The sequence below is a fragment of the Nomascus leucogenys genome, chromosome 24, assembly GCF_006542625.1.
Source record: "Nomascus leucogenys isolate Asia chromosome 24, Asia_NLE_v1, whole genome shotgun sequence".
Lineage (NCBI taxonomy): Eukaryota > Metazoa > Chordata > Mammalia > Primates > Hylobatidae > Nomascus > Nomascus leucogenys.
Window position 1 is genome coordinate 10,666,284 of NC_044404.1, and position 141,069 is coordinate 10,807,352.

Sequence of the window (141,069 nt, forward strand, 5' to 3'; positions counted from 1 at the left end):
GGGCTGCGCATGCCAAGGGCAGATTGAGTCCTAAGAGCAAAAGGCAGGACGGCCTTGCAGGGTTCAGGGTGGGGACCAGGACAGCCTTACTTGTGATGCCAAAGATGCCAGAAAAAGCAAATGGCTCTCAGTCATGACCTTTTGGGGGAACCCTTGGACTGGGAACAGAACAGCAAGAGCTGGCACCACGTGACCTCAGGGGCTCCAGGATCGCTGGTGCAACCTGAGTGGTCAGGAGAGGCAGGTTCTGCTACAGAAACAAGGAAGCCCAAGATGCCCAAGGCATGAAACAACACGCTTCCTCTGTTGCTCATGGCCAGGACTCAGGCTGATGGGGCAGCTGCTTCTGGAACATTACAAAATGGCTCTCACTTCTGCCCACATTTCATTGGCCAAAGCAAGTTAGGGCCACACTCAAACTAAAGTGGGTGGGGAAATACAATCCCATTAAGGGCCTGGAAGGCAGAGAGCTGGGAATTTCTGGGGAACAACATTAATGACGCCCACAGCCCCCTGGAGGCTCAGACACACACGATGGAGTTACTGAGGGTGAGTGGCAGAGTGGGCTGTAGACCCACCTGGACTCCTGGACAAGCACTCTCTGCCATGCCGCCCTCCTCTCCCCACGCTGCCTAGCCTCCTCCACTGCCTAATGACCACTAATAGTTTAATCTCCTAAGCCTCTCGGCCCCTTCTGCGCACCAGCATCTGCTCATCCTCCCAGCATCTCAGAGGAGGGATGGGGTGAATCCCCTGGTTACCACCCAGGGAACTAGGACACCCCTTCTTGCCCTTCTTCTCCCTTAGGACCAATGTCTGGGCCTCAAATAGACCACGTAGCTTGGGGAGGGGGTGGGAAGAGCAAGCACCGCCTGGCCCTGGCAGCTGCATCAGCAGCTTAAGCAGGAACCACAGCAGGGCCTGGGCAGCTGCCAGGTTCGAGCCTAACCTCCCAGGCTTGTCCTGACAAATTGCCCTCCTAACATGTTCTGCTTCTGAAGCTGCTTCCCAGGGGTCCTCCCTGGGAAGGTGCCAGAAAAAGCAAGTGGCTCTCAGACACGACCTTTTGGGGGAACCCTTAGACTGGGAACAGAACGGCGAGAGCTGGCACCATGTGACTTTAGGGGCTCCAGAGACCACCGGTGCAACCTGAGTGCTCAAAAGAGGCAGGTTCTGCTGCAGAAACAAGCAAGCCCAAGACAGAAATGAGCAAGCCTCCTGCCCTCTCTGAGTCCAGCTGCCGTAGAAGTGTCAGGGACCAATGGTCCCCAGTGGACCCAGAGGCCTCTGTGGCCACCCTGCCCTGACCGCCCCATGAGCCACATCACAAGCCAAGGAGAAGTGCACCCCTCACCACCCTGGGCAAGTGCAGGAACTCTGAGGGACCCTCCCAACTGCCTCAGCCCCCTACAGGTGAGCCTGGGGCCACCAGCTCCAGCTCTCTGGCACGGTTGTTCCCTTCCCGCAGGGCCCTGCACCGTTGCTGCCTATTTGCACATCAGTCCCGTCCAGCAGCCTCAGCCCCGCATCTCACTTCCCAGCCCAGTGCCCAGTAGGTCCTCAGCCAGCATTTCCTGATGCGTTCAATGCCCGGCAGGGGCCCAGCTGGCACAGGCTGGGCTGGTTAACTCTCGCAGTGCCTGGAGGAGTCCTGGGAGGCAGCCAGATGGCTCAGGGCTCACCTCCAAAGCCAGCTGGAGGCGCTGGGAAGAGCTGCGAGAGCTAGGAAGGAAGGTTCCAGATAGAACCCTGAGGGGCAGAGTCCGGGCTGCGCCTCCCAGGGTATGGCCTCTCTACAGTCTCAGCCCTTCTGATGGGGTGGAGGGCTAAATCGGTCGGAGAAGTCTACAGACTGAGTGGCAAGATTCTACCCTGGGATGCAGGACCAGCCCCGGACTGACTCCCAAGGGACAAGCTGGCAGGGGCAGTCCGAGCTGGGCCTGGGAGGGCGGGCAGGGTTGCCACAGGCCTCTGGGCTGGGGGCTGGGGCTGAGCCTTGCTGAGGGAGCACAGGTACAGCCACACCATAGGCCTGGCTGGAGGGGCCACCTCAGGCCAGTGAGGCCATCAGATGCTACCTGGGGAGGCTACGTGGGCACTGCAGGGGGCGCGGATGGGCCCCCGCAACTCCACCCCACCACTGACTCTGCCAGGTCTCTTCCCCACTGGAAGCTCAGCCCCTCCACCAAGCTGGCCCCTCTTTCACACAAGGACACACAAGGATGTGCACCTATGGTAAACAAAGGGCTATTTTTATAGCCTCATTGTTTCCTCTGGCAGCTTCCTAACTCCCCAGCCAAGGTACACCTCAGTCCTCCCTCCGGGCACACTGCAGACCTCCAGCTCTGCAGGCTCTGCAGGCTCCGCCCTGCCAGGTGCTGGCAGCTCCGGCCTCTACCACTCCTCAGGGGCTACTCAGAGGAGGCCAGGGCCTAGGGTGCAGCCAGGGCCCAAGGTGAGGAACTGCGGCCTCTTCCTTTTCTGCAGATGGAGGCCTGAGGCTGGGAAGCGGCACTGAGGGGGTCACGGGGCATCACCCATTGCCATGGGGGCATCTCCGCCGGGCCCACCTAGACCTATGCTGAGTCAGCAGCCTGGCCTCTTGCCCAAAGAGGTCAAGTGTTGGGGGGTGGCCGTGCTCTGCCCCAGGGCTAGAGTAGCCTGGGCGTGGAGGCAAAAGAAAGCAAGCAGACCAGACCGTCAGTTTTAGTGTTTTGAAATTCTCTCCAGACAATACACCCCCTTATTGCCTGAACCCCAGGCAGGCTGCTCCCCCGTCTGTGCCCCCCCACCCTTGGCTCACCACTGCCGGTGCCCACCCACTGAATCCAGACAACAGCCAATGAGGCAGTTGCCATGATTGTTCCCACGTTCCAGATTAGGAAACAGGCTCGGAAACGTTGAGTGATTTGCCCACGACACAGTCACTGGCAGAGTCTGGATTCGATCCCAGGTCTGCAGTTCCGGAGCTCGGAGTCCAGGCCCTGCCTCCTTGGGCAGGATGTGGGCCTCCCCCCACAGCAGCCACGCTCCCAGCCTCCCCATCTTTGGGGTGAGGGGTGCAGAGTCTTGGGGCCCTGGAGGGCTAGGAAGGCAGGAGGAGGGGCTGGCCGGGAGGGAGGGGTTCTGGGGCCCAAGATGGCTCTGTCTTCCTCCTCCTCTTCCTCCTCCTCCTATTTGCTCTGAGGCAGAGCCGGCTGCCGCTGCCGTGAGAAGGAGCCGCTGGCTGTGATGGGTTTTTTTTAACCACTTGATCATGATCGAGGATTTAATTTTATCCCCTTTCCTGACTGGCTGTGATTCTATTTGGAGTTTAAGCACGAGGCGAGCAGGAGGGTCCCCGGAAAACAAGACTCCCACTCCCAGACTCTGCCGAGGTCCCTCCGTGACAGAGTCCACCCTGAGGGGCACCCTTCTCAGCTGGCAGGTTTTGGGGAAGGTGGAGGGGCTCTGCTCCAGTGAGCACCCGTCCCCGAGGCAAAGCAGCTCAGCAGAGGGAGAGGCTCAGGGCAGGGGCTGGGGAGCTGGAGGCAGCTCTGGCCTTGGCTTCTACAAAGGGATCATCTGGGCTCCTTCATCCTCATCAAAGAAGCGTTTTCTAAGCACCTCGCGGGACCTGGGGCTGTGCACCTCCCCACACCAAAGGCTGCTGACAAGTCCTCGCTCTGTGTGACTTTTGAGTAGAGAGGATGGGGTGGAGGGACACCCACTATGGTGACTTAACAATAACCCTATGTCCTGACCCCCCACTGGTCACAGGTCACTCTGCTAAGCGTGTCATATGCATTATCTCATTAGTTGTCACCAACCTATGGCCCTGATGCTCTTATTTTTCCCATTTTTTTCAATAAGATTCATCATTCACCCCAAGTCACACAGCTGCCAAGTGACAGACTCAGTCCTGCCTCCAGTCGGCCTCCACAGTTCCCTCTCTAAACCATGATGTCTCCCCAACCCCCAGCTATGTGGACATAAAGATTTATGCTGTGGAGGCAAACAGTCCTCGAAGATTTAAAGTGGAAGAGGAACGTCTGGCAAAACCAGCTTAGCTTGGAGGTGAAGTGCTAGGTCTGCATGGGAGGCTTCAGAGAGACTCAGGGAGCTTCGGGGCAGCCTAGGAACAGACCTCGCACGTGACTGAGCATGCGCCTTCACACAGGTACCATCCAGTCAACACTAGCTGCGTTGTTAAGACTGGGACACATGGCTGGGCCCGGTGGCTCACGCCTGGCCAACATGGTGAAACCCCATCTCTACTAAAAATACAAAAATTAGCTGGGTATGGTGGTGGGTGCCTGTAATCCCAGCTACTCAGGAGGCTGAGGCAGGAGAACTGCTTGCACCCGGGAGGCGGAGGCTGCAGTGAGCCAAGATCGTGCCACTGCACTCCAGCCTGGGTGACAGAGTAAGACTCTGTCTCAAAAAACAAACAAACAAACAAAAACCGAGACATAGGAGACACCTGTGAAAGATGTTTGTGAAGATCCACCTCCTTCCACCGGAAGCAGCATGCTCAAGACCAAGGGTCAGGCAGTGGAAACTCTCAGAGGCTCTGGGTCTGAAGTCACCTCCTCTGGGGTTGCGCAGGGCGAGGCGGGGCTCCCACGGGTGTGCAAACAGGGACGGCCACCTGTTGCACACACACCTAACCCAGGGGCTCTGGAAGAGAAGTAGACGGCGCAGGGTGGGTAGGGCGTGGCTCGTCCCTGTGTCAAGAGCGCTCATGACTTCTGTGCTGGCAGGACTGTAAGGCCCCTCTGGGAACCATCTGTGATGGGGAAAGTTCCAATGTCAAGGAGAAAAGTGAAAGCAAGATACTAGTTGATATTCAAAAGGCATTTCACTGCCCTTGTCCCTTCAGAAGGACTTTCTTCAAATTAGAACTGACCCCTAACTTGCCCTGCAAGTCCCCCCAAATCTGAACATCAGTTGTTTCCCAGAAGATCAAGTGCTTTCAGTGGACAGTGCAGAGCGGGAAAACGTTTTCTCAACACAGCCTCAGGTTAGTCAGTTAGTCTGGGTGCATTTTATCCTCTGGGAAATGGAAAGGGTTGGGTGGCCATGGGCAACCCGGAAGAGGGAGGGAGAGAGAGAAAGACAGAGGGGGAGAGAGAGAGAGAGAGAGAAACGAACCTGCCCTGCCCAAGCAAAGGCGGCAGGCACGTGGGTGGTGCCAGGGGTCCCCTGGGGCCAGAGTTCCCCCTACCACCAATGGAGGGGGTCAAATTCCTTGCTAAAAGACCCTCTTCAAAGGCTGGGGCCAGCTTGGATTCTCAGTGCTGGTATTTACCTGCAGGGACGGGGAGAAGAAGCACTTCATTCATTCTCAACCGCCCGCCCCCCAAGCCTGGGAAACACCAAGAGGCACAGCCCTCAGCCTCCCCACCCCAGGCTCAGCCTGGCCCCCTGCTGTCTCTGGCCGCAGCAGTCCCAGCACCGCCTGTTGGGGTCGTTACCCTATCCCGCACCTGGGAAGGTGACCCAGGAGGTTGCCTGCTGTGTGGGCTGAGGGACCCCGAAAGACCCAAGGCTCTCCCCGGTGTTTTTCCTTTGCCTGCTGAAGTGTCCCCAAGTCATTTACATGGCCTACTTCTCATGACAGTTTAGGCAGCTGACAGGTTAGATAGCACCGGGAGGACGATCCCGCTTGGCTCCGGTTTCCAAGCTCTCTGCTGGGGGCTGGGCAGGTGGGACTAGGGCCAGCCGGTCAGTACCTTGAACTATTCAGTGGCTCAGCTTAGAAGAGCTGATTAACTACAAGGCTGACAGTGTCACTCAGAGCACTGGGCAAGGGGTGGAATCTGCACATAATCTACCTACCATGGACCTTTGGATGTGTGTCTCTATGTAACTTCTGGTTAACACAGCAATCTTTATTTGTCTTTCTCCCAATGACTACAAACTCCTTTCTGGACAAGAAGTTACAGAAAAAGGCAGATCAACTTAATATAAGGCTAAGCATAGGTTACATGAACATGGTCTGGACTAACTTGTGAGGTAGTGAGCTCCCCAACTCTAGAGAGTATTCAGGCAAAGCCTGGACAAGGTCTTTTCAGAAATGTTTCACAGAGGCTTGCACATCTGGCTACTGCATGGGTTGCTACAAGACCCAATATCTCCCCCAACACAAAGATTTAATGATGTTGGTTGTGCCATTGTACTCATATTCTGTAAACTCCATAGCCTCTAGGACCCAGTGAAATTCTTTGAAAAGGAAATGAAGCAGTGAGACTATGTAAACAGAAAAAAAAAAAAAAAAAGACCCAAAAATGAGATTATGAAGGGTGGAAATGAAAATTTCTAGAAAATGCTTCCAAAGCAAAAATTATTGAAGCAGAAATGATTTCAGCTTCCAAACTTGTACATACAGCTAAAAACCAATATATCTTCCACTTCTGGGATGGTGGAAGGGACAGATATTCTGTTTGGGTGTCTGTAACAAGCATTCTAAAAACGGTGCCATCACATCAGGATGTTGGGGTGCCTAGGATGGTGGGGTCCCCACATCCTTATGGAGTGCTTAGTGTCTTTTCACAGGTGTGGAAGACAAGGTTGCCTCTAAAGTTTACTGATCTCAGTTGAATCTGGAATGATGTTTAGAATCTCCAGGTCAAAAAGGAGGTTCAACCTTCCTAACGACCCTTGAGCTGGGCTGGGTAGATCTAGAAATTCTTCCAAACCCTGAGCTCAACTCAGGTCACAGACACTTATCAAACTTGGTGTTGTCCTTCCTGGCTGCGCCTCCCTGGGAAGGAGGGGCCCCCGCAGCAGCAGAGCCCACGTGATGTGGGGAAATCAGTCAGAGCGCCTGATTCCGAGGGAGAAACCAGCTCAGCTCACACGCCAACCTATGAAAATTCTTTATTGTTAATTTCTTTCTCCAACAGATATATTTTTAGTTGAAATATGAAGCCACAGCAACACTTTGACTTTTCCTCTTCAGAAGATGAGACAGGCCAGGGTCGTCATTGTTACAAAAGCAAGGCCTGTGATCATGACAAGGACAGGCTGGGGCAGAGACCACACGTTCAACCAGGTATCCACCGGGTGTGGGCCCTTTATAGGAGCTACAAAGAGGGGGCAGCCAGCAATGTGGCCTCGACACCAGACTCCAGGCACTCCAACCTGGAGGAGGGAGACAAAAGAACTCACCTTTCCCCAGGGGCTCAGCCAGACCTCCAGGCCCCTGAGCTGGGAGAGTGCGTGTGTGTGCACGTGTGTATATGAGTGTGCACACGGGTGTGCTCGCTCACACAGCACATGCACACATGCGCTGCCCCTCCTGAGATGCTCTCAGGTCCCTGCCAGGGTAGGGTTGTAGCTGTATTCCCCACAGCTGACTGTCAGCTAACCAGGGCTAGGGGTGAGTGCATGGTGGAGGACACAGGGTCTTAGCCTGATGCTCGAATCCTCCTTCTGGAACAGGCTGATGGTGCCAGAGCACAGCATGAACCACCCACCGACCATGGGGCTCTCCAGGGGTGGGTCATTTGGCTCCTGTGCACTTCATGACACTCAGGAGCCCCTACGGCCTGAGCCCCAAGCCCTGAGAAAGGGGAAAGATTTGGTTCTGAGAGGGTCCCCCTGGCTCTGGGCACCTAGGGGCCTCAGCATCTACCAGCGTAGGGGAGGGTGACGGCCCCCTTCCTGAGGACTGCATCTTTCTCCAACCCCTCTCCCCAGATCCCACACCTGCCAGTGATCTAGGGAGATAGGAGGACCACCTCCCTCCCAGGGAAGGGGGTGGCAAGTAGAAGGACTTAGGGTTGGTGCAGGAACACTAGACCTGCCCCTCACCCCCTACCTCCAGGACTGCCATTCTGAACTGCAATTCTGGGCCTCAGTTTGGCTTAGGGGCCAGTCTGAAGGGACTTGCTTGGTGAAGGCCCAGCCAGCTGTCCCGGTGGCATTTCATAAACAAACAATACTGTCCCTTCCAGGCTGACCTGGAGAGAGACCCTTCCAAAGGCAGTGGAGTGGAGGGCATGGGCCTCCAATGAGAGAACTCCAGAGCTGGCCGGGACCTACTGCACTGGCAGCAGACTGGTAGGAGCCTGGCTGGGGTAGGTCAGGGGTTGGTGTTTGGAGCTGGAAGTCTCCTGGGCCTTGTGAGCCAAGCTGGGGCTTTTATGTGGGTTCTGGGCTCCCAAGCAGAGACCTCCGCTAGATGATCTCCAGAGTCTTTGGGGTCTTACACTGGGAGAAGCTCCTCCTCTTTCCAAGATGACCCCCAAAATGAGGCCTCAGGAAGTGGTACACAGAGGGATGGCCAAGAGGACAGAACTGGGTAGTATGCCTCTGCTGGGCCCGGCCTGGCCGGCAGGGCCTGGACAGTGCCTCAGCAATCCCCTTCTCACCAAGGGATGCTGGCTGGTTGCCAGCTCATGCAGGCAATGCACATAAATCCCGCCTAACGGTTACCTCTAGGCCCTGGGCTGCTCATTCAAGACGACACAAAGCTCCTCAGGGGCCCAACTTTCCAGCTGTGGACCCTGCTCAGGGTTCTCGGGGTCCCCTTGCTGGTGGAGGCAGGTGTACTCATTAAAGCAAATGTACTCCCCAGGTGGACCCTCAGGCCCAGAGCCGGCAGCAGAGGGGGGTGAATCCATGGCAACAGGAGTCACAGGTGAACCAATGGGAAACCAAACACACGCATCGAAAGCCAATCAAACACAAACCCCAAATGTGAAGGCAGCAGCAAGTTCTTTGTGTAATAAATATTGCAAAGCGCACTTGGTTTCTTTCTTTTCAAGTCAAATATAACGACTAATGTCCCAGACCCTGTTTTCTGCATTCAAAATAGGGAAGCTGTTGATATCAGCAGAACACCTGCAGCCAATCAAAGAAAAAAACCGTTTCCCATTAACCAGCCAATCACAGTCCCTTTCCAGTTTAAACAGCCAATCAGACCTCTTCACATTTCTAAAAAAATGACCTACCTAAAGCACCAGAGCTCGGAGAGCTTCCAGGGAAGCCAGATACCGAGGCGCAAATTTTTTAAAAAATAAGAGTCAGAAATAAAAATAAAAGGTTTCTGTTGGTCAAGATTTAAAAAATAAAAAAGTTTCTTCCTGCAGCCAATCACAAGTCCATCCCTTTAAGCCAATTATAAACGCACCACTGGTGTCTCCCTTGATGCCAGCCCCACTGAGTAGCTGTGAGGTGGGGTGGGGCAGGGCAGGGTTGGGTAGGGAAGGGGGAGGTGGGACAAGGGGGTCTGCTGCCACTCAGCCAGCCCAGGAGCCACACAGATCTCTTGGCCCTCAACAGCATCCAGGGTGTTCCAAGGGCTTTGCAGCTACTGCCTCCGGTCTTCCGTCTCCGACCTGGAAAACGCCATCACCACGTCCTCTGCACCTGCAGATAGGGCGACAAGGATCGCTGATGGGGCTTCCAGCATTGGCTTGCGAACAGGACAAGCAAGGAGGCTGTGGCCAAGCTGCAGCCCCCGCCCACCAGGATCGCGGCACTCTCTGAGGACAAAGTACTTCGGAGAAAGTCTTCCTCCCCTCTGGTCTTCCCTGCCTCCTGGCTGGGGACAAGGCTTGCAACCCTGCTGTAGGGCTGCAAGGCAGGGCTGCCAGGGTGAGGCTCACAGGCTTGCTCAAGGCTACATAGCTGACAGGTGAGCCGTGATGAGGCCCCAGGTGACCTGGAGCAGGGCTCAGCTCTGCTCACAGCCCTTGCTCCAGAGTTACCAAAGCCAGAGGTGGGGTGGCCCTTGGGAACCTCCCTCTTTCTTCTCAAGACTCGCGTCTTGATGCCTTCAGAGGGTCTGGCTCACTGTGGTTTTAAATAGCCATTCCTCTTTGCAGCAGCTTCTCCTTCACCCAAACCCAACACCTCTTCCAAGAAGCATGGCCGGGCCCACATCCAGCCTACTGTCCGCCTGGCTCTGACTGAGACAGATAAGCCCACAATCCTTCTTTTTCTTTTTCTTCTTTCTTTTTTTTTTTGTGTGTGATATGGAGTCTCGCTCTATCACCCAGGATGGAGTACAGTGGCACAATTTCGGCTCACTGCAACCTCTGCCTCCCGGGTTCAAGCGATCCTCCTGCCTCAGCCTCCTGAGTAGCTGGGATTACAGGTGCGTGTCACCACGCCCAGCTAATTTTTTTGTATTTTTAGTAGAGATGGGGCTTCACCATGTTGGTCAGGCTGGTCTCAAACTCCTGACCTCATGATCCACCCACCTTGGCCTCCCAAAGTGCTGGGATTATAGGCATGAGCCACCATGCCCAGCCAATCCTTCTTTTTCTTAATCCTGAATTTGAGATTCTGGCCCAGGCACTTGTGAAATCACTTCCTTTGTCTTGTTTTCCAGAGGACAGGCGCTGATGAGTGGCCAGGATAGGCAGTGGCAGGAGGGCAAAGCTCGAAATGCTGACCTGCTGCCCACACCCACAACTGCCTGGGGAGTTAGGTGCTGACATGGCCGGGGAGGGGCTGTGGGCCAGGAGGTGACCTGTAGGGCCCCACCCTGACTCCCTGACCCGGTCCTGCTGCTCTTGCCCCCTTTGTAAAAGGGCAGATCTTCACTTTGCCCCGAAAAGTACCAGTCTGGCTGCCCATGGTCTTTCTGACATCCTGTCTGTGCTATTGCAGGCATTCTCTCTGGGAGGGGGTGGATCGGAATAGGAGAGACAGGAAAGGCCACCTGAGGGTGGGCCAGTGTGGGGGGTGTGAAGTGAGGCTCCTGGCATGTGAAATGGAGTCAGTAGAGTGAGCCGGCCTCCACTCAGTGAGCCGGGTCTCCCCCACAGCCGGCATGTGCTGACCTCCTTCCAACTGCTCTACCAAGAGAGGGCGGACGCACCCAGCCGTCAGGAGGGCCAGAGGTGGAGGGCCCAACTACAAGGATGCAATGCACAAGACACACCTTCCACTTGGCACTAGAGCACCAAGGTGCTGCTAAGGGAATAAGCCTTGTCACCTCCCACAGCCAGCCCGCCTTCATGGGGTTCTGGCTTTACCAGCACAACCTCCATTGCTCAGAAGGGAAATAAGCATCTAGAAAGGGGCACGAGTTGTCCGGCTCCCTAGGATGGGGCTCCCTCGCTTGGGAAGCCCTATGAATCCTTCCCGTCTTCTCGGGAACATTCTGTTTCCGCCTGAGCCCTAGGACCACGCAGTATCACTGCAGGCAGAATTTTCCTAGCAACCACAGATTCGAAGATTACATCATCCCCTGCACGGCAGCTGAGCTGGTTACCTAACAGATGCCGACTTTTCCTGAGTGCTGCTTGCCCAGCTCGCTAATCAGAAGGGGGCTGACAAGAGTCTGTGAAAGGGGAGTTGTCAGCAGAAGATGCCTTAGTGGCAGTGATGGTGGCAGCCCGCTCACTCCTCTCCCTGCCTGCCCCGTGGCCTTTTGCTCAGGGACCTTGGGCCTCTGTAGTGAGCTGCAGGCACAAAAATAGCCCTGGATGCCCCAGGAGGGAATGGTGCATCTACAGAGGGAATGGGCCATTGGCTCCTCAGAGGAGCCCAGACCTGGGGACCAGGACTCCCGACTCCACAGCCTGCCCAGTGTGTGTGCCTGTCCTGTGCTCTGAGGGTGGGAAGGAAGTAATCTTCCCCAGGTCACACAGGGACTCTGATGGCTATTTAACAAGACACTTGAAGCAAAGGATTTGCAAGAGTCCTACCCTTCCCACATTGCCAGCTGCCACCCCCTTCCCTGGTGGCATTTATAGAGCCTCCCACTGTGCTGCTGGAGCCCTGCAGAGAGGAAAAGGCCTGCGGAGCTGCGGCCTGTCTGTGCTCTCTTCTGTTCCTTAAGGATATTATCCAGGCTTTACCACAAGGATCTGCTTTCCTTTGGGATGAAAAAGAAGGCAGGCTCTCAGTTCTTCCAGAGCATTCTCTGACCTATCCTTGTCACTGGTCAGCTAGGTATTTGTCATTCAGTGAGGTCTGGCCATGAACCTGACAGGCCCCTGGCCGAGGACACTGGTTCCCCTTTTCCTCTTCTCTATGAAATTTGGGCCAGTTACTGAATAGGGAGGGTGAGCTGTTACATTATGATCATGACTCGATCCCTCAGAGCTGGAGTTTTAGAGCCAGGAAGGACCTCAGAGGTTGAGTCCTACAGTCTTTCCTTTGAAGACCAGCATATGGCAGCTCCCTCAGGTAGTCTCACTGTCCTGGATGCACTGCAAAGAAGGCAGCAGGCCAGCCCACTGCCTCCAGGCTGCCAGCTGGCTTTTCCTTTCCTGTTTTACAGATGAAGCTCTGTCTTCCTCCTTGGTACCTCTGTTGACACTGTCTGAACTTGAGCTCAGAGCTTCTATTTGTCCCTTCCCACCAGATGCAAGTGAGCATAGGAGGGGAAAGGTTGATCTGTGTCTCCTGTTCCACACTCTAACACATTAAAAGATAAGGAGAGCCAAAACCCAATGACAGTATCATGAGAAAAGAGAACTACAGCTGAGTATCTCACATGAATATAGATGCAAACACACCCAACAAAATGCTAGCAAACTGAATACAACAACATATAAAAAAGGATTCTATACCCTGACCAGGTGAGATTTATCCCAGGAATGCAAGGTTGGTTTAACATCTGAAAATCAATGACTGTAAAACACCGTATCAATAGGATAAAGGACAAAAACCATACAGGAAAAGCAGCTGATGAAATCCAACATAATAAAACCACTCAACAAGGCTGGGTGCGGTGGCTCACACCTGTAATCCCAGCACTTTATTGGGAGGCAGAGGCGGGCGGATCACCTGAGGTCAGGAGTTCGAGACCAGCCTGACCAACATGGTGAAACCCCATCTCTATTAAAAATGCAAAATTAGCCAGGCATGGTGGCACATGCCTGTGTTACTTGTGAAGGCTGAGCCAGAAGAATCGCTTGAACCTGGGAGGCGGAGGTTGCAGTGAGCTGAGATCATGCCATTGTACTCCAGCCTGGGCAACAAGAGCAAAACTCCGTCTCAAAAAAAAAACAAACCCCCACTCAACAAACTAGAAGAGAACATCCTCAATCTGATAAACAGCATCTATGAAAATCCCACAGCTCTTATCATATTTGTGGTGAAAACTCTCCCTACCAAGATTATGAACAAGAAAAGGATGTCCGCTTTCACCATTCTTATTCAATATTGTCTTGAGGTTCATTCCAGGTTAGGTAAGTTAAGAAAAAGAAATAAAAGCCATCCAGATGGCCGGGCGCGGTGGCTCACGCTTGTAATCCCAGCACTTTGGGAGGCCGAGGCAGGCGGATCACGAGGTCAGGAGATCGAGACCACGGTGAAACCCCGTCTCTACTAAAAATACAAAAAATTAGCCAGGCGTGGTGGCGGGCGCCTGTAGTCCCAGCTACTCGGAGAGGCTGAGGCAGGAGAATGGCGTGAACCCGGGAGGCGGAGCTTGCAGTGAGCCGAGATTGCGCCACTGCACTGCAGCCTGGGTGACAGAGCGAGACTCCGTCTCAAAAAAAAAAAAAAAAAGCCATCCAGATTGGAAAGGAAGAAGTAAAACTATCCCTATTTGTAGATGACATGATCGTATATGTAGAAAATCATAAGGAATCCACTAAAAAAAAAATTTTTTTTTTTTTTGGAGATAGGGTCTCACTCTGTCACCCAGGCCAGAGTGAAGTGGCATAATCTTGGCTCACTGCAACCTCCACCTCCCAGGCTCAAGCAATCCTCCCACCTCAACCTCCCGAGTAGCTGGGACTATAGGTGTGTGCCACCACATCTGGCTAATTTTTGTATTTTTTGTAGAGATGGGGTTTTGCCATGTTGTCTAGGCTGGTCTCAGGCTCCTGAGCTCAAGTGATCTGCCCACCTTGGCCTCCCAAAAGTGCTGGGATTACAGGCTTGAGCTACTGCACCTGGCCCACTAAAAAACTATTAGGACTAATAAACAAGTTAAAGGTACAGGATACAAGGTCGATATACAAAAATCAATTGTATTTTTATACACTAGCAATGAACAATCAAAGTAAAATTAAGAAAACGATTCCACTTATAATTGCATTAATCATAATAAAACACTTAGGAACAAATTTAACAAAGTGCAAATTTTTGTGCTTTGAACAGTACACAACATTACTGAATAAAATTCAATACATGATCTCTATCAAAATCCCTTTCTTGGGGAGTTTGTAAAAATTCCCTTTTTTTTTGTAGAAATCGACAAGTTGATCCTAACATTCATATGGAAAGGCAAGGGACCCAGAATATCCAACACCACCTTGAAAAAGAAGAACAAGTTGGACTCACACTTCCCGATTTCAGAACTTACTACAAAGGCAAGGTCAACGAGACTGAGTGGTACTGGTATAAGGACAGACATATAGATCAGTGGAACAAAAATGAGAGTTCAGAAATAAACCCTCCGACTTACGGCCAGTTGATTTTTGACAAGGGTGCCAAGACAATTCAGTGGGGAAGAAATGAACAAATGGGTGGTGGGACAACTGGATATTCACATGCACAGGATGAAATTGGACTCTTACCTTGCAGCATCTAAAAAAATTAACCTGAAATGGATAAATGACCTAAATGCAAGAGATAAAGTTATAAAAATCTTGGAAGAAAATATAGAAACAAATTTTCATGACCTTGGGTTAGGAAATGATTTCCTTTTTTTTTTTTTTTTTCCTTCTGGACAGGGTCTTGCTCTGTCACGCAGGCTAGAGTGCAGTGGTACAATCAGCACTCAAAGCAGCCTTGACCTTCTGGACTCAATTGATTCTCTCACCTCAGCCTCCTGAGGAGCTGGGACCACAGGCCCACACTGCTACATCCAGCTAATTAATTTTTTTTTGGCCAAGGTGGGCAGATCACTTGAAGTCAGGAGTTTGAGACCAGCCTGATCAACATGGTGAAACCCCATCTCTACTAAAAATATCAAAAAATTAGCTGGGCGTGGTGGCGCATGCCTGTAGTCCCAGCTACTCGGGAAGCTGAGGCACGAGAATTGTTTGAACCCAGGAGCTGGAGGTTGCAGTGAGCTGAGATCGCACCACTGCATTCTAGTCTGGGCGACAGAGTGAGACTCTGTCTCAAAAAAAAAAAATAAATAAATAAATAAAAGAAAAATTGTTTTGACAGATGGGGTGTCTTCCTATGTTGCCCAGGCTGGTCTTGAACTCCTGGGCTCAAGCCATTCTCTTGCCTCTGCCATGTAAAGTACTGGGATTACAGGAATGAGCCTCTACACCTGGCAGGAAATGGTTTCTTAGTTATGATATCTAAAGCACAAGCAATAGAAGAAAAAAATAAATAAAGATAACTTTATCAAGATTAAAAACTTTTCTGTTTCAAAAGAACCATCGAGAATGTGAAAAGACAACACGCAGAATGAAAGAAAATATTGACAAATCATATATCTGGTAAGGGACTGTTACGCAAAATACATAAAAAATTCTTTTTTTTTTTTTTTTTTTTTTTGAGAGGGAGTCTCACTCTGTCGCCCAGGCTGGAGTGCAGAGGCATGATCTCAATCTCACCGCAACCTCCGCCTCCCGCATTGAAGAGATTCTCCTGCCTCAGCCTTCAGAGTACCTGGGATTACAGGCGCCAGCTACCATGCCCGGCTAATTTTTGTATTTTTAGTAGAGACGGGGTTTCACTATGTTGGCCAGGCTGGTCTCAAACTCCTGACCTCGGGTGATCCCCCATCTCGGCCTCTCAAAGTGCTGGAATTACAGGCATGAGCCACCATGCCCAGTCCATAAAGAACTCTTAAAACTCAGTAATAGGCTGGGTGCAGTGGCTCATGCCTGTAATTCCAGCACTTTGAGAGGCCGAGATGGGGGATCACCTGAGGTCAGGAGTTCGAGACCAGCCTGGCCAACATGGTGAAACCCAGTCTCTACTAAAAATAAAAAATTAGCAGGGTGTGGTGACACATGCCTGTAGTCCCAGCTACTCGGGAGGTTGAGGCAGGAGAATCGCTTGAACCCAGAAGGCAGAGGTTGCGGTGAGCTGACTGAGATCACGCCACTGCACTCCAGCCTGGGTGACAGAGTGAGATGCCATCTCAAAAACAAAACAAAACAAAGCAAAACAAAAAAACTCTCAATAATAAAAAAGTGGAGAAAACCCCAATTTAAAAAAATGGGTGGCTGGGTGCGGTGGCTCACGCCTGTAATCCCAGCACTTTGGGAGGCCAAGATGGGCAGATCACAAGGTCAGGAGATCAAGACCATCCTGGATAACACGGTGAAACCTGTCTCTACTACAAATACAAAAAATTAGCCAGGTGTAGTGGCGGGCACCTGTAATCCCGGGAGGGACTGTTGTACTCAGGAGGCTGAGGCAAGAGAATGGCGTGAACCCAGGAGGCAGAGCTTGTAGTGAGCCAAGATGGCGCCACTGCACTCCAGCCTCGGTGACAGAGTGAGACCCTGTCTCAAAAAAAAAAAAAAAAAAGGCCAGGCACAGTGGCTCACGCCTGTAATCTCTGCACTTTGGGAGGCCGAGGCAGGCAGATCACCTGAGGTCAGGAGTTTGAGACCAGCCTATCTAACGTGGTGAAACTCCATCTCTACTAAAAATACAAACATTAGCCAGATGTGGTGGTGCGCTCCTGTAGTCCCAGCTACTTGGGAGGCTGAGGCAAGAGAATCTCTTGAACCCAGGAGGTGGAGGCTGCAGTGAGCTGAGATCACGCCATTGCACTCCAGCATGGGCGACAGACCAAGATTCCGTCTCAAAAACAACAACAACAACAAAAACCCAAAGCTATAATGATAAACCATTTCACATCTACTAGAATCAAAAAGACAGATGAGAACAAGTGTTGGCCAGGTTGTGGAGCAATTGGAACCCTCATCCATTCACTGCTGGTGGGAGGGTCAGGTGGTGCAGCTGCCAAGCCTGCTCCACAGTCTTTCCCATCTCAGCTGATGGCACCTCCATCCTCCTGTTGCTCAGGTCAGAAGTCCTGGGGTCTTCCCAACTCCTCTGTCATATATAAACTCCACACACAATGCATCAGCAAATCCCATTGACTCTACTTCTCTACTTATAAGGTAGATGCTAAATACATCACCACTTCTGCCACCACCACCCTGGTCCGGGGTGGGTGGACTCCTGAATCCCCGCTTGCCTTGACCTCCTCTCGCTGGCCCCTGATGGTCCATTCTCCACATAACAGCCAGGGGGAAGTTGTTAGAAACCTAAGTCAGCTCCTACCATGCCTTTGCTCAAAACCCTCCAGAAGCTTCTACTGCAAGACTGCTCATCATATTCAAGGCCAACGCCCACCTCCTCACTGTGGCCAGCAGGACCCACACACGCTGGTCTCTGACTGCCACTTCGCCTCCCTTTACAACACACCTCTCACCACTCACTGCGCCAGCTACATGGGCCCCTGGCCGTCCTTCAAGCACAAGTCCTTACACCCCAGGGCCTTTGCACCTGCCGCTTCCGTTGCCTTGATGTTGTTCTCCAAGTTTATCTCATGGTTCTTGCACTTCATAGAGGCCCTCCCTGAACACAACTTCTAAAATGGCCCTTGTCTCAATCCTTCAGGTGAATGAGGTCTTCAGCACCCTCAGTGCTACCCACAGAGCTCTATACTGAGCTGACCTTCCTTTCCCCACTGGAACGTACATCTCATGTGATCAGGGACTTTGTTTTGTTCACTGACATAGTCACAGTATCTGGGCAAGTACCTGGGACACAGGATGAATCTTTACAGATGAGGAACCTGAAACTCAGAGAGACAAAGCAACTCAGTGAATCAGAGGCAGAGAGACGACCCAGATCCAGACTCCAAAGCCCATGCCTTCACCCTAGAAGGAGAAAGGAAACCACGGACCTCTCCAGTCACCCAGAGCACTGAGGCTCATCTGGCCTCCTAGCATCTTAGTTCCATCAGAATGGAACTAAGAACCAGGGCTTAAAAACACCACCAAAGCAGCCCAGGGACACCTTGGAGATAATTCAACATGGAACCCAGAGTGCCAACCTGGGAAGAGCCCTGGCCCTGGCCCCCTGCCCCCACCTGGTCCCCACTCCTATCTCCCCTGAGCCCTGCTCCTTATCTCTGCCTACTGCCCTACCAGACACCTCACTAGTCCCTTGGCTCACCTGCCCTGGAAACCAGGGCCAGGACACTGGTGAGGGCGCAGCTTTCTAAACCAGGGCAGGGTATCCAGCAGGCCCTCCCATCCCATGCCCAATGCCAGCTTTGCCCCTTTAGTGGAGTCCAGTCAATTGACTGGGGAGAAAAAATGACAAATATGCAGGAGCTTAGAAAAGGGAAGCTGGCCCCTAGTCGGGGGCGGAAGAGAGACAATGGGAGCTCAGGATGAACTCCCACCAGCATGCTGGAACCAGCTCTGCTCCCACCAACACTCACCCTAGGCCTGGCCTGGCTCACTCAGGCTTTTGGAAAAAGCATCCTGGGGGCCTCTGACAACTCCCAAAGTCTGCTGAGAATCACTCTTGCTATTTGAGACTCTTAAGCTGAAGTCTTTCAAAGGTCCTTTCCTGAATATACTGGGCAGCTCGATGCATTTCCTGAACTGCCAGGGCAGGCTGCTATTGGCCCTGCAGGATTACAGCTGGATCAGCAATAGTGGATGAAAGAGAGGAACACGGAGATGCTAAAGCCCCAAGGCCAATCCACGGAGCAAGGGCATTTCACAGACCTGGCTGGGGAAATCCCGGCGGAGCCTAGCGCTGCACTAGCTCCTAATTTGCAAACTTCGAAACAGGCCAGTCCCAGGCCACATGGGTGAAATGTAGCAGAAAAAGGCCTGTGACCCTGATCTGTAGACCCTGTTCCCACCTCCAGGGTGCCTCCCTGGACTATCCAACATGGTGGGGTCTGCTTTCACAGCCAAGAGGAGGGCTCAGTCCTGACTTCATTTCACCAAAGCATCTGGGTGTGGGAGGGACAAGCTCACCTCCTACCCTGGGGAACCTCTCCAGATCCAGGATCCTGCAAAGCCCAACTCAGCACAGGTGCTCAGAGGTGGCCAGGGAGAAAGAAAACAGACCTGAGCACAAGTCCTTCCTCCAAAATTGATGAGGGTACAAAAAAGCCTGCCTAAACTCCCAAAGGCCGTAGGCCCTGCAGGCTCTGCAGACCAGGCAGGGCACAGCCCTGTACAAGGTCACTGGAGAAAAAGGGGAACTTCAGTCACAGATGGACACTCCTGCATCACCCAATTCAGAACCAGGATTCTAGGCTGGGTGTGGTGGCTCATGCCTGTAATCCCAGCACTTTAAGACGCTGAGGCCAGTGGATCACCTGAGGTCAGGAGTTCAAGACCAGCCTGGCCAACATGGTGGAACCCCGTCTCTACTAAAAAAAAAAAAATTAGCTGGGCGTGGTGGCATATGCCTGTAGTCCCAGCTACTTGGGAAGCTGAGGCAGGAGAGTTGCTTGAACCTGGGAGGCAGAGGTTGCAGTGAGCCAAGATCACACTACTGCATTCTGCATTCTGGCATGAGCAACAGAGCAAGACTTCATCTCTCAAAAAAAAAAAAAAAAAAAGAACCAGGATTCTTCCAGGCCCAGCTCCCCACAACCACGTGCCCTGGGGACAGGGAGCTTCTGCCACATCATCCTGCAAGACCACTGAAATCCTCACCACCCCCCTTCCTTGCTGGCCAGAACTTTCCAGGACAGTGTCAGACATTCTGGGGTCAGGTACCTGGAAGCTTCCTGAACTCCTCAGGAGCCTTACTCCTTCCTAAAGAGGGTAAAAAAGCAGGGCATGAAAACTCAGAAATGTAACCTGAAATCTTCAGGGTCTGCAAATTCTCATGGCTGATGCGGGGAACTCCCTTTGTGAGTCACCATCAGCAGAGGGAGCTAACTTTGGCTAAATGCTTCACAAATGTCCAGGGAATGCCACCTGGCAAGCCCAGGGCCCGTCCTCGACACACATGGCAGACCAGGCTGGAGAGGGAATGCGACCACATGCTCCCAAGTGTCCAGGACAACGCCCACTCTGTGTCTCATCCTCTTCTCTGACCATATGGTTTTTGGTTGTGGTACCTTTTCCTCCTCCCATGAGCTCATTAATTTTGCTATTAATACCATCTAGCATCTGCTACCTGGCTATCCAAAACTGCAGTGGCTGAACTACCAGCTCTAGGGAAAGGCTACCTGGAAAAACAGGACCCAGACGCTCCTCCAAAGGGAAGCATTTCTGAAGGGGACAAAACTCAGGTACCACCCTAGACCGGGCCTCCTCCCAGACAAACCAAGACCCGTTGGTGGCATGTGCTGTTTTCAGCAGCTCGGGGCTATGAGCTGGGTGTTCTATACATCTCAGCTCTGATGCCCCAAAGTCCCCAGGGGATGGCTTTCACCCAGAGACAGTATGACACTCAGGTTGCTATGGGGATGGCGGCCAGTGATCCACCAGGGTCTTAGCAGCCAAAGCAGCACCAGGCTCAGGGGCGCCTCCTGGGCTTCAGGCTGACAACCACCACGGGCACAGAGGCTGCTGGGCGGTGGCGCTGCAGCAGCCAGTGCTGCGTGGACGTGCACTGAGCCGTCGAACTGCTGAGCCAGCTCCCAGCAGAGACATCAGGCCTCCTGGAACAGCCAACAAGAGCTCAGGAGGCAGCTAAAGGCCCTCCCAGGCTTGGGGTCCCTTGTGGTACCCCAGTACCAAGACCCTGGAGCTGATACCCAGCCTGGGTCTGACTCTGACTAGCTGTGTATCCCAGGGGGAGGTCCCTGCACATCTAGCCTCAGTTTACTCATCTGTACAACATGATGAATCTATCCCCAATCTCACTAGCCACAGGATAACATCCACAGCATAAAGCATCATAAATGACATCCTGCAGGGTCGCACCTTGGGGCTCTGTTATCCCTGCTCTGTTCTGATCCCAGATGTGCCCCCCCAAATCCATCTTGCCCTGTTCCCACCCTCCCACCCTGCTGAGCCTGACACATACATGACCTTTGTGATATGTCTTCCCAGGCAAGGTGTTCATTCCCTGTATTCAAATTCCTTGGTTCCCCAAAATATAAGCTCTCATAGACCAGGGAGCTTTGATTGCCAAGAAGGGGCGGAGATGACCAGGTCTTCACTTAAAACCCTGACATATTCTCTCTCTTTTTTTCTTTTTCTTTTATATACACACCTTCAATAGAGGTGGGGTCTCATTATGTTGCCCAGGCTGCTTGCAAACTCCTGGACTCAAATGATCTCCTGCCTCAGCCTCCCAAAATGTTGGGATTACAGGCATGTGCCACCGTGCCTGCCCCATCCTGGCATATTCTCAAATTTTAGCGGGCATCAGAATTGAATCACCTTGGGAGCTTGCTTAAAATGCAAATTCCCAGGCTCATCTGGCAGGCATTCTGGGGCTATGGCAGGGCCTGGGAGTCTGCATTTTAACAAGTACCCTCAGTGATTGAGGTGTGCAAATGTGTAGAGTATGCTCAGAGAGCTCAATGCTACAGACTGTCCCCTGACCTCCGCCCGACCCCAAGCTGTCATGCCTTCTTGCCCAGCATTCTGGAGGAGAATCCTGTAGCATCCTTCCCACCGGTTTCTCTACACGCACATCCACATGCATTCTCCAAGGCCCTGTGCAAACAGCACCTCTTCTCTGTGGCTTCCTAGGTGGTCTCCCCTCCCTCAGCCCAAAGCTCTTTACGCATTAGTTCACACACCAGTCTGCTCTGCTGGTCCAGGAGCTCATGGGCAGTGCTGAGGGGTGGCACCATGCCTAGCACACAGCAACTGTGGGCTGATGTGAGTGGAACCATCCAGCTGTTGGATGGAGTAGCCCTCAATGCCCCTCTCTGACAGGGCCCGCCTCTTACCAGGGCTTGAGGGGGGAAGTGTAGAGTTGCACAAGGACTTCTCTGAGGCCATTCGGGCATCTGTTCTCAGTTCTAAACAACAGAACCCATGACGCGGGGTGATGGGGTCAAAGCGACCCTCCCTGGAGCCGCAGCTAGGTGCTGAGTAAGCAGCTGGCCCTGCACTTCAGCACATTCCTCGCTTTTCTCGGGATTCTTTTCCCCCTTTTTCAGTGACACAGCTTATACACCAAATCCTCCTGGCTGATTTCTGTTCAATTCAATATACAGGTGATTTTTGGTTTAATTTTGTTATTAGGTTACAGGTAATTCTCATGTAAGTGTTGATTAAAGTTAACAAAGATTAGCTTCCCATCCCATAGACTAGAATTCTCTCTGGGCCTGACTATAATTTCAGTGCAGAGTCTGTTACTGCCTGGAGCCTCTGGGAGAAGCCTCCAAGCCACACGTGGGGAGACAGGGGACCCAGAAACCCCAGCAGATCACCCGCGCGGCACCGGGCGGGTGCAAAGGAGGGGCCCAGCCGGCTGCCCCCAGGGAGGAGCTGCTCCAGCAGCCTGGCCCTGGAAGGCGCAGTCCAGGCATCCATCCAGCAGACACCTACACTGCACCAGAGGCAGGACGGGGGGACTCATGTGTGATGGTGAACACGGCACAGACCCTGGCCCCGAGGGGCTCCCAACGTAAGGTGGTAAGACTGGCATGGAGCTCCAGGGCACATGCTGACTTGGAAGGGGTCAACGAGGGCTTCGTGAAGCAAGTGAAAGAACAGAGGCTGAAAGGCTGTTATGGGGGATTCCAGGAAGAACTTTCCACACTGAGCTGTAACATGGAGATTATGCCACCACCCCTAATAGGGCAGGGCCACTGAGGGGGTCAAGGGGGTTGGTGAGCAGAGAGCTGCCTCCCTCATGCCATGCTATGAAAGGAGAGGCCGTTTCCTCACAGCCTGGTTTCTGCTGATCAACCCGTGACCACAGATATTTTAACAAGGTTCCCAGTGTAACCCTCAAGCCAACTGACCTAGTTTAGGCTCTCTGGCAGCAGACCCTGAACCAGCAGCCTCAGCTTCCAAAGGGGAAAGCCTGGCTGGCCGCAGCTGGGGGAACCTTCCCTGGAAAGTGTCTTGGAGAAAGAGTGTGATCAGGTGGAGGCAGGAACAGGCCTGGGAGCCCCCATGCCAGCACACAGCTCCCAGAGACAAGAAGGGTGGCAGCAGACCAGGGCATGGCCCCAGAAGGCCCCCAGGCAGAGAAAAAACAAGGAGCTTCCTTGACAAAATGAGGCAAGTCTAGGCGGGGTCCCTCTCAGCAACACCTTGACAAGGGCCTATTCTTTTTTTTTTTTTTTAGGCGGAGTCTCGCCCTGTCGCCCAGGCTGGAGTGCAGTGGCACGATCTCGGCTCACTGTAAGCTCCGCCTCCCGGGTTCACGCCATTCTCCTGCCTTAGCCTCCCGAGTAGCTGGGACTACAGGCGCCCCCCACCACACCGGGCTGATTTTTTGTATTTTTAGTAGAGACGGAGTTTCACCATGTTAGCCAGGATGGTCTCAATCTCCAGACCTCATGATCTGCCCGCCCCGGCCTCCCAAAGTGCTGAGATTACAGGTGTGAGCCACCACGCCTGGCTGGACAAGGGCCTATTCTGAGGCACTGTGGGAGGATGACAGTTCTGCGGGTGACTGGCCATGGGTGGCCTTTGCAAAGCGCCATCAGAGACCTGGAACTGTACTTGCTGGGCACCACCCCAGTGCAGCGCTGAGGCAAGAAGAGACCTGGAGCTCTCAGAGAACCAGCACATTGGAAGGCACCTATAGGTGGAGGGCCCAGGCTAAAAATGCAGCAGTGTTCCCCATTTGTTCTGCCCCTTTCTGAAATACCTAACTGCCCAAATCATACCTGTTCCTCAAGTAAACACTGTCCTGCTTAAAAAAGCATGTGGCCGGGCTGGGCGCAGTGGCTCATGCCTATAATCCCAGAACCTTGGGAGGCCAAGGTGGGCAGATCACGTGAGGTCAAGAGTTTGAGACAAGTCTGGCCAACATGGTGAAACCCCATCCCTACTAAATATACAAAAATTAGCTGGGCATGGTAGCATGCGCCTGTAATCCCAGCTACTTGGGAGGCTGAGACAAGAGAATTGCTTGAACCTGTGAGGCGGAGGTTGCAGTGAGCCAAGATAGCACCACTGCACTCCAGCCTGGGCGACAGTGAGACTCCGTCTCGAAAAAAAAAAAGTTTTATTGGAAATTATTTAAGAACACAGTAAAATTATCATAAGTAAAAAATGGATGTTAAAAATGGGTATTAAGGCTGGGCACGGTGGCTCATGCCTGTAATCCCAGCACTTTGGGAGGCCGAGGCGGGCGGATCATGAGGTCAGGAGATCGACAGATTGAGGCCATCCTGGCTAACAAGGTGAAACCCCGTCTCTACTAAAAATTACCAAAAATTAGCCGGGCGTGGTGGCGGGCGCCTGTAGTCCCAGCTACTCGGGAGGGTGAAGGAGGAGAATGGCGCGAACCCGGGAGGCGGAGTTTGCAGTGAGCCGAGATTGTGCCACTGCACTCCAGCCTGGGTGACAGCGAGACTCTGTCTCAAAAAAAACCAAACCAAAACAAACAAACAAAAAACGGGTATTAAAATGTTTATGGTCCCAGCCTTGTGCTACAGATGTATGCATGTTTGTGAAAGGATGACAGGAAACTTAACAAAGGGTAAGGGTGATTACAGCTACGCAGTAGGATTCAATGTTTCAAACTTTTCTGCTCTTTCTCCCTTTCCCCAGTTTTTTACAATGACTATGCACAATTCTATAAGTGGGGAAAAAAATCACTACGCATTAGAGGGAGCGACACTGGCCATGAGAGAGGCCTGGACTCAGCACTCCACAGGGCCTGCGTCGGGAAGCTCTGGCCCTCCCCATTCCTGCAGCTGCCCCTTCCCAGCAGGGCAACCTTCCTGAGAAGTGCTGACTTCCTCTGGTTCAAAGCCAAGTCCCTCTGGTTGCCAGGTCTGCTTAGACACCCTTGGAGACTAGAACCCAGTTCATGTATTTGTCCAAACATGACAAATAATAAGATGGAAGTCACAGTTCCAAGCTCAAGGAGCTCAGAGCCTGGTCAATAGATGGATTAGGAGACAGTGTGGGTGTAGCATAGCCGAGGTGCATGCACATGTGACAGGAGGGCCTGGCCCAGGCTGCAGGGGGCAGGGGAGCAAGGTCAGGGTGAAGGCTGGTTCCTGGCAGCCAAGAGGCAAATGCAGTGGCAGAAAGGCACGAACGTGGCCATTCACTATGGCCCTTTACAGTGTGACGTCAGGTCTTGCTCACCAAGCTAAAGGGGCTGGATTTTATCCTCAAGGCAGCGAGGAGCCACTGAATGATTTTAAGTTGGGTGGAGGCTGGGCATGGTGGCTCCCGCCTGTAATCCCAGCACTTTGGGAGGCCAAGGTGTGTGGATCACCTGAAGTCAGGAGTTTGAGACCAGCCCGGGCAACATGGTGAAACCCCGTCTCTAATTAGCTGGGTGTGGTGGTGGGGGCCTGTAACCCCAGCTACTTGGGAGGCTGAGGCAGGAGAATTGCTTGAACTGGGAAGGCGGGGGCTGCAGTGGGCCGAGATCACACCACTGCACTCCAGCCTGGGCGACAGAGCAAAACTCCTTCTCAAAAAAAAAAAAAAAAAAAAAAAAAAAAGTTGAGTAGAGACCCACTAATGTCACTCTAAGCCTCCAAAAGTCTCTCCAGCTGTGGGGGTAGAGGGCAGACCTGAGGGGGCAAGATGAGAAGTCGAGATGCCAGATAGGAGTGATCTGAAGCGGTGAGACAAGAGTGAATATGGGCTCAGTCCAAAAGGGGGCTGGAAATGAGAGGGAGAGAATGAAGCAGGTCCAAGGAGCCTTAGGATGGACTCAGTAACCAATTAGGTTCCTGAGGAAGAGAGGAGTCGAGGCTGAGTCCTCGGGCGCTGTGTACTTGCTGGGCATTGGTCAGGGCAGAGCACAGGTGGAAAATCTACGTCAGCTGGGCATGGGCGGCTGTGGTGTTGGCATGGGATGCTGGCCAACAGTCAGCTGTCCATGCTTTCTGTTGAGGTCACAGCAGTGCGTGTGGGACAGGGAGAAGAGAGGGGGCAACCCTGGAGGATGCCAGCGTGATTGAGGGAAGGGAGTGGGAAACAGCCAGTGAGGGGTGACATGAAGGAAAAGGGAGGGAAAGGAGGCTGTCATTGGTGGTCTCAGCCCAGCAGAGGCCAGGCAGGCTGGGAACTGGGGAGCCACTGGGGCCTCTGCTGGAACCACCTGGTGAGCCCTTAAGGGGAGGCCCCCACCCCAGGGTCTCCAGCACCTTCCTGGCTCCCCACAGATACTCAACAAATGTGACTGAGGAAAGAATCGAAGGGTAAGGGGTAAAGGGGTAACCACGGCCCCCTCCCTGGGCCTCAAGTAAGGGAGCAGTGCCCCAGGTACCAGACCCCTCCAGCCCTGGAGGGGAAGCATGTGCAGGGCTAAAGGTGTCGGCCAGACCCTCAGGACCAAGGTCGGGTGCTGTCCGTTGGAGAGTCTGCCTCAGACCCCCTGTTAGGGGAGTCCGGGGGAGCTGGAGTCTCCTCTGCCTCAGGGAACACTTAAAGCAGCCTGGAGCATTTGCTGAGAGACAGCGCCACCTAGTGGGCAGGAGGTGCACGCCAGGCCATTACCCGCAGGCTCCAGGCCTTTGGGGTTCATTGAGGCAGTCCCTGCACCCTGCTCCGGCCCCTGCATCCTGCCCCAGTCCCTGGAGACAACAATCCAGGGCTTCTGCCACCTAAGCAGTGTCTGAGCCTCTGACAGCAGGACCTTGCAGCATCAGCTGAGATTGGCTCTGAGATGGAGAAGGTGGGCAGGTGGGATTTTAACAGAGATCCATTTGCCCACATGGTGCAGGCATATGCAGGGTCCTGCCCTCACATGGATAAGACCACAATGGGACTGGGCTGACTGCAGTTCTGTTGTTATTGTTGTTGTGTTTGTTTGTGGTGTCATTAGGCTCGCAAAGAAAATAAGTATTATGAAACTCTTCCAGACATGGCTGACCCCTTCCCTCTCCACTCCCAGTCCACAGAATTCTCAGAACCTCCTGCAGCTCAGGTCTCCTGTGTGGCTCAGGCCCCGGCAGCCAAGTCAGAGGTATCTTTATGGAGGTAGGGGCAGTCCACAGGGCGCCCCAGCAGCAGGGGAGTGACTCCCACCACCTATTCCCCAACGATTCCCTGGGGTCTTCCCTGGCTCCAGCTTCAGCTCCAGGAGACCCCTCCCCAGAGAAAGAAGTAGCTGTGGACACCACCCACCCAGAAGAGCCTGGACTCCACGGCCCACACAGTTGGTCACAGCTGCTGCCTTGCTCCTACTGCTCAACAGTTTCAGGGCAAGGTCAACAGCTAAGTGGGGTCACTGACCTTCCTCAACAACTTGGCAGAGCTCATTCTTATTCTCAACTGTGGGTTCAGCTAGGCAAGATAAAGAGTTCTTCTAAAAATTTTTTTTTAACTTTCCCTCATGACAAAGAAACAAATATACAATGTTAAAATATTAGTTTTACAAAAATGTGTGACTTGGAAAGTTAAAGTTTCTTATATAGTCCTATCCCCTAATAATTATTATTATTATTATTATTTTGAGACGGAGTCTAGCTCTGTTGCCCACGCTGGAGTAAAGTGGCGTGATCTTGGCTCACTACAAGCTCCGCCTCCCGGGTGCAAGCGGTTCTCCTGCCTTAATCTCCCAAGTAGCTGGGTAGCTGGGACTACAGGCACTCGCCACCATGCCTGGCTTATTTTTGTATTTTTAGTAGAGACAGGGTGTTGCCATGTTGGCCAGGCTGGTCTCGAACTCCTGGCCTCAGGTGATCTGCCCACCTTGGCCTCCCAAAGTGCTGGGACTACAGGCATGAGCCACCATGCCCAGCACCCCCTGTCAAAACAAAATTTTTGACAGCCTGGTATATATTCCACCAGCTTCTTTGTCTTTTAAAAATTTTTTAAATTTATGAGACAGTCTCCCTCTGTTGCCCAGGCTGGGGTGCAGTGGTGTGATCGTGGCACACTGCAGCCTCAACCTCCTAGGCTCAAGCGATCCTCTCACTTCGGCCTCCCTAGTAGCTAGGACTACAGATGCGTGCCACCACAGCTAGCTAGTTTTTGTATTTTTTGTAGAGACAGGGTCTCCCTATGTTGCCCAGGCTGGTCTTGAGCTCCTGGGCTCAAGCAATCCTCTTGCCATGGCCTCTCAAAGTGCTGGGATTACAGACGTGAGCCACTGCACCCAGCCACCGGCTTTTTTTTCTATGCACATATACAACTTGTGTGTATGTGTGTTGTTGCTGGCTTTTTTTTTTTTTTTTTTTTTGAGACAGAGTCTTGCTCTGTTGCCCAGGCCGGAGTGCAGCGGTGAGATCTCGGCTCACTGCAGCCTCTGCCTCCCGAGTTCAAGCGATTCTCCTGCCTAAGCCTCCCAAGTAGCTGGGATTACATGTGCATGCTATCACGCCCAGCTAATTTTTGTTACTTTTAGTAGAGACGGGGTTTTGCCACATTGGCCGGGCTGGTCTAGAACTCCTGACTTCAGGCAACCCACCCACCTTGGCCTCCCAAAATGCTGGGATTACAGGCGTGAGCCACCGCACCCAGCCCGTTGCTGCTTTTTATACTGACATATGGTCCTACATTTTGATGTCTCTTATTTTGATTTTTTTCCCAAGAGTATTCAACTGAAGGATTTCTTACCATCCCAGCTCAAATTCAGGTTAACTCAGTGACCAAGACTAAGTGGGAAGGAAGGTGAGTTCCCAGGGACTCAGAAGCCTGAAGGTTTCAGGTTGACTAAGTCAGAAGCCAGGGTAGAGGGTGCCATGCTAGAAACGCAGATTAGCCCTGGAAGAGAAGAGACCTCACCCAAGAGATCCCAGGACGGGGTGGGAGCTGATGCCACACAGAACAGGCTGCCTCATGATCCAGGAGGCACACCTGGGCAGACACACCCAGGAAGGCTGTGCGTGGTGAGCTGCTGTCCCAGGGAACTGCCTGAGCCACTGCCTGGAAAGTTTCTGCTGAGTTGGGTGCACAAGCCAGGTCACACCCAGCATCCGCGCTTGGGAACAGGCCCCGGTGCCAGGGCAGAGCCCTAAGACATCCAGGAGAACAAGGGCTGGCTGGTGATCTAGGTCAGGCCCCGCATGCCAGCCTCAAAGCACAGCAAAAGCTGGGTCAGCACTCTGCTTTCGGGGGCCTGCTCGTGTCTGAACATGCCACGGATTGCAATATTTCATGGTCAATCATTCCAACAAAGCATAAAGAGAATAAAAGGAAAGGACTCTATGGAGATGCTGGTAAGAATACTGGGCCTCCGTGTCATGATAAGCCTTCTAGAGAAGAACCTTGCTAAGCAGCCAAGGGACATGGAGCTGTCCAGTAGCATGTGGGTTATGGGCAAGATGGCAGTAGCCATGTGGGTTATGGGCAAGATGGCAGACAGTGAAGCGCTCCTCAGCCACAGGTGTACATCCCGGGACTCCCCAGTAACCACCTGGTTGCATGACCGAGTGACTTACTGCTCCCAAATCCCAGTTTCCTTGCCTGTTAAGTGAAAGTGTTAATAATACAAATAGTAGCTACCTACAATAGAATGAAGCGACGGTGCCTACTACACAACAAACACATCCTGCCTGTTACCATGCTAACTGGTTGAGGTCACTCCAAAAAGATAGAACTCCCTCAGGCGCACGAGACATCAGGCCTTTGGGGCATTCCTCCTGGCCACAGCCAGGACCACACCAGCTACAATGTGTGGTCTGTGCTCTGGACAACAGTGATGGCATTGTCCTAGCACACAAGGGCAGTTTCTCCTGGACAGGGTGCTGGGTGGATAGGGGTCAGGCCAAAGGTTAAAGAAATGAAACAATCAGTCTCTGCAGTTATGAGGGCCCCCAGACATCTCCATTTCCTGCCTCTTCCAGGCCTCAGAAAGGGATCCTGCCATTTGTCTAGTAGAGTCTTTGGCTCCCACCTGAGGAGGGAGATGGGATCAGGTGGGACGCTCCGGAGGTTCCCTGGCTCAGCTCTGTGGGTTGGGGGAGCTATAGCCCCTCCTAGTCGGCCCTGGGTCTCATGGATCACCCATCAAAGAGGGCTGGAGCTACGCTTTCTAAGGGAATCACAAGTCGGTGCCCCTGGGACTTGTGCCACTGCCCCAGCCCCTCTGCTGCCGACTCACCCTGGTCGATGGAGTGCGGAGGCAGCTGGCTGAGCTGGCTGTTGACCACCCCTGCATAGGTGCGCAGGAACTCCTCCTCGCTGGCTGTCAGCTGCAGGGTGAGAGAGCTGTGGTGAAGGGCAGCATGCACCTGTTCCCTAAAAGGCACCTGCACCCCTAGAGGCACCGCCTAGGCCTGCTTGGTCCCTGGGTGGTGCCTCCTCCTTTGCTTCTCGGGCCTCTGTTTCTGAGATTTGACCCCTTTGCTTTCAGGGCCAGCACACCCCACTCCCACCCTCCTTAAACTTGGTCCAGGGATCCAAAGGCTTTGCCACTCAGACTGAATCTGAGATTAAGGTCTGTTCTAGTATAGGGCCAGTGGAAGACACAGGTCCTGCCCAGAAGGCTGAGGGGCAATTCCATGTCCTTCCACTCTTTTTGAGAAATATCCCTGCACACGCATGCCTGCTGCCCCCTCAGCTCCTGTCCTGACAAGTTGTCCCTGAGCTGCCCCCATGGGAGAGAAGACTTTCGGGGTTGCAAGGGGGAGAAAAGGAAGGTCAGGGCCTTGAGACCCTCACCCGCCTGGCCCCAACCCGGGATGGGGGTGGGCAGACTGCCCAGCAGTGTCCCCAGAACTTGACGTGCTGGGCTCTGTGCCTGGAGGGCCGGAAGCAGCCCTAGAGCCAAGCCACAGGCCCAGCAGCCCCTCCTCAGCCCATGGCTCCACAGGAGGCAGCTGCAGTGGCTCCACCCTCCAACAGCCCAGCAGGGCCCCTCCCTGGGAGCCCCTCCCTGGGGGCCCACTGCCTGACACCCCACAGGCACTCACGTTTGATCCCATCTTCCGCAGCATGAGCAGCACTCGGACCTTCTGCTGAATGTACATCTCCTCCGGACTCTTTCCGGGAGCTCCCTCGCGGTTCATCCCCCTGCCCGGCTCTGGGGACTCCTGCAGAGCAAGCAACAGCATCAAAAGGGAAGAGATCAGGATGTGACGTACTGGGACAATGACACCTGCTAGTGACCCTCACTCCTCCCAGGAGCCGCTTTCCACCCGCAGTCTCCCTTCTGGGAGCATGGGGCAGGTGGTGAGGTGCTGGGTTCCTCTCTCACCCATGCTGGTCCCAGCAGGCTGGACTGAGCAGCTCTGTTCTCCAGCAGGTGCTGCAGGGGCTGGCCTGCCTGCTGCCTCTGTGCATGGAGCTGCTGGGTCCAGGGAAACTGAGATGACCTGGACTGCTGGTTGTTTCTACCTGCCAATCACCCCAGAGCAAAGCTCCTGCTACAAGCCACAAGACACGTGGTGCCTGAAGCCCCAAATGTCCCAGGTTTTCAGAAGAACTTCCACAAGGGGCAAAAAAGTGATGGGATCAGAGGCAGCTGGTTAGGGCCTTTGGCTCAAGAAACCGTGAGATCAGTGCCCAGCCCCCAAACACTGAGACAGCTCCCTCAGCAAAAGCCCCTGACAAGTTTAAGAGGCCAGGGTTGTGGCTCCTGGGCTGGGATCCAAGGGGTCCCTCGATGGAAAGACACTGGCCCAGGGTTGCAGGGCTTGCTACCTCAGCCCTCACAAACCCACCCCCCATCAGAGGGTAGCTCCTGCAGGCAGCTGGGAAGGCCAGCAGTGTGTCTACATGCAGCAGGGACCTAACCTGTAGAAAGTCCCCAGGAGAGAAGTCCAGAGCCCCCTCCCTCCAGGAGGAGCTGAAGGAGAGGAAGCTGGGTATGGAGGGGCTTGGGTTACACACTGGTAACTCCTGGACGAGTCAGAAATAACGCAGCAGCTGCTGGGGTGGAGCCGTATCAGCCCTGGTGCCAAGGAACTGCGCTCGGAGAACCACGGAACCAAGCTGGCAGGCTAAGAACACTCCTCACACCATCCATCCCTCCAGGACCAGCAAACCCTGGACCAGCGGGCTTTCCCAGGCAGGGTGGCTCTCTGTGCAGAGGGCAGCCTCAGCAATGTGCCAGAGCCCAGGCAGCAGCCTCCCTGTAGGTACTTGTCAACTGCTCATTCCCCATAAGCTAATGGGGCCCTCACCCTAAAAGTGCACACAATAAGCTAACAGCAGCTGCATGCTTGATGCGGCACAGGTCTCTTTGCAGCAACTTCTGCTAAACCCCTACAGCCCAGACTCTATTACTCTGTCTGCTCCCCTTCCACCTCCTCCTGGGCTCAGAACACAGCCTAAGTGATAACTGGGAGCTAGGAAAGAGGAGTAAACTGCCTCAGGAATGGTCTCTGATGAGAGGGACCCCCAGCCACTCCCCAGAGCCAGGGTGCATCCCAGCACGGGGAAGGCCATAACTTCCTGTGCAGCTGAGCAGGGAAGCTCTGTTCTGGGGTATCACTCCTCGCACTGACCCATTCTCACTTCCTTCCACTTCCCTAGATGTGGAGCACTGCCAGTCTGGAGCTGGACTCCACACAGCCTCGTGGGGCGGACCTTGCACCCCGAACCTGGGTGTGGATGATGATGCGGTCTCCACCTCTTCCCCTGTGGCCACCTGGATCTGGGTTACTATGTGACCTCCTCATGATCCCCCTACTTCCTTTCTTGTCCTTTTCTTTACACAATAGCCAGAATTACCTTATTATTATTATTATTTGACACAGGTCTCCGTCGCCCAGGCTGGAATGTAGTGGCGCAATCATAGCTCACTGCAGCCTCAACCTGCTGGGCTTTAGCAATCCTCCCAACTTAGCCTCCTGAGTAGCTAGGACCATAGGTGCATATCACCACGCTTGGCTAATTAAAAAAATTTTTTTTGTAGAGACAAAGTCTTGCTATATTGCCCGGGCTGGTCTCAAACTCCTGGGCTCAAGTGATCATCCCACCTCATCCTCCCCAAAACAGATGACATCACTCCCTGCTTAAACCTACCTGAGAATGCATTTCACAATCCTTGCCAGGACCCTGCGAGGGCTCCGCTGTCAGCCCTGACTCCCTCTCCAGCCTGTCTCTTCTTCCTCTTCCCCTTGCTCTGCCTTCCTGGCACTCGTCTCTTCTAGAACATGCTGAGAAGCTCTTTCCCTCTGGCAGCCTTCGTACTGGGTGTCCCCGCAGCCAGGAACTGGCTTCTTTCCATCCTCTGTCTTGGCGTAAAGGCACCTTCCTAGGGAAGCCTTCCCTGACAGTTGCTCTGGTGCCCAGGAGTACAGTGGTACGCTCAGAACTCACTGCAGCCCTAAACTCCTGGGCTCAAGCGATCCCCCTGCCTCAGCCTCCTAAGTAGCTGGGACCACAGGAGCATGCTACAACACCCTGCCACTTTTAAATTTTTTTGTAGAGGTCTTGCTATGTTGCCCAGCCAGGTTGGTCTCAAACTCCTGGCCTCAAGCAATCCTCCTGCCTTGGGCCCCCAAAATATTGGAATTAACAGGCATGAGCCACCATGCCCACCTGTCCTGATTTTCTGAAAGTGCCCTGTTGGAGAACTTGCTTATTGTCTCTCCCCACTGCCTACTGCAAGGCCAGGGCCCCCTCTGCTGTGCTCACCCCTGTCCTCCAGGAGCCTAGCACTTGGCAGGCACTTAGTAAATACTGCCTGCTTGGCTAAATGGAATAGTGAGACAGCCTGTAGTGTCTGAGCTCTCACTCTGCAATATCCACACCCATCTAGGCCCAAATGTCATTGGGTTAAGAGACCAAGTACCTAACCCAGTCTCCCACAACCCAATTTAGCTTTTCCAAAGGACTCGCACTTTCAACGTAGTGGGCCTTGGGCTATTGTGTTCTCCAAAGAACATCTGAAATGCTCCGTAAAGCCTTTGAGCTAGGGAGTTAGGGCTTCCAAGAGTAAAAACCTTCCAATTCTGTCCTGTGCCTAAGGGCTAGTTTTCATTTGCTCTCTCCTGGTGAGAGACAGGGTGAAATATAAGGAGCTGGCCACTAGGTGTCGCCACACACAAAAGCACCAGCGTTGCTTCCTCCCCATCCCAGCAGGTTCTCCCAGGGCTCCAGACCACCCGGCTTAGCCAATGTGGGAAGCAGATCACTCCTGCTCTGGCTCTCCCTATTCCAATCGTACTATCACAAACCACACTCCAGCCCCGGGTCCCAGGGCAAGATCTATTTATTCATTCAGAGAGCCAGCCCTGCCCAGGTAAGGACTGGTGTCTGGTTTTTGCCACTGCATCCACCCAGGAGCCAGTGGTCTGGGTACACAGTAGGTGCTTCCCAGAGAAGCGTCAGTTCCGTATCAAAGACTGCTTCCATCACAGACTGCCTCCATGGGGCCGGCTTTACAGAATGTTGCCCTGTCCAACAAGCCTTCTATGAACAGCTTGCACTGATAGGTGCCGCCCCGTCTTCCCGGCTGGTGCAGCCTCGCCATCCTGGGGACATCTGACGCTGGGATTCCTAGGGCTTGGGCTGCCCAGCTGTGGGCCTGCGGTGTCATCTGCGCCTGCATTTTGGAGCCAGGCTACTCCTGCTTCAACTCACTTCCCTGGAAGACACAGTTCTTCTCACTACAGAGAAGACCCTTGACTTGTCTTTTCTAAAAAGTGTGGTCATGGAGAATTCTTCCAGCTCAGTTTGAGCTGATTCCGTCCTGCTGCCTAACAAGAGGGCACACTCAGGGCTGGATCTGGAGCAGAAATGCAGCCAGGAGCACATGTTCCCACCCTTCCCATTCCAGCCAAACAGAAACACCGTGACTGGCTTACATAATTCTCTCCTCATCTGCAGTAAGGGTGTCAGTGTGGAGCAAACTCATAATTGGAGAGAATAAATCATAATCAACCCAAACAATACAGACATTTCAGTCATGGTGTGCTACGAGTATATTAAAGTATGTCTCTGTTGCCTATACAAGCAAATGTGCTATTATATTTTTATCACAATTCTGACAAGCATCAGATTCATTTCAGTTAAGAAATCTTATTTCCCCTGTAGGGATCAAAAACTAGTCTCCATTAAACTATGTTTAAATTACATAAACTAAAACTGCAACTAAATTAGACACACTAATTATTCATCCAGTCCTTGAATGTGAGAACCAAAAGCAATGATGGTTTTCAATTATGGTCTCTTGGCTATTCCCATAAACATTCCAGCATCTAAAATGGGGCAACTTCCACTCCAAATCCTAAGAAAATTTCTGTTAGCTGCCCAAGGCAGAGGTGAGCCAAAAAAAGGAAAATGAAAAGAAACAGGCCGGGCACAGTGGCTCATGCCTGTAATCCCAGCACTTTGGGAGGCCGAGGCACGCGGATCACCTGAGGTTAAGAGTTTGAGACTAGCCTGGCCAACATGGTGAAACCCAGTCTCTATAAAAAATACAAAAAAATTAGCTAGGCAAGGTGGTGGGCGCCTGTAATCCCAGCTACTCGGAGATGGAGGCAGGAGAATCACTTGAACCTGGGAGGCGGCAGTTGCCTGGAGCCAAGATCACACTACTGCACTCCAACCTGAGCGACAGAGTGAGACTCCATTTCAAAAAACAAAAACAAAAACAATAAAACAGAAAAGAAACAACAGGCAACTATTAACTATCCAAATGAATGGGGAGGGAACAGGTCCATGGTTATTTATTATGTAGTAGACAACCACACATTCTGCAAAAAGTGGGTGCCATCCCAGAAAATGACATCTGATTGGGGCAAACACAATGAAAAGACATTAAGGTACATACCTTCAATTTAAACACAGAGACACACTCCTGCTACACACACACACACAGTTCAGAGCTACCTCTCTGTTGAAGGAAGTTTGGCTGGTCAGGAAAGGATAGTGAGGAAGTGCCTCCCCAGCACTGTGAAAGGTCCACACAATGGGAGAACTGGCCTTGGCTCCACAGGCCACACCACCTTCTCGGGGAGACACCCAAGGGCATCTGTAAGAGGCAGGCTCAGATGCCACACTCTTTCCCAGCCTTTGCAGGGACCTAATCTCGACCACCATGTAATCTCCAGCTTTTAAGCAGTTGATCTCACTTTAGAAGAATTAGGAGGTAGTGCAAGAGGGACCTGGAGAACAAGACTGCTGAAAGTTACATGCGGCAGTTGGAGGCTGGATGGCTGTGGCTTCCTGTATGGGTCTCTGTCTGGGAAATGCAACCCATTCTAATAAAGAGCTTTGAAAGCTGGCCTCGCTTTGACAGGCACGAGTGGCCCTGAATACAAACACAGCCACCTGCACTCCTTTTTTATTTTTAAACTGGAAGCTAATGCTCTTGAACATCCACATTTATCTATGTTAGAATATTCACTTATACCCAGTGTGGTCTTGCACCTGCTAGGAAGATGTCAAGTAAGCTCAGGCAAGGCCAGGGAGCAAAGCTGCTCCTTCAGACACACTAGCTGCCTCCAGCCCCTGCACTCGTCTTTTGTTTTGTCCATTTTAAAACACATTGTGATAGATTCTAATACCTTTAAAAATGTACAGTTTACATTTTCATGATGTTTACATTGCAAAAAAATACAATGCCATAGAACTGGTGGTTCCTAGAGCTTATATGAAATATTATCCAGAATCTGTACATGTCTTCGTCTAAAAGAAATCAGCAGCATCCTAACATTCTCCAGAAGAACCAACACATCTGGGGAAATGAGCATCATTAGGGCTCATAGTGAAAGGTAACAGATGAGCTAACTTCATAATCAGCCCTGGAGCCTGGCATCCAAGAGGACTCCTCACCCCCCACCCCACACTACTGTATGGCCACATTACAGAGTCCTTCCCCTGGGGGCCTTACCTGCTTCTGGAAATTAACTTCAGGCAAACAGGTGCTCAACTGTGAGGGGAGGGCTGTGGCTGGGCAGAAGTAGGAAGGTGCCGCCCTGCAGAAACACAGAACACAGGTTGTGGGAGGAGTCGGGAGGGCCCAGGCAGCTGCCAGGGCTGGGCCTGGAGCACACGCCCCACGCTGAGGATGCACAACCACTGGCGGGAAGTTCGTGGAGCCCGGCTCTGCCGCGGTCCAGAAATACCTGTGTGTCTGGCAAGCCAGGAAACCCGCACCCACACCTCTGGGATAAATAAGGTGCTGATGGCAGCTCGGCTGGCCTGGCATTTCCGGCCGAAGCAGGTCAGTCCGCTCAACACCACACACCCTGCTCCCCTTGGCTTAGTCACCAAGTCTAATTGAGACGCTGTGTTCAGAGACACTGTGGACCAGAATGCATCACTCCAGGACAGTTGATGGCCAAGTCCCGCACCTGCACAAGAGAATGCCCCACCTACCAAATCTAGCATGACAAGCAAGGCACAGGTAGCTCAGCACCCGCAGCCTCTGTGCTCAGTGCATGTATATGTGTCTGTGTGCTTGGTGAACACCTGCAGTTGTGTACATAAACATCAACTAACACAGACACATGCTAGAAACACACGAAAAGCACAGTCGCAGCTTGTTCACAGACCTACAGCCTAGCCACATGTCTACGTGCCCCCAGTATACCTCTGGCAGGAATCTCAGAACACTGCCTTCTTTTCTTCTGCCTCCCACACAAGAGCTCATCGTTCAGGTCACCTGCACAGGTTAATGGAGCAAGAGAGTGGACTGCCGAGGGGGCGGAGACACAGGAGAAGCAGGAGGCTGTGAGGGGCGCTGGGAGCCTTGCCCACCCGCTCCAGCTGCACCACCTGCTCTGCTGGGGTGCAAGACCCAGTGCCTCACATCTCCAACGCACATATCAATCATCCCAATAAATGGTGAGGGCACAGGTCTGTGGTTATATATTATGCAGTAGACAACCACATGTTCTGTAAAAGGTGCGTGCTTTTGCCAGGCGCGGTGGCTCACACCCGTAATCTCAGCACTTTGGGAGGCCGAGACGGGTGGATCGCAAGGTCAGGCGTTTGAGACCAGCCTGGCCAACATAGTGAAACCCTGTATCTACTAAAAATACAAAAAATTAGCTGGGCATGGTGGTGGGTGCCTGTAATCCCAGCTACTTGGGAGGCTGAGGCAGGAGAATCGGTTGAACCTGGGAGGCAGAGCTTGCAGTGAGCTGACATCGCGCCACTGCACTCCAGCCTGGGGAACAGTGTGAGACTCCATCTCAAAAAAAAAAAAAAAGTGGGTGCTTTTACACCCACTTTTACTACCCACTCTTCTACCACAGGGCTCTCCGCTGTCAGCCCTGTAGTGGGGGAAAGGTTGCCAGACGACACTTTGAGAAACTGGTTCTGAGAGAGGTGCGGGACCAATGACAGCTTGGAAACCCACTGTCCTCAATGAATTCTGAAAAGAAAGTTGCTCGATGACCCAACGGGCTGAGGAAGACATGTTTTCCGGAGAAAGCAGGATTTCAAAAGCCTCCCCTAAAGTCAGACATCACTGTAAACCTCTGACTCTCTGTTCTGTGTGTCCCTTTAACCAGCACTGGTCCTGGGATAGGAGAGCTGTCACCCACCACTGCCACCCCCTCCACCATCAGACTAACCCTACGGGAACAGGCCATTTATAGCAATTAATTGCTCTTTTATTCCTCTAGATATCAAAGCACCAAAATACCAAGGAACCCTGGGGAACTTTCCACCTAAGTCCCCACATTCTTTCAAAAAGAGATGAAAAGAGAGCCTTCCTCTACTTCTGAAGGGCTTTAATTTCTTCTACTACCATGACAGCCAATTATCATTCCTGTCTACAGGGCTCAGACCCTTCCAAGAAGCAGAGGGGAACGTTGTATTCCTGACTTCAAGGGAAGGGGTCAAAGGATAGGGACTCTCCAGGAATTCACGGACAGCTGTTCTATTTGTCATTTAATTTTTTATTTCTTGCTAACCAAACAGCAGCATATTTGCCATTTCAAAAAAATATATTTATTTATTTTTTACTTTAAGTTCCGGGATACAAGTGCAGAACGTGCAGGTTACACAGGTATGTACACATGTGCCATGGCGGTTTGTGGCACCTATCAACCCGTCACCTAGGTATTAAGATTCACATGCATTCAATATTTGTCTTAATGCTCTCCCTCTCCTTGCCCCCAGCTCCCAAACAGGCCCCGGTGTGTGTTGTTCCCCTCCCTGTGTCCATGTGTTCTTATTGTTCAACTCCTACTTATGAGTGAGAACATATGATGTTTGGTTTTCTGTTCCTGTGTTAGTTTGCTAAGAATGATGGCTTCCAGCTTCATCCATGTCCCTGCAAAGGACACGATCTCATTCTTTTTTATGGCTGCATAGTATTCCACAGTGTATATGTGCCACGTTTTCTTTATCCAGTCTATCATTGATAGGCATTTGGGTTGGTTCCAAGTCTTTGCTATTGTAAATAGTGCTGCAATAAACATAAGTGTGCATGTATCTTTACAGTGGAATGATTTATAATCCTTTGGGTATATACCCAGTAATGGGATTGCTGGGTCAGGTGGTATTTCTGGTTCTATATCCTTGAGGAATCACCACACTGTCTTCCACAGTGGTTGAACTAATTCACACTACTACCAACAGTGTGAAAGCGTTCCTATTTCTCCACAGCCTCGCCAGCATCTATTGTTTCCTGACGTTTTAATAATCACCTATATTTGTCATTTTTTTTTTTTTTTTGAGACGGAGTCTCGCTCTGTCGCCCAGGCTAGAGTGCAGTGGCGCAATCTCGGCTCACTACAAGCTCCGCCTCCCGGGTTCACACCATTCTCCTGCCTCAGCCTCTCCGAGTAGCTGGGACTACAGTAGGCGCCCGCCACCACACCCGGCTAATTTTTTGTATTTTTAGTAGAGACGGGGTTTCACCGTGGTCTCGATCTCCTGACCTCGTGATCCGCCTGCTTCGGCCTCCCAAAGTGCTGGGATTACAAGCGTGAGCCACTGCGCCCGGCCCTATATTTGTCATTTTTATAGTCAGGTCAATGTTCCCAGTTTACAGAGGAAGAAACTGAGGCTCAAAGTCCCTGGACCCCAGGGCCATCCACGTAAGACAGTAAGCACGCTCCAATAACTGGATTCAGTTTTCAGTTCTGCTCTGTCACTGATTGGTTGTGCAACGCGAGGCCAGTGACTGCTCTTCTGTGCACTTCATTTCACCACCCGTAGAAAGGAGATAGATCGTGACCTCTATCACGTCTTCCCTCAGTGGAGGTGAGACTAGGGCTGGCTTCCCAGTTCTGAGGCCTGGACAGTCACACAGGGCCTGCATTCAGGAGGGCCCCATGCTTGATTTACTGTTCTGCTCTCACCGTCTTGAAATTCTTTTTTTTTTTTTCTTTTGAGAGAGAGGGTCTTGCTCTGTTGCTCCAGCTGGAGTACAGTGGTGCAATCATGGCTCACTGCAGCCTCGAACTCCCTGGCTCAAGCAATCCACCCACCTCAGCCTCCTGCATGGCTGAACCACAGGCACGCACCACCATACCCGGCTAATTTTTATATTTTTTGTAGCGACAGGTTCTCATTATGTTGTCCAGGGTGGTCTTGAACTCCTGGGCTCAAGCAATTCTCCCACCTCCGCCTCTCATTACAGGCATGAGCCACCACACCCAGCCTTGAAATCTTTTTTTTTTTTTTTTTTTGAGAATGGAGTTTCGCTCTTATTGCCCAGGCTAGAGTGTAATGGCACGATCTCAGCTCACTGCAACCTCCGCCTCCCAGGTTCAAGCGATTCTCTTGCCTCAGCCTCCCGAGTAGCTGGGATTACAGGTGCCCGCCACCACACCCGGCTATTTTTTGTATTTTAAGTAGAGACAGATTTCACCATGTTGGCCAGGCTAGTTTCAAACTCCTGACCTCAGGTGATCCGCCCACCTCAGTCTCCCAAAGTGCTGGGATTATAGGCGTGAGCCACCACGCTGGGCCCCAGCCTTGAAATTTTTAATAATTTCTGAACAAGGGGGCTTGCACTGAGCCCTGCAAATGATACAGCTGGTCCAGAATGAGAAAAAGAAGGTCAAGATGCTTCTCAAACTGCCAAGGGTTCCACAACCTTAAGTAGACACTAAATGGACTCAAGAAGGATTTACTAAAACTTTTCTAGGTACACACAGCCCTGAACCAGACTTGGGGAGCACAAGGTACAGAACTGGGGCCTTGACACTGAGCCTGCATTCCAGGAGTTGACTGAGTGGCTGAGGAAACCACACAACACAAGGCAAAGAGAAAACCACACAAATAATACATGATAATGAGCCAAAAAGATATGTTAGGTCAAGACACAAACCCTCCTAGAGTGCCAATCACATGCCATGTACTGTGCCAAGCATCTGCCCCTGAGGAAAGAAGACCCAGGGCCTTAAGCCAGCATAGGAAGTGGCAGAGCAAAGGGGTGTAGTAAGCTCTGCAGGAAGGCAGGGGAGAGGCTAGCTGCCAATGGCTCCAGGGAGAAGTCACTGGAGCTGGGCCTTGAAGGATGAACAGGAGTTTGCTGGTAGAGAGAAAGGGGAAGGCACAAGACACAGAAGTTCAGCGAACAATTACTGAGCATCTATTCTACGGCAGGCATTGAGAATACACAGGTGAGCAAAACAGCCGTGGCTCACATGTGATGAGAGGCTTCCAATGAGCACGGGGAGACAGACACCAGTCAAGTCACCCAGATCAATGATCTCAGACACTGAGACAAAGAACATGAAGGTTAAGTTTGAGTCGCCTCGGGGATGTGCGGCTGGGAGCCTGGAGGAGGAGGAGGAGGAGGAGGAGGAGTTGGTAGGGGTGGCATACACGTAGGAAGGCCCTGAAGCAGGAAGAGATGTGGCTTAGGCCAAGTTAGAGCTGGACCACAGGGACACTCAGGGGGAGGGGAAGAGGTGTTTCAGCAGAAGGAAGTCAAGCCTCAGCTTGAAAAGACCACTGTGGCCAAGGCGTGGAGAAGAGGCTGGGGTGGAGCAGTGGGAAGCAGGAGGGGAGGGGGAGCAACCAGGCAGGAGCTTGGCTGGGTAGAGAAGGGCCAGGAGGAGTGTAAGAGTGGGGCTGTGGCTGTGGCTGTGGTGAGAGGCCTGGCACATGTCCAGGGTGAGGCCCCGAAGGACAGGCTGGACAGCTGGGACTGAGAAGCCCAAGAAGGTGCAAAAGCAGAGGAATGGCACGAGGCATGTGCCCTTGGGATCTAGTCAGCACTACGGTGAACATTTGCAGAGGGTTCTAGGGCCAGAATCGAGACACGGTGACAAGCTAGTTCTGGGAGACATCAGGGGCACTTCTGGGGGCTACTTGGCCTGGAGTGAGAATGGGGGCCTCGGGAAGAAAACACGTGCGAGCACGGGTGGGGCAGCCACAGGGCAGGGGGCGCCTTCTGTGGGCATGCAGAGCCAGAGCAGTCAGGAACAGCGGGTGCCTGGGTGGCAGCAGCGGGACAGTGCAGGAGGGTAGGTCAGGGACCGGGGGAGCCTCTCTCTGGCAGGAAGTCCAACCTGCCAAGCGAAGGGCTTCAGGCCCTGGTCAGGAGATGACTTGGGCAGAGTGGTCTCCCAGGAAGACTGGAGTCTGGGTGGATTCATGTGAAGCCCTGTGTGAGATGTGTGGAAGGGCAGGTGGGGCACCACAGGCAGGACCTCACGAGGCCCAGGTGCAGGGCAGAGAGGGAGCAAGAACAGTGAGAGCTGCTCCCGAGAGGCAGGAACTGGTGGGTTTTCTAAGAAGGAGGCACAGCAGGGCAGGGGAGAGGTCCACCTGCCGCATCCCATGTCTACTCAGGACCCATAGGCTCCTGTCCCCATCACAGCCCTAAGCGTGGGACTGCCCCCCATGCACATGCTTCAACAGGACAGGGGCTGCTTCAGTAGCTGTAATAACCCCACGCCAGCCTGATCCAACACCTGGTGTGTGGCATGGCAGGCCCGCAAGGAGAGCAGGGAGGATGAGTGGCTTCTGCTCTTCTTCCTCTGCCTAGAGACCCCTTCCCTCCCTCCTCATGGTCCTCCTGGAACTCAGTACTCAGTGCTGTCACCGTTGTCAAGTCTGTCAGTCCCTGCAAGAGGGAGAAGAGGGGCAGAATCTTGCCTGTCCTTTCCTGGGTGCCCTGGCCCCCACTTGCTCTGCCTGAGAGCTGTGCTCAGCCTCAGGTGAGTCTTAACCTCAGCTTTGCCTCCTCCAGGTGGGTCGGCTGACGTAACGGTGCAGGGGGAGCTCAGAGGAGGTCACCACCCAAACAGTCAAGGAGGAAGGTCGGGGGAGGGGAGTCTGAAGATGCTGTGGGCAGGAGGGAGGGAATCCATGGGGAAGGAGGAAGGAGGAGGAGGGCAGGGAGCAGAGGAAGGGGAGAGTGAGGCAGAGGCACAGAAAAGGCTCCCGTGGAAGGGGGAGGGCATCCGGGCCCGCAGATTGCCTGTGGCTGGGCCTGTAGGCAGAGCCGGGGTGCAAAGGACCCAACAGCTGCTGGGCAGTGAGTGGGGGCGACGGGACTGGGCCAGAGGGGAGGACCAGCTAAGCTCAGTTAACTGGATGCCCTTTCCTGGGAATGGCTCCAGGCACACTCCCCAGCCCACAGCAGGGAGGGAGAGATCAGCCAGCAGCCAGCCAGGCTCTCACCAGGGGCCATGGCAGCCCTTGGGGCAGGGGAGTCTGGGGAGGAAGAGAGCACCATTGTAGGCCCCACAGCTCAAAGGAAGAGGGAAGACGGCCAGGCCTTAATCCCCGAAGGCTGCCCAGCCCCAGGCCTCCCAACAGAAATCAGGATCTGAAAGGAAGACTCAGGCTGCCCAGAGCCACCCAGACCCACAGGCAAAGCTTCTATCTAGCAGGTCACGTCCAGGACAAGGTGTGGGAGCCAAGGGGACCTGGTCACCAGTTCAGAGTCAGCTGCCAAAGGAATCCTGAGGAAGAGGAAGGTGCCGTCATGGGAGGATGAGGAGCATTTGCTATGAATTGGAACACATCAGACAAAAACCAGCCCCAAATGCCTATGTACATCCTAGAGAGAGGAGAAGGCAGACAATAAAACACGAGTGACGGGGAAATCCTTAGTACACAGGAAAAAGACAGGGGCTGGGGCCAACCCGCGGGTGAGTGGGAACAGGAGTGTGAGGGTGGGCAGCGGGCCCTTCCTGAGCAAAGATGGGAAGATGGTGAGAGAGGGAGTCTGGGAGCAGAGGAATGGCCGGTCTGACTCGGGGTCCAGCAGGACCACCTGACTGTTAAATGGAGACAGGCCCAGGGCCAGAGCAGAGGCCGTGGCAGGAATCTAGGCAGATCTGCTGGTGTCTCCGGTGAGGGGGCAGCAGCAGAGGGTGAGGGTTCAAGGCAGCCAGCTGGGGACTCGTGGCACAGGCAGACAACAGGATCACCAGGGAGCGCACTGTGGGGTGTGGGGGCTATGGTGGCGGCTCCCGGGTTTTCAGGCTAAGTGGCTGAAGGTCGACATTCCTATCAATTGAGATGGGGAGAAGCAAGTGGAACAATTTTGGGGACAATCATGAGCTGAATTTTAGACTTTGAGAGTCTTTTCCGTCTCTGAGCCTTGGTTTCCTTTTCTGTAGAAAGGGGGTGATAACAGCAACTACCTCAAGGGCAGGTTGTGAAAATGAGATAACATACAAAGAAAGCACTTGAAGCCTGGGCACATAGTGAGACTCCGTCTCTACAAAAAATACAAAAGTTAGCTAGGTGCGGTGGCGTCACTTGCAGTCACAGTTATTCCAGAGGCTGAGGTGGGAGGATTGCTTGAGCCTGGAAAATCAAGGCTGCAGTGAGCAGTGACTATGCCACTGAACTCCAGCCTAGGCGACAGAGCAAGACCCTGTCTCTAAAAAAAAAGAGGGCAGGTGCGGTGGCTCATGCCTGTAATCCCAGAACTTTGGGAGGCCAAGGTGGGTGGATCACCTGAGGTTGGGAGTTCGAGACCGGCCTGACCAACACAGAGAAACCCTGTCTCTACTAAAAATACAAAATTAGCCAGGTGTGGTAGTGCATGCCTGTACTTGGGAGGCTGAGGCAGGAGAATCGCTTGAATCTGGGAGGCAGAGGTTGTAGTGAGCCAAGATTGCGCCATTGCACTCCAGCCTGGGCAACAAGAGTGAAACTCCATCTCTAGAAAAAAAAAAAGTACTTGGCCCAGTGAGTGCCTGGTATACAGCAAAGGCTCAATAAATTCTAGTTACTATACTAATAAGATGAGAAAATGACATAGACCATGTAAGTAAATGCTTTTTGTTACGGAGGATGGGAGTAAAAATAAACAGAATTCAAAGGCTTTTAATACCCTCAGCTTCTCGTCTCTTCTCTCCCAGCTGCCCATCAGTCCCCAGCTGGCTCAGAGGAAGGATAAGGGATGGAGAGCCGGGAGGGGACCTTGCTTCTACAGTCTAAGTGCTGCCCCAAATCACTGAGGACACTTCTCAGCAGGGTGCTGCTGACATTTCAGACTGGGTGCATTTTTGCTGGAGGGCTGTCTGCACATTGCAGAAGCTGAGAGGCATTCCTAGCTTCCACCCACTAGATGCCAGTAGCAGCCCCCCTTCAGTTGTGACAATCGAATATGTCTTCTGACATTGCCATGTGTCCCGCAGGGGACAAAATCGCCAGGGCGAGAGCACTGCTTTAAAGAAGTAGCTGACATGTACTCTGGCTTACTCTGTGCCTTGCACCATTTGCAACTCTCAGGTAAGTGAATCAGTCTTCGCCACACACGTCCCTACAGGGCTTTACAAATGAGCATGCCACGGTGCACAGAGATGACGTAACTCACCTGTCATCGCCCAGCTAGTCCATATTGGAGCAGGATGGAACCCAGATTGTCCAAGGTCTCAACCATTCTGCCCTGCTGCTCTCCAGTATACAAGTACCTGGGTAAACAGTCACTCTGAGTCAGCGAGGGGGACAGGGGACAGAGGCCTGCCACGCAGCTCCTGCTAGAGTCCCACACAAGGTAGCACCCTCAGGTCCTCTAGCGACATCAAAAAAGGGAGTACCAGAGGGAATTTCCACACACTCCATTCTCAGTAATTAAACTGCAACAACCTCCCAGACTCTCAGGCCTCAGGAGCAACCGCCTTAATTAATAAATTCCACGTTGCAGCCTCCTCCATCCAGAGCCATGCTCGGTATTCCCGAACCGCACTCCACCAGCAGAGTTAGGACAAAACAGGCCTCCTCGGGAGGCATGGCATTTGCAGGCCACAGCCCCATTCTTAGGGGATAAGCCTGGGATGGTGAATGTGTCTTGAGGTCACCAACCCCAATTCAAACCTGATGCAAAGCTCCTTCCTGCTCCTTGAAGCCAGGTGATGCTACCGAAGAACCATAATTACTGTTGTCACCACAGCATTTTCTGAGCCCAAGCACAGAGTGGCAGAGTCAGTCAGGCCTCACAAGCCTGCAAGGTAGGAATTATTCCTATTTTATGTACGACAAAACTGAGGCTCAGAGAAGGTAAGTAACCTGCCTGAGGCCATGGAGTAATAAGTGGTAAGCCTGGATCCAAGGCCATGCTTTCCCTCTCTCCTAACAGCCCCTTTTGGCTCAGGAGTTGACAGACGCATTATCCATTTTAACTGAAATTAAAAGAAAAATCTGGGCCAGGCACAGTGGCTCACGCCTGTAACCCCAGTACTTTGGAAGGTGGAGGTGGGCAGATCAGGAGGTCAAGAGATCACCAACATAGTAAAACCCTGTCTCTACTAAAATTACAAAAATTAGCTGGGCATGGTGGCACATGCCTATAGTCCCAGCTACTCAGGAGGCTGAGGCAAGACAACTGCCTGAACCCAGGAGGCAGAGGTTGCAGTGAGCTGAGATCTCGCCACTGCACTCCAACCTGGCGATAGCGCAAGACTCCATCTCAAGAAAAAAAAAAAAGAAAGAAAAAGGAAAATCCACCTTACAGGAAAAAGAAAAACAGAGTCCAACCCACTGCCAATCAGAGATCAATTCGAAAATAAGATAAGGCTTACAATTATTATATACCAATACAAATTAATTAATTATTTTTGAGATGGAGTCTCAAAAGGCTGGAGTGCAGAGGTGCGATCTCAGCTCACTGCAACCTCCGCCTCCCGGGTTCAAGCAATTATCCTGCCTCAGCCTCCTAATAGCTGGGATTATAGGCACCCGCCACCACACCCAGCTAATTTTTGTATTCTTAGGAAAGACAGAGTTTCACCATATTGGCTAGGCTGGTCTTGAAATCCTGACCTCAAGTGATCCACCTGCCTCAGCCTCCCAAAGTGCTGGGATTACAGGCATGAGTCACCACGCCCGGCTAATTAATTTTTAAAAAGAAAATATGGCCTGGGAGCAGTGGCTCATGCCTGTAATCCCAACACTTTGGGAGGCTGAGGTGGGAGTATCACTTGAGGCCAGGAGTTTGAGATCAGCCTGGGCAACACAGTGAAACCCCATCTCTACAAAAAATAAAAAAAAAAAGTTTAAAAGCTGGGCATGGTGGCCGGGCATGGTGGCTCATGCCTGTAATCCCAGCACTTTGGGAGGCTGAGGCGCGCAGATCACCTGAGGTCAGGAGTTCAAGACCAGCCTGGCCAACATGGTGAAACCCCGCCTCTACTAAAAAATACCAAAAATTAGCTGGGTGTGAAGCTGAGGCAGGAGAATTGCTTGAGCCCAGGAGGCAGAGATTGCAGTGAGCCAAGATTGCACCACTGCACTCCAGCCTGGGTGACAGAGGAAGACTCGGTCTCAAAAAAAAAAAAAAAAAAAAATTGAGAAATGGTAATGTAAGGCGATGCGGAGAGGCCCTGCATCTGTCTACACACAGTGCCATCTGCATTGCATCTCAGACCACCCAATGTTAGCCATAGCTAGCCCTCCTCCAGTGGGGGCAGCCATGAAGCCCAAATGCAGGAGGACCCTTTCCTCTCTGGCTACAGGTCTGCTGCCGTGGGAGTGATTCTGGAATTCTCAACAGCTTGCCCTCTGCACACTCCGAGCTCACAGTAGCCCACCTGTCTCCTTCACAGCAGCGCCACGCACACTGTTCCAGGTCCAGAGCCCTCTGATGAAGGCCCTTTCGGAAGGTTCTGGGAGCATTTAAATCAAATCCACCTAACCTGATTCAATACATCCCCGCAATGGCCAGCATGCAATGCTGCATCCAGCTGAGCCGCCTACCTACCGCAGGAAAGGTACTGACACGGCAACCAGGCTGGGAGGGAGGTGCCTGGAACCACTGGGCATCCTCCTATGAAGGGGCTCCTGTTCAGAGCAAGCTCTGCAGGCCACCAGCAGGCATGCCACACACACCAAAGTGCTCCAGCACAGGCACAAACCTGCCTGGAGACAGCTTCCCCAGGACCTGCATGCTGGACAGGAAGCAAAAAGAAAGGGTTCCTTCTGTCCCTCCCACGCACTGAGGCAGGCGGTCAGATCCAAGCTTACCCTCATATTCCCTCTACAGCTGTGGCTCTCAATGGGGGCGATTCTGCCCCACAGCAGAAATGTGGCAATATCTGGAGACATTTTTGATTGTCACGACTAGTGGGGTCCTGCTGGGTAGAGGCCAGGATCAGTGCCCACCACCAATAATTATCCAGCCCCACGTCTGGAGAGCTAAGTGAGAAGCCCTACTAGGGGGCCGTCTCGGAGCTGCTGATTGCACCAGGCTCCCTCCACATCTCTGGGCCTCTGCATCTGCTATGCTTTCCACCTAGAACTTCCTTCCCTCCCTGATTCCTGAGACCAAGCCTCACGGATGTTCTCTGCCCTACAACACCTTCTCTGGGCTGCCTCGAGGCCTGTGTCTGCACATCCGCCTGCATTTCCTCTTCCTGCATCACCGCCCCAACACTGTACCTGGATATCTGAGAAATGTTCACCACCAGACTGGAAGCTCTTTGAGGACAGACCGGGGGTGGTTTTAAGACCTTTATAGGCCCCAGGGAACCTTATTCTCAGAGACATACTAAAACAAACCCACATCTCTTATTAAATGTAATCCTCACATAACTCACAAGAGTAGAGGGAGTGATATATTTTTTTCCCACATGGCCAATATTTTTGTGGACCCTAGAAAAACTTGTAAGGCTCTGTGCTGAAGAATTTGGACAGGTAAGACACCACTGCTAGCCACAACTGGGGCTCCTCGAGTGGTGAAGTGAATGGGCACCATGAAGGAAGTGCCCCCCAGCCTTTGTATGTCTTCACTTCAGATAATCCTAACACACCAAGGAGTTGGAGGAACCTGCACGTTCCTATAACTGGATTGGCATGAGGCATCTGTTTACATCTTCTGGTTTAAAATATTTATCCTTGTGATCCTGGCCCAGATCTCACTGTCTCTCCAGTCCTGAATTGAGTGAAACCCACCTTTTTACAGAGAGGCAAGAGTACCTGGCAGGCCTGCCCTGAAAGCCTCTTGCAATTCAGCTGAAAACAACGTAAACAGGAAGGCATGTGGAGCCTGAGGAAGTTTCCTTGGCTGCCCCAGAACACTCAGAATCCTGGGCTATGTCCTCAGGCTCTACCGTTCTAACCAAGGGGACATGCTGGTGGAGGTTTTCTCTCTGCACAGTGGGGGGACAAGGACAGAAGGAAAGAAAGGCATCTTTCGGCTTAATTTTAAAAGAGATTCTTTTCTCTTCCCAGAGAACAGCTGGAGCCCTGGAACCGGGCCAAATCAGAGCCTGAGACCTGAAGTCAGGAACCAGCACGCCTACAAAATCCAGCCACGGATCTTCCTTTAATTCAGTCTGACTCATGACCTTCAGCCTCTGGCAGGTTCCAGAGGGGTTACTAATGCAGAATACAGAGGCTTCGTCTATTTATAAGCCGATGGAAGGGCTGGAATCCTAGCTCTTGAGTGGGTACAAGCGCCCCCTCACTCCTGGGTATGAGGTCTCCCAGGCCTGACCGGCCTTCCCCATGGGCTGTGCACCTGGCAGGAAGCTTCCTGAGCAAAGGCATCAAAAGATCCTCTGTGTAAACTGGAGGTAAAGGAACGCTTTTTCTCTCCTGGGACACCAGAGAGGTCCCCAGCAAGGTAAGTCCCCAAAAGGCAAATTAATTTGCATTTCTGTCAGGAAGGGAACACTTCCAGACCTAGTAATTCCAGGGATGGAGCCTGGCCCAGAGGTTCTGGAGAGCGTGGGTCACCTCCAGAGAGCGCAATCAGACGGGAAATTCTGACCTATGGAAGCTCCATCAATCCCGCTGTCAAAAGCTATGCCAGCTCTTTGCAGGGTCACAGCTTAAAATTTTAATTACATTAGGAAATTTAAAAGTACTTCAAGGAGAAAGGGGGAAAACTGACACGGTGCTATTTTTGGCGGGAGTGGGGGGCACTCACGTTTCTCCACAAGGTACATAAGGTCCCTTCACTCTGAACCACACTGACATGTTCACGCCACCCCATTCCCACAAGGACAAGCCTCATCCTCAGAGGCAGGCCTAGGCATGGCCCGGCCCTCCCATTGCCTGAGGGTCACCCAGACCTTCTCAACAGTCACCTCCCTCTCCAGCTCTTCTCCCCTTGCCCCATTCCCTCCATAGCTTTCCCTCATTAAAGCCTCTATAATTGGTTCAAACAAACAAGCTTCCTGAACTGAGTTTGCTGCATCCCCTCAGAATCCCAGGGCTGGGAAAGCCTCCAGCTTCCTGTGGTGAGGATTAGGTCATTAAATCAATCGGATCGCCTGCAGGACTGTGCCCCCGGAAACAGCCCCCTCCTCACCACCCGGCTCTGGGGATGGTCATCCTCAGAACCTGGCTGAGAGACCCCAGGTGCAGCCTCCTGGGGAAACTCTTCCCAATCAAACTCTTAGGAAAATAAGTTTTGTTGGGCACAGTGGCAAACGCCTGTAATCCCAGCACTTTGGGAGACTGGGGTAGGAGAACTGCTTGAGGCCTGGACTTCAAAACCAGCCTGGGCAATATAGCAAGACCCTGTCTCTTTGAATTTTTTTTTTTTTTTGGAGATGGGGTCTCGCTCTTTCCCTCTGTCACCCAGGCTGGAGTGCAGTGGCACAATCTCGGCTCACTGCAACCTCTGCCTTCCAGGCTCAAGCGATTCTCTTGCCTCAGCCTCCCGAGTAGTTGGGACTACAGGCGCATGCCACCATGTCCAGCTAATTTTATTTTGTATTTTTAGTAGAGACAGGGTTTTGCCATGTTGGCCAGGCTGGTCTCAAAATCCTGACCTCAGGTGATCTGCCTGCCTCAGCCTCCCAAAGTGCTGGCATTATAGACATGAGCCACCACACCTGGCTTCTACAAAAAATCTTTAAAAGATTAGCTGGGTGCAGGCTGGGCGCGGTGGCTCACGCCTCTAATCCCAGCACTTTGGGAGGCTGAGGCGGGTGGATCACGAGGTCAGGAGATCAAGACCCTCCTGGCTAACAGGGTGAAACCCCGTCTCTACTAAAAATACAAAAAATTAGCCAGTCGTGGTGGTGGGCGCCTGTGGTCCCAGCTACTCGGCAGGCTGAGGCAGGAGAATGGCGTGAACTCGGGAGGCAGAGTTTGCAGTGAGCTGAGATTGCGCCACTGCATTCCAGCCTGGGGGACACACTGAGACTCCGTTTAAAAAAAAAAAAAAAAAAAGATTAGCTGGGTGTGCAGTGGCGTGCACCTGTAGGCCCAGTTACTTGGGAGGCTGAGGTGGGAGGATCCCAAGAGCCCAGGAGTCTGAGGTTGCAGTGAGCTATGATCACACCACTGCACCCCAGCCTGGGCAACAGAGCGAGACTGTCTCAAAAAAAAAAAAAAAAGAAAAGAAGTTTTAAGGCCACTGCCTCTTTCCAACAGGCTGTCAGCATAAAGGTATGTGTTAATTTGCATAAAGATATAGGTGTATCTGTTTACTTTGCAAATACACCCATCTGTGCTACAGAGGCCAGGGTTCCTGGCTGCATGCATCACGTGAGCCACACTGCCTGCTTGTTTGGGTGATTGCTTCTGCTCTACTAAGCAGGAGGCGACCTTCCTGATCCTTCCCCCTCCAGCTACCTCAGAACAAAACATAATCCAAGGAAGGAGGAAACCTCCCCCTAAGAGGCTGTTGAGGACTCAGTTTCCTTCCTCTCCAAATGTTTAACAAGCCAATAATCAAAATCAACAATGCTTTAAACAAAGACCCCTTCAGAATCTCCCATGCGTTTATCCCATTAACTGACTGGGGGAAATGGTATTGGGACAAAAACTCCTGATGGGTCACAAGGCCTTGTCCAGTCTGAAGGCAAGGACAGTGGCAGCTGGAGCTGAAGGGAAGGAAGATCAGAAAAGACGCACTTGCCCCAGAAGAGGGGAAAATACAGCACCTGATACAATAGGAATCCACCCCCAAACCCTGGAGGGTTTGTTCAAGGTTAAAGCCACCACAGACAAGCTCAGGAGAGTAGCCACAGGGGCAGCCAGTGTAAAGTGTCCAAGAAACTGTCCCTAATCACAATGGGTGCAGGCATGAACACCCAGATCTGGGCACACCCTGGCAAACTAGCTCAGGAGACGAACCACCACCACCCATTTGTAATGACATCCCCTTTCCCAAAGCCACGAAACTGTTAGTCACCAAACCACAGAAAGGAAGCAGAAGCTTCTGGCAAAACTGGTCTGTTAAGAGCTCCCCTGGCAAAAAGACTCCAGTTTTTCCAGGCCAACTACTCACCCAAGACTGTTACATTTTACAAAATGAAACCCAGGAGTCTTTACAAGCCCATATCCAAAGAATGTAAGCAGGACCTGCCCTCCTGCAAAAACTTTCCGTTGAGAGGAAAAAGCTTATCTCAAGGGTCACTGGAAGAGGGTTAATTACACAACACATTAGTTTGATGATTAAGATGATTTCTGAAGATTAAGACTTTGTTTAAGTCCCAGAGAACAAAACTTCCTTGCAAATTTCCTTGGCGTACATAATGCAATGTTAAAAAACAAAAACAAAACCAAAAAAGGCATCAACGCACAGGACAAAGCATGCTAGGTTTTATCTGCTTCTAGAAAAGTCACTGAAGTCTGCCAGAAAGATACTAATCATAAAAACTTCCAAGTCCAAAAAAAGAATAACTCACCCAAAAAAGAAGTTCCTAAGAGAGAGGGAAACTGACTATTGTACATGCTGTAAAAGGACAAAGAAACCAGAAATCCAGGACAATAACCCAGGAGGGCCAGGGCAACCAAAGGACCTGCAATCAAAATCAATTCCAGATGGAACAAAGTTGGTTTTTTTTTTTTCCTCCTCACCTTTTTCTTTTGAAAAATTCCAAAGCCACGGAAGAGCTAAAAGAATAGTACAAGAACATCCACATACCTTGCCCCTGGAGTCCCACTGTTCACATTTTGCTATATATGTTTTATGGCTCTATGCTGTGGGTATATGTCAAGGTACACGCACACTGCTGCTTTTCCTGAACCATCTGAAAGTCAACTGCAGAGATCATGATACTTGGCTAATGCCTCAGCACAGATCTCCTAAGGCCATTCTCCTACATAACCACAATATCATTAACACCCCAAGGAATTCTTGTTTGTTTGGTTTTGTTTTTTTGAAACAGTGTCTCGCTCTGTCACACAGGGTGGAGTGCAGTGGTGTGATCACAGCTCACTGCAGCCTCAACATCCAGGGCTCAAGTGATCCTCCCCCCTCAGCCTCCTGAGTAGCTGGGATTACAGGTGTGTACAACCACACTCGGCTCTTTTTTTCTTTTTTTTTTTTTCTTTTCTTTTGTTAGACAGGGTCTCACCCTGTCACCCAGGCTGGAGTGTAGTGGTGCAATCTCAGCTCACTGCAACCTCCACCTCCCAGGCTTAAGCGATCCTCCCACCTCAGCCTCCCAAGTAGCTAGGCCTACAGGCGTGCACCACTATGCCCAGCTAATTTTTATAGTTTTTGTAGAAATGGGGTTTCACCATGTTGCCCAGGCTAGTTTTGTTTTTTGTTTGAGACAGAGTCTCGCTCTGTTACCCAAGCTGGAGTGCAGTGGCGTGATCTCAGCTCACTGCAATCTCCGCCTCCCGGGTTCAAGAGATTCTCCTGCCTCAGCCTCCTGACTAGCTAGGATCACAAGTGTGACCGCCATGCCTGGCTATTTTTTTTTTTTTTTTTTTTTTTGAGACAGAGTCTCGCTCTGTCCCTCAGGCTGGAGTGCAGTGGTGTGATCTTGGCTCACTGCAAGCTCTGCCTCCCAGGTTAAGGCCATTCTCCTGCCTCAGCCACCCAAGGAGCTGGGACTACAGACGCCCACCACCATGCCCTGCTAATTTTTTGTATTTTTAGTAGAGACGGGGTTTCACCGTGTTAGTCAAGATGGTCTCGATCTCCGGACCTCATGATACGCCCGCCTCGGCCTCCCAAAGTGCTGGGATTAAAGGCATGAGCCACTGCACCCGGCCTGTTTTGTTTTTGAGACTGAGTCTTACTCTGTCACCCAGGCTGGAGTGTAATGGCACAGTTGCAGCTCACGGGAACCTCCGCCTCCTGGGTTCCAGCGATTCTCCCACCTCAGCCTCCCAAGTAGCTGGGATTATAGGCACCCCCCATCATGCCCAGCTAATTTTTGTATTGCAGTTGAGATGGGGTTTTGCCATGTTGGGCAGGTTGGTCTTGAACTCCTGACCTCAGGTGATTCGCCTGCCTCAGCCTCCCAAAGTGCTAGGATTACAGGCGTGAGCCACCACGCCTAGCCTAGTTTTGTTTTGTTTTGTTTTGAGACAGAGTCTCGCTCTGTCGCCAGGCTAGAGTGCAGTGGCACGATCTCGGCTCACTGCAACCTTCGCCTCTCGGGTTCAAGCGATTCCACTGCCTCAGTCTCTCGAGCAGCTGGGACTATAGGTGCACGCCACCATGCCCAGCTAATTTTTTGTATTTTTAGTAGAGACAGGAGTTCACCATGTTGGCCAGGCTGGTCTCGAACTCCTGACCTCGTGATCCACCCGCCTTGGCCTCCCAAAGTGCTAGGATTACAGGCATAAGCCACCGCACCTGGCCTTGTTTTGTTTTTTAAGAAATGGCTCTTGCTATGTTGCCCAGGCTGGTCTTGAACTCCTGGCCTCAAGCAATCCTCCTGCCTCTGCCTCCAAAAGTGCTGGGATTACAGGTGTGAGCCACCACGCCCGGCCTTCTCAAGGAATTTAATATTGACATAGTAGTATCTTTGATATTCACCCCATATCCAAATTTCCCCAATTCCCCCTCCCCCTCAATTTGGCCTTCACTTGTGTTTAATCCAGGACTGGATCAATGATCTCAGTTGCACTTGGTTCCCATGCTCTTCAACCTACTTAATCTAGAATGGTTTAGCAGCTTTTCTTCGTTTATCAGGATATTAACATTTTTTAGAGTCCAGGACCCTTGTCTTTAGGATGTTCCACAATCTGGACTTGGCCAATTGTTCCTTAAACACTTTCACAAGAAATTATGTAGCTGATGTATCAGTGTTCCATTAGAAGTGCATAATGCCAGTTTGCCCCAATTCTGGTGATGCTGGCTTTGATACCTTGGATATGGATCAAAGTTTTAATGTATAAAACATGGAGTGAATGTATTAGAGGAAAACACAGGCAAGGAACACAGTGCGAGAAGAAAATATGAAATGAAACGTAGAAGTCAGCCAGGTGCAGTGGCTCATGCCTGAAATCCCAGCACTTTGAGACACCAAGGCGGGCAGATCACCTGAGGTCAGGAGTTCAAGAGTGGCCTGGCTAACATGGTGAAACCCCGTCTCTACTAAAAATATAAAAATTAGGCCGGCCATGGTGGCTCACGCCTGTAATCCCAGGATTTTGGGAGGCCAAGGAGGGCAGATCCAAGGTCAGGAGTTCAAAACCAGCCTGACTAACATAGTGAAACCCCGTCTCTACTAAAAAATACAAAAATTGGCCGAGTGCGGTGGCTCACGCCTTTAATCCCAGCACTTTGAGAGATCAAGGTGGGCGGATCACGAGGTCAGGAGTTCGAGACCAGCCTGGCCAAAATGGTGAAACACCGTTTCTACTAAAAATACAGAAATTAGCCAGGCATGGTGGCACATGCCTGTAGTCCCAGCTACTCAGGAGGCTGAGGCAGAAGAATCAATGGAACCCGGGAGGCCGAGGTTGCAGTGAGCCGAGATCATGCCACTGCACTCCAGCCTGGGCGACAGAGCGAGATTCTGTCTCAAACAAACCAAAAAAAAAAAAATGAAAATTAGCCGGGCATGGTGGCGCGCGCCTGTAATCCCAGCTACTCAGGAGGCTGAGGCAAGAGAATCGCTTGAACCCGGGAGGCGGAGGTTGCAATGAGCCAAGATCACACCACTGCATTGCACTCCGGCCTGGGAGACAAAGCGAGACTCTGTCTCACAAACAAACAAACAAACAAACAAAAAACGTGGCCAGGCACGGTGGCTCAGGTCTGTAATCCCAGCACTTTGGGAGGCCGAGACGGGCGGATCACGAGGTCAGGAGATCGAGACCATCCTGGCTAACATGGTGAAACCTCGTCTCTACTAAAAATACAAAAAATTAGCCAGATGTGGTGGCGGGCGCCTGTAGTCCCAGCTACTCAGGAGGCTGAGGCAGGAGAATGGCATGAGCCCAGGAGGCAGAGCTTGCAGTGAGCCGAGATCGCTCCACTGCACTCCAGCCTGGGCCAAAGAGCGAGATTCCGTCTCCAAAAACAAAAACAAAAACAAAACAAAACAAAAAAGATGAGAATTAGCCAGGCATGGTGGCACACGCCTGTAATCCCAGCTACTCAGGAGGCTGAGGCAGGAGAATTGCTTGAACCCAGGAGGCAGAGGTTGCAGTGAGGTGAGATCCTGCTATTGCACTCCAGCCTGGGCGACAGAGCAAGACTCCATTTCAAAAAAAAAAAAAATAGCCAAGCATGGTGGCAGGCGCCTGTAATCTCAGCGACTCAGGCAGCTGAGGCAGGAGAATAACTTGAAGCTGGAAGGTGGAGGTTGCAGTGAGCTGAGATCGTGCCACTGTATTCCAGCCTGTGTGAAGAGTGAGACTCCGTCTCAAAACATAAAAGAAATAAAAAAGTTTGGCCGGGCGCGGTGGCTCACGCCTGTAATCCCAGCACTTTGGGAGGCTGAGGTGGGCGGATCACAAGGTCAGGAATTCAAGACCAGCCTGGCCAATATGGTGAAACCCCGTCTCTACTAAAAAATACAAAAATTAGCTGGGCGTGGTGGCACACGCCTGTAGTCCCAGCTACTCAGGAGGCTGAGGCAGGAGAATCGCTTGAACCCAGAAGGCAGAGGATGCAGTAAGCTGAGATCGCACCACTGCACTCCTGTCTGGGTAACAGAGTGAGACTCTGTCTCAGCAAAAAAAAAAAAAAAGAAATAAAAAAATTTTTAAAAACCTAGAAGTCATAAAATATTTTAAAATCTGATTACATAAAAATCAAAAACTCTGCATGAAAAAATATATAATTAAAAGAACAGTGGGCCGGGCACAGTGGCTCACGCCTTAATCCTAGCACTTTGGGAGGCCAACGTGGGCACATCACGAGGTCAGGAGATTGAGACCATCCTGGCCAACGTGGTGAAACCCCGTCTCTACTAAAAATACAAAAATTATTTCGGTGTGGTGGCACGTGCCTGTAATCCCAGCTACTCAGGAGGCTGAGGCAGAAGAATCTGTGGAACCTGGGAGTTGGAGGTTGCAGTGAGCCAAGATTGTGACACTGTACTACAGCTTGGCAACACAGCGAGACTGTGTCTCAAAAAGGAAAAAAAAAAAAAAAAAAAAGAACAGTGACAAATTGGCGAAAATATGTATAACACATATCACAGCCATAGGACAGATTTCCTTAATATATAAAAAAAAGTGTAAGTCAATAAGAAAAAGACTGTAAACCTAAAAAAGAAATGGGCAAACAATACACAGTTGTCCCTTAGTATCTCTGGGGGATTGGCTCCAGGACCCCTACACAGAAACCAAAATCCACAGATGCTCTAGTCCCTTATATAAAGTGACACAGTATTTGCATGTAACCTATGCACATCCTGACATATACTTTAAATCATCTCTAGATTATTCATAGTACCTGATAAAATGTAAATACTATGTAAATAGTTATACTATATTGGTTTTTTATTTGTATTATTTGTTATTGTATTGTTATATTTTGTTTTTTCCCTGAATATTTTTTTTGAATTTAATTTCATTGTATTTTTTGTTATTTAAAAAAAATTTTTTACTTCCATAGGTTTTTGGGGAACAGATGGTGTTTGGTTTCACGAGTAAGTTCGTTAGTAATGATTCGTGAGAATTTTTCCTGAATATTTTTGTGGTTGGTTTAATCCACAGATGTGGAACCTAAGGATATGGAAGGCTGACTAAGAGATGGTTCATAAGCGGCCTTAAAAATATAAAATGAGGCCGGGCACGGTGGCTCACGCCTGTGATCCCAGCACTTTGGGAGGCCAAGGCAGGCAGAACACCTAAGATCAGGAGTTCAAGACCAGCCTGGCCAACATGGTGAAACCCCATCTCTACCAAAAATACAAAAATTAGCCGGGCGTGGTGGTGTGCACCTGTAATCCCAGCTACCCAGGAGGCTGAGGCAGGAGAATCGCTGGAACCTGGGAGGCACAGGCTGCAGTGAGCCGAGATGGCACCAATGCACTCCAGCCTGGGCGACAGAACAAGACTCCATCTCAAAAAAAAAAAAAAAAAAAAAAAAAAAAAAAAAAAAAAAAAAAAGGCCAGGCACAGTGGCTCATGCCTGTAATCCCAGCACTTTGGGAGGCCAAGGTGGGTAGGTCACAAGGTCAGGAGATCAAGGCCATCTTGGCCAACATGGTGAAACCCCGTCTCTACTAAAATACAAAAAATTAGCTGGGCATGGTGATGCATGGCTGTAATCCCAGCTACTTGGGGGGCCGAGACAAGGGAATTACTTGAACCCGGGAGGCGGACGTTGCAGTGAGCTGAGATCATGCCACTGCACTCCAGCCTGGCGACAGAGCAAGACTCCGTCTCAAAAAAAAAAAAAAAAAAAAAAAAGAAAGAAAAAGAAATGGCCGTGCATGGTGGCTCACGCCTGTAATCCCAGAACTTTGGGAGGCCGAGGTGGGTGGATCACCTGAGGTCAGGGGTTCGAGACCAGCCTAGCCAACATGGCAAAGCCCCACCTTTACTAAACCTACAAAAATTAGCTGAGTCTGGTGGCACATGCCTGTAATCCCAGGTACTCGGGAGGCTGAGGCAGGAGAATCCCTTGAACCCAGGTGGCAGAGGTTGAAGTGAGCCAAGATTGCACCACTACACTCTCCAGCCTGGACGACAAGACTCTGTCTCAAGAAAAAAAAAAAAAAAACAATCAATAGAATGCCATTAAAATGAGTGAGGTGGAGGCCAGGTGCGGTGGCTCACGCTTGTAATCCCAGCACTTTGGAAGGCCGAGGCGGGCAGATCACAAGACTGTGACTATCCTGGCTAACAAGGTGAAACCCCATCTCTACTAAAAATACAAAAAATTAGCGCAGCATGGTGGCATGTGCCTGTGGTCCCAACTACCTGGGAGGCTGAGATGGGAGGACCACTTGAGCCTGGGAGGTTGAGGCTGCAGTGAGCTGTGATCGTGTCACCACACTCCAGCCTGGGCGAATGATATTTTTAAATGAAGTGGAATGGGGTCAGATGAGAATGAAAGAACACCCTTCATCTGAGTGGTCTTGCCAGTGCAGTGTGGTGCCTGACGCTAAGCACTTCAATCTCCACTGTCACCACTCATGGACCTAACAGGCCACTCCTCTTTAGAGGAGATTAGGAAGTGAGAGTGGGAAGCCAGCACCCAAAGCAAACACAAGGCAAACGGGCACATGTGACCCCTTGTGCCAGCTGCAGCAGACCTCAGGAGGGAGGAAGGAGCCAGGTCTCTGCGCTGCTCCGGCTGCCTGAGCTCCCTTACATCCCACCACAAGCTCTGGAAGACTGCTCTGTGCAGGAAAGCAGAACTGGGGGCCAGCTTGCTTGCCTGTAAGCCCCAATATGTCTTTCAAAAAATCACCAGCACCTCATCTTCCTCCAACTCCAGCGATCAGCCAGAGGAAGGCTATGTGCCCCTGGAGGCTGTGGGCAGTGCCAACAGTATTAACACACATGGAGGGAGAAGGACCTTCTGCCTCAGTCCAGAAGCCAAGTGTGAGCACACGTTCAGGAACAGGCTCACAGGGCCTAGCCAGAGCTGACCTTGGCAGGTACTTTTGCTCCCTTCTTGGTAAGTAAAATGGGACTATTCAGGGGCTCAGACCCACCACTTCACCAGCTTAAGTGCTACCAGTACTAACAGCTTCACTTATTTAAATCATACCCCAGGCCCCTCCCCAACACACAAAAAAGAAATGTAAAATCACAGAGAATCATTAAAATGTCATCTACCTGGAAAGAATAAAAGAAACCTAGAAGTTCAGAAACAGGTCTTATTTCATATTCCTGCAGCAGAAGGATATTTAGGACATTTGGCAAGGGTGCAAGTCAGGGTCAGGATGGGTCTCTGGGAAGCTAGGGCTGCCTGAGGCAGGTGGCTGTGAGGCTTGTCTGGGCAGGGAGGTCAAGGCCAAGTATCTCCTTGGAAACTGGTCCAAGGTTTGCCTGGTGATTGATCAGGAAGAACAGGGGTGGGGCCCATATTATGTGAGCTGCTTGATCCACAAAGGATCCTGATCTTTGCAGGAAGCCTTGCTGGCGGAATCTAGGACTTCAGGGGTGGTAACTTCATCTGCCCTGGGGTGGTTATTCGGTTCAGGTCAAGGGCATTGACCACAGGATTCCAGCAGCAGAAAACATGTGGGTTAGACACTTGGGTGCTACTCAGGCCTGAAAAAACACCTTAATTGGAGCTGGCTCTCAAAGCCTCCTCCCCAGCTCTCCACGTGGGAGAGGATATGGAAATGGGTCACAATCTTCTAGCTGAAACAGCATCACTGCGGGCTCCAATCACACTTGAAGATGTCCAGGTGCACTGAGTGACCTGGCCTCCTCGCTATGCAGGCCTTGCCTTCCTAATCAGATGCTGGATGCTGCTGCCCCGCCCCTCAGCTTGAAGGGGTAGCTGATTAGCACCAGCAGTGCTACATACAGTGACATGATAAGGGCTGGTGAAAATAACATCGCACAAGGATATGCCTCGCTGTCCTGGCACCCTCCTCTCACTCCAAATGTGAGTGGCTGCCTCTGCCAGCCCTTTGCCCTCTCTACCCAGCCCTGGCTGGAGGGAGAGAGGAACACTGTGTGCTTTCACATGAACTGCTTGCTAGACCTCCCTGACCTTGGTCTTTGAAGAGAACTGAAGGCCTGGTGCTTGGGGAAGAAAGAACCCTACCCCCACTCTAATCTGTATATATTGACCCAAAATGGGGGCTAGAGGACATAGGTGTCCATGTGCATCAGTTCCCCCAGGAACCCCATGAGCACTGTGGAGAGCCCGCCTACCACCATATGCCTGCTTTCCAAAGTTGGCAGGGAGAGACGTATCGGGCAGGAAGAGAACTCTGCAGAGACAAGGTCTGGCGCCTGTTACATAAGAAGTGCACCGTGTTAGTGGCAGAACTTCAAAATTCACAGCCCCAAGCAAAAACTTTGAAAAGAAATCCTCAAGATGGGCATTTCTCCCTGACTGAAACTGAAGTAACAGTCAAAGCGTTAAGGCTTTAAGTGGGGAGTTCTTGCTAACCACGGCTCCCGAGGTGTGCACTGTTTCTCAAGATGTCCATACCAAGTACAGCTTTTGTTACGGGACACGGAAGGGCTCTAATTGTTTAACTCTTCCCTTGCTCTTCTGGAAAGCCAACCCAGCCCCCCATCTTAATGTCCACTTAGGGCAGGTAGCCACTGGGGCCAGTGTGCATCTGGAGATCACGTCCTGACTCTCCTCCTAAGGGTTCAAAGTACTCTCATCAAATCATTCTTTCTTCATTCACACGATGCCAATGATATAACAAGCCTCTTGGTCCCAGACTAAGAGCTTGGTATGGGGAAGAACTTGACTTTTTTTTTTTTTTTTTGAGACAGAGTCTCACTCTATCGCCCAGGCTGAAGTGCAGTGGTGCAATCTCAGCTCACTACAACCTCCGCCTCCCCCGTTCAAGCAATTCTCCTGCCTCAGCCTCCCGAGTAGCTGGGACTACAGGTGCGTGCCACCATGCCAGGCTAATTTTAGTAGAGACAGGGTTTCACCATGTTAGCCAGGATGGTCTCAATCTCCTGACCTCGTGATCCGCCTGCCTTGGCCTCCCAAAGTGCTGGGATTACAGGCGTGAGCCACCACACCCGGCCAGGGAATAACTATTTTTATCCTGCTTGCCACGATATTCCTAGTACCTATGATGGTGTCCAGATTGTAATAAAGCCTTAATAAATATTTATTGAATCAATGAGTCATTAGAAGGAAGGAGGGAAGGGAGGAAGGAGTAATGGAAGACAACCACCACTTCTTGGTGCCTTTGTGATTCTGGCTTATAAAAAACATCAGAACCAAGATTAGAAACCAAGCCCTATAACTCCCTCTTGGCCCTGCCATCAGAGGTCCTCAATCATGTTATGATGCACAGAACACACACCTGTTTACAGGAGCTTCTACACTACAACACAATCATGAAAAATGGAGCCACAGGTATGACCCTCAATCCTTAAGAAACTTCAAAAAGGAAAAACAATGTTTTTGTCCAGCTATTCCCCCACAGAAGGACACCCTTCCCTCTGGGGACTGTTGTCTTTCCCTTTTTAACAAGGCTTCATGGAGGACCAGAGCATAATAGGTCTTTAATAACTGAGTATAACAGTAGTTGGTGCTCAGTTCCCTTTCATAAAAGAAGTTCAAAAGCACTTTGGCTCAAACACCATCATGCCCCTGGGAACTACGAAGGTACAAGTATCATTATCCCCATTTACAGTCAAGGAAAGTAAAGCAAAGGGAGGTTAATTAGCTTGCCCAGGGTCAGACAAGACAGGGAAAGGGCCTAGGATTCAAACCCTTTGGAGCAGCCAGCAAGTTAACTCTGACTACCCTAAGAATGTCACCTACGTTGGGCTTAAGGGAGCCTTTTCTTTCTTCTCTATGGTTTCTGCTGAGAATCAGTATATGACATGGTGCTCAGAGCTCTGCCTGGCAGTCATACTGCCCGGTTTGAATCTGATTCTGTTCCCAACTAGCTCGACCTTAAACACTTTACTTAACGTTTCTAGGCCTCAGATTCTTAACATACAAAATGGTAAGGCCGGGCGCGGTGGCTCATGCCTGTAATCCCAGCACTTTGGGAGGCCGAGGCGGGCGGATCACAAGGTCAGGAGATTGAGACCATCCTGGCTAACACGGTGAAACCCCGTCTCTACTAAAAATACAAAAAATTAGCCGGGCGTAGTGGTGGGCGCCTGTAGTCCCAGCTACTCCGGAGGCTGAGGCAAGAGAATGGCGTGAACCCGGGAGGCGGAGCTTGCAGTGAGCCGAGATCGTGCCACTGCACTCCAGCCTGGGCGACAGAGCAAGAATCCATCTCAAAACAAACAAACAAACAAACAAAAAAAAACAAAACGGTAATAATGGTACGTATCTCAGAAACCGTGAGGATGAAATGAGACAGTGTATGTAAAATGCCACTATCATTCACTTTCTCATTTTCTAAATAAGCACATATCATTCTCATAATAAGAAAACCAGCTACATGAGAAAAAGCTTGCACCCACTCTGCGTTTAGTTTTTACAAAGCTACAGACGACATATGACTAGCAGGCATTTCAGATTCTGCCAATAAAATGGCCCAGGACTCTGAAAGGGACCTGCAACACAAGCGTCCTATTTGATTCCCACTAACTCGTGTTGGCCTCTCAAGGTTAGCAGAGCAAGTGGCATCGTGGACAACTGATGATGGGAGGACCAAAAAGGGATCTGAAAAGCTGGCCAATGGCACCCAGTCTAAAGAGTCCCACTCTGGACTCCTGGTGAGTGGAGCCCCTGGGTTTGAAATGCCATTTCTCTCAGTGCTCTGTTGAGTTACCCAACTCCGCTCAGTCCGACGAAAGACAGCCAATGCTTTCTAGATACCACTGTGTTCCTGATCAAGTAATCAAACAGGAGATGGTCACAGGTGCCAGTGTGGCCCAACCCTCTATAGAGGGGCCTGGTGATAGCAGGGACTGGCAGAGAAGTGGGGATGGGGTGGGGGTAGGAAAGCTGTCCAGTCAATCTTGGTATACTCTCAACAAAGAAACAGTGATATCTATGTATGTGTGTCTCTGATGCATTTACGAAGAATGGCTGCAAAACTCCAAGACTACTTAAGAGTCACTGCCAAGATAAGAAGCTTTAACTCACACAGAGAGGAGCAGAGAACACAGACATTCCACTGTGGACAACAAGCTGCTAAGCACTGGCAACATTCATTCATTCAACTCAAGAAATGTTTGCTGATGACTTAGGGACTCGGAAAAAAGGAAGCTCAATAAAATGCAGGACACACAGACACACATACCAAGACCGTCATCAACCTAGCTGATGCTTCCCTCATCTTCAGGGGACCAGGCTAGAGAAATAAGGGACCTGATGGGAAGAAACTCAATACTCTACCTGGCCTCCAAAAGCCTCCCAGGACAAAGAGAACCTATTCCAGCTGCTCTTCGTAATGTCCCGTTCTTTTAGTGTGGACTCAAATATTCTCCTACAGCTCCAGGAAAAGTTCCCAGGCAGTGACTTCTCACTGTTCAGAATTCAAGAGTAAAATCCAAACTTCTTACCACAGCCACAAATTTGGCCCCTGCTGATTCATCACTAACCACACTCCAGCCCCTCTGAGTTGATCATTCTTGCAGTCCTCTCTGTCCACAAAGCTGTCTCCCTTGATCACCATCCATGTCTCCCAAAAGCCACCTCCCCGGAGCTAAAGTTATGACCCTAACCCTCATCCCATCCACTTTCCACCTTCTGTTTTATTTTCCCCCGTATCTCTTTCACCACCCTACATTCTTTTTTTTTTTTGAGATGTAGTCTTGCTTAGTCGCCCAGGCTGGAGTGCAGTGGCGCGATCTCGGCTCACTGCAAGCTCCGCCTCCTGAGTTCACGCCATTCTCCTGCCTCAGCCTCCTGAGTAGCTGGGACTACAGGCGCCCGCCCCCATGCCCGGCTAATTTTTTTTTGTATTTTTAGTAGAGACAAGGTTTCACCATGTTAGCCAGGATGGTCTCGATCTCCTGACCTCGTGATCCACCCGCCTTGGCCTCCCAAAGTGCTGGGATTACAGGCGTGAACCACCGCGCCCGGCCTCACCACCCTACATTCTTTTGTTGACTCGTTTATTTGTTTACTATCTGTCTCTCCCACTAGAAGATAAACTTCTTAAGAGCATGCCTCTTAAAGATCTTGTTCTTGGCTACGTCTGTAGCATCCGCAACAGTGCCTAGCACATAGGCGCTCAATAAGTCATTCAATTCAACAAATATTTTCAGAGTACTACAACGTTTAGGTACCATATTATAAGAGTAGACAAAAAGAGACAAAAATCTCTGCTCTCAAAGAGCTTAAATGCTGGTGGGAGCTAAGAAGCAGATAAACAAAGGCTAAATAATACTTACTTCAATTTAGCATATACCAAGTGCTAGGTGGTCTTCTGAGTATCTACTAGGTATTACTTAATTTAATCCTCCCAACAACTCCATGAGGAAAGTATTACTATTGTACATATGGGGAAACTGAGACACACAGAGATTAAGTTACCTGCTGAAGATCATGCAGCTCCTGAAGGCAGAACCAATATCCAAACCTGATGGTCTTGGTACAAAGTCTATGGTCTAATTAAGAGCTACACTTCAGGCCGGGCGCGGTGGCTCATGCCTATAATCCCAGCGCTTTAGGAGGCCAAGGTGGGTGGATCACCTGAGGTCAGGAGTTCGAGACCAGCCTGACCAACATGGTGAAACCCCATTTCTACTAAAAATACAAAAATTAGCCAGACGTGGTGGCGCATGCCTGTAATCCCAGTTACTCGGGAGGCTGAGGCAGGAGAATCGTTTGGATCCAGGAGGCAGAGGGTTGCAGTGAGACAAGATTGTGCTATTGCATTCCAGCCTGGGCAACAAGAGCAAAACCCCATCTCAAAAAAAAAAAAAAAAAAAAAAAAAGAGCTACATATTTGCTGAGTGTCAAGTGACTACTTGGTCAGCACCTGCAGCAGCTGTTCCCCACTGGCAGGGATGGAGAGAACAGATCCATCAGATCCATCAAGGAAGGGCTGCCCTGTCATGTGAGCCCTGTGAACAAGAGACTGCTGGGTTTACACTATATTGCACCCTGGATGAGGAGTCTACAAGAAGCACAGTCTGATGAAAAGACAGGGGCAGGAGTCTTGGTGTGATGAGATACCCAGGCAAGTCAACCAATATTTGAAGAGTTTACGTTTTGTGCAGGGCACTGATTCAGACACTGTGGACGATGCAAAGACAAACCCAGTACAGATTCTGGCCTCAGAAAGCTTAGAGTCATGCGTGTACACATGGAGATGAAACAGTGAGTAGAAACTAGCAGGCATCATAAGAAAATGCATAAACTGCTATAAGACTTCAAAAGAGCCAGCTTCTAGGGGCCACAGATGCTTAACCATAAAAGAAGGGGCTGGCCTGTGTAACCCCCAAGGTCCTCTCATTCTGACATGTTCTGACAGCACAGATTTGGAGCAGCATGGAGATCAAGTTTTATTGTTTTTTGGGGTTTGTTTTGTTTTGTTGTTGAGATGGAGTCTTCCTCCGTCACCCAGGCTGGAGTGCAGTGGTGCGATCTTGGCTCACTGCAACCTCCACCTCTCTGGTTCAAGCGATTCTCCTGCCTCAGCCTCTCAAGTAGCTGGGATTACAGGCACTCGCCATCATGCCCAGCTAATTTTTATATTTTTAGTAGAGACGGGTTTTCACCATGTTGCCCAGGCTGGTCTCGAGCTCCTGACCTCAGGTGATCTGCCCGCCTTGGCCTCCTAAAATGCTGGCACATACAGGGGTAAGCCACTGCACCTGGCCTCATTCTGGTTAATAGCTCAAGTTTGTGGCCACTGAAACGTTCTCCCACCTACCATGAGAACAGGCCCAATTTCTTGGTGCAACATCTTCCAACAGAGGCAGTAATGTTCCCATTTAAATAATACAACCGGATGTGGGAATGAAACCCAGTGTATTCTGCCCTCCTCCACCTCTAACTGGTTTTTAAACCCACAAACCCTCTCCAATCAAGGAGGCAGGGACCTGTTCTATGAGCACGTTGTTATGGGACATCTAACTCTCAGTCTCCAAAGTTTTGCTTTGCAGCTCTCCCAGAGGGAACAGACTGATTCCACCTCTTCATTTCCACTGCCACTGCCCCACTCCCTCAAGCCACCATCATCTCTCGCCAGGCAGCTGCAACAGTCTGTCTCATAGCTGATATCCCTGCCTCCACCTTTGTTCCTTAGAATCCAGTCTCTACACAGCAGCCAGAACAATCTTTTGGAACAAATCAGACTTTATCCTTTCTCTGCTTAAAACCCTCCAATGACCTCTAACTGTTCTTGGAATAAAATCCAAACTCTTTATTACGACCTACAAAATCTCTGTTTTGATATACAGGCTCTTTTTCTCCACCGCCCCCCAAGACGGAGTTTTGCTCTGTTGCCCAGGCTGGAGTGCAGTGGCGCGATCTCGGCTCACTGCAACCTCCGCCTCCCAGGTTCAAGAAATTCTCCTGCCTCAGCCTCCCAAGTAGCTGGGACTACAGGCACGCGCCACCACGCTCGGCTAATTTTTGTATTTTTAGTAGAGACGGGGTTTCACCATGTTGGTCAGGATGGTCTCGAACTCCTGACCTCGTGATCCGCCCACCTCGGCCTCCCAAAGTGCTGGGATTACAAGCGTGAGCCACCGCACCCAGCCACAGATTCTCATATGTAATCTGGCCCCTCTCCACCTTCACAGCACTTACCACTACTGAAATTATTTTGTCCACTTGTTTGTTTACTCACTTATTGTCTGACTTCCCTCCTCTTTACAATGTCATCTCTAAGGAGGGCAGAAACCGTGTCTGTCTTCACCACTAAAGCCCCAGTACTTGGAATGGTGCCTGGCACATAGTAAATGCTCAGTACTGAATGAATGAATCTCCATCCCATAGAGGTGATTTGTATTTACAAGGGAGGACCACGAACTCCCCCAGCAAACCGTGAATGACACATTGGCATTTAACAGCCGGCACCTTTATTTATGATCCAAAGTCCTACTTTAAATCTGAGGAAGCTGCTGTATCTCTGGACACTTTAATGGCACAAGAGATCAGTTATCACTTGGGGACACACGCCAGGAACTGGAGCCCAGTGGTTGTAGCAGGGGGCTAAGAGCCAAGGCTCATGAGAACGGAACCTCAAGACAAACCCTGACTTGCCTCCAGGTCCCTTACCCACACACCCTGTGCCTCAATTTACCCAGCAGTTGGCCAGACATGTTTCTCTCAGTTCTGTGAGTGACAGGAGACAAAATAATTAACAGCTGGAGCATACTGAGATCCTCAGACAGGAGGTGCTGCAAGCCACACGACTCATTATTCATAAAACTCTTGATTCGCGGCCAACACAGCCCCCGCCGCCTTCCCAGGGGCTAACCTGACGACAGGCACTGCTCAGACAAGTTCAGCTCACAAGGCAGAGGGAGGGATGGAGGGCCTAGCAGAGGCTGGGTGTCCAGACCTGAGTGTCTCGGTTACCAGGTTCCAAAAAAAGGAAGGTGGTTGGGGTGGGGTGATGAAAAGGAGGTGAGAGGTGCAGTTTGGGGCTCCAGGTGGTTAATTTTGCAGGTTCGTGCATACAGGCCCGCCATCCAGGTGAGGTATGTGCCCCCACCAGGTACCTTCCAGGAAGGCTCACCGGGGAGGGGTGGAATCGAGAGACGACAGTTCAATCGAACTACAGAGGGAGGAAGGGCGGCCCAGCGTTTACTTTGGGAAATATGGAGAGTGAGAGTCTCGGAGTGGGCGCAGGTGAGGGAAGAGGCAGGGGCCCAGAGGTTGGGAGGGCGGACGGGCGATGACAGCCACCCGGACGCGGTGAAGTGAGCAACAAGGTGGGCGGCGCGGACACCTGTGGAGGAGTCCCCCGGTCGAAGGTGAGGGAGGCGGGAGGTGGTCTGCGGCGAGAGGCGGCCAGGCCCAGACCAGGGCGCCGCGCCGCCGGGGCGGGCAGGGGTCCGAGCGGGGTCGGGGGCGCTCTCCGCGGCCCCTCCCCGGCAGACAAAGGGCTGGCCGCTCCCCCCAGCCCCGGCGCGGCGCGGGCCCGGGCGGTGCAGGCGCGGCCCGGCCTCGGCGCTTACCTGGGCCGCCCGACCCGGCCGGGCCGGCGCGGGCAGCGGGTCCGGGGCGCAGCGCGCGACGGCCTGTTCCGGGGCGTGCTCAGCCCGAGCAGCAGCGGCGGCGGCAGTAGCAGCAGCGGGAGCGGCCGCCTCAGCCTCCGCCTCCCGCTCCGAGAGTCACCGCGGTGGGGAGGGAGGGAGGCGCCAGGCCGCCGGGGGTGGGACCGGCGGAGGGGGCGGCATCTGGCTCCGCGCGGGCTGCTGAGGCGCGGCTGCGGCAACGCCCCGGAGAGAGGAGGGCGCGTGGGGCCGGGCGCCGGGGCGGGGCCTGCAGGCGGGGCGGGGCCCGGGGCCGCGAATTGGTTAACTCAGCCTGTGGGCGGGGCTGCGCACCGCGGGGAGGGGCCTTGCGGCGCATGTGAACGCTCATTGGGCCCTTCTGGAAGGGGGCGAGACCAGCGGCATAGGGGCGGGGCCATGGGGTGGGCGGATGGACCAGGGCGCCGGTAGTGAGTGGCCGAGTCCGCGCTGAGAGCAAAGGGGAGGAGCGAGCCGGGGGTGAGCAGGGAAGGCGGGTTGGGCGCGAGGAGGAGGCGGTGGCCTGGAGGAGGAGCCGGGTAAGGATGAAGCTGGCGCTGCGGTAAAGCCACTCTGCGTGTCCCTATCTGCTCCAGGAGCACAGTGTTCCGGCAAAATAATGGCCTCTCCCACACACCGGTCTGTGTTTAAAAACGGGAGCAACCAGAAGGGGCAGAATCCTTGGTGAGGCCAGTTTACCCAGAACCCCGGAAAATTCTGAAATGGATGAGGTTGCAGAACATTTAGGGGCGTGGTCTCCCTGCGTCGTTGAGCTGGGAACGTTGCTGCCTCTGAGTTTGGGGCCTAACCTGGGATTAACCTAGCCCAGAGAGCCCAGGGATGGGCCTCCGTAGGTCCATTAAACTCAGAAGGTCGTGTGTACATTTTTCGGGAAAGGGGTGCCCATGATTAAAATGTTTCTGCAGAAAGTCTGGCTGTATTTGGAGAGGGTACAGGGAGAAGCAGCCCATTTTAGGTAAAATGCAAATTGCTTTTAACATCTGCCTTCCTTTTAAAGGGACCTGTATCTTTAAGTGTGGTCTCATTTTCAGCAGTTTAAATTATCAGTTACACAGTGTAACACTAACCCCAGTTCAGAAGCCTTCCTACCCCACTCTTCCCACAGCCTTTCTTTTTACACCTTTTCTGTTCCATCCTCTTCCACTCCGCTACATTTCTTCCCCTTCCCTATGCAAAAAGAATACGAAGTCCTTTCGTGTTTGTTTATAATATAATATCCACATTACTCTTTACTCATTTTGGGTTTTTTTTCTTTGGTTTTGAGACGGAGTCTTGCTCTGTCGCCCAGGCTCAGGTGCAGTGGCGCGATCTCGGCTCACCGCAACCTCCGCTTCCCGGGTTCAAGCGATTCTCCTGCCTCAGCCTCCTGAGTAGATGGGATTACCGGCATGCGCCACCACTCCTGGCTAATTTTTGTATTTTTAGTAGAGACAGGGTTTCTCTATGTTGGCCAGGCTGGTCTCCAACTCCCGACGTCAAGTGATCTGCCCGCCTCAGCCTCCCAAAGTTCTAGGATTACAGACTCGGCCTCCCAAAATGCTAGGATTACAAGCGTGAGCCACCGCGCCCGGCCTGCTCACACTTTTTCATACTTAATAGGTCCCCGGCCGGGCGCGGTGGCTCATGCTTGTAATCTCAGCACTTTGGGAGGCCGAAGCGGGCAGATCACCTGATGTCGGGAGTCGGAGACCAGCCTGACCAACATGAAGAAACCCCGTCTCTACTAAAAATACAAAAATTAATCGGGCGTGGTGGGACATGCCTGTAATCCCAGCTACTCAGGAGACTGAGGCAGGAGAATCGCTTGAACCCGGGAGGCCAGGTTGCAGTGAGCCGAGATCGCGCCATTGCACTCCAGCCTGGGCAACAAGAGCGAAACTCTGTCTCAAAAAAAAAAAAAAAATAGGTCCCCAAGTGGGTTTCTCCTCCAGTGTCCCCACCTTCAGTCCCCCCACTCTCTGCCCAGTTGCTTACACCAGACACTTAAATTGTACCATTGACACCACTCTTTCCTTTATTCTTTATTTCCAGTCCATGTTGTTTCCAATTCTAAATGGTGTCCTTAATCTCTCCACCTCCTACCATCTCTACCCCTCTTTCCCAGTTTAACCTGCCACCAGCTGTCACCTTGACTCCTGCAATAACACTTCAAGCAGTCTCTCCTTTAGGCTCTCCTTACACCCCTATCCACTGCCCACACAGCAACTAGAGGAAACTTCTTAAAATCTTGTCAGACCTGCGCTATTCAACGACTTCTCTTCATTTTCACGAGGAAGTTCAAAGTCCTTAGCATGGCAACAAGACCTTGCAGGATCTGGCTACAGCCTGATCTTGAACCACTTTTGCCAACTGGGCTGTAGCCACATATGGGCCTTCTCCCTGTTCCTTGATCACAGGGAGCTCTTTTGTGCTTCAGGTCTTCTGATGGTGCTGTTCCCTTGGCCTCAATGGCTCTTTTCCGATTTCTCCCCACTTCACCTGCCTGAATACTTGGTCTTCTTCCGGGAGACCTCTTAACCTATGCTGGCCCTAGTCCCACAGCTATAAACTCCAGGAGGGCAAGGACCATGACACCAAGCACAATACCTGTATCCACAAATATTACTGTAGGAACAAAATGAATGTGTAAATACTACATCCAGAACCTTCCCTTCCATCGGCCAGCCACTCCTACTCCCCCACTCCGACCCCCAGGACTATCAGCTTTCTCCTCCTTACTCTTCTCTCACTGCATTTATGGTTCGATATTTTCACTTTTCAGCTCTGGAGAGGGCCTCCATGTGGTCCCAGAACATATATTAGGTATCTTTTTTTTTTCTTTTTTTTGAGACGGGGTCTCACTGTGTTGCCCAGGCTGGAGCACAGTGGTGCAATCTTGGCTCACTGAAACCTCCACCTCCTGGATTCAAGTGATTCTCCTGCCTCAGCCTCCTGAGTAGCTGGGATTACAGGCACCTGCCACCATACCCAGCTAATTTTTTGTATTTTTAGTAGAGACAGGGTTTCACCATGTTGGCCAGGCTGGTCTCGAACTCTTGACCTCAAGTGATCTGTCAGCCTCAGCCTCCCAAAGTGCTGGGACTACAGCTGTGAGCCACCATTGCTGGCCTATTATGTATCTTTAAATAGTTGCTTTCTGGAGCAAAAAAGAAAAAAACACTATTTTTTTTTCTCTTTTTTTTCTTTCTTTTTTTTGAAATGGAGTCTCATTGTCACCCAGGCTGGACTGCAGTGGCGTGATCTTGGCTCACTGCAGCCTCCGCCTCCTGTGTTCAAGTGATTCTCCTGCCTCAGCCTTCCTAGTAGCTGGGATTACAGGCATGTGCCACCACACCCAGCTAATTTTTGTATTTGTAGTAGAGATGGGGTTTCACCATATTGGCCAGGCTGGTGTCAAACTCCTGATCTCAAGTGATCCACCTGGCCTCAGCCTCCCAAAATGCTGGGATTATAGGCGTGAGCCACCATGCCCAGCCAAAAACTGTTTTCTACAGCAAAGGATAACTATAAGAGTAAAATTTTCAGGCGAAGTATGAAATAACAGTGCAACCATAGCAGGCTGCAGGGAAGGATAACTATTTTTTATTTAGAGATGGGATCTCCCTCTGTCACCCAGGCTGGAGTGCAGTGGCGTGGTCCTAGCTCACTGTACCCTAAACTCGCAGATTCAAGCAATTCTCCTGCCTCAGTCTCCGGAGCAGCTAGGGCTACAGGCGTGTGCCACCATCCCCAGCTAATTTTTTTTTTTTTTTTTTTTTTGAGACAGAGTCTTGCTCTGTCACCCAGGCTAGAGTGCAGTGGCACGATCTCAGCTCACTGCAACCTCTGCCTCCCGGATTCAAGCGATTCTTCTATCTCAGCCTCCCAAGTAGCTGGGATTACAGGTGCCCACCACCATGCCCAGCTAATTTTTGTATTTTTAGTAGAGACAGGGTTTCACTGTCTCTACCAGCCAGGCTGGTCTTAAACTTTTGACCTCAGGTGATCCACCCACCTTGGCCTCCCAAACTGCTAGGATTACAGGCATGTGCCACCGCACCTGACCTTTTTTTTTTTTTTTTAGAGATGGGGTTCGCCATGTTGCCCAGGCAGCTCTCTTAACTCCTGGTGTCAATCAATCCTCCTCCCGCCTCGGCCTCTCAAAGCACTAGGATTATAGGCAGAAGAGCTATTTTAAAGCAGTTAGGGATTCATGGCAACAACTTAAATTTTACTCTATAAGAAGGTCTTCTGCTTATAAGTTGAGCAAGTACAAGGTCAGAATGGTAAATTAATAACTTCCAGTATTTAGAAAGTGAAAAAATGATCCTTTTTTTTTTTTTTTTTTGAGAAGGAGTCTCACTCTTTCACCCAGGCTAGAGTGCAGTGGCGCGATCTCGGCTCACTGCAGGCTCCGCCCCCCGGGGATCACGCCATTCTCCTGCCTCAGCCTCCCACGTAGCTGGGACTACAGGCGCCTGCCACCTCGCCTGGCTAATTTTTTTGTATTTTTAGTAGAGACAGGGTTTTACCGTGTTAGCCAGGATGGTCTCGATCTCCTGACCTCGTGATCCCCCCGCCTCGGCCTCCCAAAGTGCTGGGATTACAGGCGTAAGCCACTGCGCCCGGCCAAAAAAATGATCTTTTGCTGTGGTCTCTTTGTTTGCCATCCTGTTTGCATTTGGTATAGCTCTAACTTCTCTGAGGACAGACAATTAAAAGGAGGCTAAGTGCACAGCAGACAAAGAGTGTCACAGTCATGTGTCACCCTCTTGTGTTGTGCCTTGGCAAATACTTGCCATCTAATTTTACTTTGGAGATGATAAGGAATTATTAAACACAATGATGAAAGCATTTTGTAGATCGGTGAATATACATATTTTGTGTCATGAGTGGGGTATGTGCAGCTGTGAACATCTGGCTGTCTGCCAGCATGCCCCCCCCGAGTGTTAGTCTCTGTAGCATCTGATGAGTCGATCTTCCTGACATCACAGAACCCAGCTTTTATGTGTTTGGGAACAGTATAAAGAAATAATTATTCATTTCTTTGGCTGAGTGTTTTGATCAACCAACATGTCTTCTAAGTGTATTTTGTCTGTGAAGCCTGAAACATTCTAATCACCTAGTAAAGACAAAGCAAAATAAGACCTTAATTTGGATCCATATACTCAGCTGATTAGCCTTTAAGCATAGCAGTCTGTTTATCACCTTTTTTTCCTGCTGGTTATTGTCTAATTAAGGACCCAAAAAAATGACCATCCCTAAAAGCAAATAGCCTGTACCCTCTGGGAAAAATTAAATAACTGTCTTCCCCCACTCTTCCCGGCATATAAATGGCATTTCATAGCTGTAGACGTTGCAATGATATCAGTGTATTCAGGTGAGACTGAAAAGACCACTCCTGACAAGCAATTCTTTCCTCACCTTATTGAGCATAGATTGCCCAGTAGTTTGTTGTTGTAAACAAGCAGTAGAGTCTGTTATTATTAAACGTCTATAACTTTGCTCCTGACCTTCATCATTGTAAGACAGTAGCAATTTTTTTCCTTTTTTTTTTTTTTGAGAAGGAGTCTTGCTCTGTCGACCAGGCTGGAGTGCAATGGCATGATATTGCCTCACTGTAACCTCAGCCTCCTGGGTTCAAGCAATTCTCCTGCTTCAGCCTTTTCAGTAGCTGGGACTACAGGTGCGTGTCATGACACCTGGCTCATTCTTTGTATTTTAGTAGAGACGGGGTTTCGCTATGTTGGCCAGGCTGGTCTCGAACTCCTGAGCTCAGGCAATCCACCTGCCTCAGCCTCCCAAAGTGCTGGGTTTACAGGCGTGAGCCACAGCGCCTGGCCAACAGTAGCAATTTTTAAACTTACCCCAGGCCGGGCACTGTGGCTCACGCCTGTAATCCCAACACTTTGGGAGGCTGAGGCAGGTGGATTGCCTGAGCTCAGGAGTTCGAGACCAGCCTGGCCAACATGGCGAAACCCTGTCTCTACCAGAAATTCAGAAATTAGCCAGGTGTGGTGGTCTGCGCCTGTAATCCCAGCTACTCAGGAGGCTGAGGCAGGAGAATCGATTGAACATGGGAAGCAGTGGTTGCAGTGAGCCGAGATCATGCCACTGCACTCCAGCCTGGGCAACAGACTGAGACTCCATCTCAAAAAAAAAATAATAAAAAATATTTTTGAGGCCGGGCGCGGTGGCTCACGCCTGTAATCCCAGCACTTTGGGAGGCCGAGGCGGGCAGATCACAAGGTCAAGAGATCGAGACCATCCTGGCTAACACAGTGAAACCCCGTCTCTACTAAAATTACAAAAAATTAGCCAGGCGTAGTGGCGGGCGCCTGTAGTCCCAGCTACTCGGGAGGCTGAGGCAGGAGAATGGCGTGAACCCGGGAGGCGGAGCTTGCAGTGAGCCGAGATCGCGCCACTGCGCACTCCAGCCTGGGCGACAGAGTGAGACTCCGTCTCAAAAAAAAAAAAAAAAAAAAAAAAAAAATTTTTGAGACTCTATCTAAAAAAAAATAAAAATAAAAATAATAAAAAATAAATAAACTGGCTGGGCGCCGTGGCTCACTCCTGTAATCCCAGCACTTTGGGAGGCCGAGGCAGGTGGATCACGAGGTCAGGAGTTCGAGACCAGCGTGGCTAACATGGTGAAACGCCGTCTCTAAAAATACAAAAATTAGCCGGGCGTGGTGGCGCGCGTCTGTAATCCCAGCTACTTGGGAGGCTGAGGCAGGAGAATCGCTTGAACCCGGGAGGCAGAGGTTGCGGTCAGTCGAGATTGCGCCATTGCACTCCAGCCCGGGCAACAAGAGCAAGATTCCCTCTCTAAATAAATAAATAAATAAATAAACTGACCCTAGACTATAAACTCTCCTGTTTATATATCTTGTTCATATGTTCATCTAGTTTTTTTTTTTGTTTTTTGTTCTTTTTGTCTGAAATCCTTTGCTACTTGTAACACTGAGGTCTAGCTTGCTGCGGTGTGACAGACACTTAGATTTTGCATCCGGTCCAGCAGAGACTGCTCAATCTAAATGAACTTTGTGGCTCATTTCCACCTCACTTTTTCATTACTGTTCTTTTGGGAAATTACTTCCCATCAGCAGTATTTACCCCAGCTGGTGAGTCAGAGGGGGCTCTTTTTTTATAGATAATAAACACTAAAGATTGAGGGCAGCAGATCCATCCCCTGGTGTCAGCTAATGAAGAGCCTCACATGAAAGCTTATGCAGAGGGGACAGGCATAGCGTTAATATCCTGGGATCCAAGATTACACACTCTTCTCTCACACGCTGCTGAACAGATAGTAATGATAATTAATTATTTAAGCAAAGAACATGAGAGCCAACACAGGCGGCAAAAAGAAAGAAAGAGAGAGAGGGAGGGAGGGAGGGAGGAAGGAAGGGAGGGAAGAAAAGAAAGCTGCAGTCTAGGATCTTCTATTGAAATCATTTTAATTAGTACAAGCTATGGAGCCAAGGGAAATAGACCAAGATACTTAATAGCAAAAGAATTTTTAAAAACTCTCTACCACTTTTATTTCCGTAAAAAAAAAAAAAAAAAAAAGAACTGAGGTTATGTATTTGTATACACTGCTGTCAAAACGGAGTTTGAGAATGGAATTGCTTCCACAGGCTCCCTTCTGTGATAGCATATCAAAGAAAAAGGGTGAAACCTTCAGGAGGTTTTCATTCCAAATCTCAAATTTCCTGTCATTCCTGGTAGTTTTACTTTTTCTCTGTAGAGTTCATGATACTTGGTTTCTTCCTATTCAATAAGCTGTGACACACTATTTTATTTTTATTTTTTATTTTTATTTATTTTTTTGAGATGGAGTCTTGCTCTGTCACCCAGGCTGGAGTTCAATGGCACAATCTCAGCTCACTGCAACCTCTGCCTCCCAGGTTCAAGTGATTCTCCCGCCTCAGCCTCCTGAGTAGCTGGGATTACAGGCACCCGCCACCACACCTGGCTATTTTTTGTATTTTTCATAAAGACGGCGTTTCACCATATTGGCCAGGCTGGTCTTGAGCTCCTGACCTCAAGTGTCTGCCCACCTCAGCCTCCCAAAGTGCTGGGATTTATAGATGTGAGCCACCACGCCCGGCCAACACACTATTTTAAAAGTTACAACCCCAAAAAGGCATAAGGTTTTGTTTTGTTTTTTTGAGACAGGGTCTTGCTCTGTCCCCTAAGCTGGAGTGCAGTGGCATGATAAGGGCTCATTGCAGCCTCTACCTCCTGGCTTCAAGTGATCCTCCCACCTCAGCCTCCCAAAGTGCTGGCATTACAGGCATGAACCACCACACCTAGCCAAAAGGCATAGTTTTGATCTAACTTTCAAATTCTAAGATTATGGTCCCTTGTTTGGAACTCATTGGTCATTCTATCACAGTCCATCTTTTCCACATTGTCAACCTCCCTGCAGCTAATGACAGTTCCTCTTATTATCATAGTTTTAATTTTTTTGTTTGTTTGTTTGTTTTTTGAGACAGAGTCTCACTCTGTTGCCCAGGCTGGAGTGAGGTGGCACGATCTCGGCTCACTGCAAGCTCCGCCTCCCGGATTCAAGCCATTCTTCTGCCTCAGCCTCCCGAGTAGCTGGGACTACAGGCGCCCGCCACCTCGCCCGGCTAATTTTTTGTATTTTTTTTAGTAAAGATGGGGTTTCACCATGTTAGCCAGGATGGTCTCGATCTCCTGACCTCGTGATCTGCCCGCCTCGGCCTCCCAAAGTGCTGGGATTACAGGCATGAGCCACCGCGCCCGGCACACTAAGCTCTTAATATTCCTTTCAGTTGCACTGATTCATACCTTCTCCTGACTTTTGATCAAGCATAGCCAGTCTCTTTAGTCAATCACTCAAGGAATATTTATTGAGTTCTTTCCAGGTGCATGGCAGTGTACTAGGCAGGGGATAAAGCAGCAAATCAGACCTATATTGTCTCTGCCTTCATAGTGAGTGAGAGACATCAATGAATTACATGATTGAATAATTCATTGCAACTGTAATTAAATGCTAAAAGCTGACATACAAGGGGCTGTGGGACCATACAACTGGGAATCTAGCCTTGTATTAACAGTCAAGGAGAGCTTCCTTGGGAAAGTAATATTTAAGCTTATACTCCAGGTATAAGTTGGAGTTAACTAATCAAAGAGTGAGGAGAAGAGCAAAGCCAACAGTAGGACCAGCCCATAAGAAAAAGGTCATGAGGAGGCAAGAGAACATGATGAGATCAAACAACTGAGAGAAGGCTGGGGGCTGGAGTGCAGTGATGGAGAGAGAGGCCAGACCCAATTTATACAGGCCTTTATAGGTCATGCTAAGCATTTGGTTTTTATTCTAAGAGTAATGAGAATGATTGCAGGGTTTAAACAAGAATGTGACATCACCAGAATTGTATTTAAATAGCTGACTATGGCTATAGCATGGAAAATGGGCTAAAATGGAACAAGAGTAGTATATGAGTCAGCTATTGCTGCAATAATGCTGTATAACAAACCACCTCAAAATATAGTGTTTTTTTTTTTTTTTTTTTTTTTTTTTGCTCAGGAGTCCTCAAATTGCCTGGCTTCAGGCTGTGAGTTGCCTATGACTCTGCTGAGTCAGGATGGGATCAGCAAGGTTTAGCTGCAGACTAGGATTAAATCTGCCTCAAGTTTCCTCCTCCTCCTTGGATTAGAGGCTAGCCAGAGTATATTCCTGTTATGATGAATGGTAGAAGAACAAGAGCAGTGGCTAGGCGCGGTGGCTCACGCCTGTAATCCCAGCACTTTGGGAGGCAGAGGCAGGCAGATCACCAGGTCAGGAGATTGAGACCATCCTGGCTAACACAACAAAACCCCGTCTCTACTAAAAATACAAAAAATTAACTGGGCACGGTGGCGGGCGCCTGTAGTCCCAGCTACTCGGCAGGCTGAGACAGGAGAATGGCGTGAACCCGGGAGGCGGAGTTTGCAGTGAGCCGAGATCACGCCACTGCACTCCAGCCTGGGCGACACAGCGAGATTCCGTCTCAAAAACAAACAAACAAACAAACAAACAAACAAAAAAAGAACAAGAGCAGCAAGCCCAATTGTGGAAGCACATTGGAAGGTCATTGGCCATATCATCTTACAGCCTAGCCCCAAACAGTAGAGCAAGGAAGTATGTTTTACTCCAACAGAGAGAGGTATGAATAAAAGTTTTCTGATTCATACCCCAATATATCAAAGCAGCTATGAATGAGGCATTTTCCTTTTTTTGTTTTGGAGACAGAGTTCCTCTGTTGCCCAGGCTAGAGTGCAGTGGCACAATCTCGGCTCACTGCAACCTCCGCCTCCCAGGTCCAAAGTGATTCTCCTGCTTCAGCCTCCTGAGCAGCTGGGATTACAGGCACCTACTACCATGTCCGGCTAATTTTTTTTTTTTTTTTTTTTGAGACAGAGTCTCACTCTGTCTCCCAGGCTGGAGTGCAGTGGCGCAATCTTGGCTCACTGCAACCTCCGCCTCCCAGGTTCAAGTGATTCTCCTGCCTCAGCCTCCCGAGTAGCTGGGATTACAGGCACGTGCCACCATGCCCGGCTAATTTTTGTATACATATATATTTTTCTTTTTTTTTTGAGACAGAGTCTCGCTCTGTCGCCAGACTAGAGTGCAGTGGCGCAATCTTGGCTCATTGCAACCTCTGCCTCCCGGGTTCAAGCACTTCTCCTGCCTCAGCCTCCTGAGTAGCTGAGACTACAGCCACACGCCACCATGCCCAGCTAATTTTTGTATTTTTAATAGAGACAGGGGTTTCACCATGTTGGCCAGGCTGGTCTTGAACTCCTGACCTCGGGTGATCTCCTCACCTCGGCCTCCAAAAGTGCTGGGATTACAGGCGCGAGCCACCATGCCTGGCCTTTTTTTGTTTTGTCTTTTTGAGACAAAATCTTGCTATGTTGCCCAGGCTGGTCTGGAACTCCTCGACTCAAGCGATCCTTCTGCCTCATCCTCTCAAGTAGCTGGGATTACAGGGCCAAACCACTGTGCTGGCCTTGGCATTTTCCTTTCTGATGGAAACCAAGTAAATGGTAGAGTCTATTGCTTTACTCATCCTAAGCTACTTTGCTTTAGCCCCTAAAAAACCTGCTTCAATTTTCTCGAGGCCTTTAACATATATGGTATAAAATTGGTATATTATCAGCTTTGAGCATTTAAGGAACAGTTTAGTATCCATGAGCCCAATTTTCTCATTGAGTCTCTGGATGCAGTATGCATATGATTTCTTGGTGACCAGAAGCACTTGATATAACAATAAATGTCACAAGGAGTTTCAGAAACAAATTGTTCCCTTTCTTGCAGTCACTTCTGTGTAAACACAAGATGAGGTTCTTTCTGTGAGGGTTGGCTCTACCTGCCCCAAAATGCTCACTCTTCTTTTTTTTTGAAACCAGGTCTCACTCTGTCACCCAGGCTGGAGCACAGTGGCATGACCTCAGCGGACTGCAACCTCTGCCTCCCATGCTCAAGTGATCCTCCTACCTCAGCTTTGTGAGTAGCTGGGACTATAGGCTCATGCCACCACACCCAGCTAATTTCTGTATTTTTTTGTAGAGATGAGGATTTGCCATGTTGCCCAGGCTGGTCTCAACCTCCCGAGCTCAAGTGATCCAGCCCCCTAGGCTTCCCAAAGTGTTGGGATTACAGGCATGAGCCACCGCGCCCGGCCAGGAATGCACTCTCTTCAGCCAATTACTCTGAGGCTACCGGTTCTACAGTGGGTTCCAAATGAAAGAAGAGAAAGTCATAGCAGGTACTCAAGTTGATGATGGATGGGTCTGGCATAATGCTTTGTACTCTCATTAATGTTGGGTTTTTGTTTGTTTTTTAGACGGCGTCTGGCTCTGTTGCCCAGGCTGGAGTGCAATGGTGCGATCTTGGCTCACTGCAACCTCCGCCTCCCTGGTTCAACCAATTCTCCTGCCTCAGTTTCCTGAGTAGCTGGGACTACGGGCATGTACCACCATGCCCAGCTAATTTTTGTATTTTTAGTAGAGACAGGGTTTCTTTTTTGGGGTGGGGGGACAGAGTCTTGCTCTGTCGCCAGGCTGGAGTGCAGTGGTGCGATCTCGGCTCACTGCAACCTCTGCCTCCCAGGTTCCAGTGATTCTCCTGCCTCAGCCTCCCAAGTAGCTGGGACTACAGGTGTGCACAACCACGCCCAGCTAATTTTTGTATTTTTAGTAGAGTTGGGGTTTCACCATGTTGGCCAGGATGGTCTCGATCCCCTGACCTCGTGATCCGCCCGCCTTGGCCTCCCAAAGTGCTGGGATTACAAGCATGAGCCACTGCGCCCGGCCAAGACAGGGTTTCACTTCGTTAGCCAGGATGGTCTCGATCTGCTGACCTCGTGGTCTGCCCACCTTGGCCTCCCAAAGTACTGGGATTACAGGCATGAGCCACCGTGCCTGGCCTTTTTTTGTTTTTTAATTTGAGATGGAGTCTCGCTCTGTTGCCCAGGCTGGAGTGCAATGGCGCAATCTTGGCTCACTGCAACCTCTGCATCCCGGGTTGAAGCGATTCTCCTGCCTCAGCCTCCCAAGTAGCTGGGAATACAGGCGTGTGCCACCGTGCCCAGCTAATTTTTGTATTTTTATTAGAGATGGGGTTTCACCATGTTGGCCAGGCTGGTCTCAAACTCCTGACCTCAGGTGATCCACCTGCCCCAGCCTCCGAAAGTGCTGGGATTACAGGCGTGAGCCACCACACCCAGCCTATACTCTCATTAATTTTTAGATGCAATTTATTATTTGAAGAGAAAAGAAAATCTCTGCCTTTCCCAAAAGCCCTGATTTCTTACATCATATTCTTGTGCTGGCCTTTAACTTGGGTTCATTCTTTGCTTCCATTCTTGCAGTTATGCATGTATTCACAGGTCCTGGATCTTTAACAGGAAGCTAATCTTGCTGGGGACATCAATATTTTTGCTGGGGTGTGAGTCTAGGGGGAATTTCATGTAACTTGGGGGCAGTCCTGGGGAGCGAAAGTGAACTATTTTTAGCTGACTTCAAGTGGAGGCAATTCACTTAAAGAATTCAAAGGCTTTAGCAATATCCTAGATTGACTTTAATGAGTAGCCTGAAATAGCTACAGGCTCCAGGGGGTAGACCGAACCTATTGAGGGCCTCTCCTAGGAGATAAAAAGGCGCTTACATAGCTTGCCTCATAAAGTAGTGTCAGCTTCTTCCCTGCCCCTAGCACAGTGCTCAGCATGGGAGCATTTCTGCTCATCTTATTAATTGGTGGCTAACTACAGACAGAACAGAAAGAGGCACTTATTTCACTAATATGCAGAAGAGCGTTCTTAGGAAAGAGAGGAAGGCAGGCTCACAGAGGAGGATGCAGGCAGGCCTCAAACAAGCATCCAGGTGACACTTAGGACTTTCTAAAACAGCTTTGAGTAAGCAATTTCCATTTAATTTCTTTTCAGAGTAGGAAACATATAGAAGCAGCATGCTAAAGGGGCTGCAGTGTCTGAAAAGGATAAAGGAACTAGTTTTAATTTGCCTTCCATTTCTGCTGCTGACACCCTACTGAGACAGACTATACTATTAACACATACATTCCCACCAACTCAATCACATTCTTTCATTAGAATGTCTTGGGCTATTATAAGATCTTTTTAGCACAACTTTTATGAGAAGGAAATATAACAGAAAAAGTAATTTACCTCACCTCCAGGAAAGGAAAAGACAGGAGTAACAGAATTGTAGGCTTTTTCCCACAGTTGGGACTCCCAGTTAATTTTATGATCTTCATTCCCATTATTTCAAATAGCAAGACCATGAATACACAGGCTTCCCTTGGTCAACCCAAATACAATGCCTCCATTTTATTTATTGTATTGTTTTTGAGATGGAGTCTTGCCTTGTCACTGAGGCGCGATCTTGGCTCACTGCAACCTCTGTCTCCCAGGATCAAGTGATTCTCCCTGCCTCAGCCTCCTGAGTAGCTGGGATTACAGGCATTTGCCACCACGCCCAGCTAATTTTTGTAGTTTTAGTAGAGACAGGGTTTCGCCATGTTGGCCAGGCTGATCTCGAACTCCTGACCTTAGGTGCTCAGCCTGCGTCAGCCTCCCAAAGTGCTGGGATTACAGGTGTGAGCCACTGTGCCTGGCCCAATGCTTCTATTTTATTTAGTATTCTTTATTTTATTTTATTTTTTTTTAGAGATGGGGTCTTGCTATAATGCCCAGGCTGGACTAGAACTCTAGGGCTCAAGCAGTCCTTCTGCCTCAGCCTTGCAAGTATAGTATAGTATTTTTTAAATGCATATTTTAAGATTTTATGCTTTTCTGCTAGCATTGGGTCAAGAAAAAAAGAAAAAAGATTTTAAATATTTTGTGGCCAGGCGCGGTGGCTCATGCTTGTAATCCCAGCACTTTGGGAGGCCGAGGCGGGCGGATCACGAGGTCAGGAGATCGAGACCACGGTGAAACCCCGTCTCTACTAAAAATACAAAAAAAAAAAAAAAAATTAGACGGGCATGGTGGCGGGCGCCTGTAGTCCCAGCTACTCGGAGAGGCTGAGGCAGGAGAATGGTGTGAACCCGGGAAGCGGAGCTTGCAGTGAGCCAAGACTGCACCACTGCACTCCAGCCTGGGCGACAGAGCGAGACTCCGTCTCAAAAAAAAAAAAAAAAATTTTGTGAAGTAGCATTATATTGCTTTTATATATATTTATATTATTATTATTTTTTTGAGACAGAGTCTTGCTCTGTCACCCAGGCTAGAGTGCAATGGCACGATCTTGGCTCACTGCAACCTCTGCCTCCCGGATTCAAGCGATTCTCCCGCCTCAGCCTCCCGAGTAGCCAGGATTACAGGCGTGCGCCACCACGCCCGGCTAACTTTTGTATTTTTGTAGAGATGGGGTTTCACCATGTTGGCCAGGCTGGTCTCAAACTCCTGACCTCAGGTGATCCACCCACCTCAGCCTCCCAAAGTGCTGGGATTACAGGCGCCTGCCACCATGCCCAGCTAATTTTTAATATTTTTAGTAGACACAGGGTTCCCCCATCTTGGCCAGGCTGGTCTCGAACTCCTGACCTTGTGATCCACCCGCCTTGGCCTCCCAAAGTGCTGGGATTATAGGCGTGAGCCACTGTGCCCAGCCAATAGTTGTTTTTCATTGTTAGGTCAATTTAAGACACAACTTTCTCACTGTAAAACAAACCTCTACAGTGATGCTGCTATATATCTAAACGTATTAATGATAAAACAATTGTCTTATTTGGGGGAAAAAAAGGCTCTATCCAATATCCATTTTAGAAAATTTAACAAAAAAGAGACAATATGTCTGGCACATATCAGCACTTAGTAAATTTCTGATGAAAAATTAAATGAACTCACAATCAGAGCAGGTAGCAGATAGAAACTTCCCCCACTCCTTCAAGGTAATTACTGAAACTTTTTCAGAAACATATATTCTTCTCTTCAATTTCAATACCTAATACCCACCAGGGAGATGCATATTTTGAGTTTTTCAAATCTAAACTGCCTTAATGTACACGATTTGTCCAGCACTTTAACAAATTAACCTGGCACAATTTATCTCCCACTCTGGCACAAGTAGTTCCATAGGAGGTCAGATGCACCTAGCTGGATTAGAGGTGCCACTGGTGCAGTCAGACTCCCTGAAGAGAGGCCCGTAGGGAGGAAGCACACACTTACAAAGGAAGGACATGGTCACGTTGTCTTTCTGAGAATGAAAAGTGGATTTAGGTATGTCCATGTGTACTTTTTTTTTTTTTTTTTTTGAGATGGAGTCTCGCACTGTCACCCAGGCTGGAGTGCAGTGGTGCAACCTCGGCTCACTGCAAGCTCTGCCTCCTGGGTTCATGCCATTCTCCTGTCTCAGCCTCCCAAGTAGCTGGGACTACAGGTGCCCACCACCACACCCAGCTAATTTTTTTTTTTTTTTTTTTTAAGTAGAGATGGGGTTTCACCCTGTTAGCCAGGATGGTCTCAATCTCCTGACCTCATGATCTGCCCGCCTTGGCCTCCCAAAGTGCTGGGATTACAGGCGTGAGTCACTGTGCCTGGCCTCTTTTTTTTTTTTTTTTTTTTTGAGATGGAGTCTCGCTCTGTTGCCCAGGCTGGAGTGCAGTGGCACAATCTCAGCTCACTGCAACCTCCACCTCCTGGGTTCAAGTGATTCTCCTGCCTCAGCCTCCCGAGTAGCTGGGACTACAGGCGCATGCCACCACACATGGCTAATTTTTGTATTTTTAGTAGAGATAGGGTTTCACTATGTTGGCCAGGCTGGTCTCGAACTCCTGACCTCAGGTGATCCACCCGCCTCGGCTTCCTAAAGTGCTGGGATTACAGGCGTGAGCCACTGTACCCACCTCATGTGTACTCCACAGTATTTTTTGGCAGAGGAATAAACCACTCAAACTTCTGGGAGATGGTGTGAAAAGAAATGTTGCTAGGCTGAGGCTAAGGGATTGAGTTTGCCCTGTTTGCTCCAAAAGTAGAGAAATGCTCTTTTTCTGAGTAAATATGAAACAATATTTAAATAAATGAGTATAAACTCTGAGCACTATAAAACAAATCTAAGGTATAATTTGCCAAGACCTAGAAGAAACTTGATGTAAAATTTGAGATGCTAACAAAATTACCCCCCACCTTTCTTTTTTTCTGAGATAGTGTCTCGCTCGGTTGCCAAGGCTGGAGTGCAGTGGCACAGTCAAGGCTCACTGAAGCTTCAACCTCCTGGGTGCAGGCAATCCTCCCACCTCAGCCTCCCAAATAGCTGGTACCACAAACACACACCACCATGCCCAGCTAATTTTTACATTTTTTTGTAGAGATGGTCTAGCTATTAATGTGTTGCCCAGGCTGGTCTCAAGCTCCTGGGCTCAAGCAATCCTTCCACCTCAGCCTCCCAAAGTATTGATATTATAGATGTAAGCCACCATGCCCAGCTTAAAATTACCTTTTTTTAAAAAAAGATAAAGTAGTAAATTACATTTTCTTTTTTTTTTTTTTTGAGACGGAGTCTTGCTCTGTCACCCAGGCTGGAGTGCAGTGGCGCGATCTCGGCTCACTGCAAGCTCCGCCTCCCGGGTTCACGCCATTCTCCTGCCTCAGCCTCCCGAGTAGCTGGGACTACAGGCGCCCACCACCACACCCGGCTAATTTTTTGTATTTTCAGTAGAGACAAGGTTTCACCGTGTTAGCCAGGATGTTCTCGATCTCGTGATCTACCTGCCTCCGCCTCCCAAAGTGCTGGGATTACAGGCGTGAGCCACGACGCCCTGGCCCTGCCGACAGTTTTAATTTACATACTAATGCTGGAAAACATTTTGGAAGGCAAAGAAGAACATTCACTGGTCTTAGCAATAAATAGAATAAAAAAGAAAAACGTGGACAGAAAGGTGGTTGAAAGGCTGCAGGCAAAATGGTCTGGGTTTATTTTTTTCTATAATAATTTCAGATTATCCATCATTCACTGTAATAAGATACCATTTCAGTGGTGGAGTTGCATAGTCTTTTATTTTTCTAAAGATGACCATTCCATGTTTAATGTCTTCAGAGAAGATCTAAAAATCAAAGTTAACAACCCATTTGTCCCAACTCCAACTCTTCCTGGGAACAATTTCTCATTCTGTTACTTGATTTCTTCCTTTACCACCCACATAAAATATGTCTTACTGCTCACAGGATCAAAAGAAAACAAAACAAAACATTGAAACATCAGAATTGTTTAAAACATTAGATTTCACTCAATGGTCCAATTGGACACTTGCTCATTGGAACTTATTTCTGCTTCAGCTCTAGTTCTTTGAGAAATACAAGAATTCCTTTCACCAAAATATTAGCCTGACACAAGAATGTTGAAATGTTAGCTGCCTTAGCATTATTGCTGCCTATAATCTCCAAACATATCTGAACACCTAGAAGATTAAATGTAGCAAGAAGTGGAAGAGAAACACAGTTTATAAGTCATTTAATAACTATAATTGCATAGAATTTACTCACTTTTCAAATACTTATTCTGAATGAATACCAAATTTGTGAAACAAAATATATCCTATGGTGTTTAGAATGGTTGTTAAACGGTGAGTTAGTTTCCCAAGTAAAAACTTTACGTGCATTAACAGAGGGGAATGCACAATAATCCTATGAGGTAGGCCTTATTATCCTCATTGAACAGAAAAGGAGGCTCAAAAAGATTAAGTAACCCACAAAAAGTCACACAGCTATGACTGTCAGTGTCCTGTTGGGCACTGCAAACTAGGCCACTTTTAAAGTAAGATAATTTTAAATCGAGTACTCTTACAAAATGAACACATTAATGTGATAATTGACAAAATATTTCACTGACGCTGGACTTATAGAAAGTTTAAGGGAAACCAAGATTAAGGATTCCAGATTCAGATAAGTCTCCTTATCTTTTTTTTAGACAGGAGTCTCACTTTGTCACCCAGTACAGTGGCGTGATCTCAGTTCACTGCAACCTCTGCCTCCCAGGTTCAGGTGATCCTCTGACCTCAGCCTCCTGAGTAGCTGGGACCACAGGCGCACACCATCACGCCTGGCTAATTTTTTTTTTTTTTTTTTTTTTAGAGACAGGGTTTTACCATGTTGGCCAGGCTGGTCTCAAATTCTGAGTTCAGGCGATCCGCCCATCTCTGCCTCCCAGAGTTTTGAGATTACACGCGTGAGCCACTGTGCCAGGCATTAGGTTCCTTTCAAATACAAGATATTCCTAATTTTCCTGGTCTACTATTGCAGGGTAAGGGAAGAATCTTCTTCCTCTTTTGTTTTTTTTTTGAGACCATGTCTCGGTCTGTCACCCAGGCTAGAGTGCAGTGGTGCGATCTCGGCTCACCGAAACCTCTGCCTCCCAGGTTCAAGTGATTCTCCTGCCTCAGTCTCCCAAGTAACTGAGACTACAGGCACCCGCCAGTATGCCTGGCTAATTTTTGTATTTTTGTAGAGATGGGGTTTCACTATGTTGGCCAGGCTGGTCTTGAGCTCCTGATCTTGTGATCTGCCTGCCTTGGCCTCCTGAAGTGCTGGGATTACAGGCGTGAGCCACTGTGCCTGGATGGTGGGAGCATCTTCTATGGCTTAAAAAAACAAATGTAGGCTGGGTGTGGTGGCTCAGGCCGGGTACAGTGGCTCACGCCTGTAATCATCCCAGCACTCTTGGAGGCTGAGGCGGGTGGATCACTTAAGGTCAGGAGTTCGAGACCAGCCTGACCAACATGGAGAAACCCCATCTCTACTAAAAACACAAAATTAGCCGAGTGTAGTGGCGCATGCCTTAATCCTAGCTACTAGGGAGGCTGAGGCAGGAGAATCGCTTGAACCTGGGAGGCAGAAGTTGTGGTGAGCCGAGATCATGCCATTGCACTCCAGCCTGGGCAACAGAGTCAAACTCCGTCTAAAAAAACAACAATGACAACAACAACACAACAACAAACGTAGCAATTCCATTCCTAGGTATACACCCAAAAGAATTGAAAACAGGTATTCAAACAAATATTTGTACACAAATGTTCACTGAAGCATTATTCACAATAGCCAAAAGAAGGAAACAACCCAAATCATCAACAGATACCGGATAAACAAAATATGATATCCATACAATGGAATATTATTTAGCCATAAAAAGGAATAAAGTACTGATACACACTATAATGTTGGTTAACCTTGAAAATATGATGATGTCCCAGTGTGGCAGCTCACACCTATAATGCCAGCACTTTGGGAGGCCGAGGCAGTTGGATCACCTGAGGTCAGCTCAAGACCAGCTGGGCCAACATGGTGAAACCCTGTCTCTACTAAAAGTATAAAAATTAGCCGGGCATGGGTGGTGGTACACACCAGTAATCCCAGCTACTTGGGAAGCTGAGGCAGGAGAATCTCTTGAACCCAGGAAGTGGAGGTTGAGATTGCGCCATTGCACTCAAGCCTGGGCAATTAAGAGTGAAACTCTGTCTCAAAAAAAAAAAAAAAAAAAAAGAAAAGAAAATATTATGCTATTATGCTAAATGAAAGAAGCCAGATACATAAAAAGGTCACATATCATATGATTCCATTTATATGAAATATCCAGAATAGGTAAATCCACAGAGACAGGGTGCAGATTAGTGGCTATTGTTAGCAGTCGGAGGAGAAGGGAATGGGGACTAACTGCTTAATAGGTATAGGGCCTCCTTTGGGGGTGATAAGAATGTTCTGGAACTAGATAGTAGTGATGGTTGCACACCACTGTAGATGTTCTGCCAATGAATGGTACACTTTAGAATGGTGAATTTTATGATATATGAATTTCACCTCTTTTAAGTTCCAAATAAGGCATCAGTGTAGCAGAGGTCCTCTAATCTGTCTGGTTGGCAAAGCACCTAGTAGTTTACAGTACACAAGAAGCTTTAAAAATGCTTTTAATTTGTATAAAGTGCAAAGAAAAAGAATATCGAGAAGCACATGAAAGAATATAAAATGGCTAGAGCCTAAGAAATAAGCTAATATACACGCATAGGGACACATCTACATATTTGAGCATACAGAGACATGTAAATACTCAGGAGAGAAATTTGCTTTTCATTATAACTTATTTTGTGTTTCTCCAAAACCTGAAGAATAGATAATAGCTGACAGTTACCCCCCTCTGAGTGTGACAAGAGGTCACACACAGGGAGGGCCTCTAGCTGCCATTTCTTATTGCTTCCCTGGTGAAACAACACAGGCGGCTAAGTCACTTTAGGAAACGCTCAACAGGGCTCCCATTGTTCCAACCTCAAAGATACAACGGGCCCCATTCATACAGACAGCTTACAGGCTGAGGGATGGTCCCTTAGTGTGCAGTCAACTTTTTATTGGGACACTGAATTTTCAAAAACACTGACTTGCACAAATAGTGTTAATTTTTTTTTTTAAATGGTACAGAAATAAAATTCAACAGGTACTAAACTGGGAGTCAGGACACCTGAGTCTTACCCTCAGCTCTCTGATGCGACTTTAAGCAAGTCGCTTGCTCTTTCTGGACCTCAGTTCCCTTGTTTGCAAAAACAGAAATGATTTCTAAGATCACTCAGAACTCTAAAATTCTATGAACACTTATGAAGTCTATTGAGCTTGCATCACTGTTCACTCCAATGAGTGGGGATAAGTTGTAAGCAGAAAAATATCATTACTTCACATCTTTTCATTCGCTATCAACACTTAAAAACAGCCTTAATAAAAATCAAGTCCACTTTGTTTTCTCTCTTAAACAGACAAATCATAACGAACAGAGTCCAGTGAGTCCCTCTGTCGCAACAAGTTCAGGATCACTCAAGCAGGTAACCCCACACAACGCACAATGATGAAGAGCATAAACACAAGCCGTAAGTATATTTTTATGTCGCTTTTTCTTAGGTTATTGATGAATTTCCAGAATCTCTTCATTTCTTTGCAATAACTGAAAACCCCCAGAAGAAAGACACCATTTACAGTAAGAATGTGATCAACGTTACAAGCTTCTGCACCATGTCATTTTTTTGTTTTTTCAACCTCAAAACTTGCCAGAGCAAGAATTTTGTCTCCAGAGCCTAAGAAAAAAGACACATAATAAACAAAAAGATTATTTCAAGTGCAGTTGCAATTCCTGTTAAAGTGGGAAAAAAATCTATCATATAGATATTAAAACAGAAAATATAATTAGCCTCCATTATCAGTGTATTAACCCCTGCACGTTCCCATTGCCATCCGAATTTCTTTTTTTTTTTTTTTTGAATTTTTAAAATTTTATTATAATTTACTTAACTTTTTTTTTTATTAATTTTTTGCACACAAAAACAATAAACATTTTCTAAAAATACATACAAACAAAAAGATGCGTATCAAACATATTAGGAAGGTTACACATGGGAAGTCGGGGAATAGAAATGGGGGGTGGGAGTTAAAATAAGGTAGAGAGGGACTTTATGTGGATCAGTGATAATAACTCAATCCTCTATTTGACAAAGAAGAGGGAGAAGGAAGAGGAAGAAAAAGAAAGTGGGATAAAGGATCAGAAAGGGAGGAAAATAGAAAAAATTAGAGTATGACTCCAGGGTAGACCTGTTTTGTTGTCACTGAGTTGGTTGGTTGGTTTGTCTGTTGTATTTTTCATGTTTCGCCAAGTTGGCCAGACTGGTCTCGAACTCCTAGCCCGAAGTGATCAACCCGCCTCGCCCCCCAGAGTGCCGGGACCACAGGCGTGAGCCACCACGTCCAGCCCCCACATTGCTTCTGGCCTCCATGGTAGACCTCCTAGACGGAGCGGCCGGGCAGAGGCGCTCCTCACTTCTTCCCAGACACGGGGCGGCCGGGCAGAGGCGCTCCTCACTTCCCAGACGGGGCGGCCAGGCAGAGACGCTCCTCACTTCTTCCCAGACGATAGGTGGCCGGGCAGAGGCACCCCTCACTTCCCAGACAATGGGTGGCCGGGCAGAGGCGCCCCTCACTTCCCAGACGATGGGTGGCCGGGCAGAGGTGCTCCTCACTTCCCAGACAGGGCGGCCGGGCAGAGGCGCTCCTCACTTCCCAGACGGGGCGGCCGGGCCGAGGCGCTCCTCACTTCCCAGATGGGGCGGCCGGGCAGAGGCGCTCCTCACTTCTTCCCGGACGGGGCGGCCGGGCAGAGGCGCTCCTCACTTCTTCCCGGACGGGGTGGCCGGGCAGAGGCGCTCCTCATTTCCCAGACGGGGCGGCCGGGCAGAGGCGCTCCTCACTTCTTCCCGGATGGGGCGGCCGGGCAGAGGCGCTCCTCACTTCTTCCCAGACGGGGCGGCCGGGCAGAGGCGCTCCTCACTTCTTCCCGGATGGGGCGGCCGGGCAGAGGCGCTCCTCACTTCTTCCCGGACGGGGCGGCCAGGCAGAGACGCTCCTCACTTCCCAGACGGGACGGCCGGGCAGAGGCGCTCCTCACTTCCCAGACGATGGGTGGCCGGGCAGAGGCTCTCCTCACTTCCCAGACGGGGCGGCCGGGCAGAGGCGCTCCTCACTTCCCCGACGGGGCGGCTGGGCAGAGGCGCTCCTCACTTCCCAGACGGGGCGGCCGGGCAGAGGCGCCCCTCACTTCCCAGACGGTGGGTGGCCGGGCAGAGGCGCTCCTCACTTCCCAGATGGTGGGTGGCCGGGCAGAGGCGCTCCTCACTTCCCAGACGGTGGGTGGCCGGGCAGAGGCGCTCCTCACTTCCCAGACGGTGGGTGGCCGGGCAGAGGCGCTCCTCACTTCCCAGACGGTGGGTGGCCGGGCAGAGGCGCTCCTCACTTCCCAGACGGTGGGTGGCCGGGCAGAGGCGCTCCTCACTTCCCAGACGGGGCGGCCGGGCAGAGGCGCTCCTCACTTCTTCCCGGATGGGGCGGCCGGGCAGAGATGCTCCTCACTTCTTCCCGGACGGGGCGGCCGGGCAGAGGCGCTCCTCACTTCTTCCCGGATGGGGCGGCCAGGCAGAGGCGCTCCTCACTTCTTCCCGGACGGGGCGGCCGGGCAGAGACGCTCCTCACTTCCCAGACGGGGCGGCCGGGCAGAGGCGCTCCTCACTTCTTCCCGGACGGGGTGGCCGGGCAGAGGTGCTCCTCACCTCCCAGACGATAGGTGGCCAGGCAGAGGCGCTCCTCATTTCACAGATGGGGCGGCCGGGCAGAGGCGCTCCTCACTTCCCAGACGGGGTGGCCGGGCAGAGGCGCTCCTCACTTCCCAGATGGTGGGTGGCCGGGCAGAGGCGCTCCTCACTTCCCTGACGGGGCGGCCGGGCAGAGGCGCTCCTCACTTCCCAGACGGTGGGTGGCCGGGCAGAGGCGCTCCTCACTTCCCAGACGGTGGGTGGCCGGGCAGAGGCGCTCCTCACTTCCCAGACGGGGCGGCCGAGCAGAGGCGCTCCTCACTTCCCAGACGATGGGTGGCCGGGCAGAGGTGCTCCTCACTTCCCAGACGATGGGTGGCCGGGCAGAGGCTCTCCTCACTTCCCAGACAGGGCGGCCGGGCAGAGGCTCTCCTCACTTCCCAGACGGGGCGGCCGGGCAGAGGCGCTCCTCACTTCCCAGACGGGGCGGCCGGGCAGAGGCGCTCCTCACTTCCCAGACGGTGGGTGGCCGGGCAGAGGCGCTCCTCACTTCCCAGACGGTGGGTGGCCGGGCAGAGGCGCTCCTCACTTCCCAGACGGTGGGTGGCCGGGCAGAGGCGCTCCTCACTTCCCAGACGGGGCGGCCGGGCAGAGGCGCTCCTCACTTCCCAGACGGGGCGGCCGGGCAGAGGCGCTCCTCACCTCCCAGACGATGGGTGGCCGGGCAGAGGCTCTCCTCACCTCCCAGACGGGGGGCCGGGCAGAGGCGCTCCTCACTTCCTCCCCGGCCCCCCCCCACCCCCGACGGGGCGGCCGGGCAGAGGCGCTCCTCACTTCCTCCCGGACGGGGCGGCCGGGCAGAGGCGCTCCTCACTTCCTCCCGGACGGGGCGGCCGGGCAGAGGCGCTCCTCACTTCCTCCCGGACGGGGCGGCCGGGCAGAGGCGCTCCTCACTTCCTCCCGGACGGGGCGGCCGGGCAGAGGCGCTCCTCACTTCCTCCCGGACGGGGCGGCCAGGCAGAGGCGCTCCTCAGCTCCCAGACGATAGGTGGCCAGGCAGAGGCGCTCCTCACTTCCCAGACGGGGCGGCCGGGCAGAGGCGCTCCTCACTTCCCAGACGATGGGTGGCCGGGCAGAGGCGCTCCTCACTTCCCAGGCGGGGCGGCCGGGCAGAGGCGCTCCTCACTTCCCAGACGATGGGTGGCCGGGCAGAGGTGCTCCTCACTTCCCAGACGGGGCGGCCGGGCAGAGGTACCCCTCACCTCTTCCCAGACGGGGCGGCTGGGCAGAGGCGCTCCTCACTTCTTCCCGGATGGGGCGGCTGGGCAGAGGCGCTCCTCACTTCTTCCTGGACGGGGCGCCCGGGCAGAGGCGCTCCTCACTTCCCAGACGGGGCAGCCGGGCAGAGGCGCTCCTCACTTCTTCCCAGACAGGGCGGCCGGGCAGAGGCGCTCCTCACTTCTTCCCAGACGGGGTGGCTGGGCAGAGGCGCTCCTCACTTCCCAGACGGGGCGGCCGGGCAGAGGCGCTCCTCTCTTCCCAGACGATGGGTGCCTGGGCAGAGGTGCTCCTCACTTCCCAGACGGGGCGGCCAGGCAGAGGGGCCCCTCACTTCTTCCCGGACGGGGCGGCCGGGCAGAGGGGCTCCTCACTTCTTCCTGGACGGGGCAGCCGGGCAGAGGCGCTCCTCACTTCCCAGACGGGGCGGCCGGGCAGAGGCGCTCCTCACTTCCCAGACGGGGCGGCCGGGCAGAGGCGCTCCTCACTTCTTCCCAGACGGGGCGGCCAGGCAGAGGCGCTCCTCACTTCCCAGACGGGGCGGCCGGGCAGAGGCGCTCCTCTCTTCCCAGACGATGGGTGCCTGGGCAGAGGTGCTCCTCACTTCCCAGACGGGGCGGCCAGGCAGAGGGGCCCCTCACTTCTTCCCGGACGGGGCGGCCGGGCAGAGGGGCTCCTCACTTCTTCCTGGACGGGGCGGCCGGGCAGAGGCGCTCCTCACTTCCCAGACGGGGCGGCCGGGCAGAGGCGCTCCTCACTTCCCAGACGGGGTGGCCGGGCAGAGGCGCTCCTCACTTCTTCCCAGACGGGGCGGCCAGGCAGAGGCGCTCCTCACTTCCCAGACGATGGGTGGCCAGACAGAAGCGCTCCTCACCTCCCAGACGATGGGTGGCCGGGCAGAGGCGCTCTTCACCTCCCAGACGATGGGTGGCCGGGCAGAGACGCTCCCCACCTCCCAGACGGGGCGGTGGCCGGGCAGTGGCTCGGGAGGCTGAGGCGGGCAGAGCACTCGGCGTCAGGAGCCTGGTGAGCAGCGTGGCCAACATGGCGACCGTGCGCCTGCAGCCAAACGAGAAAAAGCAGGCAGCGGTGGCGCGCGGCGGCAGTGCGGGCAGCAGCGAGCTGAGTAGATTGCAGCCTGGGCCACAGAGGGAAAGAAAGAAAGAAAAGAAAGAAAAGAAAGAAAGAAAGAAAGAAAGAAAGAAAGAGGGAGGGAGGGAGGGAGGGAGGGAGGGAGGGAAGGAAGGAAGTGCCATTCGAATTTCCTTCCCTCTGCACAAACAATCCAGCTACAAAGGGGGACTTATTAGTTATAAATCCTTATTCTAGGCCGGGCGCCGTGGCTCATGCCTGTAATCCCAGCACTTTGGGAGGCTGAGGCGGGCAGATCACAAGGTCAGGAGATCGAGACCACCCTGGCTAACACGGTGAAACCCCATCTCTACTAAAAATACAAAAAATTAGCCGGGCGCAGTGGCGGGTGCCTGTAGTCCCAGCTACTTGCGGGGCTGAGGCAGGAGAATGGCATGAACCTGGGAGGCAGAGCTTGCAGTGAGCCGAGATCGCGCCACTGCGCTCTGGCCTGGGCGAAACAGCAAGACTCCATCTCAAAAAAAAAAAAAAATCCTTATTCTAGCTATGAAACATAATACGTAAAATTTAATTTATTTTTTATTTTTTGAGATGGAGTTTCGCTCATCGCCCAGGCTGGAGGGCAGTGGTGCGATCTCTGCTCACTGCAACCTCCACCTCCTGGGTTCAAGCAATTATCCTTGCCTCAGCCTCCCTAATAGCTGGGATTACAGGCATGCGCCACCATGCCCAGCCAATTTTTGTGTTTTTGGTAGAGACGGGGATTCACCCTGTTGGCCGGGCTGGTCTCGAACTCCTGACCTCAGGTGATCCTTCCACCTAGCCTCTCAAAGTGCTGGGATTACAGGCTTGAGCCACTGCACCTGGCCATAAAATTTATTTTAAAAAATTTCTGTGAAAAAAAAAAAAAAGAAAGAAGAAACATTTTTTTCAGGGAGACAGGTCTTGCTCTGTCACCCGGGCTGGAGTACAATGGCATGATCTTGGCTCACTGCATCCTCAAATGTCTGGGCTCAAGTGATCCTGCCTCAGCTTCTCAAGTAGCTAGAACTATAAGTGCATGCCACCACACCTAGCTAATTTTTTTTCTTTTTAATTTTGTTTATTTATTCATTTATTTATTTATTTGAGACGAGTCTCACTCTGTCACCCAGGCTAGAGCGCAGTGGCGCCATCTCGGCTCACAGCAAGCTCCGCCTCCTGGGTTCACACCATTCTCCTGCCTCAGCCTCCCGAGTAGCTGGGACTACAGGTGCCTGCCACCATGCCCAGTTAATTTTTTGTATTTTTAGTAGTGACAGGGTTTCACCATGTTAGCCAGGATGGTCTCGATCTCCTGACCTCGTGGTCCACCCACCTCGGCCTCCCAAAGTGCTGGGATTACAGGTGTGAGCCACCGCGCCCAGCCCTGGCCTCCCTCTTTTTAATTTTGAAGACAAAAGGTCTCACCATGTTGCCCAGGCTGGTCTAGAACTCCTGGCCTCAAGCATATAATTTTAGTTTTCTGTTACAGTTACATCTACCTGACAAGTATTTTAAAAACATTAGGCTGCATTAGTTTATTTTTAATATTGGGGAATAAAACCAATACAATGGGTTTATAAAGAAAACAATTCTGGTTTCACTCTTAAACTCAAGAAAAGGTTATTATGTTATTTCAACCACACTCTCCATCAGTTTGTATGTAATATATGACAGTAGTATATGGCCAGCTTTCAGAAATATGAGGGCACTCACCAAGGTCTGTAGAGACTTTCTCAAACTGGCTGAGTATAGCACCTGCATTTGCTGACAAGAAGGCCTCATCATCTGCAGTCAGCTAAACAAAATGAAACAAAGTCCAGTTGAGTGGGTAAATGTTACAGGTGGTTCTAGAAACCAGGTAAGAATGTCTTAGGAGGCTGGGCACAGTGGCTCATGCCTGTAATCCCTGCACTTTGGGAGGCAGAGGCGGGTGGATCACCTGAGGTCAGGAGTTTGAGACCAGCCTGACCAACATGATGAAACCCTGTTTCTATTAAAAATACAAAAAATCAGCTGGGCATGGTGGCGCACGCCTGTAATCCCAGCTACTCAGGAGGCTGAGGCAGTAGAATCGCTTGAACCTGGGAGGCAGAGATTGCAGTGAGCTGAGATCAACCCACTGCACTCCAGCCTGGGCAACAAGGGCAAAACTCCGTCTCAGAAAAAAAAAAAAAGGTGGAGGGGAGGGCCGTTTGCGGTGGCTCACACCTGTAATCCCAGCTCTTCGGGAGGCCGATGTAATCCCAACACTTTGGGAGGTCGTGGCTGGCAGATCGCCTGAGGTCAGGAGTTCAAGACCAGCCTGGCCAACATGGTGAAACCCCATCTATACTAAAAATACAAAAATTAGCCAGGCATAGTGGTGGGCACCTGTAATCCCAGCTACTCAGGAGGCTGAGGCAGGAGAATTGCTTGAACCCAGGAGGGGGAGGTTGTAGTGAGCTGAGATCGCACCATTGCACTCCAGCCTGGGCAACAAGAGCAAAACTCCGTCTCAGAAAAAAAAAAAGAATGTCTTAGTACCACAAACTAGACCACAGATCAAGATGTTCTGTACCAAATAATTCATACTTTTTCTTTATAACTAATATATTAAATACTGGTACCTTCTCTCCAAGTTTCCTGAGAGCTGTTAGTATCTCCACTTTCTGTTGAGTGTACAGGTCTCTTTCCAGCTTTCCTACCATCAGATCTCTATCCATCTAAAAATGTATGAATGCAAGACATATGTTACTTAAGTGAAAAACATTCTGTATATAAAATATAGCTTTTCAGGCCAGGCACAGTGGCTCACGCCTGTAATCCCAACACTTTGGGAGGCTGAGGCAGGCGGATCACGAGGTCAGGAGACCCAGACCATCCTGGCTAACACGGTAAAACCCTATCTCTACTAAAAATACAAAAAAATTAGCCAGGCATGGTGGCGGGTGCCTGTAGTCCCAGCTACTCAGGAGGCTGAGGCTGAAGAATGGTGTGAACCCGGGAGGCGGAGCTTGCAGTGAGCTGAGATAGTGCCACTGCACTCCAGCCTGGGTGACAGAGCAAGACTCCACCTCAAAAAAAAAAAAAAAAAAAAAAAAAAAAAAAATATATATATATATATATATGTGTGTGTGTGTATATATATGTGTATATATATATACGTATACGTATATAGATACACACACACACATATATATATATACATACACATAATAGCTTTTCAGACATACTTCTTAAAATTCCTCTAGCTGAGGCCAGGCACGGTGGCTCACGCTTGTAATCCCAGCACTTTGGGAGGCCGAGGCAGGCGGATCATGAGGTCAGGAGATCGAGACTACGGTGAAACCCTGTCTCTACTAAAAATACAAAAAATTAGCCGGGCGTGGTGGCAGGCGCCTGTAGTCCCAGCTACTCAGAGAGGCTGAGGCAGGAGAATGGCATGAACCCGGGAGGCGGAGCTTGCAGTGAGCCGAGATCGCGCCACTGCAGTCCAGCGTGGGTGAAAGAGCAAGACTCTGTCTCAAAAAAAAAAAAAAAAAAAAAATCCTCTAGCTGATTAATATTATAAAGAACTACAGAAATAATCCAAGGCAAATATGATAGAAATGTTAAATGCAGTTCTAGTAAATCATCTAGTAAAATATCACCCTTCCATCAGAAACACTAATAGCATGTACTACACATTGGGAATATTCAAAGTACTTTTATGCATATTACTTCATTTAATCCTCATAACAACCATAAGAGGTAGGGACTATCTTTGTCACCTGTTTACAGACAGAGAAACCTAGGCACAAAGGGGATGAATAAAATAACTTGTCCAGGCTGGGTGCAGTGGCTCATGCCTGTAATCCCACCACTTTGGAAGGCTGAGGTAGGTGGATCGCTTGAGCTCAGGAGTTCAAGATCATCCTGGCCAACATGGTGAAACCCTGTCTCTGTGAAAAATACAAAAATTAGTGGGGTGTGGTGGTGTGTGCCTGTGGGCCCAGCTACTTGAGGGGCTGAGATGGGAGACGCTTGAGCCCAGGAGACAGAGGCTACAGTGAGCCGAGATTGCACTACTACACTGTGCCTCGGTGACAAAGTAAGACCCTGCCTCAAAAAAAAAAAAACAAAAACAACAACAACAACAACAAAACAAACAAAAGGCTAGGCACAGTGGCTCACATCTATAATCCCAACACTTTGGGAGGCAGAGGCGGGCAGATCACTTGAAGTTAGCAGCTCAAGACCAGCCTGGACAACATGGTAAAACCCCATTTCTACTAAAAATACAAAAATTAGCCAGGCGTGGTGGCATGTGCCTATAGTCCCAGCTACTCGGAAGGCTGAGGCAAGAGAATCACTTGAACCCAGAGGCAGAGGTTGTACTGAACCGAGATTGCGCCACTGCCCTCCAGCCTCGGCAACAGAACAAGACCCCATCTCAAAAAAAAAAAAAAAAAAAAACATAAAAAACTTGTCACATACCTCAGTAGTGAAGCAGGGATTCAAATCCAGCCAGTCTGACCAAAGTCCATGCTCTGAATCACTATGCTACTGAATTGCCCATAGTTACAAATAATTTGCTAACTCTTAATTACATCCAAGCCTATAAACAGACTTCTGGAAGTATCAGGTTTACAAAAATATTTGAAATTCTCAGATGAGATAGGCTACACATGCATACAAGCAATGCTGCTAATTAATTCTCAATGTGATTTTAAGTTAGAGCTCCAGAAGTAAATGGTAAAACATTAAAGGTGGAGTCCAGGTAGAAGTGGTCAGTGGCAATTTAAACTGCCGTATACTGTTTAAAGCTCTGCATTCATTATCAACTATAATTGCTCAAAGTACTAATTTTGTCAGAAAATTGTTAGTTGTGGCCCTAAAATCACCTGGCAAATTTTTAAGCCATAAGATATCATAACGAATTGGCCTAGGAAATGAAAAACACACAGCAACCAAATCAATTTAAAGAAATTTTACCTCTGCTAACCTTGTCCGAAGCTGACCTGGTTGTTTCTTTGCAAACAATCTGATGACCTCTGGGGTTTTAAAGGCCTGGCTGATAGCTGCCTGAATAGCCTAGAAACACAAGGCAAAAACTAACCAAAACAGTCCAACAAATCAGATATTACAATAACTGATTGATGGATCCTTAATCTTTACCAAGGTTTACTGGTTCCTGTCATGGAAGCAATTACACAACTAAACGAAGATCTGGAAGGATATGTTGTTATGTTGTTTATGCATAAACAGACAGTCATCTAGAAGTTGCACCTTGGGAGGCCAAGGCAGGATTGCTTGAGCCCATGAGTTTGAGACCAGCGTCAGAAATGTAGCAAGACCCCATCTCTAAAAAAAAAACTAAAGGCCAGGCACGGTGGCTCACACTTGTAATCCCAGCACTTTGGGAGGCCGAGGCAGACAGATCACCTGAGGTTGGGAGTTCAAGACCAGCCTGACCAACACGGAGAAACCATGTCTCTACTAAAAATACAAAATTAGCTAGGTATGGTGGCGCATGCCTGTAATCCCAGCTACTCAGGAGGCTGAGGCAAGAGAATCACTTGAACCAGGGAGGTGGAGGTTGCGATAAGCCGAGATTGCACCATTGCACTCCAGCCTGGGCAACAAGAGTGAGACTCCTTCTCAAAAAAAAAAAAAAATTAAAAAATAGCCAGGTGTGGTTGCGCATGCCTGTGGTCCCACCTACTTGGGGACTGAGGGTTGAAGAGCACCCCTGCACTCCAGCCTGAGTGACCCTGTCTCAAAAAAAAAAAAAAAAAGAAGTTATACCCCAAACATGGTATATTTTCTAACAGAAATATACTTAAATTATTACTATTATTATTTTTTATTTAGAGATAGGGAACTCACTATGTTGCCCAGGCTGGTCTTGAACTCCTGGGCTCAAAGCAATCCTCCTGCATCATGCCTCAGCCTCTGGAGTAGCTGGGATTACAAGCAGGCACCACCACACCCGGCTTGAAATATACTTATAAAAAAGCCGGATATGGTAGTTCATGCCTATAATATTTGAGAAGCTGAGGCAGGAGGATCACTTGAGCCCTGAAGGACAAGGCCGTAGTGAGCCATGATCGTGTCACTGCACTCCAGCCTGAGTGACAGAGACAGACCCTGTCTCAAAAAAAAAAAAAAGAACTGGCAGAACTGGCAGGGCATGGTGGCTCATATGCCTGTAATTCCAGCACTTTGGGAGGCCGAGGTAGGTAGATCACTTGAGGTTAGGAGTTCAAAGACCAGCCTGGCCAACATGGTGAAACCCCATCTCTACTAAAAATACAAAAATTAGCTGGGCATGGAGGCGGGCACCTGTAATCCCAGCTACTCTGGAGGCTGAGTAAGGAGAATCGCTTGAACCTGGGAGGTGGAGGTTGCAGTAAGCCGAGACTGCCCCACTGCACTCCAGCCTGGGCGACAGAGTAAGACTGCATCTCAAACAAAAACAAGAACAAACAAAAAAACAAAGTCTGTCCTCTGTCACCTATATGTTATACTTACCAGCTGCATTCCACTTAGTTCATCTACCAAAGTCATATTTCCAGACATAATTTTCTTCAGTGAATCATTAAATTCACTTAGTTGCTCCAGAGTTTCCTTTTTGGTTTCTTCATATTCATCTGTATCAAGTTCCTCTCTGAAGTAGGTGAACATCATGATACGGAAAAATATAGAGTTCCAAGTGAAAAATGCAATCTTAGTACTTGTACATTAGAGAAAGGCTGAAGGGAAATATCAAAATGCTGACGGTGAATGTGTTCACATAGTAGTAGTAAGGGCATTTTCCTTCAATATGGTTACTTTGGTAAACATTTTTCTTTTACCAAAATGAGGCATACTTAAGAAACCACATAATAAGGCAGGGTGCCGTAGCTCACACCTGTAATCCCAGCACTTTGGAAGGCTGAGGTGGGCAGATTACCTGAGGTCAGGAGTTCGAGGCCAGCCTAGCCAACACGGTAAAACCCTGTCTCTACTAAAAATACAGAATTAGCCGGCCATGGTGGTGCATGCCTGTAATCCCAGCTACTCGGGAGGCTGAGGCAGGAGAATCGCTTGAACTTGGGAAGCGGAAGTTGCAGTGGGCTGAGATCTTGCCACTGCACTCCAGCCAGGGCAATACAAGACTGTGTCTCAAAAAAAAAAGCTGCAATGAACTGTTGTGGTCTTTTGTGCAGGTAAGGCTGAAACTACACGCCAGAAGTTCAAGTAGTACCTTCTTAGCCTGAAAGCAGGTAGGACTGATTTAAATACTAAAGACAAAGTAGGTGTTATTTCTACTTCAAGGAAGTTAAGTATTTTGCTCAAGTTCACATGCACTTAGTAGTTAACTGAATGACTTTCATTTCCCAGCCTTTATGACTCCAAAGCCTGCAATAAGTTTACTTCTCTAATAGACAAAGCACTGCAAAGAACACTACAGGGGAATGCAGAATCACACATGGGCCTGCATCCGTGGAGCCAGCTGCAGAAAAAAAGCCAGTTTCCAGCATAACAACATACAATTAAACTCTTACCTGCATTCCTCCAGATCTTGTAATTGTTGCATGAGTCTATCCAACTGTTCTTCTAAATTCTGCTTTAATTTGCTTGTCTCTGTCTTTCCTCTGGAAGCCATTTTAATCTCTATGTGAAACAATAAACCCACATACCATATGAAATTAACATACCAGTGCAATTTTTTTGAGTTTTATTTTTTGTAGAGACAGTCTCACTATGTTGTCCAGGCTGGTCTCGAACTCCTGGCCTGAAGTGACCCTCCCATCTTGGACTCCCAAAGAGGTGGGATTATAGGCATAAGCCACCACACCCAGTCCTTAGTGCAATTAAAAATAGGCAGCTGCGGCCGGGCGCCAGTGGCTCAGGCCTGTAATCCCAGCACTTTGGGAGGCCTAGGCGGGCGGATCATGAGGTCAAATCGAGACCATCCTGGCTAACATGGTGAAACCGTCTCTACTAAAAATACAAAAAAGGCCAGATGCAGTGGCTCACGCCTGTAACCCTGGCACTTTTGGAAGCCGAGGTAGGTGGATCACCTGAGGTCAGGAGTTCAAGACCAGCCTGAGCAACATGGGGGAAACCCCATCTCTAAAGAAAAAAAAAAGGCCAGGCGCGGTGGCTCACGCCTGTGATCCCAGCACTTTGGGAGACTGAGGTGGGCGGATCATGAGGTCAGGAGATCAAGACCATCCTGGCTAACACAGTGAAACCCCGTCTCTACTAAAAATATAAAAAATCAGCCGGGCATGGTGGTGGGCGCCTGTAGTCCCAGCTACTTGGGAGGCTGAGGCAGGAGAATGGCGTAAACCTGGGAGGCAGAGCTTGCAGTGAGCTGAGATCACGCCACTGCACTCCTGCCTGGGCGACAGAGCAAGACTCAGGCTCAAAAAAAAAAAAATTACTGGGCGTGGTCGCATGTGCCTGTAGTCCCAGCTACTCGGGAGGCCGAGGCAGGAGAATCGCTTGAACTTGGGAGGCAGAGGTTGCAGTGTGCTGAGATCACGCCACTGCACTCCAGCCTGGGCAACAGAGTGAGACTACATCTCAGGAAAAAAAAAAAAAGGCAGCTGGGTGCACTGGCTCATGCATGTCTGTAATCTCAACACTTTGGGAGCCTGAGGTGGGAGGATTGCTTGAGCCCAGGAGTTCGAGACCAGCCTGGCCAATATAGTGAGACTTCATCTCTACAAAGAATAGACAATCTTAGCTAGGCATGGTGGGGGATGCGTCTAGTCCCAGCTACTCAGGAGGCTTAGGTTGGAGGACTGCTTGAGCCCAGGAATTTGAGGTTGCAGTGAGCCATGATCTTGCTACTCCACTCTGGCCTGGTTGACAGAGCGAGACCCTGACTAAAAAAAAAAAAAAAAAAATAGGCTACACTCTTTCTTAGCTACAGGTATATGAAAGATAGTTAAACAAAGAAAATCTTAATTTAGATATAAAAGTTTAAACTCATATAGTAATAACACCCCACAAAAATACCTGAAAGTCCTCTTTGACTTGACATATTAATTAGAAGTCTTCATTATTGGTCTATCTTACTCTAAACAAATTTGGTAAATGGAAATATATATATATGTAGATCAAATGTGACTTTGCCTCCTGAGTAGCTAGGATTACAGGTGTGCCACCACACCTGCCTTTTTTTGTTGTTGTTGTTATTTTTAGTAGAGACAGGGTTACGCCATGTTGGCCTTCGCCTCCTCAAACGCTGGGATTACAGGCATGAGCCACTGTGTCCAGCCCTCAGGCAACAATTCTTGCTATTTACATTATTATGGCTTTATCACTGGTATATTTCGATAACTGATAATGACTTGCCTTTATTGTTTTCTCCTCCCCAAAATTCTTGGCTATTCTTGTGCACTTTCTCTTCTAGATGAATTTAGGAATCAGTCTGTCAAGTTTCATTAAATATCCTATTGACTGGGGCCAGGCATGGTGTCTCACACCTGTAATCCCAGCAGTTTAAGAGGCTGAGGCAGGCAGATCACTTGAGACCAGGAGTTACAGACCAGCCTGGCCAACACGGTGAAACCCCATCTCTACAATAAATTAAAAAATTAGCTGGGCATGGTGGTGTGTGCTTGTAGTCCCAGCTACTCAGCAGGCTGAGGTGGGAGAATCATCCAAGCCTTGGAGGCAGAGGCTGCAGTGAGCTGAGATTGTGATACTGCACTCCAGCCTGGGAGACAGAGTGAGACTCCTACTCAAAAAAAAAAAAAAACCCCAAAAAAACCTACAAAACTTTCCAGGTAACTTATTAAAGCATGTTTTTTGTTTGTTTGTTTGTTTGTTTTGAGACGGAACCTTGCTCTGTCGCCCAAGCTGGAGTGCAGTGGCGCAATCTCAGCTCACTACAAGCTCTGCCTCCCGGGTTCACACCATTCTCCTGCCTCAGCTTCCTGAGTAGCTGGGACTACAGGCGCCTGCCACCACGCCCAGCTAATTTTTTCTGTATTTTTAGTAGAGACGGGGTTTCATCATGTTAACCAGGATGGTCTCGATCTCCTGACCACGTGATCCGCCCACCTCGGCCTCCCACAGTGCTGGGATTACAGGCATGAGCCGCCGTGCCCGGCCTAGTTTTTGTATATTTTTTTAGTAGAGACTGGGTTTCACCGTGTTAGCCAGGATGGTCTCGATCTCCTGACCTCGTGATCCGCCCGCCTTGGCCTCCCAAAGTGCTGGGATTACAGGCATGAGCCACCGCACGCAGCATTAAAGCATGTTTTGTTTTCCTACGCATAATGAAATCATTACCAGATGATTTGACATGTTTACTTCATTGGAGAGGATTCTTACAGTATATTCAAAATAAAATATAATGACAAAAAATTACTAATCTATTAAAATTGGCATAAGTCATCTATGATCATTAATGATATGCAAACATAAACAAGTATTATACCCAGAAGTGTAATTTATTATAGCTACATTTTATGTATAATAGTTTAGTGGATTTTTCCTGGAAATTGTCCATTTTAATTTTTCTCTTAAGTCTGTGGAATTTTCCAGTAAAAGTCGAGGCAAACCCAAGATGTAACTGACAATGTCTTTTCAGAGTTAGTTTCCTACAGTCTAACCACACTGGATGACTTGCTGTTCCAAAAATGTCATGCACTCTTTTGAGCCTGCATATTTTCTTCTACCTACGAAGCCCAGTTCATTCATTCTTCAAAGTCTAGTTCAAGTGTCACCTTCTCTACAAGGTCTTCCTTGATTTCCTCCCAATCACTAGGCTGTGAATTATCTGAGTAGGGATTTTACCTTTTCTTTCTTTTTCTTTCTTTCTCTCTCTTTCTCTCTTTTTTTTGATGGCATCTCACTGTCACCCAGGTGGAGTGCAGTGGCATGATCTCAGCTGACTGCAACCTCTGCCTCCTGGGTTCAAGTGACTCTTCTGCCTCGGTCTCCCGATTAGCTGGGAATGTAGGTGCCCGCCACCACACTCAGCTGATTTTTGTACTTTTAGTAGAGATGAGGTTTCACCATGTTGGCCAGGCTGGTCTCAAACTCCTGACCTCAGGTGATCCACCCGCCTCAGCCTCCCAAAATGCTGGGATTACAGGTGTGAGCTATTGTGCCCAGCCTTTACCTTTTTTTTTTTTTTTTTTTTTTTTTGAGACGGAGTCTCACTCTGTCGCCAGGCTGGAGTACAGTGGCACAATCTCAGCTCACTGCAACCTCCGCTTCCCGGGTTGAAGAGATTCTCCTGCCTCAGCCTCCCAAGTAGCTGGGATTACAGGCACGCACTACCACGCCCAGCTAATTTTTGTATTTTTAGGAGAGACAGGTTTCACCATGTTGGCTAGGATGGTCTCGATCTCTTGCCCTCCTGATCTGCCCGCCTCGGCCTCCCAAAGTGCTGGGATTACAGGTGTGAGCCACTGCGCCCGGCTACCTTTTCTTTATACATCAGCATCCAGCACAATCTTGGGCAGACAAAAAGTGCTGAATAAATTACTGGTAGATGAATAATGAGAACTGATTGCTTCTTCTTTAGCATTCAAATCTTTTTTTTTTATTTTTTTTGAGACGGAGTCTCGCTCTGTCGCTCAGGCTGGAGTGCAGTGGTGTGATCTCAGCTCACTGCAACCTCAGCCTCCTGGGTTCAAGCAATTCTTCTGCCTCAGCCTCTCCAGTAGCTGGGACTACAGGCATGCGTCATCATACCTGGCTAATTTTTGTATTTTTAGTAGAGATGGGGTTTCACCATGTTGTCCAGGAGAGTCTCGAACTCCTGACCTCTGGTGATCCACTTGCCTCAGTCTCCCAAAGTGATGGGATTACAGGCATGAGTCACCGCGCCCAGCTCAAATCTTACTCTGTATTTAGCACTTATTTCTGCCTTTAATTATATATGATTTTATTATAATACATTATCTCCTTCTCTGACTAAACTCTGGAGAACAGAATATGAGTCTGATTCCTCTCTCAGCTTTCTCAGTACCTAATACAGAATAGAACGTCGATAATTTGGTCACGTATATAAAGGCTCAACATATTTTAAGGAGCTAAAGCTATTCTGAATACATTTCAGTAAAAATGGGTGCACTTTAAAAGCCTTAACCTGGTACTACATTAGTTGAGATTTATCCCCGAAAGATTTAACTCGTTGGCACCATCTAGTAGTCACTAAATGTGGTGCACTTTTACGAAACTACAGAAACCGCTCTCAGACACTGTAATCTGGAGCGGAGGGTACTCATTCATGCTCACCTGTCTCTTAGTACTCTGATCTCTGCACAGTGCCGACCGGTCTCAAATTGCACAAACCTCCAGTTCTTGACGTTCCGAGTGTCATAAACTTGAGGAAAACGAAATTATTCATCAGGACTACAAAAGGCTCAAAGTTCAAACCACCTCGTGGTGGAGATGGCTGGAAAAAAGGAAACCATTAACAAGTAATTTTATTTGCTATATATAAACTTGCCCTAAGGCAGTCCAGATAATTTCCACTTGAGCAGCCTGAGACATCACGGGCGGGGGAACTTTCTCCCTCGACTGCGCCTACCGCAGCCTTTGCGAGGTTCTTCCCAGCGAGGCCGAGAAGGTCTTTACGGAAAACCCTGCATCCGGACACGCCTTGAGGGAAGGCGTCAAACCCAGAGGCATGGAAAAGGTAAGGGCGGAGAGCACGCCTCTTCCTGGCTGAAAGTGAGGAGGGTTTGGCCCAGAACCAACCGGACTAGGTGAAGAATCAGCTCCGGCCACCGCAGCAAATCCCACCCCACGCGGGAACTTGAAGTCCGGCACGTAGGTCCCGCGGCGGCCGGGCTCCACCAGGCCCCAATTGCCACCAGAGGTAGCCGTAAACCCACGGTCCCCGAAACTCCTTCCGGGCCTCCCTGACAAAAACTGGGACAACCTCCTTAGGCCCCCGGGATCCCCCCCTGTGCCGCCTGCCCGCCCGCCAGTCCCAGAGTTTAGGGCCAGCGGCCCCGCCTACCTGAGGGCCCTGGCCTGGCGGACCGCGCCTCAGGAGCACTTCCGCTGGACGCACGCACTTCCGGCCCCCTGGAACCAATGAGAGTGCGACCGGGATGTTCCACTCGCTGGCGTGCGGGCCGCGGGTAATCTCCGGTAGCACTCGGGCCGGCGGACAGTGAGGGCGCGGTAAGCTCCCCGCCAGGAGCCCCCGAGAAACTGGTCCCTTTTTGTCCTAGATATAGGGGAGTCCAAGATGGTGGAGTCTTTAGGGTCGAATATGACCCGAGGCAAGCTCATATTCAGGTTTGGGGCAAGGAGCTTTGATTGACCCTTAATTTTTTCAGTGGAACCGAAAACTTCGGTAAAATAGCTTCTGACCTTCGGAACAGATGGATTCACCTTGGAAAGCAAAAATCTCTTTCTAGAAGAGTCTTGAGGTCTGGCACCTTTAGGCTTAACGGGGGACGGCTGGGCGTCAGAGGAGGAAATCCTGCATTCCGAACGACTTCCCTTTCCTCTTAAATCCTTCTTTCCAAGTCTGTAAAAGGCTACCTCTACTTTGCTGGTGGTGGTTTGACACTCATGCTCCTTGAGAAGGAGGTAATGAGCTGTAGGGCAGCTCTTAAAAAGTTACCCTTGGCTGGGCGCGGTGGCTCACGCCTGTAATCCCAGCAGTTTGGGGAAGCCGAGGCAGGCGGATCACGAGGTCAGGAGTGCGAGACCAGCCTGGCCAACATAGTGAAACCCCATCTCTACTAAAAATACAAAAATTAACCAGGCATGGTGGTCCATGCCTGTAATCTCAGCTATTCAGGAGGCTGAGGCATGAGAATCGCTTGAACTCAGGAGGTGAATGTTGCAGTGAGCCAAGATCGCGACGCTGCACTGCAGCCTGGGTGACAGAGCAACTCCGTCTTAAAAAACAAAACAAAACAAAAGAAGAAAAAAATAAAAGTACCTGTTAATGCAATTATCTTTCAATTTTGATTCATAAATATGTGTGGAAGTGTCAATGTTTTGGGTAAAATGGGATTCACAGTGACAGTCAGTGCCATACAAAACAAAACCGGAAAATATACTTTAAAAAAAGTATTTGAGCTGGGCATAGTGGCTCACACCTGTAATCCCAGGACTTTGGGAAGCCGAGGTGGGCGGATCACGAGGTCAGGAGTTTGAGACCAGCCTGGCCCCCATGGTGAAAACCTGTCTCTACTAAAAATACAAAAAATTAGCTGTGCATGGTGGCATGTGCCTGTAGTCCCAGCTGCTCTGGAGGCTGAGGCAGGAGAATTGCTTGAACCCAGCAGGTGGAGGTTGCAGTGAGCTGAGATCGTGCCATTGCACTTCAGCCTGGGCTACGGGGCGAGACTCGGTCTCAAAAAATTTTGAGAAATTTGCTGAATAAACACTTGTTCACAGTGTACTTTCCCTAATTTCTTAATTTTTGTTTTTGTTTGCCCTATCACCCAGGCTGGAGTACAGTGACATGATCACAGCTCACTGCAGCTTTAATCTCTCAGGCTCAAGTGATCCTTGCACCTCAGCCTCCCTAGTAGTTGGGACTTCAGGTGCATGTCACCACATCTGGCTAGTTTTTGTATTTTTTGTAGAGATGAGGTTTTGTCATGTTGCCCAGGCTGGTTTCAAACTCCTGGGCTCAAGTAATCTTCCCACCTTGGCCTCCCAAAGTGCTGGAATTACAGGCATGAGCCACCCCACCCGGCCTTCCCCTAATTTTGATGATAATAATCCAATGTTCTGTTCTGGCATTTGTGTAGTTTTAGCATGTGCAGTCTTCAAAGCAGTGGAGGTATTTGCCTGTTCTTCTCTGTGACTTAGTCATTCGGCAGTTCTATGCTAAAGATTTTTTTATATGCCTTTAGGTTCTTGTTTAGAGTTAATGGATAATGAAAACATACTTCTAATGCGTAAGAGAAATTCATTCTGAAACAAAAATAGAATACAAGCCTTCAGACAGAAGGCAGAGAAGAAACTGGAGAAAGAGAAATAAGATGTTAGGTAGGAAACCATGGGAGACAGCACTGGGGAAAGTAACCTCCAGACTGGGAATCACTGGGAAACCAGATAAATGCTCCTTGGCAGCTGGAGGAGTTGAGGACACTTCAGCTTGGTCTTGAGATGGGAGCCCAGAGAACGCAAGTTGCTCCAACTAGGTAGAGAAAATGCTGGGGCAGATGAAACTTGAGTGGCTAACAAGAAGTACCAGGAGCCAAAGGCTCTCTGGACACTTGGGCCTCTTTTAAATGTCTGCCTTAAATAGCTTGTACCATTGTAAGTCTTGCATAACAGGTAAGAACATGAACTTTTAGAATCAAAGATGTCACTCTAGGTGTGGTTGTATTTGGAGTAAGGAAGTAATTAAGGTAAAATGAGGTCATAAATGTGGGGCCCTGATCTGATAGGACTAGTGTCCTTATCAGAAGAGTGAATGGAGAGCTTGCCCCTTACCCTTACATACTGAAGAAAGATTATGTGAGGACATAGCAAGAAGGTGGCCATGTACAAGACAGGAGCAGAGCTGCCACCACAGACCAAATTGGCCAAAACCTTGATCTTGGGCTTCTAGTCTCACTGTGCCTGGCTAATTTTGTATATTTAGTAGAGATGGGGTTTCTTCGTGTTGGTCAGGCTGGTGTCGAACTCCCAACCACAGGTGATCCACCTGCCTCGCCCTCCCAAAATGCTGGGATTACAGGCATGACCCACCGCGCCCAGACCCCAAGTATATTTCTTGTTTCCATTTCCACTGACTATTTGTGGCTGCCTTTCCTATCTTGTTTCACCCCATCCAATGAATTCTATATCATCACCGTCATCAGTAACATCACTTTCCTCAAAAATTACAGCTACCATTCATTTTAACACTGTGCCAGGCAATATGCTAAGCCCCTTGCCGTGTATTATCCTCAGAATTAATCTTCAAAGTAACTGAGATTGGCCTTCTCATTATCTCCATTTTACAGATAAAGAACCTAAAAACAGAGTTAAGAGATCAAATCAAGATCACACAACCAAGCAAGGGTTTTTAACACCCATGTCATATTATTTTGAGAACGCTGTTGTCACTCCTTTGCTCAGAAACCTTCAAAGGTTCCCATTGTCCAAGGGGTTAAAGTTTGTATTTCTCAACTCCTTAGCTATAAGAGGGCTCAATTCCAATCTACACTGTTCCAGTTTATCTCCCATTTTTTTTTCTTTTTTTTTTTGAGACGGAGTCTCGCTCTGTCACCCAGGCTGGAGTGCAGTGGCGCGATCTCAGCTCACTGCAAGCTCTGCCTCCCGGGTTCACGCCATTCTCCTGTCTCAGCCTCTCCGAGTAGCTGGGATTACAGGCGCCCGCCACCACGCCCGGCTAATTTTTTATGTTTTTAGTAGAGATGGGGTTTCACCGTGGTCTTGATCTCCTGACCTCGTGATCTGCCCGCGTCGGCCTCCCAAAGTGCTGGGATTACAAGCATGAGTCACCGCGCCCAGCCTATCTCCCATTTTTCTTCTTGGTGAGAGAGCTTAAGAGTCAGGAAATCTAAATTCTAGTCCTGATGTGCCATTCACTAGCTTTGTCCACTGAGAGCCTAAAATCTGAACAAAAGCAAGTTGGTCAGCCTAGCAGTTATGTCTGACTGCTATTGGGCTACAAATGAACAGTCTTGACACAGGTATTTTGAGTATTGCCAAGTCTTAGACGTACTCAGTGAGGCATTGCATAGCCTTAATTTCCAGATTTATTAACTGTGGCCACAGTAGTGCAGTCACAAAACTTGAGTGACATACGATAATGAACACTAATTTTTGTTTTTGAGACTAGGGTCAGCTTGTTGGCTTGACGATCTGAGCCAGGTTTTGTTGATCTCACTTGGGTTTGCTCATGTGTCTGAGCAGATGGACTGTAATTGTTGGCTGGTCAGGGATGGCCGTGTTCCCCATGTGTGGGGTGGTTGAATGTCTATCAGTGGGAGCATCAGTGCTCTCCCACATGTTCTGGCATCCTCCACACTATCATTTGTGCCACATTCTTTTGGCTAAAGCAAGTCAAAAAATGTGGAGAAGTCACTTCCATCTCTTCATGGTGGAAGCTGCAAATTCACATTGAAAAGGAGGGATGGAGATGTGGAAGCATTTTTATAGTTAGCATAATGATTGAAGCCAATTTTTTTTTTCTTTTTGAGATGGAGTCTCTCTCTGTCGCCAGGCTGGAGTGCAGTGGCGCATTCTCGGCTCACTGCAACCTCCGCCTCCCGGGTTCAAGTGATTCTCCTGCCTCAGCCTTCGAAGTAGCTGGGATTACAGGTGCCCGTCACCACACCCAGCTAATTTTTGTATTTTTTGTAAAGACGAGGTTTCACCATGTTGGCCAGGATGGTCTCGATCTCTTGACTTCATGATCCGCCCACCCCAGCCTCCCAAAGTGCTGGGCTTACAGGTGTAAGCCACTGCGCCCAGCCAAAGCCAAATACTTTTAATCGTCTATTGGGAATGAGAACGTGGAAGGACATCAAAAGACCTATAACTGGGCTGAGTGTGGTGACTCATGCTTGTAATCCCAGCGCTTTGAGAGACTGAGGTGGAAGGATTGCTTGAGAGCAGTAGTCTGAGACCAGCCTGGGCAACATAGCAAGACCCCCATCTCTACAAAAATTAGTTTTTAAAATAATTAGCCAGCCTATTGGTATGTGCCTGTGTTCCCAGCTACTTGAGAGGCTGAGGTGGGAGCATCACTTGAGCCCAGGAGTCTGAGGGTGCAGTCAGCTGTGGTTGCATCACTACACTCTAGCCAGGGTGGCAGAGCAAGACCTCAAGACCTCATCTTAGGAAAAAAAAATGCATAACTGAATTTATTTTCTTTTTCCTTTGTAGACAACAAGGGAGGTGTCACAGTTTTCCATTTAGATCAACAAATTCAAGTTCTTACCATGGAAAATTCCGAGAAGACTGAAGTGGTTCTCCTTGCTTGTGGTTCCTTCAATCCCATCACCAACATGCACCTCAGGTTGTTTGAGCTGGCCAAGGACTACATGAATGGAACAGGTAGGAGCAGTAACCAAAAGCGGCTTAAGACTATAGAGAACCAGCCGGGCACAGTGGCTCACACCTGCAATCCCAGCATTTTGGGAGGCTGAGACAGGCAGATCACAAGATCAAGAGATCGAGACCATCCTAGCCAACATGGTAAAACCCCGTCTCTACTAAAAAATACAAAAATTCGCTGTGCCTGGCCGGGCGCGGTGGCTGACGCTTGTAATCCCAGCACTTTGGGAGGCCGAGGCGGGCGGATCACGAGGTCAGGAGATCGAGACCACGGTGAAACCCTGTCTCTACTAAAAATACAAAAAATTAGCTGGGCGTGGTGGCGGGTGCCTGTAGTCTCAGCTACTCGGAGAGGCTGAGGCAGGAGAATGGCGTGAACCCAGGAGGCGGAGCTTGCAGTGAGCCGAGATCGCGCCACTGCACTCCAGCCTGGGCGACAGAGCGAGACTCCGTCTCAAAAAAAAAAAAAAAAAATTCGCTGTGCCTGTAGTCCCAGCTACTCGGGAGGCTGAGGCAGTAGAATCGCTTGAACCGGGGAGGCGGAGGTTGCAGTGAGCCGAGATGGCCGCACTGCACTCCAGCCTGGAGATAGAGCGAGACACCATCTCAAAAAAAAAAAAAAAAAAGACTAGAGAACCAGCATGGCTGGGTCTGTTTCAGAATACACATTTCATCGACTGGGCACAAACATGCTGTCCTGCTCCCTTGTACAGTGAATTCTTAGCCAAAAAAGAGGGTGAAGTATGAGGGAAGAATTGAGCATCTGGCTGTGGCCTGGAGAATAGAAAATACAGCCAGGTACAGTGGCTCACACCTGTAATCCCAGTGCCTCAGGAGGCCGAGGTGGGAGGATCGCTTGAGGCCAAGAGTTTGAGACCAACCTGGGAAACACAGAGAGACCTCATCTCTACAAAAAAACTGTAAAAATTAGCCAGGTATGGTGGCATGTGCCTGTGGTCCCAGCTACTCAGGAGACTGAAGTAGGAGGATTGCTTGAGCCCAGAAGGTCTAGGCTACCGTGAGCCATGACTGCACCTTTGCCCACCAGCCTGGACATCAGAGCAAGACCCTGACCACCCCTCCCCCCAAAAAAGAATTTGATTCTGTCATCCCTATGCTTAATCTACTTCAGGAGTTTCCCATTACTTAAGGCAAAAAGCGAAAGCTTGTACTTTAGCATATATAAAAACTCCAGGGTCAGGCACAGCTTTTTAAGTTTTCTTTTTTCTTTCTTTCTTTTTTTTTTTTTTGAGATGGAGTTTCACTCTTGTTGCCCAGAGTGGAGTGCAGTGGCGCGATCTCGGTTCACCACAACCTCCACCTCCTGGGTTCAAGTAATTCTCCTGCCTCACCCTCCCAAGTAGCTAGGATTACAGGCATGTGCCACCACCCGGCTAATTTTTTTGTATTTTTAGTAGCGACGGGGTTTCTCCATGTTGGTCAGGCTGGTCTTAAACTCCCAACCCCAGGCCTCCCAAAGTGCTGGGATCACAGGCATGAGCCACCACACCTGGCTAAAAGTTTTCATAAACAATGCATGAGGCTGGGCGTGGTGGCTTACACCTGTAATCCCAGCACTTTGGGAGGCTGAGGCGGGCAATCACAAGGTCAGGAGATCGAGACCATCCTGGCTAACACGGTGAAACCCCATCTCTACTAAAAATACAAAAAAATTAGCTGGGCGTGGTGGCGGGCGCCTGTAGTCCCAGCTACTCGGGAGGCTGAGGCAGGAGAATGGCGTGAACCTGGGAGGCGGAGCTTGCACTTAGCCAAGATGGCGCCATTGCACTCCAGCCTGGGTGACAGGGCGAGACTCTGTCTCAAAAAAAAAAACAAAAAACAATGCATGAATAGACTGGGTGTGGTGGCTCACACCTGTAATCCCAGCACTTTGAGAGGCAGAGGGGGCAGATTACCTGAGGTCAGGAGTTTGAGATCAGCCTGGCCAATGTGGCGAAACCTCGACTCTACAGAGTCTCGCTGTCGCCCAGGCTGGAGTGCAGTGGCACGGTCTTGGCTCACTGCAACCTCCACCTCCTGGATTCAAGCGATTTTCTTTTTTTTTTTGAGACAGAGTCTTGCTCTGTCGCCCAGGCTGGAGTGCAGTGGCGTGATCTCGGCTCACTGCAAGCTCTGCCTCCCGGGTTCACGCCATTCTCCTGCCTCAGCCTCTCCAAGTAGCTGGGACTACAGGCGCCCGCCACCACGCCCGGCTAATTTTTTTGTATTTTTAGTAGAGATGGGGTTTCACTGTGGTCTCGATCTCCTGACCTCGTGATCCGCCCGCCTCGGCCTCCCAAAGTGCTGGGATTACAAGCATGAGCCACCGCGCCTGGCCTTCAAGCGATTTTCTTGCCTCAGCCTCCCCAGTAACTGGGATTACAGGCGCACAGCACCATGCCCAGCCTATTTTTGTATTTTTAGTAGAAATGGGGTTTCACCATGTTGACCAGGCTGCTCTTGAACTCCTGTTCTCAAGTGATCCTCCCACTTCGGCCTCCCAAAGTGCTGGAATTACAGGCATGAGCCACCATAACATAACATAACCATAACAGTTTAATGTGTATTCTTCCACTCTTTGTATGAATTTATATGCAAACATTTGTGTGTATACACAGATTTTTTTTTTTTTTTTTTTTTTTGGAAATGGTTCTCACTCTGTCACTCTGGCTGGGCAGGCTGGAGTACAGTGGCGTGATCGCAGCTCACTGCAGCCTTTACCTCCCAGACTCAAGTGAGCTGCCTGCCTCAGGCTCCTGAGTAGCTGTGACTGCAGGCATGCCACCACATCTGGCTGATTTTTTTTTTTTTTTTTTTTTGGAGACAGAGTCTTGCTCTGTCGCCCAGGCTGGAGTGCAGTGGTGCGATTTCAGCTCACTGCAAGCTCCGCCTCCCGGGCTCACGCCATTCTCCTGCCTCAGCCTCCCGAGTAGCTGGGATTACAGGCGCCCGCCACCATGCCCAGCTAATTTTTTGTATTTTTAGTAGAGGCAGGGTTTCACCGAGTTAGCCAGGATGGTCTTGATCTCCTGACCTCGTGATCCACCTGCCTCGGCCTCCCAAAGTGCTGGGATTACAGGAGTGAGCCACCATGCCCGGCCTAATGTTTTAATTTTTTGTAGAAACTGGGTCCCACTGTTTTGCCCATGTTGGTGTTGAGCTCCTGGGCTCAAGTGATTCTCCTGCCTCGGTCTCCGAAAGCACTGGGATTACAGGTGTGAGCCACCACACCTGGCCTCGATTTTTTTGTTACATAAATGATCATATAATATGCTGATAGGTAGATGGATGGATGGATGCTAAAACTCAGTATTTGCTTGCCTATGACACTGAGAAATGGGCTTTCGCATACATCTAGGTGGACAATACAAATTCAGGCTTTTTACAAAGTAATTTGGCAATATCAATAGAAATTTAGTTGTATAGGGGAATGAGGTGAGGTACAGAGTTTCAGTTGGGGAAGATGAGAAAATTCTGGAGATGGATAGGAGCGATGGTTGCACAACAGTGTATTTGCAGTTAATATCATAGAACTGTACACTTGGGTATATTTTACCATAATTTCAGTCAATTAATTGATCAATCAGCTAATAAGCTGGAATCCCTAAAGAAAGAGAATCTGTGATTATAAAACAATATTGGCCAGGTATGGTGACTCATGCCTGTAGTCCCAGCACTTTGGGAGGCTGAGGCAGGCCGATCATTTGAAGTCAGGAGTTGGAGACCAGCTTGGCTAACATGGTAAAAACCCCATCTCTACTAAAAATACAAAAATTAGCCAGCATGGTGGCACGTGCCTATAATCCCAGCTATTCGAGAGTCTGAGGCAGGAGAATCGCTTCAACCTAGGAGGCGGAGGTTGCAGTGAGCTGAGATCAGTCCAGTGCAGCCTGGGGAACAGAGCAAGACTCTCTCAAAAAACAAAACAAAACAAATAATATTGATCGTAATATTTCCTGTGCATAAAGTCTAATTTGTTTTACCTAGTGTAAAACCTAACCCTTTATCCAGGAAGATACACAGTTGTCAAAGGCATCATCTCTCCTGTTGGTGATGCCTACAAGAAGAAAGGACTCATTCCTGCCTATCACCGGGTCATCATGGCAGAACTTGCTACCAAGAATTCCAAATGGGTGGAAGTTGATACATGGGAAAGTCTTCAGAAGGAGTGGAAAGAGACTCTTAAGGTGCTAAGGTATTTATGGTGTAATCAACTTTGTCAGTTCTGTGTAAATGGCTAAGCCGCTTATGTTTTTACCATGTTTCAATGTTGCTTACATCTGTGAACATACAGATTTGCAAAACTGTCACGTGTATTGTAAGCCATTCCTGTGGAAGATTGCTACAAGACTGTAGAGCACTGCACCAAAGGATGGGTCTTCCTTAGCCCCTCTGTGTCTTTAATTATGTTTTAAGTTATTTGCGGCCAGGCGCAGTGGCTCATGCCTGTAATCCCAGCACTTTGGGAGACTGAGGCGGGTGGATCACCTGAGGTCAGGAGTTCGGGACCAGCCTGGCCAGCATGGTGAAAACTCGTCTCTATTAAAAATACAAAAATTAGCCGAGAATGGTGGCGCATGCTTGTAATCCCAGCTACTTGGGAGGTTGAGGCAGGAGATACGCTTGAACCCCAGGGGCAGAGGTTGCAGTGAGCCGAGATTGTTTCACTGCACTCCAGCCTGGGTGACAGAGTGAGACTCCATCTCAAAAAAAAAAAAAAAAAAAAAGATTTTTGCATACTTGCTACTATGTGATATCACTGTTAGAAAATAGAGGAAGCCTGCCTGGCCTGTCTGTGCCCCAAATGAGAAAGGAAAAATTGCAAGAAGATGTTATTATCATCAGTCTTCCTAAGTATAAAAGAGACCGGCAGATAATTTAAGGAAGAGAAGCATCCAGTGCTGCTTGATCATGGACAGGGCTGATTTGTGTGCTGCTTCCATGACAGCATCTGGGGGGAGTCACAGATCTCTGTCCCCATACCTTTGAAGCAGTTCTAGTTAAGGGTTAAAAAACCAGAGTAAGTGACATCTAATTATTTCTTTTTTTTTTTTTTTGAGACAGAGTCTCACTCTGTCACCTAGGCTGGAGTGCAGTGGCGCATTCTTGGCTCACTGCAACCTCTGCCTCCTGGGTTCAAGCAATTCTCCTGCCCCAGCCTCCCAAATAGCTGGGAGTACAGGTGACCGCCACCACGCCCTGCTAATTTTTTTGTATTTTTAGTAGAGATGGGGTTCTACCTTGTTGGCCAGGCTGGTCTTGAACTCCTGACCTCAGGTGATCCACCTGCCTCAGCCTCCCAACACCTAATTATTTTTCTTTTTCTTTTTTTTTTTTTTTTTTTTTTTTTTTGAGATAGAGTTTCACTCTTGTTGCCCAAGCTGGAGTGCAATGGCATGATCTCGGCTCACTGCAACCTCCGCCTCCCGGGCTCAAGCCATTCCCCTGCCTCAGCCTCCCGAGTAGCTGGGATTACAGGCACCTGCCACCACGCCCGGCTAATTTTTGTATTTTTAGTAGAGCTGGGGTTTCACCCTGTTGGCCAGGCTGGTCTTTAACTCCTGACCTCAGGTGATCTGCCCATCTCAGCCTCCCAAAGCTCGGGGATTACAGAGGTGAGCCACCGCACCCGGCTGACACCTAATTATTTCTTAATGTTATTTTGATTTTTTTAAACTTTCTTTTCTTTTTTTTTTTTTGTTGGAGATGGGGCCTTGCTATGTTGCCTATGCTGATCTCAAACTCCTGGCCTCAAGTAATCCTTCCACCTAGGCCTCCCAAAGTGCTGGGATTACAAATGTGAGCTACCATGCCTGGCCTATTGTTATCTTGAGTTTAAATGAAAGAGCTTTCTGAAAAGCCTTTCTGTTTAGTATCTGTTCTTAGAGTTCTGAACCCTCCAGTTACTGACCGTATCATTTAGGGTTCAGACTAGGAAACAGAAACCACTCTGGGTATTTTAAGTGGAAAGAAATTTAAGTACTTAGGCAAAAAGTACTTAAAAGAGTTGAGGCCAGGCATGGTAGCTCATGACTGTAATCCCAGCACTTTGGGAGGCTGAGGCCAGCGGATCATCTGAGTCCAGTAGTTGAAGACCAGCCTGGCCAACATGGTGAAACCCTGTCTCTACTAAAAATACAAAATTAGCTGGGCCCGTGCCTGTAATCCCAGCTACTAGGGAGGCTGAGGCAGGAGAATTGCCTAAGCCTGGGAGGCGGAGGTTGCGGTGAACTGAAATTGTGCCACTGCACTCCAGCCTGGGCAGCAGAGTGAGACTGTCTCAAAAAAAAAAAAAAAAAAAAAGTAAAAGAGCTGGAGAAGTGGAAGTCAAGGCCACTCCTCCGATGTTGGTTCAACAAACCAATTCCACTTCTGCTGCTATTGAACTGTCTCAGTCTCCTGAAGTTGGTGACAGGACAGTGGACTCCAGTGTCTAGCCACCACACCCACACTAGAAAGGATTACTGGCTATAAATAGCGCAACAATAGGATCAGGCCGGGCATGGTGGCTCACGCCTGTAATCCCAGCACTTTGGAAGGCCGAGGTGGGTGGATCACCTGAGGTCAGGAGTTCAAGACCATCCTGGCCAACATGGCAAAACCCTGTCTCTACTAAAAATACAAAAATTAGCCAGGCGTGGTGGTGCACACCTGTAGTCCCAGCTACTTGGGAGGCTGAGGTGGGAGAATTGCTTGAACCTGGGAGGTGGAGGCTGCAGTGAGCCGAGATTGCACCACTGCACTCCAGCCTGGGCGACAGAGCGAGACTCTGTCTCAAAAAAAAAAAAAAAAAAAAAAAAAGGATTGCATGTCAGGCTCCACAGTCCCAGGATGATGGCCTCTGTCCTCCTCCTGCCTTCCAAATCTCTCGGGAGAGAATCTCATTAGCAGAATCGCAGTCAAGTCCAGAACCTGCTGCAAGGACCTCTGGGAAGTGTGTTGGGCAGGATTGGGCACGAGCCAGTAGGAAGCATCTCACACAGTGATCTCTCAAGAGGACTTCCTTTTCAGACTTGGCAGGGAGAAGAGTCTCCACTGCTTGACGGCAAAAAATTCTCCCATGAGGGACCAAGTTCCTGGGCCACAGCCCTACCCAACCCTCTGGCTTTATAGTAACCTTATCGCCCATTAAATAGTCAACTCAGCTGCTCAGAAGGGTTGGGATGTAGGGGAATAAAGGCCCACAGTTGGATCCCACAAGTGTAGTTGATGTTATTTGGGTAACATTGCACAGTTCGAAAACAGTGGGCACCCTGCTGCCAGCCCAAAATACAGCTATACACAAATCCTGTTTAGGGCCCCTTTGTTTAAGGCCTCAGGCCCTTGCCGCTCTAGGACCTTCTCCTTGGCGTTCTGGTCCTTTGTTACAAGATTAAGCCACACTCTTCAGTGGTCAAGAGTGTGGGCTCTGGACCAGACTGCTGGGGTTCAAGTCCTGGCTCTGCTATTAATACTTGTAAGTTAAATGACCTTAGGCAAATTAGTCAGTGTCCTCTCTCAATGGGGTAATAAACAATTCTGATATAAGAGATGAGCAGCACATTAAAACCAGAAGTATTTTCAGTGAAACTATCTGCAAGGTGGCAATAATATAGTCGCTTTCTAATAACCAAAACGTTCAGGCTGGTCATGGTGGCTCACATCTGTAATCCCAGCACTTTGGGAGTCTGAGGCAGGAGGATTGCTTGAGGCCAGGAGTTCAAGACCAGTGTGGGCAACATAGTGAAACTTCATCTCTCAAAAAAACTAAAGTTAGCTGAACATGGTGGCACGTGCCTGTAGTCGCAGCTATTTGGGAGGCTGAGGCAGTAGGATCACTTGAGCCCAGGAGTTCTTGGTTGCGGCGAGCTATGATTGTGCCACTGCGCTCCATCCTGGGCAACAGAGTGAGCCTGTATTTCTAAAAAACAAACCAAAAGAACCCCCAAACATTCACTCAATCAAATTGTTAATGAATGCCTCCTCATAGACTCTGCTAGGAGCTAGAGTTGCAACTGTAAGCCTCCTTTTTCCCCTCCCTTATGGAGATAATAATATTTATGATATAGGATGTTGAGAAGATTTTTTTTTTTTCTTTTGAGATGGAGTTTTGCTCTTGTTGCTCAGGCTGGAGTGCAATGGCGCAATCATGGCTCACTGCAACCTCCACCTCCTGGGTTCAAGCTATTCTCCTGCCTCAGCCTCCCGAGTAGCTGGGATTACAGGCATGTGCCACCACACCCGGCTAATTTTGTATTTTTAGCAGAGACAGGGTTTCTCCATGTTGGTCAGGCTGTGTCTCGAACTCCTGACCTCAGGTGATCCACCCGCCTTGGCCTTCCAAAGTGCTGGGATTACAGGTGTGAGCCACCACGCCCGGTTGAGAAGATTTTTAATTTTTTTTAGTCTTCCACAACAGTCATCTTATGTTGAGAAGACTTAATCAGATAATCGATGTAAAGGATTCAGTGTAATGTGTGGCATATAATAAATAATGTTGTCCAGGCGCCTATAATCCCAGCACTTTGGGAGGCTGAGGCGGGCAGATCGCTCGAGGTCAGAAGTGCAAGACCAGCCTGGCCAACATGGTGAAACCCCATCACTACTAAAAATACAAAAAAAATTAGCCAAGCGTGGTGGTGCGCACCTGTAATCCCAGCTGCTCGGGAGGCTGAGGCAAGAGAATTGTTTGAACCCAGGAGCCAGAGGTTACAGTGAGCTGAAATCGCATGCTGCACTTCAGCCTGGGCGACAGAGCAAGACACCATCTCAAAATAATAAATAAATAAATAATGTTAATGATACTCTTTTTTTTTTTTTCTTTTTTTGAGACAGAGTCTTACTCTGTCGCCCAGGCTGGAGTGCAGTGGTGTGATCTTGGCTCACTGCAACCTCTGCCTCCTAGGTTCAAGTGATTCTCCTGCCTCAGCCTCCCAAGTAGCTGGGATTACAGGTGCCCACCACCACGCCCAGCTAATTTTTTGTATTTTCAGTAGAGACGGGGCTTGACCGTGTTAGCCAGGATGTTCTCGATCTCCTGACCTCGTGATCCGCCCACCTCGGCCTCCCAAAGTGCTAGGATTACAGTTGTGAGCCACCGTGCCCGGCTATAAATAATGTTAATGATATATTCTAATGGAGCATGTGAGAAAGAGAAATATTCTGTTGTTTTGTTGTTTTATAGACACCATCAAGAGAAATTGGAGGCTAGTAACTGTGATCACCAGCAGAACTCACCTACTCTAGAAAGGCCTGGAAGGAAGAGGAAGTGGACTGAAAAACAAGATTCTAGTCAAAAGAAATCCCTAGAGCCAAAAACAAATGGTTTGTATGTTTTAGCAGGATCCACAGACTAGAGTTGATAAGATTCTATAGCTGAGCAAACCCCTGTGTATTTTTTTTTTTAGACGGAGTCTTGCTCTGTCCCCCAGGCTGGAGTGCAGTGGCACGATCTCAGCTCACTGCAAGCTCTGCCTCCTGGGTTCATGCCATTCTCCTGCCTCCATGCCATTCTCCTGCCTCAGCCTCCGGAGCAGCTGGGACTACAGGTGCCTGCCACCACTCCTGTCTAATTTTTTTGTATTTTTAGTAGAGACGGGGTTTCACCATGTTAGCCAGGATGGTCTCCATCTCCTGACCTCGTGATCCGCCCGCCTCAGCCTCCCAAAGTGCTGGGATTACAGGCGTGAGCCACAGTGCCTGGGCCTTATTTTTTTTGTTTTTTGGAGATGGGGTCTGGCTATGTTGGCCAGGTTGATCTTGAACTCCTGGCCCCAGGCAGTCCTCCTGCCTCGGCCTCCCAAAGTGCTAGGATTACAGGTGTCAGCCACTATGGCTGGCCTTTATTTTCATTTTATATTGCATACTTGTGGGTGTCTGGAAAATGCCCCTTGTTAGTTGCATGAAGTGAAGGAGAGTAAAAGGCACTTGGAACTTATTTCTCCTGCAGTGGTCTCTAATCTTTGAGGTGTCCTGGGTCTCTTTTGGGAATCTGATTCTCATAAAAACTCATAAAAACTGTGAACTGTCATTTTTTTTTTTTTTTTTTTTGAGACAGAGTTTTGCTCTTGTTGCCCAGGCTGGAGTGCGATGGCACAATCTCGGCTCACTGCAACCTCTGCCTCCTGAGTTCAAGTGATTTTCCTGCCTCAGCCTCCCGAGTATCTGGGGTTACAGGCATGTGCCACCACCCCCGGCTAATTTTGTATTTTTAGTAGAGACAGTATTTCACCATGTTGGTCAGGCTAGTCTCAGACTCCTGAGCTCAAGTGATCCACCCGCCTCGGCCTCCCAGAGTGCTAGGATTACAGGCTAGAGCCACTACACTCGGCCTGAACCCTCATTCTTTTTTTTTTTTTTTTTTTTGAGACAGAGTCTCGCTCTGTCGCCCAGGCTGGAGTGCAGTGGCGCGATCTCGGCTCACTGCAAGCTCCGCCTCCCGGGTTCACGCCATTCTCCTGCCTCAGCCTCTCCAAGTAGCTGGGACTACAGGCGCCCGCCACCACGCCCGGCTAATTTTTTTGTATTTTTAGTAGAGACGGGATTTCACCGTGGTCTCGATCTCCTGACCTCCTGATCCGCCCGCCTCGGCCTCCCAAAGTGCTGGGATTACAAGCGTGAGCCACCGTGCCCGGCCCTGAACCCTCATTCTTGAAAAGCACATACATATCTTCATTTTGATACAGTGGGTTGTTAGAAAAGTAAACCCCCTTCCACTTGGAGGAGGTAGAGGGGAAGAAAAAGCATACCCCAAAGCTCTGTTTTATTCTTCCCAGCTGTGCCAAAGGTCAAGCTGCTGTGTGGGGCAGATTTATTGGAGTCCTTTGCTGTTCCCAATTTGTGGAAGAGTGAAGACATCACCCAAATCGTGGCCAACTATGGGCTCATATGTGTTACTCGGGCTGGAAATGATGCTCAGAAGTTTATCTATGAATCGGATGTGCTGTGGAAACACCAGAGCAACATTCACGTGGTGAATGAATGGATCACTAATGACATCTCATCCACAAAAATCCGGAGAGCCCTCAGAAGGGGTCAGAGCATTCGCTACTTGGTACCAGATCTTGTCCAAGAATACATTGAAAAGCATAATTTGTACAGCTCTGAGAGTGAAGACAGGAATGCTGGGGTCATCCTGGCCCCTTTGCAGAGAAACACTGCAGAAGCTAAGACATAGGAATTCTACAGCATGATATTTCGGACTTCCCATTTGGGGATCTGAAACAATCTGGGTGTTAATAACTGGGGAAAGAAGTTGTGATCTGTTGCCTAAACTAAAGCTTAAAAGTTTAGTAAAAATCGTCTGTGCGCAGTGGCTCACGCCTGTAATCCCAGCACTTTGGGAGGCTGAGGCAGGTGGATCACGGGGTCAAGAGATCCAGACCATCCTGGCCAATATGGTGAAACCCCATCTCTACTAAAAATACAAAAATTAGCTGTGTGTGGTGGCACGTGCCTGTAGTCCCAGCTACTTGGGAGGCTGAGGCAGGAGAATCGCTTGACCCCAGGTGGTGGAGGTTGCAGTGAGCCAAGATCATGCCACTGCACTCTAGCCTGGTGACAGAGCAAGACACCATCTCAAAAAAAAAAAAATTTTTAGTAAAAATCAATGGTAAGCTAAAATAAGTTTTTGTTTGTTTATTTGTTTGTTTTTGAGATGGAGTCTCTACTAAAAATACAAAAAATTAGCTGAGCATGGTGCCGCATGACTGTAATCCCAGCTCCTTGGGAGGCTGAGGCAGGAGAATTGCTTGAACCCGGCAGGCAGAGGTTCCAGTGAGCCAAGGTCGTGCCACTGCACTCCAGCCCAGGCAAAAGAGCAAAACTCCATCTCAAAAAAAAAAAAAAAAAAAAAGACCGGGTGTGGTGGCTCACACCTGTAATCCCGGCACTTTGGGAGGCCTAAGTGGGTGGATCACGTGAGGTCAAGAGTTCAAGACCAGCCTGGCCATTATGGTGAAACCCCATCTCTACTAAGAATACAAAAACTTAGCCGAGCATGGTGGTGGGCTCCTGTAGTCCTGGCTACTTGGGAGGCTGAGGCAGAAGAATCGCTTGAACCTAGGAGGCAGAGGTTGCAGTGAGCCAAGATCATGCCGTTGCACTCCAGCCTGGGTGACAGAGCGAGACTCCATCTCAAAAAAAAAAAAAAAAAAGAAAAAGCCTAACAGCTAGCAGGTTTCAGGATCCATCTGCCAGGTCAGTGAAAGGCTGGAGCCTCAAATCCTACAGATGATGGTCATTTTCTCCTCCTTAGCTTCTTGGAGTTTAAGAGTTGAAGGAGCCTTGAAAAGTAATGATAGAGCAAGATGAAGCTATCAGAACTGAATTTGGACTTCCTCTGGGGAACTACACCTAGTTCATCTGAAGTGTCGTGTAAACTGCAGAAAGGTTCCAATGCTGGAAACTTCTCTCATACTGTTGTGCCTTCCTACTTAGAATTGCCTGTGCCCTGCTCAGCTGTGACTACTGACCTCAGGACCTCACTGGACAAGGCATGTGGGGACCCTTGCAGGAGACCTGATGAGGGTGCAATGATCCTATTGTTTTTTGTTTTTGAGATGGAGTCTCACTCTGTCTCCCAGGCTGGAGTGCAGTGGCGCGATCTTGGCTCACTGCAACCTCCGCCTCCTGGGTTCAAGCAATTCTCCTGCCTCAGCCTCCTGAGTAGCTGGGATTACAGGCACCCACTACCATGTCCGGCTAATTTTGTATTTTTAGTAGAGATGGGGTTTCGCCATGTTAGACAGGCTGGTCTTGAACTCCTGACCTCAGGTGATCTGCCCACCTCGGCCTTCCAAAGTGCTGAGATTACAGGCGGGAGCCACCGCACCCAGCGTGATCCTATTGTTGCATTATTTATGGAGCAACAACTTTGTACAAAGAACAAGCTTTGTACAGAGAACAAGCTTGGCTTTTTCTCCCAACGCCGAGGATGCTGTTGATGCTGCCACATAATAGCATAATTTTGGGTGTCCTCAAGGACAGAACTTCCACTTTGAATAATGGAAGTTAGAGCAATGAATTTCACAGGGGAATAAATATTAATGACTGATGTGAAGAAAATATGCCATTGTTTATTTCCTCCTGCATCATCTCCATAATTTGCTTTTGTACTGTGAATTTAGAGGAAATGTGTGATGCTGGTGTTTTGTTTGGCTTGTTTGTTTGATGCTGGGGATTTTATGTGTTGTACCCTTTACCCCTTACATTGTGTAATTTGAATGTGGCAAACAAACCTGCAGTAAAAGTCCTTGATTGGCATCTTCATCTGGATGATGGAGAGCCTTTGTGGTAGTGTTTGCCTATGTGAACAGCAGGCCTTTCAGATAAGAGAAGTGGCTTTTCCTTGGTGATGAAGGGGTGGAGATTGAGCCATGGGGATGGTTTAGGTTAAAGAATGCATTTTTTTGGCCATAATGAGGATCTAACAACAGAGTAGAAGGAAGGATGCCCTAGGTCAGCATGCAGGGTGGTGGGAGGGCTTTCATCTTCCTTACCCAAGCTTCTCTTTTCACTTTTCCAGAAGTCCGGAAGTTGTTATATGATGAAATAGCCTCCTTTAACATTTATTTCTGGGTGCTAAGGGAGGGCCATTCCTCTAACATTCTCATAATTCTTCTCAAAGGCCTATGATGTAAACATTTCACCATGGCATCCACTTAGCTGTGAGGCTGCACACACAGTCTCCACCTCTGAAATCTGAACTTCATTTACCAGTGGTGCTGTTTGAACTTCATAATGCCAGCACTTCCTGAACACTTACTGTGTGCTTGGCTTGTGCTCCTGAGTGCCTTATATCATAAGGAAACAGCAAAATCAGGGGACTGGTATAAATGGTGAAGCTGGGCTTGAATCTAAGCTTTGTCTTCAGAGCCAGTACCCGTAACCTCTCTTTCTGTAAAATACTACTTTTCAAAGAATGAAGTTGTAACCAAATCTTGAAATTTTTCATTTACCCTAAATGAGGACAAATAAAGCTTTCAACAACAGTTTGTGGTAGTCTGATGGAGATGAGTCCGACGTATTCAGTCCTCACAGAAGGACTAGGCTGAACTTGCCCAGTGTTAGCAATTCCTTGGAATAGAAAAGTGGAATCCGAGGGAGAAGGTGATATGGGCCATAATTAACGTGTGTGTGTGTGTGTGTGTGTTTTTTTTGTTGTGTGTGTGTGTGTTTGCTTCTGAGACAGTTTTGCTGTGTCGCCCAGGCTGGAGTGCAGTGGTGCGATCTCGGCTCACTGCAACCTCTGCCTCCTGGGTTCAAGCAATTCTCCTGCTTCAGCCTCCCAAGGAGCTGGGATTACAGGCGTGTGTTACCATGCCTGGCTAATTTTTGTATTTTCAGTAGAGACAGGGTTTCACCGTGATGGCCAAGCTGGTCTCGAACTCCTGGCCTCAAATGATCCGCCCACCTTGGCCTCCCAAAGTGCTGGAATTACAGGTGTGAGCCATCACGCTCTGCCCAGATAGGGTTTTTGACCTGTCATAGTGGTGCCTGGTCCCATTATTCTCTGTTTTGACTCTGCAGGCATGATCGCTGTCCCCTTGCTGTCCTTTAATGAAACTGTCACCTCAGTTTCAGAACTGGAATTCAGATCCATTTCTCCCTCACGTGTCTTACCAAGTCTAGATAACTTGCCGTGGACAGTGTTTCCCAAATCAAGTTAAGCTGCCCAATAAATTTTTCCAAAACAATGGATAACCTGACAATTACATTGTAAAACATTAGGGAAAATAGCAAACACATAACATTAGTGATCATAGTATAATGAGCCCCTACGTACACATCAACTTCAAGCATAACATTTTGCCCATCTTCATCTACACCTGTTTTGTTTTGCTGGAGTCTTTTAAAGCAAATCCCAAATGTGTAATTTTACCCATAAATACTTCAGTGTGAGGAATGCTAGAGTCCAATTTGTACATTAATACAAGTATATTGGCTAGCGCCGGCATGATGGCTCAGCCAGGCTTGGTGGTTCACATCTGTAATCCCAGCACTTTGGAAGGCCAAGGTGGAAGGATTGCTTGAGGCCACGAGTTCAAGAACAGCCTGCGTAACATAGCAAGATCCTATCTTTAGAAAAACAAACAAACAAAAAACATGTACTGGCTGGGCACAGTGGCTCACGCCTATAATCTCAGAAATTTGGGAATCAGAGGCAGCAGATTGTTTGAGCCCAGGAATTCTAGACTAGCCTGGGCAACATGGCAAAACCCTGTCTCTACCAAAAATACAAAAATTAGCTGGGTGTGGTGGTGCGTGCCTATAGTCCCAGCTACTTAGGAGGCTGAGGTGAGAGGATGGTTTGAGCATAGGAGGCAGAGGTTACAGTGAGCTGAGATTGTGCCATTGCACTCCAGCCTGGGTGACAGAGCCAGACCCTGTCTCAAAAAACAAAACAAGGCTGGGCATGGGCAGGCTGGGCATGGTGGCTCACACCTGTAATCTCAGCACTTTGGGAGGCCAAGGTGGGTGGGTCACCTGAGGTCAGGAGTTCAAGACCAGCCTGGCCAACATGGTGAAACCCTGTCTCTACTAAAAATACAAAAAATTATACGGGCATGGTGGCAGGCACCTGTAATTCCAGCTACTTGGGAGGCTGAGGCAGGAGAATTGCTTGAACCTAGGAGGCAGAGGTTGCAGTGAGCCCTGATCATGACACTGCATTCCAGCCTGGGCAACAAGAACAAAAACTCCCTCTCAACAAACAAAAAACAGGTGTACTAAGTCCAGTGTGGTGGCTCACACCTGTAATCCCAGCACTTTGGAGGCCAAGACAGGAGGATCACTTGAGCCCAGCATGAGCAACATAGTGAGACCCTATGTCTATAAAATTTTTTTAAAAAATTAGCCAGGCAGCAGGGCGCGGTGGCTCACGCCTGTAATTCCAGCACTTTGGGAGGCCAAGGCAGGCAGATCACAAGGTCAGGAGATCGAGACCGTCCTGGCTAACACGGTGGAACCCCGTCTCACTAAATATACAAAAAATTTTCCGGGCATGGTGGCGAGCGCCTGTAGTCCCAGCTACTTGGGAGGCTGAGGTAGGAGAATGGCGTGAACCCGGGAGGCAGAGCTTGCAGTGAGCCGGGATTGCACCACTGCACTACAGCCTGGGCGACAGAGCAAGACTCCATCTCAAAATAAATAAATAAATAAATAAATAAATAAATAAATAAAATAAATAAATAAAATAAAATAAATTAAATTAAATTACCCAGGCATGGTAGCTTGTGCATGTAGTCCCAGCTATTTGGGAGGCTGAGGTGAGAAGATTGCTTGAGCCTGGGATCTGGAGGCTGTAGTGAGCTGTGATTACCCCACTGCACTCCAGCCTGTGCAACTGAGACCCTGTTTCAAAAAAAATGAAATAGTACAGCTAAAAGTATCAATGTCACCAAAGCAGAAGACCCAAGTCTTCAGCCATACTCTTGTTGAAACAATAGTATTCATAAAGTGATTTTCAAAATTTTTATTTACTTACTTATTTCCCACTTCATAAGCTGGTCTAGCATGAAGTATGGTTTTTTTGGGTTTTTTTTTTTTTTTTTTTGAAACAGAGTCTTGTTCTGTCACCCAGGCTGGAGTGCAGTGGCACTATCTCAGCTCACTGCAACCTCCGAGGCCTCTCAGGTTCAAGAAATTCTCCTGCCTCAGCTTCCCGAGTAGCTGGGATTACAAGCGCACACGACCGTGCCCGGCTAACTTTTGTATTTTTAATAGAGACAGTGTTTCTCCATGTTGGCCCGGCTGATCTCGAACTCCTGACCTCAAATGATCCACCTGCCTTGGCCTCCCAAAGTGCGGGGATTACAGGCGTGAGCTATCACACCCAACCAAAGTAGTAGTTTATTTTATTTATTTATTTTTTTTTGAGACGGAGTCTCGCTCTGTCACCCAGGCTGGAGTGCAGTGACGCGATCTCGGCTCACTGCAAGCTCCGCCTCCCAGGTTCACGCCATTCTCCTGCCTCAGCCTCCCGAGTAGCTGGGACTACAGGCGCCTGCCACCACGCCCAGCTAATTGTTTTGTATTTTTTTATTTTTTATTTTTAGTAGAGACGGGGTTTCACCGTGGTCTCAATCTCCTGACCTCGTGATCCGCCCGCCTCGGCCTCCCAAAGTGCTGAGATTACAAGCGTGAGCCACTGCGCCTGGCCCAAAGTAGTAGTTTATTTAACATTTGTATCTTCAGCAACTTAAGCATGTTCGAAACTGAACCATAATTTTGCTCTCAAATAGGTAAATAATCGTAAGAAAGCTGCTTAAGAAGAAAGGGTACCTTGGCTGGGTGTGATGACTCATGCCTGTAATCCCAGCACTTTGGGAGGCCAAGGCATGTGGATCACCTAAGGTCAGGAGTTCGACACTAGCCTGGCCAACATGGTGAAACCCCGTCTCTAATAAAAGTACAAAAATATTAGCCAGGCATGGTGGCAGGCACTTGTGGTCCTAGCTACTCAGGAATCTGAGGCAGGAGAATTGCTTGAACCTGGGGAGGCAGAGGTTACAGTGAGCCAAGGTCGCACCACTGCACTCCAGCCTGGGTGACAGAGCAAGACTCCACCTCAGAAAAAAAAAAGGGGGGGTACCTTGATTTTTTTTTTTTTTGAGACAGTCTCGGGTTCAAGTGATTCTCGTGCCTCAGCCTCCTGAGTAGCTGAGATCACAGGCGTGTGCCACCACACCCAGCTAATTTTTGTATTTTTAGTAGAGATGGAGTTTTGTCATGTTGGTCATGCTGGTCTCAAACTCCTTAGCCTCAAGTGATTCTCCCACCTCTGCCCCTCCAAGTGCTGGAATTACAGGCATGAGCCACTGTGCCCAGCCAAAAGTACCTTGATTTTATTTATGATATTGATAAGGAAAGGAGGCAGAGAAATTCTAGGCAGAAGAGGGTGGGTCCCCAATGAGGGCTCCCCACCTGGAGCCGAAAAGCCTGATACTATGGCCCAAAGTGAGCATTTACATCCCTGTTTGCCCTCTTGAAAGTTACCTTTTCCATAACTACCCATGGCCCACCCCCCATCCTGTGCCTGTGAAAACCCCAGGCTCAGCTGGGCGCAGTACCCTGTAACCCTAGCAGTTTTGGAGGCCAAGGCAGGCAGATCACTTGAGGTCAGGAGTTCAAGACCAGCCTGGCCAACATGGCGAAACCCCACCTATACTAAAAATATAAAAATTAGCCAGGCATGGTGGCAGGCACCTGTAATCCCAGCTACTCAGGAGGCTGAGGCACGAGAATAACTTCAACCCAGGAGGTGGAGGTTGCACTGAGCCAAGATCACGCCACTACACTTCAGCCTAGGTGATAGAGCGAAACTCAGTCTAAAAAAAAACCAAGCTCAGCCAGCAGAGAGAGGAGAAGCAGCTAGATTTTGGAGACTATGGTTGGATGGCAGAAAGAAGTGGCTTGACTTCAGAGGGACAGCTTCATGGTGTAGCTTTGAAGAGGAGTTCAGCCAAGGATGACTGGACTTCAGGGGAAGAACCTTCCTGCTCCATCCTCTTTTCAGCTCCTCTTCCTACTGAGAGCCACTTTCATTGGCAATAAATTTCCATCCATTTACCATCTTCAATTCATTTGTGCTATCTCATTCCTCCTGGACACTGGACAAGAACTCGGGTACCACAAGTGCGGGTGCAAACGGCTGTCACACTGACCCTCCCCTGAGCTGTTAACACTTAAGCTGTCCATGGACAGCAAAGCTAAAAGGGCCTTGTAACACCCCTTCCGGGGCTTCAGGGGTTGCAGGCACCCTCACCAGATGCTGCTGCGGGGCCCACACAAAGTTTTGCTCCTGCAGGTGCCCAAAAGCACCCGCCCCGGCTCCTATACCCGCTCACCTGCGTGCTCCACCTCCCATAAGGGGTGGAGCACAGCAGGTCCAAGTGAGTGGAATGGCCCCTGCCAGCGCCAAAGCGGCTGGCTGGTTCCAGCGCCCCGGCATTCTAGTTCCTGCCAGTGAAGGGGTCAGGGAAATACCCTGCTTCAAAATGTATCAGAATTTTTTTTCATTGCAAGTAGCAGGAAGCTCAACTCAAAGTGGTTTAAACATGGACATTTATACTCAGAAGTACAGACATAGGGCAGAATGGAAGGTGTGTAGGTTTGTAGGTGCTGTGAATCAACACTGTCATCGGGGACCCGGGTTCTTTCCATCCCTCTAGTCTTCCAGTCACAGTGTCTTAAATCTAGTGCCCTTGAGTTATAGGAGGGTCACCAGTAGCCAGGCTTCCTTGTTCATGTTCAGGAGTGACTCCTCATGGCTCCCCATGGCTCTGTTAAAATCAAAGAAACATCTTTCCCAACAGCCCTTTCAAACTCCTCATCACATCTCACTGGCTGATTCAGTCATTTAAACCTGCTTCTCCCTAAAGCTGATCACTGGCTAAGCTAATAGGGTTTCCAGGATTGGTTTAGCCTGATACTAATCCAGGTCTACCTTCAGGAGCTGGACCAAACTCCCTATTGGCACTGCATTCTTGCAGTAGGGAGGGGAGGTATGGATGGTGTGGAGTCCACCACAAGGTCCATGCCAGTCTTTGCTGAACCAGCATCAGACTCCATCAAGCAACAGATGAGAGGTTCCATGATAAAGTGGCCCTCAGCAATCCCCATGCATTGCTGTCTAGGAAGAACAGTGCTTGTATACAGGTTCAGGACCTCAGTCTTGGCTGTAATCTTCTGGTTTACTTTGCCAGCACCAAACAGAAGGAAAGAAAGGGCTCAAATTTGACCAAATAAATTATTCTCCTTCCAGAGGTAACCTTGAATCCTGTCTAGAAAGATATTAGAGTTGTAAAGGAAAAAAATTACTCTTTATCCTATGGCAAGTGGAGTCCATGTCTACTTCAGCTGAAATTAAATCGTGTCCATAATGGATGACCCTTGCTCAAGCTGGCCAGAAGCCATACCAACCAGCACGAAGGTTAAAACTATTATTAGTTTTTTCTGTGATTTTCATTTTCAGGCCAAGTTTTAGAACAATAAGATTTTAAGAATAGGAAGTAAGTAAGATTTCTGCATATCCTGTTCTCTTAGTCATCTGGATTTTTTTTTTTTTTTAGACAAAGTCTTGCTTCTTTGCCCAGGCTGGAGTGCAATGGCGCAATCTCGGCTCACTGCAACCCCTGCCTCCCGGGTTCAAGCAATTCTGTTGCCGCAGCCTCCCCAGTAGCTGGGATTACACGCCTGGCTAATTTTTGTTTTTAGTAGAGATGGGATTTCACCCTGTTGGCCAGGCTGGTCTCGAACTCTTGACCTCAAGTGACCTTCCTAACTCGGCCTCCCAAAGTGCTGGGATTACAGGCGTGAGCCACCGCAGCAAGCCTGGAATGAATGTCTTATGGTTACGAGAATCAACAGCTAGCTCATTATGGGCAAGGTGATGTCACTCTGGCTTCTCAATGAAAATGGCATTGCTCCCTTGGAAAAGGTCATAGCCAGTCAGTCCATCAGTCAACAAACATTTATTGAGTACTTGCCAGGCACTGTGCCAGACCCTGGAGATTCTGGAGTGGTGAATGAAATGAACATGGGCTCTGCCCTGGAAAGTTTCATGGAAAAGGCAGTCAATAAAAAAGAAAAAAGATAATTATGGATTATAATAATGATAAAGGACGTAAGCAGAGATGTGATGGGGAGTAAGTGTGTATTAGGAGTATATAGGAAGGCTGTTCTGAGAAGGTGATTCTCAAGTTCTTGAAGATATCCAAGTACTTTTCTGTCTACATTCTAAACCAACTGAAAAATAAGACAAAAAATAAAAAAGCAACAAAAGGGCTGAGCACAGTGCCTCACGCCTGTAATCTCAGCTACTCTAGAGGCTGAGGCAGGAGAATTTCTTGAACCCGGGAGGCAGAGGTTGAGCCACTGCACTCCAGACTGGGTGACAAAGCAAGACTCTGTCTCTAAATAAATAAATAAGTAAATAAATACTTTAGGTTTATATATATATATATTTTCTTTTGAGACAGGGTCTCAGTCTGTCGTTCAGGCTGGAGTGCAATGGTTCCATCAGGCTCACTGCAGTCTCGACCTCCCAGGTTCAAGTGATCGTCCCACCTCAGTCTCTTGAGTAGCTGGGACTACACGTGCATACCACCACAACCAGCTAGTTTTTTATTTTTTGTAGAGATGAGACATTGCCATCTTGCCCAGGCTGATCTCAAAATCCTGGGCTCAAACGATCCTCCCTCCTCGGCCTCCCAAAATGCTGGTATTACAGGCATGTGCCACTGCGCCCAGCCTAGGATTATAATTTTTTTATAGATTGCCTCTACCTAGTTGACAAAAATGGTTCAGTGGCCGTTGCCCCGAGACCAAGCATTCATTCCAGTTTACCAGGGACTTTTCCAATTTTAGCAGCAAGAGTTCCATGTCCCAGGCACTCCTTCAGTCCTAGTTGTTCCAATCCTAAGAGGATGAGTAGAGGCCAGGGGTGTTTAGGGACAATTCCTCTCCATGGAGACCATGACTAGAAAAGACTGTACCCCTGTGGCCAGGCGCGGTGGCTCACCCCTGTAATCCCAGCACTTTGGGAGGCCGAGGCGGGTGGGTGGATCACGAGGTCAGGAGATCGAGACCTTCCTGGCTAACACGGTCAAACCCCGTCTCTACTAAAAAATACAAAAATATTAGCTGGGTGTGGTGGTGGGCGCCTGTAGTCCCAGCTACGTGGGAGGCTGAGGCAGGAGAATGGTGTGAACCCGGGAGGCGGAGCTTGCAGTGAGTGGAGATCACGCCACTGCACTCCATCCTGGGCAACAAAGCGAGACTTGGTCTCAAAAAAAGAAAAAGAAAAGACTGTACCCCTAATAGTGACTTTTGAGCTGGAAGCCAAAGGAGCTAACCAGGCAAAAACTAGGAGGAGAAACATCCCAGAAAGAGGGGACGCCAAATACCAAGACTCTGAAGGAAAGGGTGTGATGTGATGAGAGGAAATGAGTTGGGGGAGACAGGATGTACCTCTGGTGGAGGAGTAGCCAGGGGCCAAACCAGGAAGGACTTTGTGAACCTAACCATGAGAGAGTGCAAATTTCCTTTTAAGAAAAATAGGACAGGCTAGGAGCGGTGGCTCACATCTGTAATCCCAGCACTTTGGGAGGCCGAGGCAGGTGGATCACCTGAGGTCAGGAGTTCGAGATCGGCCTGACCGATATGGTGAAACCTCATCTCTAAAACATACAAGAATTGGCCAGGCGTAGTGGCATGCGCTTGTAGTCCCAGCTACTCAGGAGGCTGAGACAGAATTGCTTGAACTCAGGAGGTAGAGGTTGCAGTGAGCCGAGACTGTGCCACTGTACTCCAGCCTGGGTAACAGAATGACACCCCATCTCAAAAGAAAAAAAAAAAAGAAAAAAGAAAAATAGGACAATACTGAAGGGCTGTAAGCAAGGAGTGAGAAGATCTGAATTATATTCCTTAAAAGCTTGCCAGGGCTGCGTATGGAGAATTGTTTTGAGGGGCTCAGAGGGGAAGCAGCAGGTCCAGATGAAAGATTTTTATAAGTAGTCCTGGCAAGAGATGATGGGGACTTCGGTTAAGGTGGTAGAACCAAGAGGACTTGCTGAGGGACTGGATTTTGGCCAGCAGAGATGGAAATTCACAAATCTACTGGATTCTTAGCTTGAGCAACCAGGGGCCTAATGGAATATATGGAGATAAGGAGAGCTGGAAAAAAATTTTGTTCTTACACTTTCTAGCTTAGCTGTGTCAAGTTTCAGATGCCTTTAAGATAGCCAAGTGGAGACGTCAAGTAGGAGGTAAGAAGTGGCACTGAACGTGCAGGCAGGTTACCTGGGTTTGAATCCAGACTCTGCCAACTATATGACCTTGGGCAAGTTAGTTAACCTCTCTATGCCTCAGTTTTTGGCTCTGTCAAAGGGAGTTAATAAAATAACTATTGGAGAAGTAGGATTTTGCAACAAATAATAATACACATAGCACTCAACAAATGTTAGCTTTTTTTTTTTTTTTTTTTTTTTTTTGCGACAGAGTTACTCTGTCCCCCAGGCTGGAGTGCAATGGCACAATCTCTGCTCACTGCAACCTCTGCCTCCCGGGTTCAAGTGATTCTCCTGCCTCAGCCTCTCCAGGAGCTGAGACTACAGACATGTGCCACCACACCTAACTTTTGTATTTTTCTAGTAGAGACGGGGTTTCACCAAGTTAGCCAGGCTTGTCTTAAACTCCTGACCTCAGGCGATCCACCCACCTCAGCCTCCCAAAGTGCTGGGATTACAGGCGTGAGCCACTGTGCCCAGCCAAATGTTAGCTTTTATTTTTTATTTTATTTTTTTTGAGACAGAGTTTGGCTCGTGTTGCCCAGGCTGGAGTGCAGTGACACGGTCTTGGCTCACTGCAACCTCCGCCTCCTGGGTTCAAGCGATTCTCCTGCCTCAGCCTCCCACGAAGCTGGGATTACAGGTGCCTGCCACCATGCCTGGCTAATTTTTTGTATTTTTTTTTTTTTATTTTTTTGAGACAGAGTCTTGCTCTGTCCCCCAGACTGGAGTGCAATGGCGCGATCTCGGCTCACTGTAAGCTCTGCCTCCCGGGTTCACACATTCACCTGCCTCAGCCTCCCTAGTAGCTGGGACTACAGGCACCCGCCACTATGGCCAGCTAATTTTTTTGTATTTTTAGTAGAGACGGGGTTTCACCGTGTTAGCCAGGATGATCTCGATCTCCTGACCTCGTGATCCACCTGCCTCGGCCTCCCAAAGTGCTGGGATTACAGGCTTGAGTCACTGCGCCTGGCCAATTTTTTTGTATTTTTAGTAGAGATGGGGTTTCACCATGTTGATCAGGCTGGTCTCGAACTCCTGACCTCAGGTGATCCACCCACCTCGGCCTCCCAAAGTGCTGGGATTACAGGTGTGAGCTACTGTGCCCGGCCTGCTAGCTTTTATTATATTTGAGTTTGGAACTCATGGGAGAGGTCAGAAATTGACATAGAAATCTTGAGCTGGACACAGTGGCTTATACCTGTACTCCCAGCACTTTGGGAGACCAAGGTTGGAGGGTTGCTTGAGCCTAGGAGTTTGAGACCAACCACGGGCAACACAGGGATACTCCATCTCTATAAAAAATTTAAAAAATTAGTCAGGCATGGTGGCACATGCCTGTAGTTGTAGCTGCTCGGAAGGCTGAGGCAGGAAGATCACTTGAGCTCAGGAGGTTGAGGCTACAGTGAACCATGATCATACCACTGCACTCCAGCCTGGGCAACAGAGCAAGACTCTGTCTCAAAAAATAATCAGTCTGGGCATGGTGGCTCATGCCTGTAATTCCAGCACATTGGGAAGCTTAAGTGGGTGGATCTTTTAAGGTTGGGAGTTCGAGACCTACCTGGCCAACATGGTGAAACTCCACCTCTACTAAAAAATATAAAAATTAGCCAGGCATGGTGGCAGGTACCTGTAATCCCAGCTACTCAGGAGGCTGAGGCAGGAGAGTTGCTTGAACCCAAGAGGCAGAGGTTGCAGTGAGCCAAGATCGCGCCATTGCACTCCAGCCTGGGCAACAGAGTGAGACTCTGTCTCAAAGAATAAAATAGAATAAAATAAAATAAAAAGAATAAATAAATAAATACTGCGGGTGCGGTGGCTCACACCTATAATCCCAGCACTTTGGGAGGCCGAGGCGGGCAATTCACAAGGTCAGGAGCTCAAGACCAGCCTGGCCAACATGGTGAAACCCCCATCTCTACTAAGAATACAAAAAATTAGTTGGGCGTGGTCGTGGGCGCCTGTGATCCCAGCTACTCGGGAGGCTGAGGCAGGAGAATCGCTTGAACCTGGGAGGCGGAGGTTACAGTGAGCCGAGATCGAACCACTGCACTCCAGCCCGGGCGATAGAGTGAGACTCCGTCTCAAAAGAAAAAAATAAAAATAAAATCAGTCAGTCAATCTTGGAGCCAGCATATCTAGGCGGTGTTTGTGGCTAACGTTGTAGGTTGGCCCATATTCCCACCCCTTCTCCTTTGCTTTTCTCTGCTCTGAGGCTAAATGCTGGAGACTAGAATCCCCAGGCCCCCTTACAGTTAGAAGTGGCATTGATACAGTTTTGGCTAATGAAATGTACACAGAAACCTGCTGAGTAATTTCTTTTCTTTTTTCCAACTATCCAGACTTCAAGGAGATGGGGAGGTTTGTGCTGCAGGGATACTGACCTTTGGTCCTTTCCCTCTTCCCCACCTTGAATGTGGATGTCCTGGCTGGGAACCCAGCTGCCAGCTCATGAGCAGGAGGTAACAAGCAGGAATAAAAGGCCACCAGAGTCACAGAGACAAAGCTGCGGCGTTACCGAGATGCGAATCACTGAGTGTGATTCCTAGGTGCGAATCATCACCAGCAATCACTTCTCTCAGGACTGCTTGTTAAGAAAAATAAACTCCTATTTATTGAGACCATGAGAGTTACGTTGAGAGGTATATTGTTATTTGAAGCTGACAATATTCAATGCCATGAGTTTGAAGATCATCCCTGGGTCATTAACATATAAGCAGGGAAGAAAATGTGGCCCGAAACAGTCTGGGACATGAGAAAGCAGTAGGAGAGGAAGCCCCAAGGAAAGGGGGGAGCTGCCGAGCTCCTGGGCAGAGCCAGGAGCACCGGGCGGAGGCAGCCGGGAGCGCAGCGGCTTCTAGGGGCGAGTCCCACGCGGCCCCACCAACGCCTCCCGCGCACCGCCCCCACCCCGCCCCGCCCCGCCTGGTTTATAGGGCCCGGCCCCAGCCTCCGGCCGCCCACCGGGGTTTGTCCCGCGACGCGCGACCATGCCCGCCGACCTCAGCGGTACCTGGACCCTGCTCAGCAGCGACAACTTCGAGGGCTACATGCTGGCCCTAGGTAAGGCGGAGGGGAGGCGGCGGGGGCGCGGGGCTCGCCGTGGGTCTTGGGATCAGGCGAAGGCGGCCGGGCCGGGCCTGTAGGTACGTCCGCTGTCCGTGTCTCCGCCCTGCTGCGCCCACCGTCGCCAGTCGCCCCCGAGTCCGCTGGTCCTTGGCGCCTCCGTCCATCGGGCGCGGGACCCCAGTCCTTCAGTCCCCCAGTCCGTCCTTCCCCGCGCCCACCCGCCCCCTGTTCCCACGGCCGTCTCTCCACACCCCCTGTCCCTCCGGCCGCCGGTCCCCCACCCATCCGCCCCTGAGTCCCCGCGTCCAGCCCCACGTCCGTCTCTACCCGCACGCGGCACATCCGCGGAGACTGCAGACTGGGGGTCCGGCCGGGGAGGGGGCGCCCGGGACCGAAGCCTCTGCCCGGCGACCCTCCCCGCAGCCGCCCTCCGCGCAGGTCCCGGGGCCCCGGGCGCGCTCCCGCAGCGAGGTCCCCGCAGCCTCGGCGCCCCCGGAGCGGGTCAGGGATGCAGAATCCCGGAGCCAGCGGACGACCCTTCAGGTCCGGGCACCCGCGGGAGTGCAGAGCCTGGTTCGGCCGGGGGCGTGCCCCGACCGCCGCCTCCCGCGAAGGCTGGGTGCCCGCGGCGTTCTTGCTCCCGGGGGCCCCGCGCTGTGCTTCCCGCCCTCATCGCGGTGCCAACGGTGCGCGGACTTTCAACTCACTGCAACCTCCGCCTCCTCGGTTCAAGCGATTCTCCTGCCACAGCCTTACGAGTAGCTGGGATTACAGGCGTGCGCCAGCCACCACGTCTGGCTAATTTTGTACTTTTAGTAGAGAAGAGGTTTCACTATATTGGTCGGGCTAGTGTCGATCCCCTGACCTCAGGTGATCCACTCGCCTCGGCCTCCCAAAGTGCTGGGATTACAGGTGAGCCACGCGCCCTGCCACGGTGTAGTTTTTCTTGTAGCTTTAGGAATCTGGGAAATTGCCGTGCCGGCCGATCCCTGAACCCTTGACCCATGGGCAATTTTTGTTTTCTTTTTCTTTTTCTTTTTTCTTTCTTTCTTTTTTTTTTTTTTTTTTTTTTTGACACGGAGCCTCTGTTGCCCAGGCTGGAGTGCAGTGGCATGATCTCGGCGCACTGCAAGCTCCGCCTCTCGGGTTCACACCATTCTCCTGCCTCAGCCTCTCTGAGTAGCTAGGACTACAGGCGCCAGCCACCATGCCCAACTAATTTTTGTATTTTTTAGTAGAGATGGGGTTTCACCGTGTTGGCCAGGCTGGTCTCGAACATCTACCCTCGTGATCCGCCCACCCCGGCCTCCCAAAGTGCTGGGATTACAGGCGTGAGCTACCGTGCCCAGCTGATTGCCTCTTTTTTATTAGTAGAAGTGAGGTGAATGCCTGTTGGCAGTGATGCTAAGGGTCAAATAGGTCACCAGCAAATACACAGCACACATCTCATGATGTGCTCCAGCTGGCATCTCATTTGAGGGCAGAAAATCACTCCCTTTTGTCTAAAAACTAGTGTTCAGGAACTGATCCTGCAGCTCCCACCTGGGCTCAGGTATCACTCTCTCCCAGTGTCTGCCAAACCTCAGTGAGAAGAAAGGCAACTTGTCTTTGCACAAAGAAGAAAGTTTACTTGGGTTTTTTTGAGATAGGGTCTTGCTTTGTCACTCAGGCTGGAGTGCAGTGGTGCAATCATGGCTCACTGCAGCCTTGACTTCCTTGTCTCAGGCAATCCTCCCACCTCAGCCTTCCAAGTAGCTGGGACAACAGGCACATACCACCACACTTGGCTAATTTTTCAATTGTTTTGCAGAGATGCTGTCTGGCTATGTTGCCCAGGCTGGTCTCAAACTCCTGGCTACATGCAATCCTCCTGCCTCCGCCTTGCTTGGGTTTTAATATTTGGAGCTAACCTGGGATTTGGGAGTTCCTGGTGTACCCCCACAGTAACCAAGGACACTGAGGGTGCGTGCCTCAGAAATGGAGAAGCCCCATGTTAATGCCCACAGATATTGACCAACTTGTGCAGGTCCTCGCCTTTAGTCCTGTTCTGAACCCGAGAGGGTGGTGGTGTTACCACCTTGTCCCAGGTTACTGTACACTGGGATATATTTATTTAATTTAATTAGTTGATTCATTTATTTATTTTTGAGAC

The 141,069-nt window shown here is 49.9% G+C and overlaps 4 protein-coding genes across 9 annotated transcripts in view; 2 read left to right on the forward strand and 2 right to left on the reverse strand.

Moving 5' to 3' along the window:
* Positions 1-6,845: 6,845 nt before the first annotated feature.
* CTNNBIP1 (catenin beta interacting protein 1) lies at positions 6,846-69,351 on the reverse strand. Of its 3 annotated transcripts, none has more exons than XM_030805603.1 (5): positions 69,075-69,351; positions 36,712-36,796; positions 30,839-30,958; positions 30,028-30,118; positions 6,846-9,357 (listed from the first exon to the last, which is right to left on the reverse strand). In XM_030805603.1, exons 3-5 carry the CDS (start codon positions 30,932-30,934, stop codon positions 9,299-9,301), a joined length of 246 nt encoding a protein of 81 aa, XP_030661463.1. In that variant the 5' UTR covers positions 30,935-30,958; positions 36,712-36,796; positions 69,075-69,351; the 3' UTR covers positions 6,846-9,298. The 3 variants fall into 3 exon arrangements, with proteins under 3 accessions (XP_030661463.1, XP_030661462.1, XP_030661461.1); XM_030805602.1 differs by lacking the exon at positions 69,075-69,351 and adding an exon at positions 45,574-45,645; XM_030805601.1 differs by lacking the exons at positions 36,712-36,796; positions 69,075-69,351 and adding an exon at positions 32,895-33,169 and having other exon boundaries at positions 9,019-9,357.
* A 20,191-nt stretch (positions 69,352-89,542) lies between these two features.
* On the reverse strand, positions 89,543-107,475 carry LZIC (leucine zipper and CTNNBIP1 domain containing). Of its 2 annotated transcripts, XM_003274336.4 has the most exons (7): positions 107,317-107,475; positions 102,612-102,720; positions 101,596-101,731; positions 100,057-100,155; positions 97,710-97,805; positions 96,817-96,898; positions 89,543-90,708 (listed from the first exon to the last, which is right to left on the reverse strand). In XM_003274336.4, exons 2-7 carry the CDS (start codon positions 102,710-102,712, stop codon positions 90,650-90,652), a joined length of 573 nt encoding a protein of 190 aa, XP_003274384.1. In that variant the 5' UTR covers positions 102,713-102,720; positions 107,317-107,475; the 3' UTR covers positions 89,543-90,649. The 2 variants fall into 2 exon arrangements, with proteins under 2 accessions (XP_003274384.1, XP_030661381.1); XM_030805521.1 differs by lacking the exon at positions 100,057-100,155 and having other exon boundaries at positions 107,317-107,400.
* Positions 107,476-107,622: 147 nt separating this feature from the next.
* Positions 107,623-127,043, forward strand: NMNAT1 (nicotinamide nucleotide adenylyltransferase 1). 2 transcript variants are annotated; one of them, XM_030805520.1, is made up of 5 exons: positions 107,623-107,719; positions 112,903-113,073; positions 117,085-117,268; positions 122,237-122,376; positions 123,828-127,043. In XM_030805520.1, exons 2-5 carry the CDS (start codon positions 112,959-112,961, stop codon positions 124,226-124,228), a joined length of 840 nt encoding a protein of 279 aa, XP_030661380.1. In that variant the 5' UTR covers positions 107,623-107,719; positions 112,903-112,958; the 3' UTR covers positions 124,229-127,043. The 2 variants fall into 2 exon arrangements, with proteins under 2 accessions (XP_030661380.1, XP_030661379.1); XM_030805519.1 differs by lacking the exon at positions 107,623-107,719 and adding an exon at positions 108,125-108,213.
* An 11,358-nt stretch (positions 127,044-138,401) lies between these two features.
* The window catches only part of RBP7 (retinol binding protein 7), a 24,678-nt gene continuing 22,010 nt past the window's right edge, over positions 138,402-141,069 (forward strand). For both annotated transcript variants that reach the window (XM_030805523.1, XM_030805522.1), the window contains exons 1-2: positions 138,402-138,490; positions 138,785-138,911. In XM_030805523.1, the coding sequence (XP_030661383.1) occupies positions 138,839-138,911 (73 nt within the window). In that variant the 5' untranslated portion in view covers positions 138,402-138,490; positions 138,785-138,838. The remainder of the gene's footprint in view (positions 138,491-138,784; positions 138,912-141,069) is intronic.

Excerpts from the sequence above, each read along its gene's own strand:
- CTNNBIP1 (XM_030805601.1), bottom strand. Across the intron at positions 30,119-30,838 it reads TGCGGAAGATGGGATCAAAC|CTGACAGCCAGCGAGGAGGA; the intron begins GTGAGTGCCTGT and ends CTCACCCTGCAG. Across the intron at positions 9,358-30,027 it reads TCCGCACTCCATCGACCAGG|GTGCAGAGGACGTGGTGATG; the intron begins GTGAGTCGGCAG and ends CCCTATCTGCAG.
- LZIC (XM_003274336.4), bottom strand. The coding sequence starts at position 102,712 with ATGGCTTCCAGAGGAAAGACAGAGACAAGCAAATTAAAGCAGAATTTA. Across the intron at positions 97,806-100,056 it reads TTCGGACAAGGTTAGCAGAG|ATGGATAGAGATCTGATGGT; the intron begins GTAAAATTTCTT and ends ATACATTTTTAG. Across the intron at positions 96,899-97,709 it reads TCAGGAAACTTGGAGAGAAG|CTGACTGCAGATGATGAGGC; the intron begins GTACCAGTATTT and ends CATTTTGTTTAG.
- NMNAT1 (XM_030805520.1), top strand. The coding sequence starts at position 112,959 with ATGGAAAATTCCGAGAAGACTGAAGTGGTTCTCCTTGCTTGTGGTTCC. Across the intron at positions 113,074-117,084 it reads GGACTACATGAATGGAACAG|GAAGATACACAGTTGTCAAA; the intron begins GTAGGAGCAGTA and ends CCCTTTATCCAG. Across the intron at positions 117,269-122,236 it reads GAGACTCTTAAGGTGCTAAG|ACACCATCAAGAGAAATTGG; the intron begins GTATTTATGGTG and ends GTTGTTTTATAG.